The 144,179-nt window shown below is 42.7% G+C and overlaps 2 protein-coding genes and 1 long non-coding RNA gene across 8 annotated transcripts; 2 read left to right on the top strand and 1 right to left on the bottom strand.

Moving 5' to 3' along the window:
• Nucleotides 1-33,413: 33,413 nt before the first annotated feature.
• On the bottom strand, nt 33,414-49,097 carry LOC106580751 (uncharacterized). Its single transcript, XR_001322963.2, has 3 exons — nt 48,924-49,097; nt 42,059-42,277; nt 33,414-35,896 (listed from the first exon to the last, which is right to left on the bottom strand). It is a non-coding gene; the product is annotated as an uncharacterized lncRNA (long non-coding RNA).
• Nucleotides 49,098-49,173: 76 nt separating this feature from the next.
• On the top strand, nt 49,174-74,417 carry LOC100380674 (echinoderm microtubule-associated protein-like 1). 5 transcript variants are annotated; one of them, XM_014162120.2, is made up of 23 exons: nt 49,174-49,440; nt 59,511-59,717; nt 60,276-60,408; nt 60,641-60,745; nt 66,975-66,997; nt 67,735-67,864; nt 68,589-68,738; nt 69,610-69,679; nt 69,833-69,847; nt 69,999-70,109; nt 70,289-70,384; nt 70,618-70,752; nt 70,838-70,937; nt 71,121-71,275; nt 71,532-71,657; nt 71,844-71,975; nt 72,201-72,268; nt 72,446-72,534; nt 72,721-72,818; nt 72,920-73,007; nt 73,101-73,196; nt 73,588-73,718; nt 73,924-74,417. In XM_014162120.2, exons 1-23 carry the CDS (start codon nt 49,368-49,370, stop codon nt 74,047-74,049), a joined length of 2,457 nt encoding a protein of 818 aa, XP_014017595.1. In that variant the 5' UTR covers nt 49,174-49,367; the 3' UTR covers nt 74,050-74,417. The 5 variants fall into 5 exon arrangements, with proteins under 5 accessions (XP_014017595.1, XP_014017596.1, XP_014017598.1 ...); XM_014162123.2 differs by lacking the exon at nt 49,174-49,440 and adding an exon at nt 56,411-56,697; XM_014162121.2 differs by lacking the exon at nt 69,833-69,847 and having other exon boundaries at nt 49,175-49,440.
• Nucleotides 74,418-81,590: 7,173 nt separating this feature from the next.
• LOC106580749 (G-protein coupled receptor 4) lies at nt 81,591-133,035 on the top strand. Of its 2 annotated transcripts, none has more exons than XM_014162115.2 (2): nt 81,591-81,936; nt 130,861-133,035. In XM_014162115.2, exon 2 carries the CDS (start codon nt 131,392-131,394, stop codon nt 132,508-132,510), a length of 1,119 nt encoding a protein of 372 aa, XP_014017590.1. In that variant the 5' UTR covers nt 81,591-81,936; nt 130,861-131,391; the 3' UTR covers nt 132,511-133,035. The 2 variants fall into 2 exon arrangements, with proteins under 2 accessions (XP_014017590.1, XP_014017592.1); XM_014162117.2 differs by lacking the exon at nt 81,591-81,936 and adding an exon at nt 107,855-107,978.
• Nucleotides 133,036-144,179: the final 11,144 nt, after the last annotated feature.

Genomic DNA, 144,179 nt, shown 5'->3' with positions numbered 1-144,179 from the left:
TTGAAACTACGAACCAATAAGCTTGGCTCTCTCATCCTTCCCAAGCTTTTGGGAGGGCAGGTGGACAATAAGACTCTTATAGCAGATGTAAGCAATGTCTTCTCACACTCTGGCAGCTTTCATTACTGGGATAAGTTCTTTCTTCTTCTGGTGCACAGCTTCAGGATAGAAGATGTACGTTCCTCTCAAATTCTTGGCTCTTCCAGAACAGCTACCTTGTCCTTGAACCTCAAGAACTTTAATACTATCGGCCTGGGCCTGTCATCTGGACTGGTGGTGGGTTTTCAAGTCCTGTTATCCATCTTCTGTTTCTCCGGGATCATTTCCCTCACTTTGTCCTCAGACTTCGTCCAGGTCTCATGTAGACATTCTGCAATTCCGCCCACAACAATGTTGTTCCTCCTTAATTGTCCCTCGAGATAATCTGATGTTTCTGTCATTGTTATCATGGATTCATATACAGAACTGATGTCATCCTCTCTCAATGACTTACAGATCGCTGTCATCTTGCCGTTGTCCTGTTTAATCCTTAAGAATCCAGAGCCCAGTTTCATAGATTTCAGTCTAATCCTTGTTTAGCCTTAGGGCTATGAGAGGAGTGGTAGATTTTATCCTGCAGATTTATGGCAGCCTATAGTTTTTAAGGGTTCACTTGGTCTGAAACATTCCACGAGGATAACCATTTCACAACATTGAGGGACATTGAGTTCAGAGACAGGTGCTTGGCACAGTTCACCAAAGACTCTGACTCACACTATTAACATTTTTACACACTGTGCCAATAAAAACCAAAGAGATGGCCACAAGAAGATTCTGACTGAAGAAAGTGCAAAGACAGAGCAATAGCTCTACACAGAGCTGTGACAAGATGCATGCACACCTGTGATAGACGTGGCTGGATAAATATACTGCATGTGTTATGTTCGAAGCAACATCGACCAGTTTTGACAAAACAAATTTCTCACAGGCACAGTAGATAGAATAATCCAATTTCTATAGACTTAGTATGGGTGGATGTGAAATCTTTGTCAACTAGTGGTCTGTGAAGAAATGTCCAGTTAAAAGTAGTTGGTCAATAATATTGGTGATTAATATCTTAAATCATGTTCTTGACAAGTGACAGCTTAGGCAAATATAAGTCTGTACATGGTTTTTAGATGTACTATGGTTTGTTGGTCTGGCCAACAATTCCAGTATGGCAACAATTACATTACTAAGTAATGCAATATAAAAACAATAAGAAATGATTTATTCCAAGAAACAAACCATTCAACAAAAATGCAAAAAAAAAGCTCTCTCTCTGCAGTCTGGAGTGCATTGCTGTTCCATGATGAATCGTGATTGGCTACATGAGAAGGAGTATGACCTCTCTAGGCTTACAACAAGCAAAGAAATGGTGATGTCATCCATATGAATGTCTCATCTCTCCAAGGTGCTAATGCTACCTACTCTTCATTTGATAACCAAAATGCAAAGGATTTCCAATCTGATCGATATCACTCAGAATGTCTCTCAGAAGATGAGAGAGAGAAAGAAGAAGAAACAGAGAAACGGATGGAGATGATAAGGCTTTTATATCTGTCAAATATATAATTTAATCACTGCAGTACAGTCCAAGCAAGAGTGGAAAGACAGAAATATACAAAATATGGGATATTTCTTATGGGGGAACAACCCTTTATTATACTGTTGATCAATCAAACATTAACAATGTGACATTAAAATGCATTAAAGCCCTGTGTAACCATTACTTAAAGGATGAATATGGCAAGCATACAAGGTGTAATAAAAAGATGATACAGTATACAATAAGTACCTGTATAGATTCTACATTAATGTTACATGAAGAGTGCTAAAAGAAACAGTAGTCTTTTCCATAAGCAAAATATTCCACGTCACACACTCTGTGGGAAAAAATGTATTGTTATAATACCCTTTCACAGCTGACATATTACCATTGATAACTGAAAAAAAAACTGTGTAGAGGTTATCCAAGCCATTAAAAGGGTAGGTGAATGACAAGTTGATAACCTGTGAAAAAAGAAATGGAAAGTGTCCATTGCAACAATCCATGACATTGCATAATAGCTGTGGCTGAGGTGAACGTGATCCAAGCCTTGATTGCTGTAAGCCTCATGAGCTTCACGAGCACAAACAGGCTGCCGAAATACCCCCATCATCCAGGGTCATGCTTACTGGGCTGGATATAGAACATTTCACATTGCATGGCTAATTTCCTTCACCTGTCACATATCCTGGATTATTATGTAGAGCAAGGCACAGACATAATATGGCTTTAGAGCAAGGAGTTTTAGTTTTTGTGAACAATACCAGTCCATAACCACTGTCTTATACCTGCAAAAGTTTTATGTCCCAGGTCAGTTTATAAACAAACATAGAGGTTGGATCGATTTTTGGTTCTCAGGTACCACATTTCAACCATCACTGAAACTAGGGTTAAACAAATTGACAGCAACCTTCTATTTTCTCCAACGTTTTCTGAGATGGTTTCAAAACTACTGGTAATTCTTTCCTCCGAATGAGGTCCTAGGTCAACCTCTTCAAGTGTTTGTTTGCCACTCTAAGACGGGTTATCGGATTATTGGTGGAAGATTATGGCGGCCTATTCATTGTTGATTGACAATGTTTTATATAATGAGGCATTTCAGGAGCTTGCGCCGTACCATAAGCAGTCCTGCAGAATCTGGTCAATATATGACAACTTAGTTTAAACTGCTTAATCATTGTGAGAACGCTGAGCTGATCGTCCCCAGACGTTATCCACAGACTGGCCACGGACTGGAGCCATAAAACGTACCATTGTCGTTAAATGTACCAGAGAAATATCCTTGCTTAGTAAGTGAGCTTATGCAAGTTTGGCTCTCAAACCAACTACCCGTTTTGTCAAACTAACCCACCCCCAGTTTAAGCCCCCATTTCATGTGATTGGAATTAGGGGGGGGGGTGATTAATAAGGAGAGGAATGACTCTTGAATGTGCCAGTTTAGTGCTTTTGCTACTTATGTAATACTGCTGCTGGATTGGTTTAAAAAGGGCCAGAGTCCCTAAGGAATCTTTTCTCAGTGATTGAGGGAGGGAGGACAGGCTCTTTTCACTTTCAGAGGTGCATATAAACATATAATTCAAAAGTAAGCGTGAGAAGGGGAAGGGGAGGAGGGGTGTAAAAAGTGTTTCTCAGCCAATCGCTTTTTGAAGGCACTGTCCTGGGCATGGCCACACGCCAAACCCTCCAGATAAATGGATGGTGGCGTGCTAAAAGATGTCCTTTAGGATGTGATGAAGCAGGTGCATTATATTCAGTATAATGCCAGCTATATTATTCTTAGCGGTGATGAAGATGGAAGATGTATTCAATTTAAATACCACTCACCAACAAGGTTCAATCCTTTGGAGATGAATGTCAGGCAGGTAGCCTAGTGGTTAGAGCGTTGGACTGGTAACTGAAAGGTTGCAAGATCGAATCCCTGAGCTGACAAGGTAAAAATCTGTCGTTCTGCCCCAGAACAAGGCAGTTAACCCACTGTTCCTAGGACGTCATTGAAAATAAGAATTTGTTCTTAACTGACTTGCCTAGTTAAATAAAGGTAAAATAAAAAATACAGTGGAGGCTTGGCACCAGATGACGAAATAAGGTCAATCACTAGCCATTCTTTACTAGCCGTCCTGTCCTTCAGCAAATACCTTTCTCCAGGATTGCACGCCAGCATTTCCCCCTTGTTATTAATGTCCAGGGGTTGTAAGTAGGGTGTGTGGAAGGTACTTAAGCCTGTGAGAGAGGGGTTCAGAGATGTGACCATTTCAGCATTGATTGGACCCTTAAGGAGGAGTCATGGGGAGGGGGGGAGAATGGAAGAGGGGTGAAAAGGGAAGAAGGGAGGGTAGAGAGAGAGAGTAGCTTAATGGGAACTTTAGGGCAGGATGAGGGTGAACTTCAGTACTGCATAGAAAGGAATTTAAAACCATATGTCACTCTATTAAAGACAGAGCATTTACAATCTATTAATATAACTATTGCACGGTCCTCATTTAAAATACTTTTTTCTCCTATTAGATCAAAAGGAGAGCGACATCTAAAAGGCCTAATACGATTACTGTCATAATTACTCCAGGAGTCAGCGCAGACAGGCAACACAGGCCTGGGGCTCCAGATGTCGGAGCTGGAACGTCATTGGTAAGCTGTCAGAGTTACTCAGTCTTATCTCCTGGGGTGCTCTCTGGATGGATGCTTAACAAGACTCTAAAAGAAACAACGATTTTGTCAGACAGGATTCCTCTAATGCTTAAGTAACTAACATTTTACTGCAGTGGGCTAAATCAGGGTCACACAGAGTGTTTCTTGGTAGTCTTCAACAAAAGTAAACACCTAACACACATGGTCATGGGCTTAAAAAAAGAAGACACCTGTATCATGTCAGATATGGAGTTGAAATGTATTCAGTTTTGAGTTTGAATCCAAAAATTACAATTTATATACATCACAGAAGACATAAATATAACAAAACCGTTTGACATAGAAACACCCGATTTTTGGCGGGTTTAAAAAAATCATACTTGTTAATTATGAAATTATGAAAAATAATAATAAGATTTCACCCAAGGTAATTTGACTGCAGGAAAGGGTTTTAAGGAGGGACCTCCACCAAAAACATGACTGTGGTTTCAATTTCAGCTGGAACATATATTATGTTACAACAAGCAACTGCAAATGTAATGTGGCACAGAGGAGCCAATACATGGAAACTACCTTTATTCTACAGACCTATTCCCAAGCCCCATTTGGAAAGTATTCAGACCCCTTGACTATTTCCACATTTTGTTACGTTACAGCCTTATTCGAAGAAGTTTGTAACCACCAAGAATCTTCCTAGAGCTGTCAGCCTGGCCAAATTTAGCAATCGGTGGAGAATGACCTTGGTCAGGGAGGTGACTAAGAACCCGATGGTCACTCTGACAGAGCTCTAGAGTTCCTCTGTGGAGATGTGAGAATCTTCCCGGAAGGACAACCATCTCTGCAGCACTCCACCAATCAGGCCTTTATGGTAGAGTGGCCAGACGGAAGCCACTCCACAGTAAAAGCCACATGACAGCCCATTTGGAGTTTGCCAAAAGGCACCTAAAGGACTCTCAGACCATTAGAAACAAAATTCTCTGGTCTGATAAAACCAAGATTGAACTCTTTAGCCTGAATGCCAAGCATCACATCTGGAGGAAACCTGGCAACATCTCTACAGTGAAGCATGGTGGTGGCAGCATCATGCTATGGGAATGTTTTTCAATGGCAAGGACTTGGAGACTAGTCAGGATCGAGGGAAAGATGAGCGGAGCAAAGTACAAAGAGATGCTTGATGAAAACCTGCTCCAGAGTGCTCAGGACCTCAGACTGGGGTGAAGGTTCACCTTCCACCAGGATAACAACCCTAAGCACACAGACAAGACAAGGCAGGAGTGGCTTCGGGACTCTGAAGTCTCTGAATGTCCTTCAGTGGCCCAGCCAGAGCCCGGACTTGAACCCGATCAAACATCTCTGGAGAGACCTCAAAATAGCTGTGCAGCGACGCTCCCCATCCAACCTGACAGAGCTTGGAAAAAGTAAAGTGGTTTGAGTACTTTCCGAATGCACTGTATATACTGTGTGCATCAGACTGGAAACACCCACACGCTTCCGTGAACCCACACACACAAACTCATTCACACACACATTTCTGAATAGACACCGATTAGTAAATGTTCAACAAACATGTAAACATCCCAGTGTTTCCCTGTAGAGTGTCCGGTCAGACCACACAGCAAATAAAGGCCTTGTTGTTATTGGCAGATGAACAGAGTATACATTGAGAGGCTCTGTCCACAAACACCCACAGATAGTCATCTGATTTTTAAGCCCGCATAGTTCAATTCAATCAGTCTAAACTTTGCTCCCCCCTATTGCCCAATCAATGACATTCATTGCCCTTTAAAGGATACAGTAGACTGCTCTGTTGCCCTCTGAGATCCTCTGTACATAGAAGTGTATGGGATCAATGCCGACACTGAACAAAATAAAGGATTGTTCTCTCAGCCTTATAATAATAATTTATAATAATTTATTTAACTACAGAATAATTCTAAAAGCGCTTGAAAATAAAAAATAAACATGTAGCACATAAAACCTACATGTAGCTACATAACAGAGAGTAAGTCTGGACTATTGTCAGCTTGATTTGAACGTTTTGGGTGTTTCAAGCCTCCAACAGATGGGATCCACATAGCAGGAACAGAGGGAGGGGTTTGTCAACAGGGAAAGATGAGCAGGTACTTCGGTGGCAGGCAGGCAGCACAGTTCACTCCCCATTCAAGGTGTCTCACCAGCGCCTCGCCATCGCCGCCGTCTGACTGCCTTGTATGAGTTGAAGTTCGTTGTTAAGTTCCCTCTCACTCAATGACGACAGTCCGGACAAAACTTTGGAGGAATCCTCAGACTAAGCAATGGAATTATCATTGCCAGCTCGCCATCCATTGCAGTCCTCATGGGTCAGGAGACCTTAGAAACAACCAGAAAATAAGGTGGTGTATTCAAATCAAAACACACTACCTAACTAGATCGCTAACTTGCTAGCATTGTTAGCTAGCTACAGTATGTTCAAAGAGCTGATTTGCCATCAAATTCAAGGGCAGGAAACAAGTAGTTGTAATCTAGGTGTCACGCCCTGACCTTAGAAATCTTATTTATTCTCTATGTTTGGTTAGGTCAGGGTGTGACTCGGGTGGGAATATCTATGTTTTCTATTTCTTTGCTTTTGAGCCGAGTGTGGTTCTCAATCAGAGGCAGCTGTCTATCGTTGTCTCTGATTGGGAATCATACTTAGGCAACCTGTTTTCCACCTGAGTTTTGTGGGAGGTTATTTTCTGTTTAGCGCCTGTGCCTGACGGAACTGTGCGTTTTCCCCTTTTGTTTGAGTGTTTCTTGAAAATAAAATTTCATGAGCACTTACCACGCTGCGCTTTGGTCCACTCATTCCGACGAGAGCCGTTACACTAGGCTTAATTTATACGCATTTAGCTATTCAAAACCTAAAATAAAAAGATTCAAACAAAAAACAAATAAAAAATATTAAATATTTTCTAAATGTTCAGGAATTCTCTGCCTAGGTGACCTCCCGGCGCCATTGCAAAATGTGTAGAATAGCAGGGAACATTTTCTCTCAGCCTCATGACAAATTATGTAAAATAGCATGAGATTAGCTATAAAACTGCAAAATGTTTGGACTTTTTGGGAGGACCTGCAAAACTGCACTACACTACTGGCTGTCAACAATGGACAAGCTACATGGTTTTGACTGTGTGTGGGTGGTTGGGTGGGGGGATAATAGTGTGCTAAATGCCAGGCTGGCTGGCAGGCTAACTGTCTCTGTCTCAAACCCATCTAGGGACAATGAACCACATGCTCTGATGGGCCAGAGCAGACAACGACACAACAGCCGCGAGAAAGTCCTAAAGCACTGATTTCATTAGCTGAATCCTGCATATGTACTAAGACAGATAGCCATAGTTTGAATCATAATTTTACAATTTCAGTACAAAGGGAAATCCACTAGAAACATCAAGATCATGGTGACACAGCAGACTAAGTAGCCTGCAGGGTTTGAAAATGGCAGCTTCAAATCTACTTGATAACCATTCTTTAAAAAAGCTATAGCTATGTTGTGTCACGTCCTGACCATAGTAAGATGTTAATTTCTATGGTAGAGTAGGTCTGGGTGTGACGGGGGTGTTTTTCTATGTTTTACATTTCTATCTTCATGTTCTAGTTTTGTATTTCTATGTTTGTTTTGTTTGGGATGATCTCCAATTAGAGGCAGCTGGTCCTCGTTGTCTCTAATTGGAGATCATACATAAGTAGGGGTTTTTTTCCACCTGGGTTTGTGGGATCTTGTTTTTGCACAGCTCTGTAAAGCCTTCAGAACGTGACGGTCGTGGTTATTTGTTCATTTGTTTTGTATAGTGTTCTGAGTTTAAAAAAATAATATTTATCATGAGCACTCAACACGCTGCACCTTGGTCTACTCCTTACGACGAGCGTCACAGTTTGGACAATAACCTAATAAAATATAATGATGTAAGAAGATTGAAATTCCATTCGTTTCGAAGTTTGGCAACTTCATATAGTAATGTTACATTACACATCAATATTAACAGAACATTGCAGCAATGTTTTGGGAACTACTTGTACTATCGTTAAAGTATGTTTTTAGAACAATTCTGGATCCTCATGTCATAACCTTACAGAATAACTTTATAAGAGCCTTGCAGGAATGTTTCTTGTTTGTTCTTATTCTTGTTGTTAGTAGTAATATCAACATTAGCTCCAACATTTTATTGCTGAAGTATGTTCAGGGAATGTTATTAGAACCATCATGTCATAATGTCACACTCTAACTGTATGAGACCATTGTAGGAATATTCCCTTCTTCTTATTCTATTGCACCCACACTTTGTTGTGGCAGTATGTTCCAAGAACATTACTGGAACGTTGTGTTATTACATCCACTGGCAACCTAAGGAGAATCTTAACGTTAGCGGAACTTTCCAGTAATGTTTTCTCAGAACCAATTGAATTGAATCCCGACATGATTGCTGAAGAATGTTTGGGGAAAGTTATTGTCACAACGTCACAGTATATCTTTATGAGAGCATTGTGGGAATATTCCCTGCTTGTGGTTATGTATGTTTTTAATAACATCTCCATCAACATTAGCAGAATGTTCCCGTAATGTTTTCTCAGAGCCATTTCGATTGCTCTGCCATTTTGTTGCGGCAGTATGTTCTAAAAACATGACAGATACATTGTGTTATGTTACCTGGAAACCTAATGAGAATGATCTGTGGTGGTTGTTGTTACAGATGTTGTGGGCAACATTTTAGTGAACTTTAGGAGAACATTCCAAGGATATTAAATTTGCAAAAATTTTCTAAAACATATATATTTGTTATCAAAAACATGTTTTGGGGATGGTATCATCTTAATGTTAGATAAAACCCTAACTAGAACTTAATGGGAATCTTAGATAATGTTCTGGGAATGTTACTGGTTTGCTGGGAGGCGTCTGCCATGCAATATCAAGGACTTATACAAAAGCAATATTGTCTACTTAGATTTTTACATTTCAGTCATTTAGCAGACACTTATCCAGAGCGACTTACAGTATGAGTGCATACATTTTTGCACTGGGAATGTTATAATCACACCCATCCATAGTAACTGTAATGTGGTCCTCACTTTCCTAGAAACACACAAATGTAAGCCTTGTTGAGACCAGGGGCTGGAATTAACAACTGCTTGTCAGATTCTCTATTAGAACATCAGCTTTGACAGTTCGACTACTACACATGAAAAAAGAAGATAAAAGAAACCTGAGGAGTATTGGAGATTGTAGTGTGCTAGTGACTAATGCAAGTTTAAACCCCAGGAAACCTTTATCATTTGCACGAATTGGATTCGTAGAATATCGCAAGAATTGCAAAAATCTTATGATATCATACAAATTGAAAAATGTGTTAACATAACACGAAATGGATGACGTAGTACACAATTAGATGAATTAGTACACAAAAAAACTTGGACACGTTTTGGCTCGTGAGCCCCACTTTCAAAACTAGTGGCTGAAATTATACAAAAGTTTGAGAGTGCATCTTTAAAAGTAAAATGGATTTTAATGACACAGAGGTGGAGGGATATGCTGATTAGAATGACCTATAGCCTAGGCTACCGCTGTTTTATTAATGTAATGACTCATGTGTAGTCAGAACTGAAGAACACTCAAGGTGTACCTTAAGGCAGTGTTGTCTATGCAGCACTTCTTTATTTATGATGAACAAAAAAGTAAAGCGAGTTCCATAATGCTCCAATGGCCAGTGGTATCTCATCACCATCTGTTCCTAGCCAGCAGCCTGCCTCAGAACACTGTCCAATCAGGCTTTAACAGGAAGTGATGTGAGCCAGAAGAAAAATGCATGTAGTCAGCTATGCAATGATCAGCCCATATATTTATTTAATGTACAGTGCATTTGGAAAGCACCTTTGGCAGTGATTACAGCCTCAAGTCTTCTTGAGTATGATACTACAAGCTTGGCACAACTGTATTTGTGGAGTTTCTCCCATTCTTCTATGCAGATCCTCTCAAGCTCTGTCAGGTTGGATGGGGAGCGTTGCTGCACAGCTATTTTCAGGTCCCTCCAGATATGTACGATCAGGTTCAAGTCCGGGCTCTGGCTGGGCCACTCAAGGACATTCAGAGACTTGTCCCAAAGCCACTCATGCGTTGTCTTGGCTGTGTGCTTAGGGTCGTTGTCCTGTTGGAAGGTGAACCTTCACCCCAATCTGAGGTCCTGAGCACTCTGGAGCAGGATCTCTCTGTACTTTGCTCCGCTCATCTTTCCCTCAATCCTGACTAGTCTCCCAGTCCCTGCTGCTGAAAAACATTCACAAAGAATGATGATGCCACCACCATGCTTCACCATAGGGATGGTGCCAGGTTTCCTCCAGATGTGACGCTTGGCATTCAGGTCAAAGAATTCAACTTTGGTTTCATCAGTCCAGAGAATCTTGTTTCTCATGGTCTGAGAGTCCTTTACGTACCTTTTGGCAAACTCCAAATGGGCTGTCATGTGCCTTTTATTGTGGAGTGGCTTCCATCTGGCCACTTTACCGTAAAGGCCTGATTGGTGGAGAGCTGCAGAGATGGTTGTCCTTCTGGAAAGTTCTCACATCTCCACAGAGGAACTCTAGAGCTCTGTCAGAGTGACTATCAGGTTCTTGGTCAACTCCCTGACCAAGGCCCTTCTCCCCCTGATTGCTCAGTTTGGCTGGGCGGCCAGCTCTAGGAAGAGTGCTTGGTTCCAAACTTCTGTGTTCTTGGGGACCTTCAATGCTGCAGAATTGTTTTGGTACCCTTCCACAGATCTGTGCCTTGACACAATCCTGTCTCGGAGCTCTACGGACAATTCCTTCGACCTCATGGCTTTGTTTTTCCTCTGACATGCTCTGTAAACTGTGGGACCTTAAATAGACAGGTGTGTGCCTTTCCAAATTATGTCCAATGAATTGAATTTACCACAGGTGGACTTCAATGAAGTTGTAGAAACATCTCAAGGATGATCAATAGAAAAAGGATGCACCTGAGCTCAATTTCGAGTCTCTGCAGAGACCTGAACATAGCTGTGCAGCAATGCTCTCCATTCAACCTGACAGAGCTTGAGATGATCTGCAGAGAATGGGAGAAACTCCCCAAATACAGGTGTGCCAAGCTTGCAGCGTCATACCCAAGAAGACTCAATGCTGTAATCGCTGCCAAAAGTGCTTCAACAAAGTACTGAGTAAAGGGTCATATATACTTATGCAAATGTGATATTACATTTTTTTAAATTATTATTATCAAAAATGTAAAAAATAGTTTTTGCTTTGTGATTATGGGGTATAGTGTGTAGATTGATGAGGGAAAAAACTATTGAATCAATTTTAGAATAAGGCTGTAATGTAACAAAATGTGGAAGAAGTCAAGGGGTCTGAATACTTTCCAAAGGCACTGTATATCAAAGAAAAATATAGCCCAAAGCTGCTGATGGTGGCTTACGGTGTCAAGTGTCAATGTGCAGTGGGTAGGACGGAGTTAGGTGCAGGACACAGAACTGAGTAAAAAACGTACTTTACTCGAATAAACCACAAAAATAATTCCACGCAGGGAAAATACTCCAGCTCACAGAAATAGCGAACACTAAACAACGAACAAACGCGCACAAAAACCATGTGGGAACCAGAGTGTTAAATAGGGAATAAATCATAATGTAATGGAAACCAGGTGTATACAATAAAGACAAAACAAATGGACAATGAAACGTAGATCGGTGGCGGCTAGAAAACCGGTGACGTCGACCGCCGAACGCTGCCTGAACAAGGAGAGGCACCAACTTCGGTGGAAGTCGTGACAGTACCCCAGCCTTGACGCGCGGCTCCAGCAGCGCACCGGCACCGGCCTCGGGGATGACCCGGAGGACGAGGCGCAGGACGATCCGGGTGGAGACAGTGAAATTCCTGCAGTAAGGAAGGGTCCAGGATGTCCTCCACCGGCACCCAGCATCTCTCCTCCGGACCGCACCCCTCCCACTCCACGAGGTACTGAAGGGCCCTAGCCCGACGCCTTGAGTCCATGATGGCTCGAACCGTATACGCCGGGGCCCCCTCGATGTCCAGAGGGGGCGGCGGAACCTCCCGCACCTCAGACTCCTGGAGCGGACCAGCCACCACCGGCCTGAGGAGAGACACGTGGAACGAGGGGTTAATACGGTAATCAGGGGGAAGCTGTAACCTATAACAAACCTCGTTCACTCTCCTCAGGACTTTAAATGGCCCCACAAACCGCGGACCCAGCTTCCGGCAGGGCAGGCGAAGGGGAAGGTTTCGGGTCGAGAGCCAGACCCGGTCCCCCGGTGCATACACCGGGGTCTCACTGCGGTGGCGATCGGCGCTCGCCTTCTGCCACCTGATGGCCGTTGCAGGTGCACATGGGCAGCGTCCCATGTCTCCTTCGAGCGCCAAAACCATTCATCCACCGCAGGTGCCTCGATCTGGCTCTGATGCCACGGTGCCAGGACCGGCTGATAACCTAGTACACATTGAAAAGGAGATAGGTTAGTGGCGGAGGGAGTTTTGGGCCATCTCTGCCCAGAGGATGAAAGCCGCCCACTCCCCCAGCCGGTCCTGGCAATAGGACCGCAGAAACCTACCCACATCCTGGTTCACTCTCTCCACCTGCCCGTTACTCTCGGGATGAGAACCTGATGTGAGGCTGACCGAGACCCCCAGACGTTCCATAAATGCCCTCCAGACCCTAGACGTGAACTGGGGACCCCGATCAGAAACTATATCCTCAGGCACCCCGTAGTGCCGGAAGAAGTGGGTGAACAGGGCCTCCGCAGTCTGTAGAGCCGTAGGGAGACCGGGCAAAGGAAGGAGACGGCAGGACTTAGAAAACCGATCCACAACGACCAGGATTGTGGTGTTTCCCTGTGACGGAGGAAGATCCGTCACGAAATCCACCGATAGGTGTGACCACGGCCGTTGTGGAACGGGTAGGGGTTGTAATTTCCCTCTGGGCAGGTGTCTAGGTGCCTTGTACTGGGTGCACACCGAGCAGGAGGAAACATAAACCCTCACGTCCTTAGCTAAAGTGGGCCACCAGTACTTCCCACTAAGACAGCGCACCGTCCTACCGATGCCAGGGTGACCAGAGGAGGGGGACATGTGGACCCAATAGAGTAAACGGTCGTGGACAGCAGACAGAACGTACAGTCGCCCAGCTGGACACTGGTTGGGAGTGGGCTCTGTACGTAACGCCCGCTCGATATCCACGTCCAGCTCCCACACCACCGGTGCCACCAGGCTAGAAGCTGGAAGTATGGGAGTGGGATCCATGGGTCGCTCCTCTGTGTCATACATCCTGGACAGTGCATCTGCCTTCGCGTTCTGGGAACCTGGTCTGTAGGATAGGGTGAAAACAAAACGGTTGAAATACATGGCCCACCTTGCCTGGCGAGGGTTCAGTCTCCTCGCCGCCCGGATGTACTCCAGATTGCGGTGGTCAGTCCAGATGAGGAAAGGGTGTTTAGCTCCCTCAAGCCAATGCCTCCACACTTTCAGAGCCCTTTACGACAGCCAGTAGCTCCCGGTCCCCCACATCATAGTTATGCTCCACCGAGCTGAGCGTCTTCAAAAAGAAAGCACAGGGGCGGAGTTTGGGTGGCAAACCCGGGCGCTGAGACAGCACAGCACCTATCCCAGCCTCGGACGCATCCCACTCCACTATAAATGCCAAGGAGGGATCGGGATGAGCCAGCACGGGAGCCTGGGTAAACAGAGCCTTCAGGTGACCAAAAGCCCTGTCCGCCCCAGCCGACCACTGCAGTCGCACCAGTCCCCCCTTAAGCAGTGAGGTAATGGGAGCTGCTACCTGACCAAAGCCCCGGATAAACCTCCGGTAGTAGTTGGCAAACCCTAAGAACCGCTGCACCTCCTTTACCGTGGTGGGAGTCGGCCAATTACGCATGGCTGAAATGCGGTCACTTTCCATCTCCACCCCTGACGTGGAAAGGCGGTACCCTAGGAAGGAGACAGACTGTAGAAAGAACAGACATTTCTCAGCCTTGACGTACAGGTCGACCAAGCAGCCTCGCTACTTTTATAGCCTCGCTACTGTTATTTTTCACTATCTTTTTACTGTTGTTTTATTTCTTTACATACCTATTGTTCACCCAATACCTTTTTTGCACTATTGATTAGAGCCTGTAAGTAAGCATTTCACTGTAAGGTCTACACCTGTTTTATTTGGCGCAAGTGACAAAAAAACGTTGATTTGATTTCCCAGGATATAGACATATCTGATATTTGCAGAAAACTTACATTCTTGTTAATCTAACTACACTGTCCAGTTTACAGTAGCTATTACAGTGAAATAATACCATGCTATTGTTTGAGGAGAGTGCACAGTTTTGAACATGAAAAGAAATAAATAAAGAAATTAGGCATATTTGGGCAGTCTTGTTTCAAAACAATACAATACATTATGGTCTTTATCTTGCATGTCAAAGATGATGGTACAAAAAAATACAAAAAAAGGTAGTTTTTTTCTTTGTATTATCTTTTACCAGATCTAATGTGTTATATTCTCCTACATTCCTTTCACATTTCCACAAACTTCAAAGTGTTTCCTTTCAACTGGTACCAAGAAAATGCATATCCTTGCTTCAGGGCCTGAGCTACAGGCAGTTAAATTTGGGTATGTCGTTTTAGGCAAAAATTTCAAAAAAGGGGCCGATCCTTATTAATGTAAGCTTGGCAGGGAATGAGAACGAGGTGGTGACAGCTTTGAATGTAGCGTAACCACTTTCTCTACAACATGTATGAGTAGAAAGTTAAGTCTCCAAACTGCCTGCACATTGCAAGAACAGCTTGGACATACTGTACCCTTACCTGTACATGCCTTACAAAGTATATACTGTATACAGTGTAAGAGTGCATGAGTGCATACAAATACACTACAGTACATGTTAACATTAAAGCCAGGACACCTGCCTCTGTAAACTCTTTGTGATACTCTTAATTTCCACTGCAGGAGCTGTTATTATCATGTAGTTATTATCTAACAGCCATAAAGGTGTATACACATAGAGGTAAAGGATACTCAATGAGGGGCTGTGGAGTTTGATGGAAATCATTATGCCAACTCAAACTTGCTGCCTGGGACCCAGCACCTTCCTTGTGGCCCATTTCTGACAAAAATATACTTGGACAACCTGCTGAAGCCACTAGCGTCATTCGACCCTGCAGCTGCCCTCAGTATCCTACCCTAGCTTTGTGCAGATGGCCACGGCGGACCATATCCTTCTTAATATCTCCCCAAGTGAACAGTGGCCATACCAGACTGGGTACTAACTGCTGCCTGTTACCTCATGGCCTTGCTTACGTGACTGGAGGGATAGGTACTGGTATCGTTTCATAGACATGGGCATGACCACTTTTGGGCATGACCACTTTTGGGCATGACCACTTTTGGGCATGACCATGTTTAAGACACAGGGTAGCCCTATCACAAGGAGAAACATTGTCATGTTCACACAAGCACTCATGTTCACAAAGTTTCAATTTCATTTCAAGCACACAACCTACTAATTATCTTATTGCCCTCCTCTTTCAACTTGTCCTCCATTCACTCAGAGTTCAATGAGCAAACAAACATAGGGGGAAAACAATAAGCTGGAGTTATTGCAGTACACTGGGTGGTATCAATCTTGTTTAAAACAAATGTAAACAGAGGTGTATTTATAGAACCTGGTTCATAACGGAACACTTCCACAAGCAAACAGTCCTGCTGTGCAGCATCTATGGCATCTGGCCATGTCTTTTCTCTTCAGCTGCAGTTATTCTGAACATGCAGAATTGCTCATTTTGGCATCTCAGTAGATTAGTGTTGTGTACACGTAAAGTAGACATATTGCAGACATATTGCTTGTTCCGAGGTATGCAATGGTGGATTTTATGTTCAGACACAGAGAGCTGCTTCAGTGGACTCAGAGATCACTGAGCAATGAATGACCCTGAGCTAGACATCATGCTTTAGATTCTGTGGGATTGTATCAGATCTTTTTATACATTTGTCAATGAATCCACCATGATGCTATTACACTAGAATGTTATGTTTGTTTTCGTTGCTCTGTAAGACATCATCGTTTAAAAACAAGGGACATCTTGGACTCCATGGATAAACTAAAATCATTCAAGTACAGCAGAAACTCAGCAAGACGCCTGATTGACTTCTGCGAAAGGCTGCTTCTTAAAAAATTTAACTTTGGGGAATTAGCAGAATCTCCACCATAGAGGAGCAGAGGCTAAATGAAGCCCATGAGTCATTGTCATGGAAGTGTTCCATTATGAACAAGCAGCCTACCCAGCTGGCAAATTTTGCTCCTTGGAAGTGGTGGGAACATATGTTTTTGGTTTCACATTGGTTGTAGGAACGAAGCCATACGTTTCCTGACTGGTAAAACAGAATGTTTTTTAAATGTTCTGAGAACAGAAGTAAAAATTTTGCCTGTTCTGGAAATGTTTATTTTTGGGTTGCAGGGAGGTTCTGAGAACGTTTTACTCTGCTCTGTTTACTTGGAAGTTTTCCTGGGAAGTTTTATTAACGCTCTTAGAACAGAATTTATCGGTTATTTAGATTTTTTTGAATAACTTCCTTAAAACTTTTATGAACGTTTCAATACAACTTTTAATAACACTGCTAGCTTTTTAAAAAAAAAACTATTTTGAACTCCAAGCACAGATAGAAATGAATTTCCTTAGGTATTAACCATGCAAACATTTATTTTTTATTATGACACGGCATCAGAACCTATGATCTTCTTTTCTCTATCCATGGAATTACTCCAATGTGCCCACAGGATGGAGCTAGAATGCCATTTTTTTTTTATGCATACAAAGTTATTAATTTTAGTCTATTCAAACAGACCCCATTTCAAAGGAATCATGCTCTCATTAAGATCAGGTGAGGACAATTAGTGGGTGTGGCCATCACACCTGAACACACTTAAGAATGTGTTCGTAATATCGACCTGGAGTGCCAAAATGCGCTTAGAGTGCGTTGTCAGATTGTCAGTTCGTAAATTCAGAGCGTTTTGCTCTTGGTGCGTTCAGAGCGCACACTGGAAGTCTGGCCGAGGAGTAGGGATGATCCGAGCGTTCTGACCTCACAACGGCAGTCAAGCACCCAAGTTAACTGGCTAACGTTGGCTAGCTTGCTAACTACTTCCAGACACAAATGAGAACACCTCACTCTGACCATATAACTCACCCTAGCAGAGCTGGTTAGGCTGTTTTCATGTTATCCAAATCGTTGGTGACTGTAACTATGCTTCTTGACACAATTTAATTATGCTTTTTTTGCCGGACATATTCAACGGGTGTTGAGCATTCGTAAATTCATCAGTTATTCTGCGCTCGAACACACCCCAAGATAAAGGATAGAGTTTAGTTGATGCTGAGAATGGAATGTATGTATTTAAATAACATTTTTAGAATGTTCTCTGAACATTACTAAAGTTCTCTTGTATTCTTAATGTTTCTCAGAACAATTTGAGAACTTTAAATAGAACCTTGAGGACACATTATGGTTAAGTACTGAATTTCCCACTGAAGAGCGTTGTTTCTTAAAGGTTTAATATGCAGAAATCGCTATGTCATTTCCTGGTTACTAAAATTCTAATATTTCGCCTAATTTCAGTTTGTGACAAAACAATCATTGTACCATCTAAGCCAATGTGAAATATCTTTTCAATAACTACAAATATTGTGTTTTCAGCTATTTGAAGCTGGTGTACAAAAACGAGAGTAAAAGATGCAAAAACAAAACTTGGAAAGCATAGAAATAGCGCACATAAAGAGATCTACTGCGTCTTAGACTAGCTTTCAATGAGAATGACAGATCTATAACTAACGTTTCTATGTTCATTTTGCTCGGGGTCGCCCAAAAAGTTACATATTGCAGCTTTAACGTTCTTGGAACAATTTGAGAACATTTAAACAGAACCATGAGGAAACCTGTAGGAAACGTTGAACTGAAATTCCCACAGAAGAATGTTGTTTCTTAATGTTCTCTGAACTACTTGAGATCATTCCCAATGTCAAACCAGTTGGAAAACGTTCCTAAAACATTATCAACATTTAAATTAAATGTAACTATGTTTGAACTTTTAGGATACGTTCTGTTAAAGTAATGAAATACCAAGAAATATGCTGATAATGTTCCAAAGCCAAGCAACTATTCTGCACCATTTCCAGAAAGTTGTGGGAAGGTTGTATGCAAAATAACCATAGGACAACCATGCTCGCACCAATCCCTAAGAAACATATTGTTCTCTGAACATTGTGTGCTAACTGGGTATGCCATCAAAGACACACATCAAGCCCAAACACTGCAGACTGCATAACACACACCACACACAGTGACACATTTCAAACATCAAACATACATAACCAATCAACATGCCCCCATGAACACACACACACACTCACGCACACACACACACTGAAGCATGCCCCGCCCTTCACCTGTGGGGTGGGACCAGGGCTGACATTGATTGATTATAACAGTTTACCGTAAAATGAATACCAGTAAGCAAGTATGGTCACACCTTGTTATCACAGGCAAGAGCAAAGCATGACAGGTAGTCTCTTAAACGCTTTAGCTTGTTACCCCCGCAGGGTTCCTGGATACCATGATACACACAGTGTGTATCATGGGGCGTGGAATTATTGGATCCGTTGATAAAGATGATAGAAATAATAGAAATACTGAGCTATATTGTGTGCAACATTTTTTGTTTTTGTATTATATTATTCTATACTAACACAATTGCCTGGAGAAATAGATTTTGTTTAACAAGTAATGAACAAAAATCGCGAAAAGATTCAAAAATGTTTTATGAGATTGGAGACCACATTGGGAAGGGATCTTTGACCATTCCTCCATACAGAATCTTTCCAGATCCTTGATATCGTTTGTGGACTGCCACAGGTTTCCAATGGGGTTCAAGTCCGGAGACTGAGATGGTAATGGAAAAATGTTTATTTTGTGGTCAATTAACTTTGTGGATTTTCAAGTGTGCTTTCGGGTTATTGTCTTGTTGGAAGATTCACTTGCAGCCAAGTTTGAGCCTCATGGCAATCAGGTTTTTGGCTAAAATGTCCTAGAACTTGGTAAAGTTCAAGATGCTGTTGACCTTAACTAAGGGCCCCAGGACCAGTGGAAGCAAAATAACCCCATAACATCAAGGGATACACCACCATATTTTTCATATCATATGACCAGTAAGTTGTTAGCTCTCACAACATCAGCAAGGGCTCTGAGAACCCATTTAACAGTATAGAGTTTCTCCACTCGGTAACCCAATCACTGCTAATGAAGTATGTGTCACGAGTTAGAACAGTCAATCCCAGGATGTGTATACACTACTGGGGATTCCATGGGCCACAGTACTGCATTCAGAAGGGGACCCAGAGTGAGAGGATGGGGACCCTGAGCGCAATCTGTTGGGTGACCTTATGATCTTCTCTCAACGCCATCTGCTCCCTGGGCATTAGCAACAGGTGTGACAGGAGAAAAGCTGTGGGTGTGTCACCACTCAGGAAAAGCTTAAACCGTGTGTGAGGGGTGTGTGTCTGTAGGAAACTCTAGGGGCGAGATAGACATATTGTAGAACTGTCCTATATTCTCTAAATTCAAAAACAGCGGTGTGAGGGTATAGAGAGTGTGTGCTCTATAATCATGCTTCTACATGTAAAACATTGCTCCTCCTTATGGGATGCCAAAACAGAAAATGGCTGGAATGTCACACCAAACACATGAGAAATATTTCAATGTTACTGAGATGCTTTTTTGCATTTATAAACACTTCTTCTGATCATTAGTCAAGGATAGCAGTCAAATGGGAGTGGAGCAATACCAAATGTTGCAAGAATATGGAATAGAATAATTTCTTGGGTCAATATCCTCACTCATCATCCTGTCCTAGAACTCATTAACGTGTTGTTTGTTACCAAAACACTTTCCCAGGAACATGTGGTATTTCATTATTACGTAATGGTAAAGGAATGAAGGCTCCATTTTGGAATTGAACCACATGTACTCTACATGGCAAGGGTCAATCAGAGAGGGATAGTTGTTGATTTACTGTATCTAAAAACAGCATGCCTTCATGGAGTGTCTATCAGGTACTGATGAGTACAACATGTTGGATGACCAAACGCACCTAAAATCAAATCAGATGCTCGTCTGCAATGGCAGGCCAGTCATTTTATGTTTAACAAAAACATCTGCTTTGAATTTCAACAGAGAGAAACCACAATCTTTTTTCCATATCACCCTCTAAGTTTTCCTAAAACATGGTGACTCAATCAAAAATAAATCCATTATTGTTTAAGAGCGACTGCACTTCTGATTTCACTTTGTTTTCATGAATGCTCATAAAAAAATGACTGAAGGAAAACGAGAGTAGTCTTGGGGTAGTATCATAGCCTATCAAATAATGACTTGTAGCTTGCTAGCTAACGTAGAAAACTTAGCTACTTAACAACACACCAGTCTCAGGTTTGATGGTTGACAGTCCAAGTAGAAGCTAGTCGGATGTAATCCATATCCTGGCCATCTGCCGAAGATTGTTGAACAACTTTATGGAAGCCCATTTTCACTAGAGTAGCTATTTTCCGAGTAAGGGCAAGTACTAACCACACGTCTTGTATGGGGAAGACATTCCAGTGGGCGAGTTTGTTTTTCAACCATTCCATTGTTCCTCCTAAGGAGAGGTCTCTGCCCGGGGCATCGGCCATGCAAAGCGAACTCACCCAGTCTTTTATAGGCAACAGGGGGCATGAATTGTTGACATAATTGTAATCCAAAGCCTCAAGTAAGTCATAACGTAGTCACTTACCAAATTCAGTTCTGGACAAGATTGACTTCATGACAAAACTTTTCCTATTTACACTTCGTAGTCAATTTATGACACTAGAATAAATGTTTCTGACTCATATCGATTCCACATAGGCCATTTTCAAATCGATGAGCTGGAAAGGGCAGTTGACCTTTAATGGTTCACCTCTGTATCTAAATCGATTAAAGGGATAGTTTGGGATTTTGGCAATGAATCCCTTTAGCTACTTCCCCAGAGTCAGATGAACTTGTGGATACAATTTTTATGTCTCTATGTCCAGTATGAAGGAAGTTAGAGGTAGTTTCGCGAGCCGATGCTAACTTGCTTAATAATTAGTGTAATTAACTTAGCAAAATCCCGAACTAGGCTATAACGTTAATACTAAATTAATTCTCTACCTTGAAAAAAAGTACAAAGATTGGCTGCAGTTCATACTAGATGTTGCCAGATGGGGGACTGGCATTGTAGGCAAACATTGTTTTTGCATGATATTTGAATATTTTCGATGGCCTTGTGAAATTAGCAATTATTTAAATCATATCATTTACTTAGAAACAAATTAGTAGACATTTTGGAACCTGTCATCCCATACTTTGAAGGTTTTCTTGTCCAACTCAGATCAAAGACCGAGCGGTCAGGTTCAGCTCTCTCTCAAATCCAACTCCATGTGAAAAGACTGGTCTCCCTAGATCGCCAACATCTCCAACATCTCCAGGTGTCAGGGCTGTGGTGGTGAACTGTAGTTTAATCCCTGACTGTTGAGGCTGAAAGAAATCTCTCTCTCCCCCTCTATCTTTAATTCTCTCCCTCCCTCTCCTTCTCTCTCTCTTCCTCTCAATTTCTCTTTCTTAATCAAAGCTTAGCTGTCTACATTATTACAGCTCCTGAGTGGCGCAGCGGTCTAAGGCACTTCCTCTCAGTGCTAGTGGTGTCAATACAGATACCCTGGTTTGAATCCAGGCTATATCACAACCAGACGAGATTGGGAGTCCTGGGGGGCGCCACACAATTGGCCCAGTGTCGTCTGGGCTTTACCGGAGTAAGCCGTCATTGTAAATAAGAATTTGATCTTAACTGACTTGCCTAGTTAAATAAAAAATTATATTTAAAAAATACTCCAAGGTCAGTCGCCCATTATCTGTTTGGGGATGTGCTGTCCAACCAAAGACTGCTAACTCTTAATGCCACACACAGATGTATTGAGCCAAAAGCAAGCAAGTCAGTCATGTAAACATTGACTACAAGGCATCTATCAACATCTACTACAAGGCATCCATCAACATCTACTACAAGGCATCCATCAACATCTACTACAAGGCATCCATCAACATCTACTACAAGGCATCCATCAACATCTACTACAAGGCACCCTCTTAGCAGCGTACTCTAAATTCTATTTGTAGTGTATGCGGCTCCACAGAAGCAAACACAACTACAGTGCAGGCTGAAACGAACTAACAGCAAAGGACTTGACTCTGTAAAAGCACTCTAGAGAATGACAGGTTGTTCACGTGAAATGCAACCATTTGAAAAAACTGTATGTAGCCTACTGATAGATGGTTTCCCCTTCGCCTGACTAGAAGCTATAGATATTTCAACAGTCAATTAGTCAATTCAGAACGATTCACAACATGCAGGATGAATTTGGTGTTCAGGGAAGCACATCTCAGCTGCTGCCTCTCGGCTGTAGTGAGTGTGTGAGACCAACTTGACCACTCGTTGACAAGCCTGGTGGCAGCTCTCTTTGTGCAAACATGTTAAATAAAACAAAAGCCACAAGCTTACTGGACTCCCACTGTGATGATTGAGAAAGGTACAGTAGCAGTCATTTGGCTATGTATGGGAAAGCCCTCATCTCGTACCATAATCTACAGTACATTATGCAATGTGGAACAGACCAAAATACCTATATTAAATTATCATCAACAGGCTTCAGACATATGGAAAATCCCTCTGAAAAGCTTTTGTCTTTCTGGTGATGTTAATATTAGCTGATCCTGATACTGTTTAAGATATGAGTTAGTGTTTCATTGACATTGTAGCATTGACACCCCAAAGCCACGAAGCTACAGTGTTATGAGATGGAGCCTCTGGCAGTGACTCAACAGATATGAGTTAGGGCCTACCATACTGGCAGTCATTAAATCTTGTTTTTAATGTGCTGTCCTTACTCACTTCACAGCCATTGTTGCCCGCATAATTGACTGGTCTATACTTGCCAATAAATTATCTTAATTAAATTGAATCATCCCGTATGATTTACGTTTATATAGAATCAAGAACTAACAGCCAAACTGCATAAGCGGTCACAGTGGAATTGGACCTTAGTTGTCCTCAATGTAACTGTTTAACACTTCAAAAGGTCTGGCGAATGGTATCACTTGTATGTTGTTGTTTACATCTATGCAGAGGCCCTTTGATCCACTATGAGTTAATTAAGTAAAAGTTAAGTAAGTCATGACATCTATGCATGTGAGTAGCTGTGAAGGCTCCTCAGAGGAGGAAGGGGAGGATCATCCTCAGTGAATTTCATAAAAATAAATGTTGTAAAACATTTAAAATGTTATCCTTTTTACATTAAACTACACTAAATATATTCACGTCACCAAATAATTGATTAAAACACACTGTTTTACAATGAAGGTCTACAGTAGCCTCAACAGCACTCTGTAGGGTAGCACTCTGGTGTAGCCGGAGGACAGCTTGCTTCCGTCCTCCTCTGGGTATATTGACTTCAACTAATACCAAGGAGGTTCATGGTTCTCACCCCCTTCCATAGACTTGAAGAATGTCCTCCAACCTATCAGAGCTCTTGCAGCATGAACTCATATGTTGTCCCACCAATAAAAAAGGATCAGTGAATCTAGTACTGAAAGCATATGCTACAGCTAGCTAGCACTGCAGTGAATAAAATGTGGTGAGTAGTTGACTCAAAGAGAGAGAAAGACAGTGGTTGTACAGTTTTGAACAAATGAATTTCTTCCAAAATGAATGAGAAGCAAGAGAGCAATGGAGAGAGAGATTGTCATTTATTTTCAGTTTCACTTACTTAGCTAGCAAATGCAGCTAGCTAGTTTAGCCTACTCAAACACCCTGCTCAAACAGAGGGATGCTATGTTAGCCTGCTGGCTATGGCTATCCAACACAACACTCTTCCAAGTCAAGGTAAGCTTTTGGTTTTATTAAATGTATTGCCCCTGGGGCCCGCCGGTGTAATTGCTAAACTGCTTACTGACTGTACACTGTAATGTTACTGCAAGATTGTGGCGGGTTTACTAACTTGTTAGTTCCATAAGTTATATTGACTATGATGTTACTTTAGCTAATATAGTGACAACGATGTAGGCTGTATGTAGCGGTTATGATATGGTTTGGCTTGGAAAGTTTTTTTCGCCAGGTCACATACAGCTGATGTGTTGTGCATAGAAGTCCACAAGCGAAGGGAAAAGGTAAGAGGAGAAGAGCACATACATGCGAGAAGGAATACAACGTGGCTACTTCATAGTGAACATTGTTTAGGAGTGATCAGGGCTGTATTCATTCCGCCGAATCTGTTGAAAAAAAATTATTCAATGGAAGTAACCTGAACGAAATGGGGATAAACATAACTGAATTTGTCCAATAAAAACTCTCGTTTGGACTAATGATTACACCATCTGTCACTGTCTGTCCATGTGTCACTGTCTGTCACCCCAACATTTTCTCTCGACCTGTGTGCACCTAAGTTGTAAACTTTCATTCATAGGCTAGGTTGTAGCAAGCTCATGATGGGTATAGGCAAAATTCGAGTATCATGTATTTAGTAGCCTAAACCTATCGCTGTTACATTGAACTGGGTGAATGGAATATTAATGACAGTCATCCAATACGCTGTAATAGAAATAAGGCCATGCTCATGAAAAAAATAAACATCCTCCCTCATCTTAAAACGGCACTGACTGACACTGGTGAGTAGCCATAGGACCACATAGCATCTGACAGCTACTGTACAGTCTAGCTGTCAAATGCTCACCAGATAATACCAGTCAGTTAACATGACCTTTATGAATTATGAAGCCTTTAAGTGCTTTATGTGCTTGTTTTGATGACATACTGTAAATGCATCACAATTCACAAAAAGGGACGTTAGCTGATGAAGATTATGCCATAGAATAAAACAAATAAGATTTCCTAAGCCTGTGTTTGGGGCGGCAGGCAGGGGCGAAAATCTGATATCAACTTTGGAGGGGACAATTACATGACATTTTCTCAAGAGCAATTCCTGAGGGGGACACCAAAAGTAGTGCTGTAACACATAGCCTACATTATAATATGTTAAATGTATATTGATGAACAATAATAACTACTACTGGATAATTGATAGTTAACTGCAGGGTTGTCCGAACTTGTTCAAATGTTTAAATCATTATAATACTACTACAAATTATAGTTATAGCAGTGTTCCTTATCAGTCCAGTATATATTCAGGCATTTGTATTTACAACCAGCAATACCAAGAAAAGCCAGTAGGTAGCAATGGTACTGTACACTGTGTATGGGTGCAGTTTTCATAAATACAATGAGCATGATGTGATCTCGTCTAAAATAATCTCCATTGAGAACCAACGTTTTTCTCAGTATTGAATTGACCTTTATATTTGACTATGGTCATTAAATATGTGCCACTGGCCTGAGTCTACTACAATAGATTTACAAGAACAAAAAGCTCCAAATAAGTACAATTCTAAAAGCAAAAGAACTACTTCAATGAATAACCCAAATAAATCAACCAAAATATCCTTCAAAAATACTTATTTATTGTTCTGTCAGTGTCGCAACTCTTCAGACAACAGCTATGGACACGTACACTACCGTTCAAAAGTTTGGGGTCACTTAGAAATGTCCTTGTTTTTGAAAGAAAAACACATTTTTTGTCTATTAAAATAACATCCAATTGATCAGAAATACAGTGTAGACATTGTTAATGTTGTAAATGACTATTGTAGCTGGAAACGGCAGATTTTTAATGGAATATCTGCACAGGCGTACAGAGGCCCATTATCAGCAACAATCACTCCTGTGTTCCAATGGCACGTTGTGTTAGCTAACCCAAGTATATCATTTGAAAAGGCTAATTGATCATTAGAAAACCCTTTTGCACTTATGTTAGCACAACTGAAAACTGTTGTTTTGATGAAAGAAGCAATAAAACTGGCCTTCTTTAGATTAGTTGAGTATCTGGAGCATCAGCATTTGTGGGTTTGATTACAGGCTCAAAATGGCTAGAAACAAAGATCTTTCTTCTGAAACTCGTCAGTCTATTCTTGTTCTGAGAAATTTAGGCTATTCCATGTGAGAAATTGCCAAGAAACTGAAGATCTCGTACAGCGCTGTGTACTACTCCCTTCACAGAACAGCGCAAACTGGCTCTAACCAGAATAGAAAGAGGAGTGGGAGGCCCCGGTGCACAACTGAGCAAGAGGACAAGTACATTAGAGTGTCTAGTTTGAGAAACAGACGCCTCACAAGTCCTCAACTGGCAGCTTCATTAAATAGTACCCGCAAAACACCAGTCTCAACGTCAACAGTGAAGAGGCATCTGTTTTATTGTATTGAGTGGTGGAAGTAAAGAAATGTCTAACATATCCTTTGTTTGAACTACTTACTGGAGGTCAGGATCAAACCATTGTGAGGCAAAGGGTGGGTGTCATAATCTTTTGAAACTTAAAAACACGCTATTAAGTGTCTATAATCATCACAAGTGCTTTCATTGCATATTATTGAAATTACATAGCTACGTTTACAGTGATATATTGGGGGGGACAAATCATATTTTTACCCTCCCCTGGGACTTCCACATACGGCGGCAGGTACCCTAGTGGTTAGAGCATTGGGCCAGTAACCAAAAGGTTGCTGGATCGAATCCCCGAGCTGACAAGGTAAAAATCTGTTGTTCTGCTCCTGAACAAGGCAGTTAACTCACTGTTCCCCGGTAGGATGTTATTGTAAATAAGAGTTTGTTCTTAACTGACTTGCCTAGTTAAATAAAAAAATACCACATACCTTGTTTTTGGCGTTTATCCACAACCCCTACAAAAACCCGTTAATTTCCCCAAAGGCTTTGTCCAACGAACCATGGCAGAGTTAGTGCCTACAAAAAGATACCATTACTATTGCGCTCTATAGCTACACTGTTTAGTACAGTATAAAATGAATTAAGAGGGAAACGAAGGACACGTGAACAAACAGCAGCCTATGTTTATGTGCATTCTTCCATGAATAAACTGAACTGACACACATCATCCATTCTCCTGATGTGACCTGATTTCGTCTATAGCTGCTCGAGGCTGACATAACACGATCAAAAGTAACCTGCACTGAGGTCTGGCCAAACATGAGTAGTACAGAAAGCAGAGTTGTATGTGATCCCTCTCATGTTGGGATTACAGTAAGATCAAAAAGTATCACTAAAGACTTAAGACCTTTTGAAAGTCAGCCTACATGGTAGGCCTACGCCTACATTTTAAACTACGGATTACGAAAAACAATCATGCATACTTGTCAAGCATTCTTTAGAGTGAAAAATTATTTTTGATTTATAATAAATTCTTCACTTGCACACAAGAAAAACAGGATTAAAAATGATTTACACTCATTATACAACATCACCTGTTCCTCAGCTCACATTAGAATGAAACCCTCAGTAGCTATTCGCTAATCATCCGGGGCTGCCCCAGATTGATTTAACCTCGCTCTGATCAGTGTTCACACAGCATAGCATCCAACTAACACATCCATCCAAAAGAGACCTGGCTCTTAATGAACTTAGTATGGGTCCATCATGGAACAGCTTTGAGTGTTTCAATTTTGCTTCAATTAAAAGGAATCCTTAATTTTTCATTGACTGGATTTGGTGTCTGTGGTCAGTGAGCAGCAGAATTTCTCCGATCTTTGTCAAAGTCATAAATATTAATTGTTGAAATAACCATCCGTGTGCCAAAATGTGGTTAATTTCAATTTGCCCTGAGCGTATACACAGGTATTGTGTTAGAGGTAAAAGTTAAAGAGTATAGTGTATTTACAAGTCTCCAAGTCTTTTTTCTTAGTAGACTGTAGCACACTTTCAGCGCTCAGGTACACAATTGGACAGTGATCGTAATTTCACGTCATCACTTTGTCACGACTTCCACCGAAGTCGGTCCCTCTCCTTGTTCGGGCGGCATTCGGCGGTCGACGTCACAGGTCTTCTAGCCATCGCCGCTCCACCTTCCATTTTCCATTTGTTTTGTCTTGTTTTCCTGCACACCTGGTTTACATCTCCTCATAATTACTATGTGTATTTAGCCCTCTGTTCCCTCCATGTCTGTGTGGGGTATTGTTTATTGTCAGGTTGGCACGCTTCTGACTAGTTTGCGCCGGGTTTTGTTTTACACCCGTGTTTTGTGGCAGCCGGTACTTTGTACTTGGTTATTGTACTTTGTGTTGCCTCCCTTGCTCTTTGGGCATTTGACGCGGTTGCGTTCTGTTCAAATATTACCTCAGTAAAGTGCTTTGTCATCTCATCTCTGCTCTCCTGCGCCTGACTTCCATGCACCAGCTACACCCATCTTTGACACACTTCCACGGCCGGACCCTTTAAAAACCCCAGCATGTTTTCTGAGGCAGACTAATTTTCTTTTGTGATGCACTGACCGAACTAAAGGAAGGCTAGCTCCTTGCCAGTGTTCTGGCCAGTGTTCTCTGATGAAGACACTGCTTGCGTCTTCATCAGTATTAATTCAGGTCACGTGGTGGAGGTCCATTATGGGTTATCACACCCTGCTACTATAATTCAACGGCTCAAACACGAGACCTATGTGGCAGGGTCTACAGTCAATCACGGATTAGAAAAAGAAAACCAGCCCCGTCGCGGACACCGATGTCTTGCTCCCAGACAAATTAAACAACTTCTTTGCTCGCTTTGAGGACAATACAGTGCCACTGACATGGCCCGTTACCAAAACCTGTGGGCTCTCCTTCACCGTGGCCACTCTGAGTAAAACATTTAAACATGTTAACACTCGCAAGGCTGCTGGCCCAGACGGCATCCCTAGCCACGTCCTCAGAGCATGCGTAGACCAGCTGGCTGGTGTGTTTACGGACATATTCAATCAATCCCTATCCCAGTCTGCTGTGCCAACATGCTTCAAGAGGGCCACCATTGTTCCTGTCCCCAAGAAAGCTAAGGTAACTGAGCTAAATGACTATCGCCCCTTAGCACTCACTGCTGTCATCATGAAGTGCTTTGAGAGACTAGTCAAGGATCATATCACCTCCACCCTACCTGATCTCCTAGACCCACTCCAATTTGCCTACCTCCCCAATAGGTCCACAGACGACACAATCGCAATCACACTGCACACTGCCCTAACCCATCTGGACAAGCGGAATACCTATGTAAGAATGCTGTTCATTGACCACACCTCAGCATTTAACACCGTAGTAACCTCCAAACTTGTCATTAAGTTCGAGACCCTGGGTCTCGACCCCGCCCTGTGCAACTGGGTCCTGGACTTTCTGATGGGCCGCCCCCAGGTGGTGAGGGTAGGAAATAACATCTCCACCCCACTGATCCTCAACACTGGGGCCCCACAAGGGTACGTTCTCAGCCCTTTCCTGTACTCAATCATCAAGTTTGCAGACGACACTCATAAAGTTTGCAGACGACACTACAGTGGTAGGCTTGATTACCAACAACGACGAGACGGCCTACAGGGAGGAGGTGAGGGCCCTCGGAGTGTGGTGTCAGGAAAATAACCTCACATTCAACGGGAGCACCCCCCTATCCACATCGACGAGACAGTAGTGGAGAAGGTGGAAAGTTTTATGTTCCTCAGCGGACACATCACGGACAAACTGAAATGGTCCACCTACACAGACAGCGTGGTGAAGAAGGCGCAACAGCGCCTTTTCAACCTCCAGAAGCTGAAGAAATTTGTCTTGTCACCGAAAACACTCACAAACTTTTACAGATGCACAATCGAGAGCATCCTGTCGGGCTGTATTACCGCCTGGTACGGCAACTGCTCCGCCCACAACCGTAAGGCTCTCCAGAGGGTAGTGCGGTCTGCACAACGCATCAATAGGGGGCAAACTACCTGCCCTCCAGGACTGCTACATCACCCGATGTCACAGGAAGCCAAAAAGATCATCAAGGACAACAACCACCCGAGCCACTGCCTGTACACCCCGCTATCATCCAGAAGGCGAGGTCAGAACAGGTGCATCAAAGCGGGGACTGAGAGACTGAAAAACAGCCCATCAGATTGTTAAACAGCCATCACTAACATTGAGTGGCTGCTGCCAACATACTGACTCAAATGTCTAGCCACTTTAATAATTAATAATTGGATGTAATAAATGTATCACTAGTCACTTTAAATAATGCCACTTTATATAATGATTACATACCCTACATTACTCATCTCATATGTATATATTGTACTCTATACCATCTACTGCATCTTGCCTATGCCGCACGGCCATCACTTATCCATATATTTATATGTACATATTCTTATTCATCCCTTTACACTTGTGTGTATAAGGTAGTTGTTGTGAAATTGTTAGATTACTTGTTAGATATTACTGCACTGTCGGAACTAGAAGCACAAGCGTTTCGCTACACTCGCATTAACATCTGCTCACCATGTGTATGTAACCAATAACATTTGATTTGATTTGACCTATCTCCCACCCCATCAAAGAGCAACGAACAGACAGAGAGGGGGGAAGATAATAAGAGACGCGCATTCCTAAAGCCAGTATTGTCTGCTTCAGACCAGTCTCCTGCTGAGAGCGTGACGGCTCTAGAATCTGATCTCCCTTCATGCCTCGTAGCCCCTCTCATCCATACATACAACCCCACTCTATAATAATCAGCCACGATGAATGGTTTTCAGAAAAACACATTTTACAGCGCAGAATGCATGAAGACAAGTTTATGTTTGTTTGGGTTAGCAACCTGGACTCGGGTAGACTAACATAGTAAATGTGACTCGTTTCAGCGGATCACTACTTCACAGGAGAACCATTTGAACGTAAACTTATTTTTTTTTATCAAAATGCGTTTTTTAGGGGGGCAGAAAAGCTTCCTGGAACATGTGAACTTTCATGTGCCTTAATAACAAAATTGTATGCCATCTGTAAATACGAATACAATTGTTAAATTACGAGCCTAGTTGGTTAAGCCACAGAAAAAGTCAGCAACCTTCCTGCTAGCCATGATTGGCTGAGATGATGAGTGGGCTGGACATGCCGAGAGATGAGTTCGGATTGGTTTGCCATGTAGCACGCTTCTGTCTATTTGAGCTGGTCAGTATGTGTAGGTAATCCTGTCTAACACGTTTAATATATATATATATATATATATATATATATATATTGCGTAGTAGAACTGCATCAAAAGTTTTGCTCTCCACTTTCTGGAGGACCGAGTTTTGAAATCAGTGGAATAAGAGTATGATAGCTAAGGAGATGGAGAAAACACCTGTCTCCAGATTATATCTTCAAACTAAGGTCAACCATGGCATCCGTGACAGAGAGTGAGAAGCGTCCGTCCATGGATACGGGTAAGATAGTCTAGCTAGCTACATTTTCATATATTACACATTTCTAATTTTGGCAGAAAGTAGTTTTCATTTCAAGTTAAAGTGTACTGTTAGCTAACAAGCTAACATTAGCTGGCTGGCTCGCTAGCTAACGTTATGTGTATGATCTGGGTAGTAACATTATTCGTATCTCAGTGTCATTTGCTTTGCTAGTTATAGCCTAATGTTAGCTAGGCTAGGGGATAGGACTTAAGGTTAGGGTAAAGGTTAAGGTTAGAAGTTAGGTTAAAGGGTTAAGGTTAGGGTTAGGGGAAGGGTTAGCTAACATGCTAAGTAAACTCAGCAAAAAAAGAAACGTCCTCTCACTACCAACTGCATTTATTTTCAGCAAACTTAACATGTGTAAATATTTGTATGAACATAACAAGATTCAACAACTGAGACATAAACTGAACAAGCTCCACAGACGTGATGAACAGAAATGGAATAATGTGTCCCTGAACAAAAGGGGGGTAAAAATCAAAAGTACCAGTCAGTATCTGGTGTGGCCACCAGCTGCATTAAGTACTGCAGTGCATCTCCTCCTCATGGACTGCACCAGATTTGCCAGTTCTTGCTGTGAGATGTTACCCCACTCTTCCTCCAAGGCACCTGCAAGTTCCCGGACATTTCTGGGGGTAATGGCCTTAGCCTTTAACCTCCGATCCAACAGGTCCCAGACGTGCTCAATGGGATTGAGATCTGGGCTCCTCGCTGGCCATAGCAGAACACTGACATTCCTGTCTTGCAGGAAATCACGCACAGAACAAGCAGTATGGCTGGTGGCATTGTCATGCTGGAGGGTCATGTCAGGATGAGCCTGCAGGAAGGGTACCACATGAGGGAGGAGGATGTCTTCCTGTAATGCACAGAGTTGAAATTGCCTGCAATGACAACAAGCTCAGTCCGATGATGCTGTGACACACTGCCCCAGACCATGATGGACCCTCCACCTCCAAATCGATCCCGCTCCAGAGTAAAGGCCTCGGTGTAACGCTCATTCCTTCGACGATAAATGTGAATCCGACCATCACCCCTGGTGAGACAAAACCACGACTCGTCAGTGAAGAGCAATTTTTGCTAGTCCTGTCTGGTCCAGCGACGGTGGGTTTGTGCCCATAGGCGACATTGTTGCCTGTGATGTCTGGTGAGGACCTGCCTTACAACAGGCCTACAAGCCCTCAGTCCAGCCTCTCTCAGCCTATTGCGGACAGTCTGAACACTGATGGAGGGATTGTGCGTTCCTGGTGTAACTCGGGTAGTTGTTGTTGCCATCGTGTACCTGTCCCACAGGTGTGATGTTCGGATGTACCGATCCTGTGCAGGTGTTGTTACACGTGGTCTGCCACTGCAAGGACGATCAGCTGTCCGTCCTGTCTCCTTGTAGCACTGTCTTGGGCGTCTCACAGTACGGACATTGCAATTTATTGCCCTGGCCACATCTGCAGTCCTCATGCCTCCTTGCAGCATGCCACGTTCACGCAGATGAGCAGGGACCCTGGGCATATTTCTTTTGGTGTTTTTCAGAGTCAGTAGAAAGGCCTCTTTAGTGTCCTAAGTTTTCATAACTGTGACCTTAATTGCATACCGTCTGTAAGCTGTTAGTGTATTAACGACCATTCCACAGGTGCATGCTCATTAATTGTTTATGGTTCATTGAACAAGCATGGGAAACAGTGTTTAAACCCTTTACAATGAAGATCTGTGAAGTTATTTGGATTTTTACAAATTATCTTTGAAAGACAGGGTCCTGAAAAAGGGACGTTCCTTTTTTTGCTGAGTTTAGTTGCAAAGTAGCTAAAAAGTAGTAAGTAGTTTATAATTAGCTAAAATGCAAAAGTTGTCTGTGATGAGATTCGATCACGCAATATTTGGGTTGCTAGACATTTGTGTTACACGCCACCAAACCATCCAACTTTTGTTTTCGCCTTAAGTAACCTTCTGTCTCATGTAACCATACCATACTAATTTGAGTGTGCCGGATTTAAATTTACTATGTTACATCTAGCCTATGAGACCAGGCTGGTGTTAGTGCACTGGAGTGGAGTTGAACATGGTGCTCGGAGGCATGTTGGCCCCCCTGTTAAGCTCCTGGATGTTAAAGCCAGACAGTTCAGGGTTCTGGGGGCAGCACAGTGGGGCATCCATGTCAAACGCAAAGAGCCACAGTGGTGGCCCAGTAGTGCTGGAACACAGCTAGCATGTAAACACTTTGGATGGAGCTGGTCTCTTCGATTGACTTTATATTCTTCTTCCCATTGATTCTTCTTCACTGGATTAATGTTATGCCTCGGGTCCTTTCAAACACTAGAGCAGTGGTCACCAACCTTTTCTGAGTCAAGATCACTTTCTGATTCAAAATGCAAACTGAGATCTACCGCTCAGATTTTCGGGTCCAACCCAAAAATAAAACAGCTAAATTCCTTGAAATTTGCCATGGGCCAAAGAAAAAAAGTGCAGCTTTATTGCTAAACTCATGCTATTCGACACACCCTGCCATGAGACAGAGAACATTTGTTGTTACACATTTTGCCATGAGGCTGAGATTTTGTTTTTGCCTTATTAGAGCAAATTTCCTGTGGTTGGGGATCCTCCAGGGGTCCCTTTGTCCCCTCTCTGTCAATGGCAAGTGTAGTCTCTCTTTGACCAGCCGCCTGAGAAGTGTGGCATGGCCATGTGGTGAAAGAGCATGAGAAGGGAAAGAGAAATGAGTAATAATAATTCATTGAATTTGTAAAGCACTTTTCTCACACCCAAGGCAGTGGGCTTGCATCAATCGAGTGTTTGCATCGGGGCATATTGTTGTTAGTAAGGTTGGGGGTCTTCTGTACAGCTGCAGTCAAAACACAGGAGCATACTGTAACTTGTGCACTGAGTGAAAGCTATGATCCCTTACTGATATCAGTTCTTGGTGACTAAATCCACTTCAATCAGTGTAGATGAAGGGAAGGAGACAGGTTAAAGGATGATCTTTAAGCCTTGAGACAATTGAGACATGGATTGTTTGTGTGCCATTCAGAGGGTGAATGGACAAGATTTTAGTGCCTTTGAACGGGGTATGGTAGCAGATGCCAGGCGCACCAGTTTTAGTGTGTCAAGAATTGCAACGATAGTGGGGTTTTCACGCTAAACAGTTTCCCGTGTGTATCAAGAATAGCCCACCACGCAAAGGATATCCAGCCAACTTGACACAACTGCGGGAAGCATTGGAGTAAACATGGGCCAGCATCCCTGTGGAATGCTTTCGACACCTTGGAGAGTCCATGCCCCAATGAATTGAGGCTGTTCTGAGGGCAAAGGGGGGTGCAACTCAATATTAGGAAGGTGTTCCTAATGTTTTGTACACTCAGTGTGTTACATCGGGCTAGGGTAAGTGTACACTTGCGTAACGAAAGGCATTGACCCGATATCTGAGGAAAGAGCTTCAGCTTTGTTTTCACTAATTGTTCTAAATGCTGATAGAGATGGATAGGTTTCCCCTGAAATGGACAGTCTATTAATCTAGTCCAGTCCTCTCATCAACCAAGAGACTGGTTGCAAGGATCATTGAGCACAATCGGTGCTTCACAAAGTGATTGGACCAATGGCTTTGTCTGGGTTGTCTTGGCAGCAGGAAGAAAAGGCACCAAAAAACAAACCAACAAAAACATTTGTGTTCACTTGTCATTTGTTATGAAAGACAGTGACCTGGATGAGCAATAAATATCATCATCCATGCCAAAATCAGTTATTAAGCCAGAACATTGATGTTCCCCTGAGAAGATATTTCTACAATTAAAAATCTATAGCCCTCTAAAGCCACAGGATATTGTCCTATCCTTCAAGATACAGTACAATATACAGTATTTGAGCTCACAGAGTGAGTAGTTCCTCTCTTGTCTGATACTGGGCCTCATTCCATCATACAAAAGCATCACTCCAGTACTAATTTTGTAATATTTCTCCAATTGCATTTTGGCACATTGACACCTAAAAACACTTTTTAAATAAACCTCTTAATTTTGAACAGATTGAAATGATTAGCATCAATAACAGTCTAAGTTTAACTCAAAATGAGAGATATGATAAAAATGCAACCGGTTTACTTAACTGATTTGATTGTTGTTGCAGTACAAGGGGAGGCATGGAATAGATGGGGGAGTTTGTTTTATTGGATAAAGACATTTGAAATAAAGTCTGTGGTTTCGGGCTCCACCTCTACTTCCTGTGGTCTCTGTGTCCCCTACTGCTGATCCAGCCAGTCCAAGAGCATCCTGAAAGGAAAAAAAACATTGCTACAGTTATATAGTGAACATACTGACACCCTATACTAAACTTGTATACAGTACATGTATAAGTAAATGGGGTTCAGCCAAAGGTAGGGCATAGAAATAATCACAACAATACATCAGAGACCACAGTCCAATAAATGTATGTTAACCTAACCAAGGAAGTGGGGAAGTGGAATTGGTTCCTTCACTGAACCTGCTCCACTCCCAACACAAATAAATCAAGTATCCTGTCATGGGAAGCTTTCCGTTAAGCAGTCAAAGTGGTGTAGATTCTGTGGCTTTTGGGTACACACAATAAATAACCGCAAACGGCCAGCAGAGGGATAATTAGAGCATGTGCATTGCCAATAAAAGTCTGAAGAGAGGGAGATATACAAACACAGGCCCACAGCTCAGTACACAGCTGCAACCAGGCAGGCAGCCAGCACAGTCAGAGCATCACTCATCTTCCATACACAAACCACCCTCTTAACGGAACCACTGAATAGACTTGTTATCCTCTCTCACAGTGGTGCAAGCACAGACTCCTTCAGGAGGTAGAAAGGACACATCTTGGCAGTCGTGTGAGAAATGTGGAGTGTGTTAAAGGTGATTATGATGTCATGCTCATAAATTATTCTGGACACGGTGGAAGGCATGCAAGGTTTACACAGCAGCCAGTTGGTCAAGACATGCGTGCCTGTGTCACAGGACCCTTTTAGTGCACCTGAATTACTTTAGCAGCACTGAGCCTGCAATGCAGTCTCATTCCGTCAAGCACAGAAACCTCAGGCAGGCGTTATTTCAGTCTGAAATGTGCATACAGCAGGCCCACAAGAGAATTGTATTACAATACAGGGGAAGTACTAATCAGCAGTACATTCTAGTGGTAGAGGAAGAGACACTGCAGCTGCAGTGTTCAGGGAGGTGCTTTGCGCTCTGGATAGGACCCAAAATCCCATGAAAAGCAAGAGCCCCAGCTCCCATGGGGCAATTTCCCTTACACTACCTGCAGAGATGTGCAATAGATCCTCACCTTCTACAGTTCCATCCCAACTGTGTAACTTTAGAGGTCAAAGCATAGATACAACATTTTTGTCAGAATTAGTAATATGTGTCACGTCCTGGCCATTATAAGGGTTAATTGTCATTGTAGTTTGGTCAGGACGTGGCAGAGGGTATTTGTTTTATGTGGTTCAGGGTGGTGTTTTTGTAGTAAGGGCATTTGATTTAGTATTCCGGGGTTTTTTGGGCACTGTTTGAGATTCATGTATTCTATGTTTAGTCTAGGTAGTCTGTTTCTATGTTGAGTTAATTGGGGTGGACTTCCAATTGAAGGCAGCTGTGTGGTGTTGCCTTTGATTGGAAGTCCTATATTAGTTGGGTGTGTTTGTCTGTGTGTTTGTGGGAGATTGTTCTGTGTTTAGCCTTGTGCCTTGCCAGACTGTTTGTTGATCGTTCGATTCTCTTTTTGTTATTTTGGTGTTCATTTAGGAATTTATTAAAAATCAAGATGAGCATACACATACCTGCGGCATTTTGGTCCTCCTTAACCAACGACAACCGTGACAGAATCTTCCACCACCAAACCAGGACCAAGCAGCAGAGGAACGAGGAGGAAGGATGGACATGGGCAGAGTTAAGGAGGAGCGTTTCCAGGGCGATGGAAGAGTTTAGGAAATTCGAGAGGCAGCCCCAATAATTTTTTTGGGGGGGGCACAAGGGCAGTTTTGCGGGGCAAGAATGGAGCCCCAGGCCAGCTCCCGGCACTAGCCTGGAGGTACGTGTTCCCAGTCTGGTACGTCCAGTACCAGCACCACGCACCAGGCTTCAAGTGCGTCATCCCAGTCCGACGTCGCCAGGGCTGCCCGTCAGTCAGGAGTCGCCAGAGCTGCCCGTCAGTCAGGAGTCGCCAGAGCTGCCCGTCAGTCAGGAGTCGCCAGAGCTGCCCGTCAGTCAGGAGTCGCCAGGGCTGCCCGTCAGTCAGGAGTCGCCAGAGCTGCCCGTCAGTCAGGAGTCGCCAGGGCTGCCCGTCAGTCAGGAGTCGCCAGGGCTGCCCGTCAGTCAGGAGTCGCCAGGGCTGCCCGTCAGTCAGGAGTCGCCAGAGCTGCCCGTCAGTCAGGAGTCGCCAGAGCTGCCCGTCAGTCAGGAGTCGCCAGAGCTGCCCGTCAGTCAGGAGTCGCCAGGCTGCCCGGAGATGCCAGAGTGGCCCATTGGCCCAGAGTTTGCCGATGACCAAAACCCAAGGGAGTCTAGCAGCACCTTGAACTGAGTAAGCCTGACAATTCAGAACTTGAAGAGATTAACTGTTTAAATGCTGAGTCTGCATACAGGGTGGAGAGGTGGAGGTCTGCCCATGATCCGGAGCAGGGGGAGTCTGCCTACGGTCCGAGGCTGATCGGGTCGGCCGGCACTCTGGAGGACAATAGGCCGGAGCCGGAACCACCACCTGCATAGGTGGGTTGGGGAGGGGGGGTGTAGCACAAGTGCCGTCGGTGACGGCAGCCACCCTCCCTTCCCTCCCTTTACTTTAGGGGGATTTTGTTGTTGTTTGGGGTTTTTCTTGAGGTGCTTCCGGGGTTAGCACCTTTGGGGGGGGGGTACTACTGTCACGTCCTGGCCAGTATAAGGGTTAATTGTCATTGTAGTTTGGTCAGGACGTGGCAGAGGGTATTTGTTTTGTGGTTCAGGGTGGTGTTTTTGTAGTAAGGGCATTTGATTTAGTATTCAGGGTTTTTTGGGCACTGTTTGAGATTCATGTATTCTATGTTTAGTCTAGGTAGTCTGTTTCTATGTAGAGTTAATTGGGGTGGACTTCCAATTGAAGGCAGCTGTGTGGTTGCCTTTGATTGGAAGTCCTATATTAGTTGGGTGTGTTTGTCTGTTTAATTGTGGGAGATTGTTCTGTGGTTAGCCTTGTGCCATGCCAGACTGTTTGTTGATCGTTCAATTCTCTTTTTGTTATTTTGGTGTTCATTTAGGAATTTATTAAAAATCAAGATGAGCATACACATACCTGCGGCATTTTGGTCCTCCTTAACCAACGACAACCGTGACAATATGCCGTAATTGTAAATAAGAATTAGTTCTTAACTGACTTGCCTAGTTAAATAAAGGGTACATTTAAAAAAAAAAAGTATAATAATGTGCTCAGGAGCTGTGCAGGCATTGGATTTGTTTGCCATTTTATTGCTTTCTAGAATCATTTCCATGTACTGTGTTGCACATTTTCTTGTCAGTTAACATTTTTAAAAAGTTACTATATTTTAGGTATTGTGCCATTATGTCATCTTGCATTAAGTTCAATTGCCTTTTTGCAGATTTGTACGGTCTTATTGATAGCTCATTTCCCTGTTTTACACATCTTGGAAGCACTTTGCAAAGACGAAACGCTAAATTGCTCAGAAATATACATGAGTGGGTGTAGAAGCCAAATATGCAAGTCATTTGGCACAGGATAACTTTTCTCCTCCCAGACTGGTTTTGGTTAGTGCCAGCGCCAGACATACATCACTCCTGTCAGATGTGTCCTTGGATTTCAATAAGGCAGCATTTGAGGTCTAGGGAGACTTTTCAGCACAGGGAGTCAATCACGTGTTTCCAATGCTTATGTCAAATGTGCTGTCCCTTATAGCTACAGTGGGAGAAAAAAGTATTTGATCCCCTGCTGATTTTGTACGTTTGCCCACTGATAAAGAAAGGATCAGTCTATCATTTTAATGGTAGGTTTATTTGAACAGTGAGAGACAGAAAAACAACAAAAATATCCAGAAAAACTCATGTCAAAAATGTTATAAATTGATTAGCATTTTAATGAGGGAAATAAGTATTTGACCCCCTCTCAATCAGAAAGATTTCTGGCTCCCAGGTGTCTTTTATACAGGTAACAAGCTGAGATTAGGAGCACACTCTTACAGGGAGTGCTCCTAACCGCAGCTTGTTACCTGTAAAAAAGACCTGTCCACAGAAGCAATCAATCAGATTCCAAACTCTCCACCATGGCCAAGACCAAAGAGCTCTCCAAGGATGTCAGGGACAAGATTGTAGACCTACACAAGGCTGGAATGGGCTACAAGACCATCGCCAAGCAGCTTGGTGAGAAGGTGACAACATTTGGTGCGATTATTCACAAATGGAAGAAACACAAAAGAACAGTCAATCTCCCTCGGCCTGGGGCTCCATGCAAGATCTCACCTCGTGGAGTTGCAATGATCATGAGAACGGTGAGGAATCAGCCCAGAACTACACGGGAGGATCTTGTCAATGATCTCAAGGCAGCTGGGACCATATTCACCAAGAAAACAATTGGTAACACACCACGCCGTGAAGGACTGAAATCCTGCAGTGCCCGCAAGGTCCCCCTGCTCAAGAAAGCACATATACATGCCCGTCTGAAGTTTGCCAATGAACATCTGAATGATTCAGAGGACAACTGGTGAAAGTGTTGTGGTCAGATGAGACCAAAATGGAGCTCTTTGGCATCAACTCAACTCGCCGTGTTTGGAGGAGGAGGAATGCTGCCTATGACCCCAAGAACACCATCTCCACCGTCAAACATGGAGGTGGAAACATTATGCTTTGGGGGTGTTTTTCTGCTAAGGGGAAAGGACAACTTCACCGCATCAAAGGGACGATGGACGGGGCCATGACCGTCAAATCTTGGGTGAGAACATCCTTCCCTCAGCCAGGGCATTGAAAATGGGTCGTGGATGGGTATTCCAGCATGACAATGACCCAAAACACACGGCCAAGGCAACAAAGGAGTGGCTCAAGAAGAAGCACATTAAGGTCCTGGAGTGGCCTAGCCAGTCTCCAGACCTTAATCCCATAGAAAATCTGTGGAGGGAGCTGAAGGTTTCGAGTTGCCAAACGTCAGCCTCGAAACCTTAATGACTTGGAGAATATCTGCAAAGAGGAGTGGGACAAAATCCCTCCTGAGATGTGTGCAAACCTGGTGGCCAACTACAAGAAACGTCTGACCTCTGTGATTGCCAACAAGGGTTTTGCCACCAAGTACTAAGTCATGTTTTGCAGAGGGGTCAAATACTTATTTCCCTCATTAAAATGAAAATTATTTTATAACATTTTTGACATGCGTTTTTCTGTTTTTTTTGTTGTTATTCTGTCTCTCACTGTTCAAATAAACCTACCATTAAAATTATAGACTGATCATTTCTTTGTAATTGGATAAACGTACAAAATCAGCAGGGGATCAAATACTTTTTTTCCCCCTACTGTATGTCCTTTCTTTGGTGCTAGTGGGCTCTCCATTTTTTACTCCTCAAAATGCAAAAGGAAGACATATTCCGAGCAAAATACTATTCCTTTTTGTTTTTGCACCGAAAAGCTACTCTTCGGGCATGCATCCATTTCATTGCATTTGAAAGAGAGGGCTTTAATGTTAGTCTACCCATTGGTTGGATGAGCATCTCCTGAAAATATATTCTGTAGAAGATCTAAAAGCATGTCTGATGTGAACATGTTCATCATGTTCAGGAGAGTGGAGCAGACATGATTCTATCCAGTAGCACGGGTGCTCTCTCTGTCTGTCTGTCTGTCTGTCTGTCTGTCTGTCTGTCTGTCTGTCTGTCTGTCTGTCTGCCTGCCTGTCTGCCTGCCTGTCTGTCTGCTCACTGTTGAGAGGTCTGTTAGGTGGATGCACATACTCAGGAGTAATCAGAGCCTGTTAAAACCCTATCTAGAGATAGCAGAGCTGCCTCTGGTTTGGTTTTTCTGCCCTAGGCCTCAGCAGGAGGCTCGCTGCGTGACTTCCCAAAGTTCCTCCTCAAGGCAAAATGGAAATCAAACTTGACTAAGTGCAACCGGGAAACACAAATTGATGCACATGAAAGCAAGTCAACGAAATGTGATTCTCATTCTTATCACCGGGTAGAGGTGCATGCAGAGGCGCTGGACTCTAAATCTGGCCATTACTAATAGGACTGCCAGACCTTATAACATTATTCACCATGTCTCTCTCTCTCTCTCTCTCTCTAGCATATGCTATCGATCTCAATCTGCAGCAGTCGGAAACTGAATGCACTTTGGCATCTCCTCCTCCTGTGTACAAATAAGGTTATCACTGGCCATTTCTGTATAGTGTTACCCTTTGGCTTTGACTTTAAGTGCTGTGTTAGCGTGCGGTGCTCATACGAGGAGCCTCACCTTCTTTGAGCTGTGTCATATGTGTTCCAAAGCTGCTGCTGGGATTTTCTTAAGCGACACCTTCCATGTGCGCCAGTGCTCTGCTCTCCGCTTTCACAGTCAAGATCCACCAAAGTGCAATATTCTGTTCCATTGCGGCCTTGCTCCAAACATGACTATGAGGAAGCCGTTGAATTAGAAAAAATTACTTCTCAGGACCTGGGACTTGTAATAAGAGTCCTGTGGGGCAGAGAAAAATGGAGGATCAATCAAGATCACATATTACACAGTGAAATGGCTGAGAGCCAGTGTGATCATTTTATATGTGCATTTCAGCTCATCATCTAAAGTCTCAGAATGAGAGACTGAGGTAATGGACCTCTGATCAATGGAGAAAAAGAGATGTGATTAATGGAATGGAGAGTGGTTGCTATGTGGTGTGAGGCAGCTCCCTCTACAGTTCTCTCTACACCTTACACATGAGAGACGTGACGGAAGCTTAAACGAGGCCTGCTCTCATTCCCTCAACTAATATTTCGATAGAACATGGATTCTGTGTGTGACTGCCTGAGCTGTACTGTATCTTAGGGCTAAGATTGGTGCTCTGTATATCCTACATGGGGTCAGTTTACCACGTTTGCTCTTTATATCCATTTTAATAAACACCCATCAATTTTTAAAAGATCCTAACCCTAAGATGCATTACAACATTATTCAGCTTCAGTCTATTTCAGATGTCTAAAGAAATCAGTTTGTCCCTAATTCTGCCTAGACAGAAGCATGCAGTCTACATGGAAATTCAGAGCAACTGGAGATTAAAAAGACCATAGAGCAACGTAGGTTCATTTGTAATGAATTACACAAAAAAAATACTGTTAAAGTGCATTGTACTGTTTACTGCATGTGAGCCTACAGCACTACATGGACAGTTAATTCCCCATCACAATGCAATGTAACCAGTACTACAGGATATTCATAAAACATCAGTCTATGTTCGCCCTCTAGTGTAGCTTTGTGTTACTGTGGGGCAAGCGGGGCTGTTGGAAGAGGGCTTTATTAAAGGAAAGACGCAGCCATTTTGAATGTTGAAGCGATGTTCTATCGATTCCTGGGGTCATTTCATGTTTCCATGTGTACCTTAGGTATTCGCCCTTCAAGCAGGCAGAAAATTATCACATGATGATCTGATCATATGATGCAAAACTTGTCATACCGTCTGTTTTTCTGCCTGCTTGAATGGCGAATAGCTCAGTGAAACATGAAATGACCCCGGGAATTGATAGAACATCACTCAGATATGTGCAAATACGATATAGCATTCAACATGGGTGAATATTTCCTTTGAGTAGACCAAAGGCAGCCGTTATTGCATTTGTGCCCATGGGAGTGCCATACAATTTAACCGAATATTACATATTTCCCCCACACACAGTAACGGTAGTACATTTTAGGCAAATTTTATGACAAGCCGAACGCTTTCTGTCTGAGCCCAAACTGACATCTTCCTAATAACTACATTATGAGAAAAACAACTTTGTTTGAGGTCTGTGCTAGTTCTTAAAGCAAAGGAAGCAGTCATCTCTGCCTGCTGATTGCTAGGCAGGGGGAAGCATGTGCTGTTTGCTAGCTCGAACTTTGCTTCCCGTGAAACAGAAAAGGACGAAGTAATGAATGACAAAGATTTTCAATGAAACATGCTTTGTTACTGTAATCGTCATGTGTGTGTTCTTGTGCTTAATTTTGGTTGATGAAAATTAACTAGACGATAAGTGAGCCTATAGCCATCCATTTAATGAAAACCTTGATTGTTAGCTAGCTACTAAGGGAAAATGAATCAACCTTGTAAATGGTATAATTGTGAAATCATCTGCCACTGCCACTCTTGGTAAATAAGAAATACAAGAACTAGCCAAAGAAATGTATTTTAAGTAATGTTCAGTTTGCGCCAAGTTAGTTCAATTAGCATTACATTAGCTTCCTCTGCTCTGGGTTTAGATCTAGCAAAGAAAGACATAGTAGTCAAAAACCACAGTTGGGTCACCTGCTACTGTGGCTCCATTCCATTGGCATACTGTTATGTTCAGCTCAACCCCTCCCTCTCCCTCTCCCCCTCTCTCTTTCTTCTCTCTCTGTCAAGTTAATGTCACCTATCCTGGCACATACTGACACCTCCCACCTATCCTCTGTCCATGGACGTTGCAAGTAGTTGAAATTTGGTCATTCCGCCCTGGACGGACCGAATCTGAACAAATCATAGACGTCTATGTTTCACAAGCTTGGACAGTACAGTAGAGCACAGAAGAGGTCAGTACAGTACTGCTATACAGTAGAGTACAGTAGAGTACAGTAGAGCACAGAGTAGAGTAGAATGTACAGTATTGTACTGTACTGAACATATCTACTTTACTGTACTGAAATCTACTCTGCTCTACTGTGCTGGGCTGTACTGTTCTGTACTGTACTGTGACTTCCAAACTTGTGAAACATGGATGTCTATGATTGGTTCAGATTTGGTCTGGACCAACAAAATATGGTGTTGTTTAGGGGCGGAGCTTATTACAATACTAGCCAGTGTGTAGAATAATATTATGCAAAAGAAGGATATTGCATATGTCTACCTTTGTGTACCTATTCAGAATACATCACCATGATATTCATATGCATAATTATGCATTTCTGTATAGTGCAGATCATGTTACGGGATGTAAATCCACTTCACCTACTCTGGTTCAATAACCAAAATATTGTTTTTCAAATTCACAGTGTCATTTTTGCAGATGCCCCATTCTTTCTGCAGATATCTTGGGAACATTGTGGGAAACACATTTTTCTAATAACCAAAGAAGAACCTTAAGGGAACGTTGCTATTTGATAGGGAGAATCACATAGTTCTGAGAAAGTTCAATTACCTTTGTAAAATAACGTTATTTTGTTGGAATTTGAGAACTTGTACATAACGTTCCCTACATAGTTGTAAAAAAAAATATTCCCATAACGTTATGGGAAAGTTGTTTTCTAATAACCAAAGAGAACCTTTAGGGAACATTGCTATTTTGGTAGGGAGAATCACATAGTTCTGAGAATGTTCAATTAACCAAATAAAATAACATAATTTTTTGGTGTCTTAGAGAACTTTTACATAACGTTCCCCTGTGGTTCCCTTTTGGTTGTTTGAAAATAATTTTCTGGGAAGCTTGCATATGTTTCTTAGAACTTGGTGAGAGCGTGTTTGTCCTATGGTTATTTTGCATACAACCTTCCCACAACTTTCAGGGAATGGTTCAGAATAGTTGCATTGGCTTTGGAACATTCTCATCACATTTAAGAAACTTGACCCAGATTTTTTTTCTTGGTATTTCATTACATTAACAGAAAATTTTTCTCAAAGTTCAAATATGGTTACAACATCATTAATGTTCTAGGAATGTTCTCCAACTGCTTTGGCATTTGGAATGTTCTCAAATAATTCAGAGAATGAAATATTTTGATTTGTTTAACACTTTTTTGGTTACTACATGATTCCATATGTGTTATTTTATAGTTTTGATGTATTCACTATTATTCTACAATGTAGAAAATAGTACAAATACAGAAAAACCCTTGAATGAGTAGGTGTTCTAAAACTTTTGACCAGTAGTGTACATTCCCACAACTTCCAATGAACCAAATGTGCTTGATGGGTACTTTCGGAAATCCCAGACCTGGCTGGAATATTATGGGAGGCAACCCATCTGTCTAGAAAGACTATTGTGACATATTCACTGTGTACTGATCCCCTCTGCAGTAAACTGCTGGAGATGTCTTAGAGCAGGGCTGCCCAACCCGCTTCCTGGAGATCTACTGTCATTTAGGTTTTCAGTCCAACCCTAATTTAGCATATCTGATTCAGCCGAGTTAAGGTCTTGTTGAGCAGCTAATAAGTATAATCAGGTGTGTTAAATTAGGGTTGGACTGAAAGCCCACAGGCAGTGGCAGTTCTAGACCATTTCAACTGGGGGGGGGGGGTCAAGCTGTGGCCAGTTGTACTGTTAGAGGGGCCAGTTACATTAGACGTTATTGTTGTCATATCGTTTTCTTCACTGCATTGCAGGCATTAGCAGGCAAAAGACCATGTTCATAATCATCATCGTTGCCACTGTCTAATAACGGATGTAAAAAAAGAACGATAGTAAAAATTTGTTATGTAAAAATGATTTCATACTCCACATTTAGGGGGGCCACAAGGGGGTTCAAAATTGTTGTCACAGGGGCACTGGCCTATGGAAGAGGGATAGGTGGTCTGACTTCAGTAGACTATTGAGATTCAATGGAGTGATAAAGACTAGTGTAATGTCGCCCTCCAGTGATAGGAAAATATAAACCGTCAAATCACCAATATTATTTGTAGACACACTGCAGGTTTGGTATTTTGGGCCTATGAGGCATGATATGTAGCCTTTCATCAAATCATATATCAATGTCTTGGAACATGTGGCCTTGATGAAATATAAGAGAACATTTTGAACTTCTCCTTTGTAACAATAAATATTGTAATGTTTCCTAATAGGCCCATCAACAGCTTATAATTATTTCTTTGGGCGTTGCCTAAATTCGAATTAAAGCTACATCACAGATTATACATTATATTGACCAGATACCCTAGTGGCCGCTCTAACAATGAAAATAATTGTCTTCAAAAATGGAAGGCAGTCGGAGGGAGAAGCCCCTGACTGCAGTGTGCAGTTTGGGGCCGGGCTCAATGTGGGGGGAGTCAAACGTCTGGGCCGGGCTCAATGTGGGCGGAGTCAAACGTGTTTAACTCGAACCCTTCCCGTCTCCTTCAAGGTCACCGAAGTTGAGGTAAACGTCGAAGGTATCAACGTCAACGAAAGCGAATCTTAATCGAACCTAACCTACATGGATAAAAATATAAACCATGGAATAAAGTGAGACTGTCATTATGCATAATGTACTTTGTAATATTCATGTTATACCAGTGCAGTGGTATATTTTTATATGAACAACTACCACACCGATGTTAGCATAGCGTTAATTAGCACACATTTGCACATGAGCTAGCTAATTGCTCACAATGAGGGAATCTTATTTGGACAAATGTGCCTACTTGAGCAGTAAGCCCAGGTTTACATGTACAGTTATGTAATCGATTTGATCGTTGATAAAGGCGGCGAAAACAAAACACACTACAGATAGGAGGTGTCATATGATGAGTGGTATAGACTTAACCCCCCGAGAGGCCCAAGAGGCAGCAAGGTGGCGTGAACTCCAAACATTTAAAGGCACTGTTTCCCTCCCTAGTGTAATTGGGATGGACGGGGAAGACCACATTACAACCCTTAAAGAACTACGGTTGTAGGATGGCCTGGATGAAAAGGAAAATATTCTCCTCAAGGAACCATTCATGTTCCAGTTACAGAGACATTATGAGATGTTATATGTGACAAGAAGAAAATGACTGTCTTTGCCTCTTTTGAGGAGCAGGAGCGAAGCCATTTTTGAGGAGTGATCAAACCTTGTTTTTGTCTGCTGTCTTAATTGTTTGAATTGTTAATTGTGTTATGTTTAGTAAAGATGACGTAGAAGTCACCCGAGTCTCTGATCTCTTTACTGGAGCTGGTATAACTTCATGTACAGAGCACATTCAGCTTGTCAGTATGTCTATTTGGTATAGTCTGTCTCCATTCTCATGAGGAAAGTAAATAGCATTATAAATCAGGATAGGTAGTAACTGTGTGTGTGTGTGTGTGTGTGTATATATATATATGCTCAATGAAATAACATAATTACAAAGATATAACATTTACCAACACAATCTTAACAGTACATGACATACATAACAAGTCTGTTCACTGCAACAATATCAGTAGCTTGTCTCAAATATAGCATGAAGCAAAAAGTGTTACAACAAATCTGCTGGTACTTTATATAATAGTTCTTACGATCTTCAAAAATGAAATATATTTGTATTCAACGTGTGCCTTGCGCAAACGTGTGTGTTTGGATTCAGTGTGTGTGACTGTCAAACCTCAGCTGGACAAAAAAAGTGGGCGGGGTCAAACATTGAGCCCGGCCCCGGATTGCACGCTGCAGTCAGGTCGGGGGAGGCAAGATCACGTGGGACCACGCGTGTGATCAACAGGCACAACGGTTTCCAGTAGTTACCTGTCACAAAGTCAAACTATCGCGGCTTCATCGTAAAAGCTAAAATTCATGACAACTAAAATGTGCTTTGTGGCTTTAATTCAAGGTTAGGCGTACAGTTAGATTGATTAAAATCACATTTTAAGAAGAGAAATTGTAGAAATAGGCAGGGTTTATGACTTTGTGGCTATGGTAACTAGTGACGACCATGCAATACACCGATATAAGTAGTTTTTTTCTTAAAGTTGCCGTGTCCTACTTATATCAGTACACTCGTAACAACATAATGATTAGAAAAAAACGTATATTTGATCAAATAAGCCATTACATTTATTTTTACACAAGCTCCTCGCTTGGTAAGTGAAAAACACAACAAACTCCACCTTCTAGAGAAGACAGATTTTGAGCCGAGTTATCCCTCCATTCTCCACATTGAATACTCCCAAGTTGTCCTTTGAGGTAATTATGTTTCTATGCAGGTATCAAATAAGGGGTGCGTTCGTAAATTCATTCTGGAGCACTCAGAGTGCACTCTTAAATTCAGAGCTTTGTCAGATTGTCCGTTCGTAAATTCAGAGCGTTTCGCATTCGGAGCGTTTAGAGCGTGGCGGAGGAGTAGGGTTGATCCGAGCGTTCTGACCTCACAACGGCAGTCAAGCGCACAAGCTAACTGGCTAAAGTTAGCTAGCTACTTCCAGACATAAATGAGAGAACACCTTACTCTGACCATTGTACATAACGTTACCTTAGCAGAGCTGGTTTCATGTTATCCAGAGCGTTGGTGACTGTAACTGTGCTACTGGCAACAATTTAATTAAGCTTTTTTGCCAACGTTACTGACACCGGTCATATTCAACGGGTGTTGAGCGTTCGTTAAATTCATCAGTTAAAGTCTACACCCCAGCACACTCAGACGAGAGTGTCTGAAATCGGAGTAGATAGCCAGAGCGAATTTACGAACGCTTCCTAAATGTCACGTGCCCCCCCCCCGTTCCGAATGGTTGGCAAACTCAATGGTGAGGCTGTTGCTATAGTAACAGATACGGAGAGCAGACGGTAGTCTGGCTGGTGAGCGACAAACAGCGAAAGGTGTTGAGGGTTTCTGGATGTGGAGAAGTGGGGGGGAAAGACGTGTGGATAAGGAGGCTGCAAGAAAGGGGAAGTGACGGGTCTGCTTGAAAAGAAAGAAATGTCGGAGAGGATCGCTTCATCATGTGGGAACCTTTATGATACCACTTCACTCCTTCTCCAGTACTGCAATGGTGAGTTCACCTTTGACTTGGTGGCATCTAAGTCTACCGGTTTTGATATGAACCGTGGCACACGGTGGTGGGACTAGGTTTTCATGCACCTGTTTGCAGGTTTCATACCAGTTTACACGAAACAGAGATGTCTGGAGCTACAGATTGTTGAATAGAATGTTAGCTTGCATCTTTAGAATGATCTAGGATCTATCCATCCATCATAGAGCAGGCTGTCATGAACTTCATGTTCACTCACTGTTATTTTGTGATTAATAGGTGTAACCCAGAGCCATGTATTTAGAAACATATGGCTCTGTTGTAGCCTATGGTCAACCTGCCCAACCCTCTTTGACTATATGTAAAACATGATCCGGCTGGGGGGAGACAGATAGGCTATCTCTATGATATTTAATATTGGAACTATTTGCATATTATGGTTCACAGTTTCAGATTAAGTTGAATTGCCTTTGAGAGAAGAGTGACAGATGAAGTACACTGTTGTGGCTTCATCTCGCTGTGTTGTAAATTAGAGAATGGTGTTCACTTTTTGAGGGGCAGCAGGGGCTGGACATGACTGTAAAGAGCGATCATAACAGGACAGCTAAGAAAGAAAAGCTGATGCAATGATGCTGTAACTGGCCACCTCACAAGACCAGGTTCATGCATGTCCAGTGTCCACTGTGTGAGAAGAAAACAAACAACATACTATAGGTAATATCTTTTACTCTAAAGTATTTATTTATATTTTATGCACCCATGCTATCCAATATATTTTCACATAGTTCACAAATCCACTTATGCATCAACACCTCGTTTGCCATGTAAGCAGTGTGAGAGTGAACATAGGATATTTGATAGGACGTGTAGCATACCTAAATAGACTTACACGGTATTCAATGTATTGCTGAACAAAAATCTGTGAAACTCAGAGGTTCTGTGTATTGGGCTACATGCAGGTCTACATATAGCCTATAAGTGGAAGATAGCCTACTATAAAATCATATTCAGTGACAGGTGGACAGACATGGAGAGAGACATGTCATCTGTTCAAATGGCCAGGCTGTCCTGACCCTGTAAGCCTGGGTAGATATTTCCCATGGCAGGGTCTGGTATGCCCAGTACCCAGCCTGGGTGTCTTGCCAGGGTCTCCCATGGCCAAAGCCTACCCAGCTAGCACATAACGTTCTAAGAATCATATGTTTCTTAGAGCTTGGTGAGAGTGTGGTTGTCCTATGGTTATTTTGCATACAACCTTCCCACACCTTTCTGAGAATGGTGCAGGATGGTTGCTTGGCTTTGGAACATTCTCAGCACATTTAAGTAAATTGACCTAAAAAAATCATAATTTTCTTGGTATTTCATTACTTTAACAGAACGTTTCCTAAAATATCAAATATGGTTACATCTAATTTTAATGTTTGTAATGTTCTAGCCTCTTACGAACCATCCTGACCTCGCGAGCTTACATTATGTTTCGCTACACGGATACAGTCTGGCCACGACAAGAGTCAAACCGTTTGAGCCCCTCCCTTCTATCCACCGTATGGCCGGACCAATCAGCATCCTCTAATAATCTGTGGGCGCACAAGTCGAAAATCATAACAACAATGGCTGCTCTTGAGGAGGTTGGTGTTGATGCTGCTATAGGAGCAGTTATATCAGAACTGTTTTTCACTCTTCTTCCGACTGGGTTTGTCAAGAGCTTGATTTACAAGCTAACTCTGCTGGTAGTCAAGAAACTGGGATGGGATCGAGAACCTAATACTCGTTGTTGTCGCCGTTGGTCGCCCTCCATGGAGGACCAGATCAGAGAGGTTGTGAAGCTGGGGATCACTGCTGGGGATCCATGGACGTTGCCAGGTTTTCAGTAACCCAGAGTCTTGGTTGCTGAACAACAAGTGGTGGAATATGCTGGCATCAACAGTGTATGGAGAACCTCATGAGGATTGTTGAGGAGGAGGAGGTTCACGTTACATGCAAATGGTAACTATACATAATTTGATATTAATTAAGTCCACGCTATGTTGAACATTAATTGGGCTCCTAGCTAACTAGCTAGCTAGTAGTGCATAAGTAAAAATGAAATGCTTGAAAATGTCCAACATATCTGAGAATATATTTTTATCCTAGAAAACAATGAGATGGTACCTTTACAATTGTTTTACCATGATATTATCATTTTTTTATTATGTTTTTGAAATATCATAGTTCTTTTGTCATGTCTAATGCATTAACTAATGTGTATTTATCATTGTCATTATTACACTTTTTTGAATTTGTATTAACAGATGTCCCAGACTGTTTAATTCCCGACCACATCATTAGTGGTTCACCTGATGTGAAGAGGAGCTGGCTGCTTGTCTCTGTGTCACAAATCGTGGACAGATTCATCATGTTTGGTGACATCACTGACATTGCAACCGGTGTCAGAAATATGTCCAGGGGCCAACCTCTACAGAGGAAGCATCTCCCATGCCGTATACCAGGTTGCAGTTTTTCTTTTACTCATACAGAAAAGCAAGGGAGAACCATCAGGGAGAAAACAAGGGAGCAAGGGAGAAAACATCATGACTTGGTAGTGGATTCAGTGCCAGATGCAACCAGGGGTTTAATCATTATGCAAATTCTGTTGCAAAATGTTTAGTCTGTTGCAAAACGTTTTGCAACAAACTGTTTACTCCAATTGAAATTCTATTGAACATTCTATTCTGGACATTCATTTGACATTCTATTCTATTGGACATAAACAGGTAGGTCCCTCCCCGTTTCTGTCACGACTTCCGCCGAAGTCGGTCCCTCTCCTTGTTCGGGCGGCGTTCGGCGGTCGACGTCACCAGCTTTCTAGCCACCGCCGATCCACTTTTCATTTTCCATTTGTTCTGTCTTTGTCTTTTCACACCTGGCTTCACTCACCAATCACTTGTTTATTATTTAACCCTCTGTTCCCCATGTTGTATTTGTGAGTGATTGTTATTTGTTACGTGGATGATTGTCAGGCGCTGCCCTTTTGTTTTAGACCGTGTTTTTGGCACTTGTATGTGTTATGTGCTGTCATTTGGTAACCTGCATTAAAGTGCACCTGTTTATTATACTCCGCTCTCCTGCACTTGACTTCGCCTCCCATATACACGCATTACAGTTTCGTTCCGTTTGCTCTGTTTGCTTCTATTTAGTTCTTAAATGGTAAACCGTTTCCGTAATGAATACACCCAAGTCTAGTGAGGAGGACCACAAAAAACAACATACTGAGGCAAAACTCAGCTTTGGCTTCTTCCTGTCCAACATGTAGGGAGATGGGGAGATGTTGTTGTGGTTATACACTGTAACTCTGTTGTTCTACAAGGCCTATGGTCATAGCCAATATGCCTACAGTACCCTTCTACTGACCTTGCAAGTCATTGCCACTCTTTCCCTTCGGTTGGCACACAGTCTTACCTGGAACAGGTTCTAGAATGTGAAGGGAAAGAATATCCCTCTTGACCTACACCTGGAACACCTCAGCTTCTTGAAGTCATTTTTGAAGGACCTGGGTCCAAACATGATTGAGCAAGCAACAGACAGGATTAGCAAGTCCATTGTTGTCGAGGACATGATGGACACCACAGACGCTGAGTTAGAGGCACCAAAGTCTAGTGGCATCCATCATGCTGGTCGCCAGCCCGGGGACATTCTAGCCTTTGTGGAGGTTGTCAGGGAGGCAGAGCTGTTAAAACCCAACCAGGCAGAGAGTTCACAGCATTCCCTGGTTTAAACAGAAACATTCTCTCAAAAGTGAAGTACAGTGAGTTGTTCCCGTTTCATTTGAAACAGCTTTGGTGCCAGGCTAGCTGGGGATGTGGTTGGTTTAATCTGATCGTCTAACCCCGTCTAAGATGTAGACAGTGATTGGGAGTTAAGGAACAGGAGTAGAATAAATACACTGTTGTCACTGTAAATATTTCTTATTGACTTGTATTTATCAGTACAACTGTTTATCTGCTATTATCTGTATAATTTTACATGTATCATTGTTCTGTTGTCTACTGTAACTAAGTAAAAATCTAACTTTGATTTATGCTTCTTGATTAATTCAAAATGTAAAAAAAAATCCATAATGTTAAATTGAAATTAAACAACAACGCTGACAGTTATGGTTTGCATTTGAACAAGGAACAACATACAGATAGTAACAAATTTACATTTTTGTGCAGTCATTCAGCTACCTAACTGCTATAGAACAACAATGTCCGCAGCTAAAATTAAACATAATAGTGTTTAAAATTATTCTTGAATGACTAGTACATAATTTCTGTACCCCACACATACAATTATCTGTAAGGTCACTCAGTCGAGCAGTGAATTTCAATCAGATTCAACCACCAAGACCATGGAGGATTTCCGATGCCTCGCAAAGAATGGCATCTATTGGTAGATGGGTAAAACAACTAAATAGACATTGAATATCACTGAGCATGGTGAAGTTATTAATTACACTTTGGATGGTGTATCAATACACTCAGTCACTACAAAGATACAGGCGTCCTTCCTAACTCAGTTGCCGGAGAGGAAAGGCATTCCCGTAGCTCCGTTGGTAGAGCATGGGGTTTGCAACGCCAGGGTTGTGGGTTCGATTCCCACGGGGGGCCAGCAGAGAAAAAATTTTATGAAATTGTATGAAATGTATGCATTCACTACTGTAAGTTGCTCTGGATAAGAGTGTCTGTTAAATGACTAAAATGTAATGTAAATGAAAGAAACCACTCAAGAGATTTCACCATGAGGCCAATGGTGACTTTAAAACAGTTGCAGAGTTTAATGGCTGTGATAGAAGAATTGTTGTTACTCCACAATGCTAACCTAATTCACAGAGTGAAAAGAAGGAAGCCTGTACAGAATACAAATATTTCAAAACATGCATACTGTTTGCAACAACACACTAAAGTAATACTGCAACAAATGTGGTGAAGTAATTACTTTTTTTCCTGAATAGAAAGTGTTATGTTTGGGGCAAACCCAATACTACACATTACTGAGTACCACTCTCCATATTTTCAAGCATAGTGGTGGCTGCTTCATGTTATGGGTATGCTTGTAATCGTTAAGGACTGGGGAGTTTTTCAGGATATAAAAAGAAACGTAATGGAGATTAGCACAAGCAAAATCCTAGAGGAGAAGCTGGTTCGGTATGCTTTCCACCAGACACTGGGAGATGAATTCACCTATCAGCAGGACAATAACCTAAAACACAAGGCCAAATCTACACTGGAGTTGCTTACCAAGAAGACCGTGTTCCTGAGTGGCCGAGTTACAGTTTTGACTTAAATCTGGTTGAAAATCTATGTCAAGACCTGCAAAACACTTTGGGACTATATCAACAATGGACTAATCAAACAAATGCCAAAATATCACTTTTGAGTTTTCTTTTAGGTGTGTTGTCTTGTGCCCACTAATTGGCCACACCTGATCTTTAATGATTGCTAGTTTCTTTTAAAATGGGGTCTGTTTGAAAATACTAGAATGAACAGCTTTGTATGCTAAAAAAACATGGTATGCTAGCTCCATCCTGGTGGCGCAGTTGACTAATTCCCATGGCTAGAGAACAGAAGATTATAGGTTTAAATCTCACTGATACTGTGTTGCTATAAAAAATACATGTTTGCATGAATAATGCCTAAGGAAATGAATTTCCATGTGTCCTATCTGTGCTCGAAGTTCAATTTTTTATTTTTTATTTTTTACCTCAAATAAGCTAGCAGTGTTATCAAAAGTCCTACTGAAAAAAAGGAAGTTAAATGTCCACATAATCTATCATTTCTGTTCTCAGAGCATTAATAAAACAAACATTTTGTCACATACATAATGTTTTATTGTCACATACACCAGATAGGTGCAGTGAAATTAAGGAACCAGATTAAAACATTCTCAGAACCTCACAGCAACCTAAAAGTAAACGTTCCCAAGAACAGGCAAAACATTTGAAAAAAATCAGAGTTACCAGGTCATGAAACATATGGCTTCGTTCCTGCAAACAATGTGAAACCAAAAACATATGTTCCCAGGACTTCCAAAGAACCAAATGTGCTAGCTGCGTAGCCTGGATGTGCTGCAGACTTAGGATCGGTTCCAGGCTGCAGATCACCCCAGACGGTGGAATACAGAGGGGAGCAGCTCAGCTTCTCTGCCAAAGGGAGGTAGAATTGACTTTGGAGCCATCTTGGTCAGGGTTGACCTTTATTGTAGATTGGTTGCTGCCTTTGTGTCTGTGACCAAAGCTCTAGTCTGGACTCTGAATGGTCTGGTGCTGGTGGTGACGGTGACAGTTTAGCTCCTACAGTCACTATAGGTTAAGCACTTTAACAGCTGAGATAGCAATTGTGTACAGGTGTATTTTATCCCACAACAAGCTATTGATTATCATGAATGCAAACAATAGATAGTAAAAGGCTTGTGAAGGTAAATACACTTTAACTTGTGACCATCTGGCCCATTTGTGTTATTGACTACCTCAGACTGCGTGCAACAACCATGGCTCATCTGTCATGAATTTTAATACCTACAGGTCAGCATTTAGGTGTGTTAACCATTGGCTCACATGGTGTAACAGCAGGTAGTATGATCCCATCTCTAGGGTTTGCTCACATTGTTACTCATGTAGACCCTGGTCCCAGTGGTGTGTGTGTTATTGATAGAGAAGACCTCATTGACTTCCTTGGAGATGAAGGCAGGGGGCTGAATTGTGTCTGTCATTCTGTCATTGATATTATGTACAGTATGATTCCAGCCATGCCATGGTGTGCCTGATGTGATCACATACACATTTACCTCTCTCTCTCTCTGTGTGTGTATGCGCGTGTGCATTTGTGTGTCATGAATGGAGGAGGCCCGGATCCCACCCACTGCAGTCTCACTTCCTGGTTGCGCCTGGCTGTTTCTGCAGCGTTGTAAATGTCTGGCCCCCAGCCAAGCCAGCCTCAGGCTGCATCCACTGCTGCTGCCGCTGTGGAGGCAGGACTGCCGGGAGCAGTGTCCTGTTACAAACAGTGACTCGCCTGTCTCTTTGTGAGCCGCACATACTTCTAGAAAGGAGGAGGAGAATAAGTAGAAGGAAGGGGGGTTGGTCCAGGGAGAGAGAGGCAGAACAGGCACTGGCTGTAGAGGAGACGAGGGGAAAACCCTACATCAGAAAGAAGCCCAGACTTGGCATCCCGGGACCCCCCAAGAGAGCCAAGGAGAGGAGAGCAGGCTGTCAGACTGACTGAGTGACTGGCTGACTGGCTGAGTGACTGAGCATGACAGGTAGGGGAAGGCAAGCAGACTCCAGAGCCCAATGAATATTTCAGCAGGCTTTGCTTTTCGCCCTGACCTCCATTGTCCTCTCGCATCACACAGGGGTTCATCCCTCTCCACCTTACGCCATAGAGCTAACCTTCCCTCCTCCCCTCCCATTCCCTCTCTCCTCTCCCCATTTAGTCATTTTCAAATTATATCATTAGTAGCCATGCTTTTTTTTTTTTTAACACAGCTGCCACCTGCTTTAACTGTGCTAGCTGTAGCTGTCCTTTGCCTGTGCTGTGTCATCTACTGGAGGCAGTAAAGAGAAAGTTATTGAGTACGCATCATAAGCCTGCAGTCTGTCGGACAGCTACTGCGTGTAAAGTGCAAGGGGGAAGGTTGTTTCATTAACAAAGTAATGGGATGGCATTTCTGTGGAAACGTTGTTGAAAAATTAGGTAGGTTTAAATGAATGAATGATCACACTTAATTCATTACCAGAAACAATTCAAACAGTTTTTTTTTTTTTTTTACATGGGTATGGGTGGAGTGAACCTCTAGAAGTGGTTGTTTTCAACCTTGGCCGTTCAGAGGCAGTGTAATTGACATTTGCTGCAGAGGCGATTGAAATGTTATCAATGCTTTTACTCTGCAGCTTTCAAATTGTGACCAAGGTTATAAAGCACGCCATGGTTAATTGACAGCGCAGCCAAGTAAATAGGTATTTGTTTATGTATGTCGGAGTAGGTATTTGTTATGTTGGAGTACCCAGTGTGCATAGTCACTTTAACTATACATTCATGTACATACTACCTCAATTGGGCCGACCAACCAGTGCTCCCGCACATTGGCTAACCAATCTATCTGCATTGTGTCCCGCCACCCACCACTCACCACCCCCTCTTTTACGCTACTGCTACTCTCTGTTCATCATATATGCATAGTCACTTTAACCATATCTACATGTACATACTACCTCCATCAGCCTGACTAACCGGTGTCTGTATGTAGACTCGCTAATTTTAGAACCTCGCTACTGTATATAGCCTGTCTTTTTACTGTTGTTTTATTTCTTTACTGACCTAACACCTTTTTTGCACTATTGTAAGTAAGCATTTCACTGAAAGGTCTACACCTGTTGTATTCGGCGCACGTGACAAATAAACTTTGATTTGATTTGAGTTTGACATGTTCTTTCATTTCCCCTCCTGCTGAATCAAAAACATGAACAGATGTTTGGATTTTTAAAGTAAAACTCTCGACTATGCCCCATTTGAATGCGTGTTCTCCCACAATCTTTCTGACTGAGAGATGAGATAATTGGTTCTACTGGGTCAGACATGTTACAGGCAGAGTAAATAGGCATGTCAGTCTGGGCAGCATTATACTAAGAAATCCTGTTGGTAGTACTGCATATCCTTCTCCAAAGACACATTCATCTAACAATGTCTCTTGGTCATTTGAATGGCATCAGTGGTGTAAAGTACTTGAGTAAATATACTTTAAGGTACTACAGTACTTAAGTAGTATTTTGGGGTATCTGTATTTTACTATTGATATTTTTGCAACTTTTACTTCACTACATTCCTAAAGAAAATAATGTACTTTTTACGCCATACATTTTCCCTGACACCTAAATCTACTTAAATTTTGACAGGAAAATTGTACAATTCACACACTTATCGAGAGAACATCCCTGGTCATCCCTACTGCCTCTGATCTGTCGGTCTCACTACACACAAATGCTTCGTTTGCTGGAGTGTGCCCCTGGCTATCTGTCAATAAAAATAAAAGAAAAATTGTGCCGTCTGGTTTGCTTAATATAAGGAACTTGAAATTATTTATACTTTTACTTTTGATATTTAAGTACATTTTAGCAGTTCCATTTACCTTTGATGCTTAAGTATATTTTAAACCAAATACTTTTAGACTTTTACTCAAGTAGTATTTTACTGGGTGACTTTCATTTTTACTTGAGTCATTTTCTATTAAGGTATCTTTACTTTTACTCAAGTATGACAATTGAGTACTTTTTCCACCATTGAATGGGATATGATGATAACAAGCACTGGAATTTTGTCAAGTGGCAAACAGTTGTCAACTCAACATTATAATGAATGTACAGCATGCGGTTACATTGTCACAAAATCTGTTTTAACTGCATTGTTTTGTTGAAAGACATTTGAAAGAATTGTCAGACCTTTCAGTTACAGGGCATCCTATCTGATATTGCACAGTTAAGCATTTGAGCTGGAACAGAGGATTAAATTGGACAGCCAAATGATGTCATCCCAGTGAAGGACGAGAGGTTAGGGTCTAGCTGGTGAAGGTGCATAATTCACGTCAGAAATGACGTCATTGTTTTCGCACTATCCACTGAGTTTTTAAAGTACGACATGGTTCAACGCGCTAATAAAATCAGCACAATATACTTTTTCAAATTGCCGCCGTCTTGGAGCTAGAACTAGGGACAGGTATAATGTGCTAGTGACAACACATGAAAGAGTAAAGTCTTCAACAGGGTTGGCATCAATTTTGTTTCAAGCAAATACTGCTTTTCATTAATGTCAGAAACCCCAGCACTGTAATTTTTGTTCTTTGCTGTAGGAATTTAAGACCAACATATTGTTTGTCAAGGAAGTAGCCTAGTGTAATCTTTATTAGCAAAAACTAACACATAAAGCTTGGAGAATTATGCAAATTCCTGCTTTTGTACTGGGTGAACAACAAAACATCTTTGTTCCTTCACCCTGACACCATCTCTGTCTCTGTCCGTTTTTCCTTCTCCCTCTCTCTCCCCCTCCCTCTAACCCCCACTCTCTATCCCTATCTCTCAGATGACAATGTGTCTGCGGGCAGCACCATGGAGGTGGACGACCGCCTATCCCACCTGGAGCAGCGTGTCCAGTTGCAGGAGGATGAGATCCAGCTGCTGAAGGCTGCACTGGCCGACGCGCTGCGCAGACTGGGCAGCTGTGAGGAGCTGACTCAGCCTGGGGCCGGAGCGGGGGGGAGGAGGCCTACCTTGGCCGCACCCACCAAGGGTGAGGAGCTGGGAGGCTGGGACCACGTTAGACCACCGTAGTCTCGTCAACATACAGTACTAGGTGTAATAGGAGAGTCTAGAAGCTTCTACTGAGGAGGTTGCATTATAAACCTGACGCACAAGGCATGGAGAATGTTGGTTGCCAGCCAGGGGGAATTGTTTTAAGATGGTCATACCCAGGATAATTTAGCTATTTGATTTGTAATTTTAGGACCCCCTTAAGGTATCAAAAATATATATACAAAAATGATTTGATTAAACATTTAATTTGGCCCAAAGAAACGCATTGAATAACAGCTTCATACATAAAGAAATAGTCCAAAAAATATAATCTAAAGGAAGTTTGTTCTGAAGTGTCTGTCCTATTTCTGAGAGATATATAAGAAATATCAGGAAACAATTTAGATATTTTTACATGTATTTAAAGCTTGCAATGGAGAGATACAGCATGTACTGTATGTAGTTTTTGGTAAGAATTTGCATTGTCGATTTGGAAAAACTTCAACAACAAAGGTCTGTTTACTGAACCATTCTTCTCTCCCTCTTTTGATGCCAGTGCGCCAACTCTTGCAAGCCTTACCATCCAAGCCTCTCACTCTCAGTAATGGTTATGTCCAGCAGAAACATATGGGGGGATACCCTTCCTCCCCCTCTTCTCCCAAAAAGGAATTGTTGCTGTCCATCAAAAGGTAAGACATCCGAATGTGTGGATCTAATACTGTTTTTCTTGGTATCCTTCTATTGTGCATTTCCAAGCCCATCCTTAGGGTGGCAGTGTGGTGTTGAATCTACAGTCTGCACTGCAAACTTATGACCGGAGACATTTCATATCCCCCTCAATATCCTTGTTCACTCTTCACCCTCCCCCTCTTTCCACCTCTTGTCTTTTTTCTCTCCCTCTCACCTATTCTCCCCCACCAGGAAGAGCATGTCGACGGAGCGCCTCTCCACGGCCAGGAGAGAGATGGTGTCTGACAGCAGAAGCAGAACCACCTCGTCAAGCAGCTCCACATGTGGCAGGAGCAGGTGATTGTCTGATACAGCACAGACACCGCTAACCCCCTAAACACAGACACTGACTCAGCTAACCCTCAAAACACTGACACAGCAAACACTCCTGCTCCATCTGGCTAACTGAGAGAGCATAGTGTGCAGCCAAGTAACCCTCTGACTGACAATGATGTAGTCATTGGGCAGAGAAGACCAAAGCAGCAACTTAGCGTTGCATTTTCACATAGGTTTATGCTTAGGCAGCTCGGTGTTACAGTTAACTATGATTTGTTCCCCGTTAGCGCACATCAATGTCCCTCTTTTATCCACAAGACACCTGTGTCCGTAGCTCACATCGGTGTTAATATACAGTACCAGTCAAAAGTTTAGACACACCTACTCATTCCATGGCTTTTCTTCATTTTTACTATTCTTCTACAGTGTGCAAAGTTGCCATCAAGGCAAACGGTGGCTACTTTGAAGAATCTCATAAAATATATTTCGATTTGTTTAACACTTTTTTGGTAACTACATGATTCCGTATGTGTTATTTCATAGTTTTGATGTCTTCACTATTATTCTAGAAGGTAGAAAATAGTAAAAAATAAAGAAAAACCCTTGAATGAGTAGGTGTGTCCAAACTTTTGACTGGTACTGTACATCCATGCATACCTTATACATCTGTGAAGTCTACCCAACATCTGAGAATGGGTATAAAGCTCATCTCTGATCTGAGGAAAATATCAAGACAGCTTGTAACGTCCTGAGCAGCCGCATCTGCCTCACTTGCCAGATAAAATACCCTTTCTTTCTCCCTGTTCGATCAGACAGGTGACATATGGTCTTGGTCTGTGTTCTTCTCAGCTATTCCTCGGGCTGACATTGTATTCTGACAGTGCAGGTGCCAAGGTCTCAGGGGGTTTTGTTGACGTCCAATTTAGGACACTGATCAGTAGACCGATCGTTGTTTTTAACCTCTTGCTGTTCAGATCAGATGACAAATGATCCTTAAACACTTGTGTGAATGCACCACGGATGCATTGCTGTGTAACACCATGGTGTTGTATTGGACGCTGGATCTTTGACTGGCTTGAATCATTTCGACCCCTGTATGTGTAATGTCTAGGGAGGAGAGGATGTCCATGTGGAGGCCATATGACCTCTCTATGTCGACTACATTAGAGGTCGGCCGATTATGATTTTTCGCCGCCGATACCGATTATTGGAGGACCAAAAAAAAGCTGATACCGATTAATCGGCCGTTTTTTGGTTTGTTTTTTTACGTTTTTTTTATTTGTAATAATGACAATTACAACAATACTGAATGAACACTTATTTTAACTTAATATAATACATCAATAAAATCAATTTAGCCTCAAATAAATAATGAAACATGTTCAATTTGGTTTAAATAATGCAAAAACAAAGTGTTGGAGAAGAAAGTAAAAGTGCAGTATGTGCCATGTAAGAAAGCTAACGTTTAAGTTCCTTGCTCAGAACATGAACATATGAAAGCCGGTGGTTCCTTTTAACATGAGTCTTCAATATTCCCAGGTAAGAAGTTTTAGGTTGTTGTTATTATAGGAATTATAGGACTATTTCTCTCTATACGATTTGCATTTCATATACCTTTGACTATTGGATGTTCTTATAGGCACTTTAGTATTGCCAGTGTAACAGTATAGCTTCCGTCCCTCTCCTCGCTCCTACCTGGGCTCGAACCAGGAACACATCGATAACAGCCACCCTCGAAGCAGCGTTACCCATGCAGAGCAAGGGAAACAACTACTCCAAGTCTCAGAGTGAGTGACGTTACAAACGCTATTAGCGCACACCCGGCTAACTAGCTAGCCATTTCACATCGGTTACACCAGCCTAATCTTGGGAGTTGACAGGCTTGAAGTCATAAACAGCGCAATGCATTGCGAAGGGCTTCTGGCAAAACGCACGAAAGTGCTATTTTGAATGAATGCTTACGAGCCTGCTGGTGCCTACCACCGCTCAGTCAGACTGCTCTATCAAATCATAGACTTAATTATAATATAATAACACACAGAAACACAAGCCTTAGTTTCCGGATTTGACCATATTAATGACCTATCACATTTATTATTTCAGTGAAATACGGAACCGTTCCATATTTTACCTAACGGGTGGCATCCATAAGTCTAAATGTTCCTGTTACATTGCACAACCTTCAATGTTATGTCATAATTACGTAAAATTCTGGCAAATTAGGTCACAACGAGCCAGGCGGCCCAAACTGTTGCATATACGCTGACTCTGCGTGCAATGAACGGAAGAGAAGTGACACAATTTCACCTGGTTAATATTGCCTGCTAATCTGGATTTCTTTTAGCTAAATATGCAGGTTTAAAAATATATAGTTCTGTGTATTAATTTTAAGAAAGGCATTGATGTTTATGGTTAGGTACAGTCGTGCAACAATTGTGCTTTTTTCGCAAATGCACTTTTGTTAAATCATCCCCCGTTTGGCGAAGTCGGCTGTCTTTGTTAGGAAGCAATAGTCTTCACAGTTCGCAACGAGCCAGGCGGCCCAAACTGCTGCATATACCCTGACTCTGTTTGCAAGAGAAGTGACACATTTTCCCTAGTTAAAAGAAATTCATGTTAGCAGGCAATATTAACTAAAGATGCAGGTTTAAAAATATATACTTGTGTATTGATTTTAAGAAAGACATTGATGTTTATGGTTAGGTACAAGTTGAAGCAACGACAGACCTTTTTCACGAATGCGCATCGATTATATGCAACGCAGGACAGGCTAGATAAACTAGTAATATCATCAACCATGTGTAGTTAACTAGTGATTATGATTGATTGATTGTTTTTATAAGATAAGTTTAATGCTAGCTAGCAACTTACCTTGGCTTCTTACTGCATTCGCGTAACAGGCAGGCTCCTCGTGGAGTGCAATGTAAAGCAGGTGGTTAGAGCGTTGGACTAGTTAACCGTAAGGTTGCATCCCCAAGCTGACAAGGTAAAAATCTGTCGTTCTGCCCCTGAACAAGGCAGTTAACCCACCGTTCCTAGGTCGTCATTGAAAATAAGAATGTGTTCTTAACTGACTTGCCTAGTTAAAAAATATTTATATAAAAGAAATTTAAAAATCAGTGGCCAAAAATACCGATTACCGATTGTTATGAAAACTTGAAATCGGCCCTAATTAATCGGCCATTCTGATTAATCGGTCGACCTCTAGACTACATACATATAGAAATTCAGATCTACTGATGTGTTTTTAACATGTACTTCCATAATTTTAGTCCAGTGCAATGTAGGCTACTGTATTTAACAGCATCAGTTGATTAATAAAGGAAGATGGAACAGTGTATTCACAGTCAAATGCATGGATGGTTGCTTGTACCAAACAGAAACGCCCCACACCTGCTCATTGTTTGAATAGCAGATAACAAGATCTGATTGGTTTTATGGAGGTGCTATTAACCGGAATTTGAAAGACAGATGGATACAGTCAGTCCGTCCACTCCCTCTTCCCTCACTGAGCTCACTCTGCTGACGGTGTCAAATTTCAGGGGCTTAGGTAACGGAGGTGTGGTTACAGGGCAGAAGGGAGGTCCAGCAGAGTCAGGAAGTGTCTCCCCATTGGTGGAAAAAGTGCACAGACTCCGGACACAGCTAAAGTTAACTGAATCAACAAAGAAGCCTGTTAGTTGTCGACAGGGTTGTGTTGTGTGAACCGCGTTGCCAACACTGTGCTGTTACCTAACGGAAAAGTTACCATGAAGAGATCACCCAGGTAAAGTAATACGTAAACATTTTGCAGTTAGGAAGGTGTTTGTTTGACAAGCCATTTTGGGTCGATGGATAGTTTTTTCCAACAGGAAGCAGTAACTGTTTTTATCTTATGTAGGACCTTTTGATGCGTTACCTTTCAATGGGGTTTGAGGAGGGGCAGCAAACAAACGAGGCCAGAATGATGCAAAGACCAATTGTGATTTGCAACAGAAACTAAAGCCATAGATAACAAGACTAAGAAATCAAAATAAATGCAAGTAACGTTACTTTCGTACTTTACAAAGACCTTTCCATTGTATTGTCTCTTTAAGAACATGAATGTTTTCAAGCGTTTGCATGGGGGCGCTTTGCTCTGGGTAACCCAAGGGAGCATTCTGTCTTATCCCTAGGGTTCTCAGCTGTAAGTATTGGCCATCATCTGGGACCATGTGAAGGGCAAACCCGACGCACTGTTTTAACGTTTAGAAACGTTAGTAATTCTCGCTTGCGATACAGTTTTAGAAACATAAAGCCCTCTACTTTAACATCACAACAAAATAATTTCACAAATACAAAAATATACACTTACTGTACACTGTATTAACCATTTGCAACCCACTGTGTTTTTCAGTTCAAACACTATTCTGGCGTCCTTCCGTTACACACAGGTGTTCGGAGCGTGCTAGATAGCTAATTAGCACAGGTGGTCGCTTCTGTCTTCCGTAAACAAGCGCCGTGTGGGAACCCTAACCAGTTTTAGGCAGATCCTTTACGAGTTTGCATTACGGATGTGTGAGTCAACAAACCAAAAAGAATGGGCATTTTTCTATCTGTTGTTGACTTCCCCCATTGCTGTTGCAATGTTTCATTGGGATTGTGGGTGGATGGGTAGCTTGTTTATCTGGATTACTGATTCCTCTTGCTCTGCAGAATGACTGTTGATTGGCACTCTTGCTCATCAACATGCATTAAACATCTCGACTGACGCACTCTGATTGCAGACTGGCTTGATGGGATAGCTGAGCCTGAGGAAGAGGAACAGATTGCATGTATTTGAATGGCAAATTTGATTAAGGGGTCTGAGTGCATGCAAATACTGGTTGAGGAAGAGTGAATGATGTCCTGTTGGACCACTTTTCTTTCTCTTTTAAAGGAGATGAAGCAGCAATCTGTACTGAAGTCGACTATGGATGTATTTGCATATTTTGTTCTCTGCATTCGGGTAGCACCTGGAATTTACTAGGTAGGCCTAATGATGGTAGGTTATAATGGGTACTTTAGTATTTACTTCATAGGTTTCAACAGTAACGTTCTACCAAATGGTACAGTGTTTCTTGTTTTGAGGAATGTTAAAGGAATAAACTGCATTGTCGGAGGCTTTTCAAGCCACACCATTATTTATCTCTCTGGCCTTCCTGTTGCCAGTTCCCATCAAGCCTTGCTTTAATTAGTGGTTTTGGATCTTTCAGCGGCACCCATTGGACACAACAGGGCCTCTCCTCTTTTTGAAAAGCCGCAGGCAGGGAAACAAACAGGCCTTTGTGTGGCTACTTTAAAGAGAGCCCTTCCCCGACTGTCTCTGTGGTTGTCCCACAAACAATCAGGCTCCAGATATAATACACTGTAGTGAATGAATGCTCAGCCAAAGACAGAAACATGAAAGCCTCTCTGTTTACTTTCACCTTTTCCCTCATGTTTTCAGTCTATTGATCTGTATTGGATCTCAGTGTGTGCTATGCCTTGCGATTATCCAAACTGGTATTTGCCCAAATGTACTACTAATACGGTTTCAGTTTGAATAGCATGATTTAATGAAACAAGCTGTCAAAGAAAATAATCTGCAGTCGTATTGTAGTTGTATCCACAGTCTTCCTCCAAACTGAATAACCTACTGGTCTATACTCTTGGATTGGTTAAGATGTACAGATTGGCAATTTCATGCAATTCATGTTCCTCCTAGACTTTTCTCTCTTATCTTACTTACATCACTCTTGTGACTGTTGCCATGGTAATCTCAAACTGTCCTAGCTAGGCAACCTTTCAATGGCTTTGACAGAAACTCATTGCTTTTCAGCAGATGTAGGGGAGTGCTGGAGAGGCCACCCGACAGGATATTGACTGTCTGTGCTGTCTCTGTCACTCTCTTGCTCTCTATTTCATTCTCTATCACGCTCTCTCGTAACTGGCCTTATTTTCCATTTCACGGCACGGCACCAGTTGTATTTTCCATATCATGAATACAGTATTTTGCCGTCCGCATTGTTTGAATACTGCATTTAATGTTTGTTGTCTATATGCTCTACAGTATGAACTACTACTTTTAATATCGCAGACTATTTGGATAATGCTCACTGTGCATTGTGGCGCAGGTAGATGGGTTCTACTGTAGATAGAAAAGTCGGAGGCATAAAGGATGAGGTCACTGAATAATTTAGTCCATTGCAGCAGCACCATGAGTTTAAAAACTGCATCTCAGAAAATCACTCTTCTCTTTTTCTCGTTTCAGCAAAGAATGCTCCGTCAATGCAGGTACGTCTTAGCACGGCAACAGGCCTGCGTGTGATTCCTTTACCATACGTGGCACCCTTTTATACCTCATTTTATACCTCAAACATTAACCAGTTTACTACACAGAAATCCATGACACATGAGCACTGAAGTAAAGTATGAACATGTCCAATAAACAACAACCAATAGCCTGTCTGTTATTGTTGGGGTTGTATTCGTTTTTAAAAAGCCAATTACCTGCATTTTCCCTTGTCCTCTCTGAGTGCTTGGGTAGATGATTAGGGACCGCAGAGCTGCCTGCTAAGAGCCAGAGAGGATAGCACACTGCTCCGATAATGAGCTCACTTGACTCACATTATGGCAGCACTATAATGCCAACCATAACCACAATTTGTTTTTAATATGATGTTTTGTCAGCCAAGAGAGACCGTATTATGGGGTACCCCGAGTTATTGTGGTGCCTCAATGTCATGTTTTTGTGCAAAGCTTCAGAACCGTTTGAAATGACATACACTGAAGCTATATCTTTTGCCATCATGCTTCAGTGATTCAATACACAAATCCTGCCTCTTACATGGGTGGGGGAACAGAATTTGTTGGAGTGCTTATGTTCAAAAGACTTACATTTCACTATTGACCGTTCATGCTAGCAAGGAATGGTATAGATAGGAAGTGTTTCACCATTTAAAAAAATAAAAATAAAATTCTATCTCCTGCATGTTCTTATCTCCCTGTTCTCTCCCCCTCTCCTGTATCAGAGGATGGCTATGTGAGGATGTTCTTGAGGGGTCGGCCAGTCACCATGCACATGCCTGACCAGAAGAGGGACAGCTACAGACTGGACCACAAGGGGGCGCTGCCTGAGCACAAGCTCAAACTGCAGTGGGTGTATCCTTCTGTCACTGACAAACAGAGGTGCTGCTAGGCATACAGGGGTGTATTCACTACGAACCAAACGGAAAACAAAACAGGGTGGAACCAACCTGAACTATTCCAATATAAACTTGTTTTTGTTGCAACATTTTTTTTCTTCAGTTTGCTAGGGTTGGAGTAAGGATTACACCCCAGATGAGGCAGGGAAAGCTTGAGGGGGAGAATGGCTATAGAAGTATATTTAAGCAATAAGGCACGGGGGGAGGGTGATATATGGCCAATATACCACGGCTAAGGGCTGTTCTTAGGCGCCACGCAACGCAGATTTTGGCCATTTACCACAAAACCCCCGAGATGCATTATTGCTATTATAAACTGGTTACTAATGTAATAGAACAGTAAAAATACATGTTTTGTCATACCTGTTGTATACTGTCTGATATACCACGGCTTACAGCCAATCAGCATTCAGGGCTTGAACCACTAAGTTTATAATGTGCATTTTGAGAAAGAACATTTCAGTGTTGCGGTACTGTTATCACACAAGAATATAATACCACATTACTATTTTTGTAGTTGACTACTTGTGTGTGAGTTTATGGCCTCTGGAGAGTAACTTCTTTTGATTTGTATTGTCCTTCCCTTCCGTAAGTTCTGTGATGCATCAGCCTCCTACCGTTCAACAGTATAGTTGTTCAGACAGGATTACCATTGTGGTCCTTAACCCTCGGTTGTCCAGGTATGGGTACAGGGGCAGAGACTGCCGCTCCAACCTCTACCTGCTCCCCACAGGGGAGATAGTCTACTTCAATGCCTCCGTGGTGGTGCTCTACAATGTGGAGGAACAGCAGCAGAGACATTACCTGGGCCACAACGACGATGTCAAATGGTAAGGCTAGTTGGTGTGCTTGGTTTAGCAGCTCCCACTACCATAACCTTTTAGATGACTGGTGCAAGCAAACAACTTTTCTTCAGGATTTATTTTTTTATTTTCTTCTTAGCCTTAGCTTTGACTCCAGATGGTGATGCCCCCACTGCATTTAGTGCAGCAATGCACGTAATAGGCTTCGCAAAAAGCAAGATGTGTCATCTGGAATTTATTTAGCTAAATGTGATTGCCATCTAGTGTGCATTCACAGTTTTGTCTGATAGTCATCAGCTATCATTTGATTTAAATCGGGGCATGGTCGTTTTGCATTTCCCAAGGCTTACTGTGCCAAGAGAACTTCCTTGAATGACACATTGATTCAGAATAAACTTTATTTAAATGAGGTCCTGTTCGAGGCTCAGTGTCTCCTGTGCAAACAAAGGTTGGGCTGGTATATGTTAATGTCCTACTTCCACAGTCTCATTTTCATACTTGTTGGGCTATAGCTAACTCTTTGATATACCTGACTACAATACAAATGAAATGCTATTCTGGATTGTTTTCCGTGTGGCTATAATAATGTAGAATTTATCTTCAAAATGTGCTAATGTGTTCATGAAATTATTACTTATCACAACACTAATGCTTCAAGGGCTTTTCATACCAGTATATTTGTTGTAAGGCCTGTTATTTGCTTTTTGAAGTATCATTGACTGTTTGTTTATTTCACGAGCCATTTAATAAAGGGCTAAATAAATTAGTTGACTTTGACGGCATTACAGCCCGTTGTATACAGAGACGGGAAAAACAAACAATTCCCCAGAGGACAGTGGGAAAGGTTAGCTTGGCTTTATGACTCGCCACATCACTGTGAATGCTGTCTTCCCGACAGCTTAGGCATCCATCCAGACATGGTCACCATAGCAACTGGACAAGTCGCCGGAACCTCCAAAGATGGCAAGGTACATATTAAAATCAACAATTTTCTTCAATTCTGAAGGAATGACCTCTTATGGGAATCGTATTGTGGTTCACAGTAGTATGTATGGCTGCAGTGGTTCCAATTTCTCTCTCTCAGACCCACTCTTTCTCTCTCTCATTAATTTCATTATCAGCTGTTAGAGGGCAAGGTACATTTAAAATCAACAATTTCTGAAGAAATGACCTGTTATCCTCTTATGGCCATCTTATATTGTATATTATTTATATATATTTCATTATAATGCATGACCGCACTATCCAATTTCTTTCTCAAACCCACTCTCTCTCTCTCTCTCTCAGCTGTTGCCTCCTCATGTGCGCGTGTGGGATTCGGTCAGTCTCAATACCCTGCATGTCATTGGGATGGGTGTGTTTGACCGGGCAGTCACCTGTGTGGCCTTCTCCAAGTCGGTAAGCCCTCCCCAACCTGCTTACAGACCTAACTTTGTTAGTCATTCATTAGTACTTTGAAAACATGTTCCATGATATTAGCCATATGTTAAATATCTATAAATTGTCTGAAACAAATGGAGCCATTTATTTACATTACATGATACGTATGCCTCTGACTAATACCTGTCCTTCAACAGAATGGTGGTGCTCATCTCTGTGCCGTCGACGATGCCAATGACCACATCCTGTCTGTGTGGAACTGGCAGAAGGAGAAACAGCTGGCGGATGTGAAGGTGATGAAGCCTCAGACTAACTACAGTATGCATGAGGAGAGCTGCTTTCCTTGGTATTGCATGGTATATCACTGCAGTAAAGACTTGTCATGATTGCTCGCTGATCATAAATAAAGAAAAGTGAAGGTGTCAGCGGTGTAGACCTGGGTATGAAGAAGTGTTGTAGTCTGTGGTGCAATCAGTCACCATTGTCTGCCACTTCAGGGGTCTAATTCTCCTGTCATCCCCTCCAGTGCTCTAATGACTCAGTGCTGGCCGCAGCCTTCCACCCCATGGACGCCAACCTGATCGTCACCTGTGGGAAGTCCCACTTGAACTTCTGGACCATGGACGGAAACACTCTCACCAAGCGCCAGGGGCTGTTCGAGGTGTGTGGACGACCGAAAGACAACTTAACTTCTGCCTCCTGTTAACTTTTTAATTATAACAGAACTGTTAAACCTTTACTCCCAGAAAAACGAGAAGCCCAAGTACGTGCTGTGTGTGGCCTTTGCTGAGAACGGAGACGCCATCACAGGAGACTCCAGTGGAAACATCTACGTCTGGGCCAAAGGTCTGTTTGAAGACCGTAGCCTTTTCAGCCACTGTAACTTAGTGCTCTGCAACCAGTTGTTCAAGTAACACATCCATTTCTTCTATGAAAGCAATTTATTAAGAAAAAAGTACACATCGCACAAGTCCACCTCAAACGTCCCTCCTTGAAGCATATTATTTGACAGCGGTTTGTGATTGACAGGTGGGAACCGGATCAGCCAGGTGGTGGCGAAGGCCCACGAGGGTGGTATCTTCTCCCTGTGTGTGCTGAAGGACGGTACACTGGTGTCCGGCGGAGGGAAGGACCGCAGGATGGTGCTCTGGGACCACGACTATAACAAGCAGAGTGAGATGGAGGTGAGAGAAGAGGGTGTGGATGACTCTGAAGGATGAGTAAACCTTATGCAGATAAGGACAAGCTGTGCTCTTTATGACCCAAAATCAAGACTGCTGAGCTCATAGCTTCCCTTGACTTTTCCCCCTTAGCACATAAGTTACAAAGACCAAGTGTTTAACTGTATAGGTGTCCTTTGGGCAGCCGTAATTCTACTTAAGAATGACAGATGAGATGTATAGTTTTATGCTTGTTGCTGTCGTGTGTCCTCTCTCTCAGGTGCCTGAGGCGTTTGGGCCAGTGAGAGCCGTGACTGAGGGGAAGCAGGGGGAACTGTTAGTGGGGACCACCAAGAACACCATTCTTACAGGCTCATTCCCTGAAACACTCAACCCTATAGTACAGGTACACAACCTGTCAATTGCCAATGTAACATATCAGTAGGAAGTATGTTTTTACCTGTTTATAACCCCCATATTTCTCTTCTCTCCCTTCCTCTTTTACCGTTCTTCCTCATCTGTCTCCATTTTGCTTTTTCTGTACATGCAATGCCCTTTCTCTACCATCTCGCCTCCTTTCTTAATCTCTCAGGGTCACACAGATGAGCTGTGGGGCCTGGATATCCATCCTTCCATGGAGCAGTTTGTGACTTGTGGCCAGGACAAGCAGGTCCACCTATGGGACACCAACTCCCATCAGCCTCTCTGGAGCAAGACCACCGAGGTGCTCAATCTTCCGACTCTTCTCTGTAGCTACTCTCCTTTTGAATATACACCAGTTTCAAGAAGAGTTGTAGTTGGTCCAGATCTGCACTTGGTTACCTTGCTGTAATGACAAAGGCCCCTGAAACATCTAGCTTAGTGAATTTACATCAGTCCACAGTAGTTGTCCTGACTTGTATTTGATGGGTACCATGCAGCCCTGTTGATCCTCCATGTCTCCCTCCAGGACCCAGGGCGCTCTGCAGGGTTCCATCCCAGTGGAGCTGTGCTGGCAGTGGGGACCATGACAGGAAGGTATTTCAGATCCTCATGCATTGGCTTGACAATCATCTCTTTATTGGACAATGAAATGCTAACAGCACAATTCAATTGGACAGGATGAAGGATTTTGGTATGGAATTTGATTACATAGTATCAGTGCAATAACACCATCAAATAACCTCTCCTATACTTTCCTCATCCTGTCTGTAGGTGGTTGGTGCTGGACACTGACACACAAGACCTGGTGTACATGCACACTGATGGCAATGAGATAATCTCTAATGTCAAGTACTCCCCAGGTACCGTGCAAGAGTCATTTCCATTATTATAACTCCCGCCTTAAATATACATGTTGTTAATGGCTCCAATAGGTGAAATATCAGAAAATGGCTGACCATCTGTCTGAACTGAACGGTACAGGATTATACAGTGTTCTTATCCACCACCTCCTACATCCACAACTAACCTAACTCTCCTGCTCTCAGACGGCAACTTCCTAGCCGTAGGTTCCCATGACAACTTTGTTTACATCTATGCCGTGACGGAGAATGGCAAGAAGTACAGCCGCGTGGGGAAATGCACTGTAAGTAATAAAGACAATCTCATTGATTGGAAATTAAATCCCTCGGTTTTAAAAACTTACACTAACATTTTTGTGATTTTGTTTATTTAATTTCCTCATAGGGTCACTCCAGTTTTGTCACCCACCTGGATTGGTCCGTCGACAGCCAATACATTGTAACCAACTCAGGAGACTACGAGATCCTATTCTGTGAGTGTTTTTTTTGTCCAAGCGGATAACTACAACTGTAGTACAACTGTAGTGTTGTGGTACATTCAAGCTTATCTTCTGTTTGTGGTAAAGGGGAAGCTTCCAGCGGCAAACATGTGACGAGCATGGACCTAGTTCGTAATGTGGAGTGGGCAACCTCCACTTGTGTACTAGGCTTCAGTGTCTTTGGTGAGTCACCACTTCCTGTTTCACTTGTGATATGGGGTAATGATGGCAAAACCAGACTGTCGCTTTATAAATCCAAGAAATGAAACTTCTATGCGTCATCTGTAACTGAGTTCTTTAAACAGTCGGTTCAGGTCACTAGCAATTGGTGAATGTGACAGCAGTCAATCATTTTAAAATAGAGCTGTTAGTCTTTGCAGTTGTATCAAGTGGGAGTCTATATTGTTTCCTGCCGCTGGGCTGGTTCGGTTCGATCTAGTGGAGTAGTAGAGGGTAAACACAAGTAAACAGTCTACCCACCTTTTGCAGAAGAATGCTTTGAAAGTATTCCCCGACCGGCGATCAGTTTACCCAGCTATTGTTTCTTTACCACTACATTGCTGGTTCAATCTAGGTGTTTGGCCCGACGGTGCTGACGGCACAGACATCAACGCCGTGTGCAGGTCACATGACTCCTCCCTGCTGGCCTCTGCTGACGACTTTGGCAAAGTGCACTTGTTCTCCAACCCCTGCTCCCAGCCAAGGGTACGCTTGTCGTCATTTGCGTCTTATACGCTTTTATATTAGTGTTTTCTCATCCATTTAAATTAACCTGTTTGCATCTAAACATATGTAAGTTAATCATTCAGGGGATGTTTTTAACGTAAGTGGAAGTTAGGATTTGCCCCTCAGTGGGTGAGTTATTAACCTTCTCTTTGTGTTTGTCTCCCTTCCTTGTCACGCCATGCAGGCCCCGAGCCATACCTACAGTGGCCACAGCAGCCATGTGACCAACGTTGCCTTTCTCCACGACGACAGTCACCTGATCTCCACCGGCGGGAAGGACACCAGCATCCTCCAGTGGGTGGTCGCCTAGACAACCCTGCTGCATCAATTTCCACCGTCGCCTCCTGCCCACCAGAGGGCAGCACTTCTGTGCCTATTAAAAACACCCACTTTAACCCTCTCCTCTCTGCACTCCTGTTTGTCTGATGGTACTGTCCTGAGGTGCCACTAGGTGGGGCACTGACTTCAGAGAATAAGCATGTCGAGCCTATTTAAGACTATTTAAACAGTTGTAGCTGCTATTTATGTTGCAAAGGTCTATGGAAGTATATGAGTGGCTGTGGTATTCTAATATTAACTGTAATGTGGTGTGGCACCTACAGTAGCACTTGATACATATTTAGGACTGAGTTTAAGCTGTGCTTTGCCTTCATTTGTTTAATAAAGTTTCTAACCCAATCATGTTTGAATATTCTCTGATACTGTATTTAAAGAGCTATCTAATCAGAGGCAGTGACTCAAACGGTGTACTGCGACTTTAAAAGATAGCACTAAAATAATAATGTTGAATGAATGTATTGCAAATATTTTGGGTCTTCTGACTTGGTTTGGAGCTACCGGTATGTAGTTGATCATCTACTACAGTATACTCATATCACTTCCTGTTCTCTTTAGACTGTCGACATGCTGACTACCATAACATCCCTTTTAACCTATTTGTTTGAAGGCTCAAGGCCTAACCTGTTATTGGTCATGAGGCTGCTGTGGAGGTGACCTGTCAACACGTGCCTGATTAGCAAGGCAGAAGGTCATAGTAAACCTCAAACAGCATTAACATCCTATTTTGTTTTTCCCTCTGTGGTTCAATCATGTGGATGAAGTCATGTTTTTTCCTGTAAATCCTAGGTAAACAGACAATGTCCTTGATCATTGTCCATTTGCAATCCTATTTTACTCCCAACTTTAAAGGGTCATAGTTGGTGAATACACTTTCAGGTACTTTGTGGTGTGTTTTGCACCAAAAACCTCTGCACTCCTACTTATGCATCAAAGTAATTGCTGTCCCGCTTAAAATTAATCTGTCAGCTATTCAGAATACCTCACTCATCATTTAACAAACACTCCCATGTGTTACTGAAAACAAGCACGAAAATTGTGGTGCAAGTGGGTTGACTGTCTACATATAGCAAACGCTGCCGTACTGTATTATGTAAAACGGATCTCTACAAACCCAAGCTCAAGCAGGGAGGTTAATGGATTTTAATCTTCAAAGAGGAAGTGCATATCTTGGGTAATTGGTTGCTGGGCAACAGCTGGGTTGAAGCCCTGGTGTGTGGGAACACTAATCTGCCTCTTTCCAGGCCGCCTCAAGCTGCTCCCGCCCTGGTGCTCACAGTCACTGGGGGTGGGGGTAATAATATTGACTTCTTGGGAGATATCAAAAGTTAAACAAAATTACTAACATTTTTAGAGTGGAATTAGGCAGATGAGACTCCCAGCAGCTGTGCCAAGCAGCCACTTGTTGAGTGTTTTTTTTCTGTGTTTTCACTCAAAGATTAAAGCCCAGGCTCAAAAAAGAACCACTTTACTAATAGGAGGTCTAGATCTTTTACACCACCTCTTCCCCTTGAAATTCCCTCTAGGATTGATGACAAAAATGTAATTCTTTGTGGTATAAAGGGTGTTTGAGCAGTTATGAGTCATTTGGTTACCATAAAGTAGGTCTAAGTATTTTGAAGTGCTTGCTGCTTATCGGCTGTCAGAATCAAGTAAATCAAGACAATGAAGGTAAAATATATTGAAATAAGAGCTAAATGACTTGTATTAAGCCTTTTTAAGGTTAAAAGAAGCAAAATGACCTACCAATGACGTTTAGATAATTTAGCTTGGCAAGAAAAGAAAAAACAAACACAAAAAAATGTGATTTATTACTCTATATAAGATTGCTTACATTTAACTTTTTTCAGTGTAAATAAATCTGAGTTGCTTTTCTCTACTGTCAGGACCATGTGCTCAGAAAGACTCATTACCAACAAATATTTATCCATATTAAGCTCTAATACTAAACAGTCTCTGATAAACATAAAATATTTCAGGTTTAGGCATGAATCCAAATCTAAAAACCAACAGAGGAATACAAATATAAGAATACAAATGAAATGTTACGCCTTTTTGTCTCAATTCACTGCAATTGGCTTGTCCATGTTTCTTTTAAATTATTTTGAAAAAGTGTATTTGAAATGACACTGCAAGGTGCCTGTTGATGAAGAACTGATGGATTAACATTTGTGGACCTAAGAATGGCCACAAGGGGGTTATGTCTCCAGTCCAATATCTATAAAGTGTGGTGCCTGTAGGATGTCCAGTAGTAATTCAAGTCAATAGCCAATTCGGAGGAATCATTGATCGGGTTGTCTCTTGAAACATTCAAGACCAGAATATTTCTGATTTATGTCTCTATATAAATGATTTATATCCCTATATAAATAGAATTAGAATGAAATGAATCCTTTTAAAACAAAGTATTTTTTTTGTTTGTGGGAATAACTGTTTGATGTTTACCCCTTAGAGATGGTGATTCAGGACAGAAAATAAGCAGATGGGCCAAAACAGATTCCAAGTAAAACCGCAGCGGGTGGAAGAGTTTGACTCCGGTCTCCCACAGAACATAACATGACGCTAGACATCTATTTGATTCTTTGACACACGTCTAGCCTGTGCTGAGTCCGTTTACCATACTTCTGATCACACTGTTCCCTTAGCCCACCACATGGAGAGAAGCCATCCCCCTTTCTCCTCTCAACAAGGACCATTTCATTGATCACTTTCCAATAGACAAGACTGGGAAGGCTGATACTGCATGTCTTTCTCTCTGGTCTTGTGTGTAGTATTTATGTTGGCCAGCATGATTCAATCTCCAGCTGGATATGCAGAAGAGATACACTGTGATTCCTTTTCCATTTGTGGCTTGCTTGTGAATTATAGATGCGCACTCACTTATAGCCCTGACATCCCATCAGACTGGATGAAAGACTAATTGGATCTCACACAATCACAGCGTAAACTCACAGGTCATGTGGACAGATGCAGGGATGCAGGTTCTACAACACACCCTAGTGACCACTGATATGGAGTCTACAGTGGGGTCCGAAATTACTGACGGCCTTGATAAAGATAGGCAAAAATGACTGTATAAAAGAAATCATTCAAATACTGAGCTATACGCTCAAAAGAATTTGGCATTATATAATTGTATACTAATACAATTGCCAGAGAAAGATATTTTGTTTAACCTTTAACCTCAAACCTCTAAATTATTGTTAATCTAACTGCACTGTCCAATTTACAGTAGCTATTACAGTGAAAGAATACCATGTTATTGTTTGAGGAAAGTGCACAATCATGAACTTGAAAATGTATGAATCAACCAATTAGGCACATCTGGGCAGTCTTGATACAACATTTTGAATAGATATGCAATGGTTTATTGGATCAGTCTAAAACTTTGCAGATACACTGCTGCTATCTAGTGGTCAAATTCGAAATTGTGCCTGAATAATTCATTACGCTCTTTTGCATTTCAAAGATGATGGTACAATTTTTTAACATGTTTTTTTTCTTTTATTTTCTTTTACCAGATCTAATGTGTTATATTCTCCTACATTAATTTCACATTTCCACAAACTTCAAAGTGTTTCCTTTCAAATGGTATCAAGAATATGCATATCCTTGCTTCAGGTCCTGAGCTACAGGCAGTTTGATTTGGGTATGTCATTTAAGGCGACAATTGAAAAAAGGGGCAGATCCTTATAAGGTTTAAACAAGTAATATTTTTTTCTCAAAAAGGTAGGGGTCAACATGATTGACACACCTAAAGATTCTTATGAAATAAAGTAGTCAAAAGTTTAGTATTTCGTCCCATATCCCTAGCACGCAATGACTACATCAAGATTGTGTCTCAAACTTGTTGGATGCATTTGCAGTTCATTTTGGTTGTGTTTCAAATTATTTTGTGCTCAATAGAAATAAATGCTAAATAATATAGTGTGTTATTTTGGAGCCATTTGTATTGTAAATAAGAATAGAATTTGTTACTAAACACTTCTACATAAATGTGGATGCTAATATGATTAGGAATAATCATGAATGAATCACGAATAATGATGAGTGAGAAGGTTACAAGGGTCAAAGATCATACCCCTAAGACACGAAGAGACACAAACACAGGCACAGACACATGCATACACACACACACACGATAACATACACACTATACGCACACGTACTCATGGATTTTGTGTTGAGGATATGTGGTAGTAGAGTAGTGGCCTGAGGGAACACACTTGTGTTGTGAAATCTGTTGTGAAGTATTGTAATGTTTTTAAAAGTGTATAAACTACTTTAATTTTGCTGGACCCCAGGAAGAGTAGCTGCTGCCATGGTGGTACTTTTTTAAGGACGCTAACTTTTTATTCATCAATCATGACAGTCAGCCTATGTTATGAAGTCATGGTCAGTATAGGCTGTTATATCTCTGTACAAGAGACTACAGCATCATTTCAACATGTGTTTTTTGTTGTTTATGATTACAGATGCTTGAAGGCATCTGGCTGACCTGAATCAAAGCATGGTGATGCAGCAGTGTGATGTCCAACATTTTGTTTACAATTTGAGTGTATTACTGGAAAACTGTACTCTTATAACATGCCCAAAAAGAGCCTGGTTTTGGCCTGAGTCAAACCCCAGGCCGAAACAAAAAGACACAGTTAGGAATGTATGTCCAAAACAAAAATTAATGGACACTACAGGGATCCATAAATGCACAGGTGTGCTTTTGAAGTGGAATGTTGATGGGAGGAGCTCATATAGAATATGGAAAATAATATACACTGCTCCAAAAAATAAAGGGAACACTTAAACAACACAATGTAACTCCAAGTCAATCACACTTCTGTGAAATCAAACTGTCCACTTAGGAAGCAACACTGATTGACAATACATTTCACATGCTGTTGTGCAAATGGAATAGACAACAGGTGGAAATTATAGGCAATTAGCAAGACACCCCCAATAAAGGAGTGGTTCTGCAGGTGGCAACCACAGACCACTTCTCAGTTCCTATGCTTCCTGGCTGATGTTTTGGTCACTTTTGAATGCTGCCGGTGATTTCACTCTAGTGGTAGCATGAGACGGAGTCTACAACCCACACAAGTGGCTCAGGTAGTGCAGCTCATCCAGGATGGCACATCAATGCGAGTTGTGGCAAGAAGGTTTGCTGTGTCTGTCAGCGTAGTGTCCAGAGCATGGAGGCGCTACCAGGAGACAGGTCAGTACATCAGGAGATGTGGAGGAGGCTGTAGGAGGGCAACAACCCAGCAGCAGGACCGCTACCTCCGCCTTTGTGCAAGGAGGAGCAGGAGGAGCACTGCCAGAGCCCTGCAAAATGACCTCCAGCAGGCCACAAATGTGCATGTGTCTGCTCAAACGGTCAGAAACAGACTCCATGAGGGTGGTATGAGGGCCCGACGTCCACAGGTGGGGGTTGTGCTTACAGCCCAACACCGTGCAGGACGTTTGGCATTTGCCAGAGAACACAAAGATTGGCAAATTCGCCACTGGCGCCCTGTGCTCTTCACAGATGAAAGCAGGTTCACACTGAGCACACGTGACAGACGTGACAGAGTCTAGAGACGCCGTGGAGAACGTTCTGCTGCCTGCAACATCCTCCAGCATGACCGGTTTGGCGGTGGGTCAGTCATGGTGTGGGGTGGCATTTCTTTGGGGGGCCGCACAGCCCTCCATGTGCTCGCCAGAGGTAGCCTGACTGCCATTAGGTACCGAAATGAGATCCTCAGACCCCTTGTGAGACCATATGCTGGTGCGGTTGGCCCTGGGTTCCTCCTAATGCAAGACAATGCTAGACCTCATGTGGCAGGAGTGTGTCAGCAGTTCCTGCAAGAGGAAGGCATTGATGCTATGGACTGGGCCGCCCGTTCCCCAGACCTGAATCCAATTGAGCACATCTGGGACATCATGTCTCGCTCCATCCACCAACGCCACGTTGCACCACAGACTATCCAGGAGTTGGCGGATGCTTTAGTCCAGGTCTGGGAGGAGATCCCTCAGGAGACCATCCGCCACCTCATCAGGAGCATGCCCAGGCGTTGTAGGGAGGTCATACAGGCACGTGGAGGCCACACACACTACTGAGCCTCATTTTGACTTGTTTTAAGGACATTACATCAAAGTTGGATCAGCCTGTAGTGTGGTTTTCCACTTTAATTTTGAGTGTGACTCCAAATCCAGACCTCCATGGGTTGATAAATTGGATTTCCATTGATTATTTTTGTGTGATTTTGTTCTCAGCACATTCAACTATGTAAAGAAAAAAGTATTTAATAAGATTATTTCTTTCATTCAGATCTAGGATGTGTTGTTTAAGTGTTCCCTTTATTTTTTGAGCAGTATATATTTTTTATGGTGGAAAAACTTGCATCTAGCAAACAAGCATCTGATCTGACGTGGAAATCTGTATAGGCTACAATGCATTGCTCCATAGGCTATTGTAGGTAGGTTACTATGACACCAGAACTGCATTTGACAAACCCCTTGCCTTTATCTGTCACTTCATTCTAATTCTCTGGGCCCTGGCTATCTATCTCTGTGTCTCTTTGGAGGTTTGGTTTTATCAGAGCTGTTTGTGCTGTGCATTTGACACATTCCATTTGCCACAGTAGTGGGTTGGCAGGGCAGCATGGGGTACACACCTCCCGCTCTCTCTCTCTCTCCCGCTCTCTCTCTCTCTCTCTCTCTCTCTCTCTCTCTCTTTCTCTCTTGAGTTCATCTGGTGTAACACATGATGAATTTCTCTGAAATGGTGCTATGCACCGTAAAATGAGGAAGATGGCTCTTTTAATGGACTGTAATGAATGTTGTTGCTAGGATAGAAGCCTTTTAGTGTGATGTACGGAAAGAGGGGCCGTGATTTCAACATGTTTCATTTCACATTGGATACCTCTTTTCATGTTGACCATCACTTTACAAGAATTTATGTCTTGTTCATGGCAGCAATTTAATCACTCCCCCCACCCCCCCCCCACCCCACCCCACCTCATTACATAAGTGTTGGGATAACAGCTAATTTTAAGTATCCCCCTGTTGAAGTGAACCTGTAAATATTCCAATATTATGAATATGTCAAGAATGTGAAGTACTGTTTTCATTTAAAACTATGCCCTGTGATCCACCCTGAAACCCTATCTTGGCTGTGATGGTAACCGCTGATGTATATCCATGTTTAGTTGTTTTTTTCTCTGTTTATTTGAGGATTTTGTTCAGGGAACTTAAGAACTGAAACCATCAATGGCAATATGTTTTGCCATATCGAGTCTTAAAATCAACCCAAACACTTTATAGTGTTAGAAATAAAAGCTGAAAGGTTTTTCCAGCTCTCTAAAAAAAATCACATGAGTGTAATTTCTCACCACCACTGCTAGGATGGGGGCCTTTAAGTGTGATGTACAGACAGAGGGGCCATGATTTTAACAGGTTTCATGGCAGCAATCTCTCTCTCTCTCTCTCTCTCTCTCTCTCTCTCTCTCTCTCTCTCTCTCTCTCTCTCTCACACACACACACACACACGAACGCACGCTCGCTCTTTCATATACGCACGCACTCTTTCTCGCGCTCTCTCTCTCTTCACTCTCCATTCTCGCTATCAATAACTTTTTGGGGTTTTCCACAGAAGTTAAAGAAATGTAATGTCCGATGATAAGCATATGATGGCAAATATGAAGCATTCTGCCAGATAGAGACTACAGTGTGGCGATTGCAGACGCGTACCTTGAGTGCACTGTCCCAGTGGCGCCGTCCACACGAGGTGAGCAAAGGAGAATCTCGACACAGCGCCGTACGCAGAGGAGTGAGGATTACACAGTTTACTCAACGAATCAGTTGTACTATGGACAATATCGCGAATGTAAGTGTTTCACCTTGTATTTCACGTAAACTATAAATGCCAATTTAGACTTCAGAAGTGCGCGCGCCTGTTATCACCTGCTTGACAAAGGATGGGCATTTATTTTAGGCGTATGTTTTGTACCATAACTACATTTATCATTGCCTTTTTTATTAAGCTCTCTGTTTTCTATCTATCTATCTATCTATCTATCTATCTATCTATCTATCTATCTATCTATCTATCTATCTATCTATCTATCTATCTATCTATCTATCTATCTATCTATCTATCTATCTATCTATCTATCTATCTATCTATCTATCTATCTAATCTATTTAGAGTAGACCTATCGAAAGTAACGTACGTAATAGTGTGAATTCCTGATAAGATAACATTTACAATTGTTGATGGGTCTAGTGAAATGTGAAAATTAAACTGCTATAGTGGCAGCATTTATAGTAACTTCATATGATTAAAGGTTTTACTATCTCTACCGCGCCCACTTATTTAACAGTAGCAAAGCAGTTAATTTAATTGCTCTCCTGCTTTAAGAAATACTATTCCATTGAGTATTAATGTAGTCAATTCAATGCACATTGGGGGTCTTTTCTGTAAACGTTCAGCACAATGTAACGTCTGTTCCTCCTTCAGAATTCTCCTCATTGGCTGCATTAATGGTTGTAGTATTTACAGCATAATCTCACCCTTTAAAGACTATCTGTTTTGTATTCAACTAATCCCCATTTCTGAACCAGTAGGAACGATCACCCTTTAACTGTTTGAGCTGCTGACCTTTAAGACTCACATATGACAATGTGGTTTGCTAAAAGCTCTGGAATTATTTACCCTGTTTTTTAGACAGCGTTTTCTTGCCAAACCGCTGCAATTAACTGAGACTGCTCACTTCCCTTGCTTTTGTAAGCCATTTCTTAAAACATTCTAGACCTGTAGATGTGTTTACTCTCCAGTAGTGGTGTGTGTGTAAAATCAGTGGGTAAGCCAAGGCAGAAAAAAGCCATATTACAACCTATGTGTTGTGATAATTGTATTGTTTGCTCTAGAACCTGTTAGTTCATAAGCCTTGCAAGTTGCCACCTTGATATACAGGCCCAAGGCAGAGACAATAAGAAGACACAGTGTCAGAATAAATTCAACCACACCTTTGTTTCATCACAAAACCGGAGAGCAACATGTGTCTGGTGGTGTCCACAAAGCATACTTTTACATGAAGCTGGCTGCAACCTGGTCTCAGAGCATTTTGTATTATTCTGTACGTAAATCTGTGATAATAGATTTAGTATGGTTTGTTTCATTTCATATGGTATGTATTAATTTGTGGATGTCCATCACCCATTTCACATGATATGTTACGAATGCCAATTCATAATATATGTTACGAATTTGTTACATGTACAATATGTTACAAATGTGCAAAACCAAACTACAGTCGTGGCCAAAAGTTTTGAGAATGACACCATTATTAATTTTCACAATGTCTGCTACCTCAGTTTGTATGATGGCAATTTGCATATACTCCAGAATGTTATGAAGAGAGATCAGATGAATTGCAATTAATTGCAAAGTCCCTCTTTGCCATGCAAATGAACTGAATCCCCCAAAAACATTTCCACTGCATTTCAGCCCTGCCACAAAAGGACCAGCTGACATCATGTCAGTGATTCTCTCCTTAACACAGGTGTGAGTGTTGACGAGGACAAGGCTGGAGATCACTCTGTCATGCTGATTGAGTTCGAATGACAGACTGGAAGCTTCAAAAGGAGGGTGGTGCTTGGAATCATTGTTCTTCCTCTGTCAATCATGGTTACCTGCAAGAAAACATGTGCCATCATCATTGCTTTGCACAAAAAGGGCTTCACAGGCAAGGATATTGCTGCCTGTAAGATTGCACCTAAATCAACCATTTATCGGATCATCAAGAACTTCAAGGAGAGCGGTTCAATTGTTGTGAAGAAGGCTTCAGGGTGCCCAAGAAAGAGAAGCAAGCGCCAGGACCGTCTCCTAAAGTTGATTCAGCTGCGGGATTGAGGCACCACCAGTACAGAGCTTGCTCAGGAATGGCAGCAGGCAGGTGTGAGTGCATCTGCACGCACAGTGAGGCGAAGACTTTTGGAGGATGGCCTGGTGTCAAAAAGGGCAGCAAAGAAGCCACTTCTCTCCAGGAAAAACATCAGGGACAGACTGTTATTCTGCAAAAGGTACAGGGATTGGACTGCTGAGGAGTGGGGTAAAGTAATTTTCTCTGATGAATAACCTTTGTGATTGTTTGGGGCATCCGGAAAAAAGCTTGTCCGGAGAAGACAAGGAGAGTGCTACCATCAGTCCTGTGTCATGCCAACAGTAAAACATCCTCAGACCATTCATGTGTGGGGTTGCTTCTCAGCCAAGGGAGTGGGCTCACTCACAGTTTTGCCTAAGAACACAGCCATGAATAAAGAATGGTACCAACACATCCTCCGAGAGCAACTTCTCACAACCATCCAGGAACAGTTTGGTGACGAACAATGCCTTTTCCAGCATGATGGAGCACCTTGCCATAAGGCAAAAGTGATAACTAAGTGGCTCGGGGAACAAAACATTTATATTTTGGGTCCATGGCCAGGAAAATCCCCAGACCTTAATCCCATTGAGAACTTGTGGTCAATCCTCAAGAGGCGGGTGGACAAACAAAAACCCACAAATTCTGACAAACTCCAAGCATTGATTATGCAAGAATGGGCTGCCATCAGTCAGGATGTGTCCCAGAAGTTAATTGACAGCATGCCAGAGCAGATTGCAGAAGTCTTGAAAAAGAAGGGTCAACACTGCAAATATTGACTCTTTGCCTCAACTTCATGTGATTGTCAATAAAAGCCTTTGACACGTAGGAAATGCTTGTAATTATACTTCAGTATTCCATAGTAACATCTGACAAAAATATCTAAAGACACGAAGCAAACTTCGTGAAAATTAATATCTGTGTCATTCTCAAAACTTTTGGCCACGACTGTATATGTTACAAATTTGCAAAACATATGATATGTGACAATTTCTATCTAGGTGCCTAGACTTAGCTAGCTGGCTAACGTTAGCTATGCTAGGGGTTAGGGTTAAGTTTAGGAGTTAGGTTAAATGTTTAAGGTTAGGGTTAGGGGAAGGGTTAGCTATGATGCTAAGTAGTTGCAAAGTATCTTAAAAGTAGTAAGTCATTGAAAAGTTGCTAATTAGCTAAAATTGTCCGTGATGAGATTTGAACTCACAACAGAACTCACAACATTTGGTTTGCTAGACGTTCGCAATATATCCCCACCCATCCACCCCGACCAACCACCCTACATTTGTTTTTACCTTAAGTAACCATCTGTCTTATGTAACCATACCAAATGTAACATATCATTCTAATTTGAGTATCTCGGATTTACATTTACTATGTTACGTCTAGTCTATGAGACCAGGCTGGACCTACAGCTTGGTCGATCAAGTTAATGTTTCCGCCATTTTCGCAGTACTAAACAACTATTGATGTAGAACACAAGCGTTACCATAAGTCGCAAAGAAATCAGGAGCTTCCGCCACTATTTCAGCACCATTTCAATTTCAACATCATCAAATCACCTATGCTTAGCCTAATATAGGGACAACTAAAAGATTCCAAAACAATTTAGTCCAATCAACGTAAGCTAAATATCATGTGACTGTCCATGGTATGGATTTCTGTGTGTGTGCGTAAGTAGAAAAAACATGTTGACTCACCCTACTTGTAGAGAAACGGAATGCCATCCTCCTCTCTTTCATGTTGCCAAAACGATCTATGACTATGTCACACAGTACATACGTTTTTAGTTTTTATTGTCCTTGGCTACCTGCCCAAAATGCTTGCTCGCTAGCCTAACTTCCAATCATGGGCAACGATGAGCCAGCTAGTTAACATTAGCCTACTACATCTAGCTACATATTGAACTTCCATTCTTTCAGGCCAGGGGCACAATGTATGAATTTATGGTTGGATCAGAATCGCCGTTATAATCATTGACCAGTACGGAGAATTAAGTAAAACCACAAGTCCAAATCTCTATCTCTATCCATGGCTAAAGCTAGCTAGCTAGCTACCGGAATTCAACAACACAATGAGATGCTACAATTCAAGTAATTTTTTTGTCAGCAATGTTTGGCTTTTGATGTGATGTTATTGGTGTGAAGCCAAATCCAAGTTGGCTACCCATGACACTTTTTTTGGGTGCGCCTGTCACAAGAGTCGTAGTGAACAGACCAAGGCGCAGCGTGTTGAGTGCTCCTCAAGGGAGGGTGGCCACCGTCTACGACGGTTCCTGTGCTACACTCAACCCTTCCGCCAATCCTCCAGCTACGGAGGTGGCTCTGGCTCTGGGCGTAGCCCCCATTCTGCGCTGCCGACCACCGCTGGAGGCTCTGGGCTGCAGACCGTCGCTGGAGGCCCCCGGCTGAGAGGCGTCGCTGGAGGCCCCGGGCTGAGAGGCATTGCTGGAGGCCCCGGGCTGAGGAGCGTCGCCGTAGGTTCCGTGCCATGGATCATCACTACTGGTTCCGCGCCATGGATCATCACTGGAGGCTCCGGGCCATGGGTTATCACTGGAGGCTTCGTGCCATGGATCATCCCTACAGGCTCCGGGCCATGGATCATCACTGGAGGCTTCATGCCATGGATCATCCCTACAGGCTCCGGGCCATGGATCATCACTGGAGGCTTTGTGCCATGGATTAACCCTACAGGCTCCGGGCCATGGATCATCACTGGAGGCTTCATGCCATGGATTATCACTGGAGGCTTCGTACCGTTGATCATTACTGGAGGCTTCCTATGGGGAGCTGGAGCCGGTCTCACCAGACTGGGGAGACGCAAAGGAGACTGGGTGCGCAGAGCAGGCACAGGGCACACTGGGAGGCGCACCGGAGGTCTGGAGCTCAGGGCTGGCACACTCCGTCCTGGCTGGATGGTCACTGTAGCCCGGCACGGGCGGAGCGCTGGCACAGGGCGAACTGGGCTGTGCTGGGGAATGAGGGCTGCCGTGCATAGAGCAGGCGCAGGATAAACTGGGCCGAGGAGACGCACTGGAGACCAGATCCGTTGTGCCGGCGCACTTCTCCCTGGCTGCCGGCCAACTCTCGCACGGCAACGCTGAGGAGCCTGTACCGACCACACCGGACTGTGCGTGCAGATGGGCGAGATAGTGCGCATCACTCCGTAATGCATTTCTCGCCCCTCTGCACGCCCGCTCCGCAGTGCCCTTTCCGCCAGTACCATTTCCCGGAATCTCGGGTCAAACTCAGCGCTTGACTCCTTTACTGGCTTCGGTTTGCTCCACGGCTCTCTCCTGTATGCCCGGGAAGTTAGGTCAGGGCTCCCCCTGACCTAGCCAAACTACCCGTATGCCTCTCAGCCATCTCTTGCCGTTCCAGCCATTCCTCCCAGTAACACCATTCCGCCTTCGCTGCCTCTATCTCCTCCGGCGGGCGGCGATACTCTCCCGGCCTTGTCCTCGGTCCTGCCCCATCCAGGATTTCCTCCCAGGTCCATGACTCGAACGTACCTCCTCCCACACTGCTTGGTCTTCTTATGGTAGGTGGTTCTGTCACAAGAGTCGTAGTGAACAGACGTTCCGCTAGCGGAACGCCTCACCAATATCCAATGGTAGAGCGTGGCGCGAAATACAAATACCTTAAAAATGCTATAACTTCAATTTCTCAAACATATGACTATTTTACACCATTTTAAAGACAAGACTCTCGTTAATCTAACCACATTGTCCGATTTCAAAAAGGCTTTACAGCGAAAGCAAAACATTAGATTATGTCAGGAGAGTACCCTGCCAAAAATAAATCACACAGCCATTTTCAAAGCAAACATATATGTCACAAAAACCAAAACCACAGCTAAATGCAGCACTAACCTTTGATGATTTTCATCAGATGACACTCCTAGGACATTATGTTATACAGTACATGCATGTTTTGTTCAATCAAGTTCATATTTATATCAAAAAACAGCTTTTTACATTAGCATGTGATGTTCAGAACTAGCATACCCACCGCAAACTTCCGGTGAATTTACTAAATTACTCACGAAAAACGTTTACAAAAAACATAACAATTATTTAAAGAATTATAGATACAGAACTCCTTTATGCAATCGCAGTGTGTAAGGGCTGTCTGAAGAGAGAGTGGACCAAAACGCAGCGGAGTTATTTAGTGTTCATCATTTTTAATTATTAAAGAACACTATGCAAACAAAACAAGAAAAAACCGACAGCCAACAGTCCTGTCAGGTGCAAACACTAACAGAAACAATTACCCACAAAACCCAAAGGAAAAACATGGTCCTTATGTGTGACTCCCAATCAGCAACAACGAGCTTCAGCTGTGCTTGATTGGGAGCTACACATGGCCCAAAACAAAGAAATACAAAAACATAGAAAAAGGAACATAGAACCCACCCAACCCCCCCCAAGGTGCGGACTCCGGCCGCAAAACCTGACACTGAAGGGGAGGGTCTGGGTGGGCCTTCTTACGGCGGCGGCTCAGGTGCGGGACGTGGCCTCTGCCCCACCCTTGGCGTCGCCCTCTTAGGTGGCGCACCTGGCCTCGCCGAAGGTCTGGTGGGCGACCCTGACTTCGCCCGGCTGGCGGGCGACCCTTGTTGCGCCCGGCTGGCGGACGACGATGGCTGCTCCGGGCAGGCGGGCCACTCTGGCTGATCCGGGCAGGCGGGCCACTCTGGCTGATCCAGGCAGGCGGGCCACTCTGGCTGATCCGGGCAGGCGGGCCACTCTGGCAGCTCCTGACAAGCGGGCCACTCTGGCAGCTCCTGACAAGCGGGCAGCTCCGGGCAGACGAGACCCACTGGAGGCCTAGTCCTGGGAGGTGGCACAGGACGGACCAGGATGGGGAGACCCACTGGTGGCCTGGTCCTAGGAGGAGGCACAGGACGGACCAGGATGGGGAGACCCACTGGTGGCCTGGACCTAGGAGGAGGCACAGGACGGACCAGGATGGGGAGACCCACTGGTGGCCTGGCCCTAGGAGGAGGCACAGGACGGACCAGGATGGGGAGACCCACTGGAGGCCTGGACCGAGGAGGAGGCACAGGATAAACCGGGCTGTGGGGGAGCACTGGAGTTCTGGTATGTACGCTCGACATGCTTACTCCAGGCTGAATGCCCACTTTGGCCCGGCACGGGCGGAGAGCAGGCATTGGGCGAACTGGACCCTCCCAGCGCCCTGGAGACACAGTGCGCAGAGCCGGTGCAGGATACCCTGGCCCGAAAAGGCGCACTGACCTGGCACAACCCGTCCTGGCTCGATGCCTGCACTCACATGGCACTTGCGGGGGGCTGGCCTATAGCGCACCGGGCTATGAATGCGTACTGGGGACACCGTGCGCTTTACCGCATAACACGGTGCCTGACCAGTACTGCGCTGCCTGCCGTAAGCACGAGGAGATGGCCCAGAATTCTAGTTTGAGAGGCGCTGGTGTGAAGAGAGGGAGCGCAACAGGCACGAGAGGCAGCCCCAAAAAAACATTTGGGGGGGGGCACACGGGGAGTGTGCCCCCCCCCAAACCCAAAACCCAAAGGAAAACAGACTGCCTAAGTATGGCTTCCAATCAGAGACAACGAAAGACACCTGCCTCTGATTGGAAACCATACTCGGCCACACATGGAAAATGAAACATAGAAACAGAAAACTAGAACCAATTCCCCTAGAAACAAACCAACCCCAAAACACACAAAACAACCCCCCTGCCACGCCCTGACCATTCTTCTGTGGCAAAATTACCCTTTTCACTGGTCAAGACGTGACAGCGCCAGGACCATTCACAGTTGAGCTCACTCTATTTAGCTGAATGCTGATTGGCTGTTATTGTATAATTTTCTTATCAAGAGAGGCCAAATGCTCGCTGGCTTCCCTTGCATTCAATGCTACGGGCGGCAACAATATCATACTCTTTTTGACCAGACAGCATCAAATAGATACACATAGAGAGACAAAGGGGCACTGTTTCGCTCACTCGGATGCTTTCTCCAGTGGGATAAATTCAGCATCTTGCGAATTGAAGGACAATTTTGAAACACAGAGAGACGAACAATCAATTATGTTTTTTCTTTTATCTTGGTCAATTTTGTGGGAAAGCCTGGCTTCCCTGGGAATACATGAATACATGCCACTAATACTCTCCAAAATACCTCTCCAAAATACCTCCTTTACCTCGTTTACCTTGTTTAATCGAGTGCAGCCTTTCAAACCACAAGGATAGATCAGCAGTTTTGCAATTTTTTTTATTTGTTTCCTTAACTTGAAAGTGGTCTATGGACACATGAATGACTGCAATCCACACTGAAATCAATTAGCAACATGAGCATTGTGGGATTAATGTTGCAGTCACTCCTTGTCCATAGATTGCAAACAAATATCTACATTTGTAAAAATGCTATCCCTTTAAAGTACAGTACCCTTCTTATACACTCAATGTGTATTGGGTTGCATGCTGACACCACCGTACCTACTGTAGTGTACTGGACCCACTGAATGGGAGCTATGGAGGGTTTGACTGCATTTTCATGGCATCATATTAAATCATGTCCACACACAATGGCTGGTCGATGATCTCTTCCAGGTCAACCACTCATGAGGGTTCAGTAGCTAGTCCTCCTGCCTCTGCATGCCAGCTTGCGTGCCTGTCTCTCTGGGGCTGGGTCCTCAGTATCTAGGGTCACTGAAGGGGGAAGCGCTCACACGTTTAATCTAGCCGAGCTAGCGCCACGTAATTGCTCACAGTCTCACACAGGGGACGTGTGATAAGCATGGACACTTAAAGCTGCAATATGTAACTTTTTGGGCGACCCAACCAATTTCACATAGAAATGTGTTTTATAGATCTGTCATTCTCGTTGAAAGCAAGACTAAGAAGTGGTAGATATTTTCTATGTGCGCTATTTCTAGGTTTCCCGTTCTTAAGTTTATTTTTTGCGTTTTTTACTTTAGGTTTTGTACACCAGATTTTGTACACCAATATTTGTAGTTATGGAAAATATATTTCACAGCGGTTTAGATGGTACAATGATTCTACTATACACTATACTTGCTTGTTTAGTCACATGAACTGAAATTAAGCGAACTATTACAATTTTAGCAACCAGGAAATGGTAGCCTCAGCCGGCCCAACCACTTCCCCCTGACAGGGAAGTGGTTATCGCCCAATAACGAGCGGGGAGCCTCAGCCGGCCCAACGACAGCTTGGTCTAATTGGATACTGTTTTCCAGGTAGAGCTGGATTGCCTGCTAAGGTGTTGTCATTGGACTGTAGTCTCTAATTTGCTGTGCAAGTCACTGAGGTAGACGTTTCACTGAGAATATGCCATGAAAAGGCTTTTGACATGTTTTTAGCTCTCTTGTGGAATAAGTTGGATTTTCAGTTTAATGATGATGCATTGAAACCTTTTAATCCACATGCCTACTTGGCATCCTAACTATGAGCTCATGTCCCTATATTTGCTGTTCCCTCATAAAGCTAACTGAAATTTGCATTGCAACAATCCATCTATTCACGTCTCCTGCACTTATTTGTGTTATATTGGTAAGGCAACCAAGCAAATATGTCTTTATTCAAATATCAAAGGACTAGCCTCCTTATGCCCATCTGGTTGAGGTGCATTTTTCCTTTATGGCAGCTGTGACCAATACCATGCCATATTTGACATTTTTAAGTCTGATTTTTCATATTAGAGAAGTTAAAAGGTTTCACTTTGTTTTCAGTCTTGATGATCTTTGCTGCTGTTTCTGACATCCCAGGTTTAGCACCTTGGTAGGGGTCAGTTCCATTTCAGCTCGCTCAGTTTAGAAAAGTAATTCATGCTGAATTGATTCAATTAACATTGGGATTAGGGATGTTAATGGTTAACTGTTAATCGGCCCGAAAATACATTTGACCGGTCATGCTTATCGGTTTATAGGTCCATTTGCATAATTTAGTGTCATTAAATTGGCCACTAAATTGTATTTTAGTTAGTCGTCATGTATCTTATTCATCACACGCACACGACATACAGCATACATACAGAGCCTAGTTTGAGAGGAATAGCCTATCACCTGCCAGACAGCACGAGAGTACCTTCTGAAAAAGCTGGTACTGGAGTGAAACGTGCTTTTATAAGCCCAGTCATTGTACATTGCGCAACAAATAACTATTCTAAATGCAATCTTGTGTTGGAAACTGTTTTGATGGCCAGGATTAAAAAGAGCTACTTGTAATTCAAGCACACCTCCCATTCGCCATTCGAGTGTATAGTCAACGTTAGGCAGGCTATCAGCGCGTCACCCACCATTTTACAACGTGAGCTTGAGGAAAGGAAAGGGGGATACCTAGTCAGTTGTACAACTGAATGCATTCAACTGAAATGTGTCTTCCGCATTTAACCCAAACCCTCTGAATGAGAGGTGCGGGGGCCTGCCTTAATCGACATCCACATCATTGGTGCCCGGGGAACAGTGGGTTAACTGCCTTGCTCAGGGGCAGAAGGACAGATTTTTACCTTGTCAGCTCGGGGATCCGATCTAGCAACCGGCAGTATAATTGTTTGAAACCTGAACGATTTACTTTACTTCAAATAATGAGGCATGACTTACTTTGCTTCAAAGTAGCCTAACGGAAATTAAACCTATAGAAACTTGGAGGCAATTATTTTATGAAGACTTCCTCATGCCATTTACCAGAATTTCTCTACTGTTCTATTGGTTTTCATATCAACTTTCTTTCCTTGTCCAGAAGCCAAAGGCACAATCCTAGCCATATTAGCAACCCATCCTAGTTGTTGCTATGAGATTGATTGGTGGAGTGCTGCAGAGATGGTTGTCCTTCTGGAAGGTTCTCCCATCTCCACAGAGGAACTGTGCTCTGTCAGAGTGGTCATCGGTTTCTTGGTCACCTCCCTGACCAAGGCCCTTCTTACCCGATTGCTCAGTTTGGCCTGACGGCCAGCTCTAGGAAGTTTTGGTGGTTCCAATCTTCTTCCATTTAAGAATGATGGAGGCCACTGTGTTCTTGGTGACCTTCAATGCTGCAGACATTTTTTGGTACCCTTCCCCAGATCTGTGCCTCAACACATGTCTCGGCGCTCTACGGACAATTCCTTCGACCTCATGGCTTGGTTTTTGCTTTGACATGCACTGTCAACTGTGGGACCTTATATAGACAGGTGTGTGCCTTTCCAAATCATGTCCAATGAATTGAATTTACCACAGGTAGACTCCAATCAAGTTGTAGAAACATCTCAAGGATGTTCAATGATCGATGCACCTGAGATCAATTTCGAGTGTCATTACAAAGGGTCTGAACACTTATGTAAATAAGCTATTTCTGTTTTTTATTTTTAATACATTTGCAAAGAAATTAAAAATCCTGTTTTTGCTTTGTCATTATGGGGTATTGTGTGTAGATTGATAAGGATTTTTTTTTTAAATCAATTTTAGAATAAGGCAGTAACGTAACAAAATGTGGAAAAAGTCAAGGGGTCTGAATACTTTCTGAATGCACTGTATATTGTTTGTATATGCAGTGCCAGTCAAAAGTTTGGACACACCTACTCAAGGTTTTTCTTTATTTGTACAATTTTCTACATTGTAGAATAATATTGAAGACATCAAAACTATGAAATAACACATATGAATCATGTATTAACCAAAAAAGTGTTAAAGAAATCAAAATGTATTTTATATTTGATATTCTTCAAAGTAGCCACCCTTTGCCTTGATGACAGCTTTGCACACTCTTGGCATTCTCTCAACCAGCTTCATGAGGTAGTCACCTGGAATGCATTTTAATTAACAGGTGTGCCTTGTTAAAAGTGAATTTGTGGAATGTCTTTCCTTCTTAATGCGTTTGAGCCAATCAGTTGTGTTGCGACAAGGTAGGTGTGCTATACAGAAGATGGCCCTATTTGGTAAAAGACCAAGACCATATTATGGCAAGAACAGCTCAAATAAGCAAAGAGAAATGACAGTCCATCATTACTTTAAGGCATGAAGGTCAGTCAAGCACTTGTCAGCACTTTCACACAGACATCACAGAGGGAATACAAGCCTCTGAGTGGTCTGCACTCTGTCTGCACCTGCTACCAGCACTTTGCCTAATCTGCAGGCCTTCGATTACTCAGCGCTCTGAAAATGTAAGTGCATGTGGATGAAATATCATATAGGAAGAAAGCCTTGGGGTTAGAAGAGGAGGATGTCTTCTTCTGTATTTGGAAAGTGCAGTCATAGCTCCAGGGTACTTTATCCATGAGCGCTGTTGTGACATACATGATGATTTGTATTTTGAATGTGAGGGACATTGGATTGGCATAGCAAAATGGTTGGTTGAGTTTAGGTGAAAAAATAATGGTTGAAATATACTAAATCAAATTTAGAGACCATTTCTGTAGAGTCGAGGGCTATCCTTCCTGTCAGAGGTTGTTTTTATTTCATTTTCACTGGCAGGGGGAACGCTGCTTGTAAACTGGAGGATTTCCTGACTTGGAGTGTTGTTTAAAACAACAGATGGGAAAAACACACAGAACAAAACATGCCAATTTGAGTTAGTACTGCCTCAGATTCCTTTACACTTCCCAGAAAACCTTTATGGTGGGCTAGGCCTCTTGCCTTCTTTTAAGCAGTAAAAAATGTGCCCTTTCTCACCCCTATTTTAACACTGTGAGGACAGAGGAAAGCTTGTTGGGGACTTGTTTTCTTGACCATTAATTAAGTAATGTATGGTTAATTTGGGTACCCGTCCCGCATTTGGTAATACCATCTCATTCTGCTTCTGAGCTCCCATGGGGATCACATAGCTTGTTACTAACACACACACACACACACACACACACACACACACACACACACACACACACACACACACACACACACACACACACACACACACACACACACACACAAACCAGGGAGCACCATGCTCATCAACCCACAATGGAACCATAGTCTGTGTAGTATGGTCTTGTCTCATTAGGTTTCATTCACAATACTGGTCACCAGCATTATGAGAAAAGACTGTCTTCACACAAACAGTATGAATTAGAGCTTTGATCTGCAATCATTTAGTTTGGTTTGACCTTTTATGACCTCATGGCAAGCTGCGCGTTTCCCCCAGAAGAGTACTAATCAAGTAAACTGAACTAAGTTTGACAGAACAGGAAGTCACACAGGGACTGACAAATCCCAGCGGCACCCATACCTCCTCCACCCAGAGCCAGACCTCTCTTCATTGAAGTGATCTATTTGCACTCTGGCATTCACCTTTTAGCACTACCGTGTATTTCCTCTGGCAGGGCAGCTGTTTTTTTGTTTAGGAAGTGTCAGTGGCATTCTTCCACTGTGTATTCTGGGTCTGCTGCCACTTCAAGCCTGTCAACCAGCAGGCTGATAACAGTGACTAGTGGGACTTTGGCTCTGGGACTCTGCACAAAGCTTCCTGGAGGATTTCAAAGCCTGAATTCAGACTCAGAAATAAAACAGACTGTCATAAAGTGCTGGTGTTTACAAAACTCCCCCAGACCTTGTTTATCTGTGGCAACTTGAATGCCCCAGTGTATCCCTGGAGGTGACTGATACTTCAGCATCCTACCTCGGAGGGAGAGGAGAGGGTGATACATCAGTTGTCTTGTAGGAACCTCGAAAGGGTCGACAGGTCAGTGTGGCCACTGTCCAACACTCATTCATTTCCGGTGCAACAAGCTGATTGGGCCAAATTAAGGCTCAGTCAATAAAACCCTCTGGTGGGAATTTGAGTGGAAAATGTGGCACTTTTATTGAAGTCATTCATTTCCCCTGCAGGACGCCTGCCCTGGGCTTTATAGAGACCCGAAGTTGGCTCTCCAGCTGAGCGTGAAATGAGCAGCCTGCTAGGCCAGGATTAAATACCTGCTCTTTGCTTAGGGCCAAGTGAAGGGTGCTGCGGCAGACACCGTACATGGGCTGGTCTCCCCCACATCAGTCACTGGCTGTATAAGTCACAGGTGTGATGCAGGGAGCTAAGGACACTGTGTGCTGCAATGGTTTGCAGTGCAGACGTGGAGGCCAAGGCCGATGGCAGCTGACCTTGCCCTTCATCTCATGGACAGTACAGTATTTCACATCATAATGTCTGTCGAATGGGATACTGAAGCTAGTTTAGGTAGTTGTCCTCCACAATGTGTCAGTCAGTTTAAATTGACTTTGTCATGGTATGAAAGAACAGATTGCCACCAGCCAAATACAGGTCAGCATTCAAATCAAATGTTATTTGTCACATGCTTTGTCAACAACAGGTGTAGACTAACAGTGAAATGATTACACTGGCCCTTCAAAACAATGCAGAGAGAAAGAAAATAGAGAAATTATAGAAAAGTAATAAAATGTAATAATAAATACACAATGAGTAATGATAACTTGGCTACATACATGGGGTACCAGTACCGAGGTGCAGGGGTACGAGGTAATTGAGGTAGATATTGTCATGACTGTCCTGTGAGGATCACAGGTCAGATCAGCATGGCAATGGTTGACAATAACCAGACATTCTCTCACCCACAGAAGAGGCGAGGAGGGAACTGGGCCAGTTTGACAGTTCACACCCTGTTATAAATTGCAGGAGAAGGGAGCTCTTTCTCCACCTTCAGTAAAATCCACCAGAAGACTGTCTTTGTTAACAGACTTTTCCCGCCGAAACTATAACACGTTCAAATGTGGATACTTGAACAATAATTCTAACATAAGAATGTAGGGAATGGTCAGTGGGGAGCTTAAGAAAACTAATGTCATATTGTTTTTTATTTTGTGATGTCATTAAAAAGGTTATGAAGGAAATACTGCAACTTGAAAAGTATTTACACTACAGGTATGAAGTGTCCACCCTTAATGTTGTATATGAAATATGAAAAATGATGAAAGTATTTTAGTTAACCTCTATGGGCTAGGTGGGACGCTAGCGTCCCACCCGTGGTGCACTCCATCAACAGCAGGTGCATTTCAAGAGCGGCAAATTTGAATCCAAATAAATGTCAAAATTCAAATTTTTCAAACATACAACTATTTTACACCCTTTGAAAGATAAACATCTCCTTAATCTAACCACGTTTTACGATTTCAAAAAGGTTTTACGGCGAAAGCATAAATTTAGAGTATGTTAGGACAGTACATTTACAAGAGTTGTGTGTAATGTTTTGTCAATTCAAAGACAGGGTCACCAAAACCATAAAACCAGCTAAAATGATGCACTAACCTTTTACAATCTCCATCAGATGACACTCCTAGGACATTATGTTAGACAATGCATGCATTTTTAGTTCTATCAAGTTCATATTTATATCCAAAAAACAGCGTTTTACTATGGCATTGATGTTGAGGAAATCGTTTCCCTCCAATAACCGGCAGTCAATTCAACACCACAAATTAAATAATTAAAATTAGAAAACATTGGTAAAATATTATATTGTCATTTAAAGAATTATAGATTTACATCTCTTGAACGCAATCAACTTGCCAGATTTAAAAATAACCTTACTGGGAAATCACACTTTGCAATAATCTGAGCACTGCGCCCAGAAAAATACCGCGTTGCGATACAGACTAGACGTCATGTTGGGGAGATCTAAAATCGAAAATACTATGTAAATAATCCATTACCTTTGATTCTCTTCATCAGATGTCACTTCCAGGTATCACAGGTCCATAACGAATGTAGTTTTGTTCAAAAAAGCTCATCATTTATGTCCAAAAATCTCCGTCTTGTTAGCACATGATCTAAGCCAGCCGGACTTCTCGTCATGAACGAGGGGAAAAAATATATTTACGTTCGTTCAAACATGTCAAACGTTGTATAGCATAAATCATTAGGGCCTTTTTTAACCAGAACATGAATAATATTCAAGGTGGACGAATGCATACTCTTTTATAACGTATTGGAACGAGGGTACCCAACATGAACTCGCGCGCCAGGTGTCTAATGGGCCATCATCGTTCCATGGCTCTTGTTCAGTCAGATCTCCCTCCAGAAGACTCAAAACACTTTGTAAAGGCTGGTGACATCTAGTGGAAGCAATAGGAAGTGCCAAAATATTCCTCAGCCCCTGTGTTTTTCAAAGGGATAGGTTTAAAGGTAATACAACACATCAGGTATCCACTTCCTGTCAGAAAATGTCTCAGGGTTTTGCCTGCCAAATAAGTTCTGTTATACTCACAGACACCATTCAAACAGTTTTAGAAAATTTAGGGTGTTTTCTATCCATATGTAATAAGTATATGCATATTCTAGTTACTGGGTAGGAGTGGTAACCAGATTAAATCGGGTATGTTTTTTTATCCAGCCGTGTCAATACTGCCCCCTAGCCCTAACAGGTTAACATAGGAATGCGATTTTAGGAGGTATAAGAAAATCTATCTCCTGTAAACTGTGCATAGTAAGTAGCCAAGCCTCGAGTGCGGTCAGAGAGTGTGTCAGACTGACGGAACCGTCCCCTTTGGCCAGAGTGCATAAAAGGATTGCACACAGAGATTAACATCGGACCAGGAAAGACGAGGAGTTGCAGCCCACATCTAAAGTGGTTTAAACGCTGAATCTCAGAGACCAGGAAACATGAGCTACATGTTTGAAATGGTTGGAACTTTAAATCTCAACACGAGCTGAAGAAATAAATAGGGATGCACGATATATTGGAGAACATATCGAAATCGGCCAATATTAGCTGAAAATGCCAACGTCGGTATCGGCCCAATGTTTAGTTTAACCTGTAAGGGCTAGGGGGCAGTATTTCCACGGCCGGATAAAAAACGTACCCGATTTAATCTGGTTATTACTACTGCCAAGAAACTAGAATATGCATATAATTATTGGCTTTGGATAGAAAACACCCTAAAGTTTCTAAAACTGTTTGAATGGTGTCTGTGAGTATAACAGAACTAATATGGCAGGCAAAAACCTGAGAAGATTCTGAACAGGAAGTGCCCTCTCTGACCATTCCTTGGGTTTCTTGGCTCTGTTTATTGAAAACTTAGGATCTTTGCTGTAACGTGACACTTCCTACGGCTCCCATAGGCTCTCAGAACCCGGGAAAAAGCTGAATGATGTAATTCCAGCCGCTGGCTGAAACACATTAGCGCCTTTGGTAAGTGGTCTATCAGAGGACCATCAGACTGAGGCGCGTGCACGGGGCGACACCATGTTTTTATTTTCTCTCTCTTTGTACTAAAACACGATTTCCCGGTCGGAATATTATCGCTTTTTTATGAGAAAAATTGCATAAAAATTGATTTTAAACAGCGGTTGACATGCTTCGAAGTACGGTAATGCAATATTTAGAATTTTTTTGTCACGAAATGCCTCGGGCGCGTCACCCTTCTTTACCCTTTCGGATAGTGTCTTGAACGCCGAACAAAACGCCGCTATTTGGATATAACTATGGATTATTTGGAACCAAACCAACATTTGTTATTGAAGTAGAAGTCCTGGGAGTGCATTCTGACGAAGAACAGCAAAGGTAATAACATTTTTCTTATAGTAAATCTGACTTTGGTGAGGGCTAAACTTGCTGGGTGTCTAAATAGCTAGCCCTGTGATGCCGGGCTATCTACTTAGAATATTGCAAAATGTGCTTTCACCGAAAAGCTATTTTAAAATAGCGGACATAGCGAGTGCATAGAGGAGTTCTGTATCTATAATTCTTAAAATAATTGTTATGATTTTTGTGAACGTTTATCGTGAGTAATTTAGTAAATTCACCGGAAGTTTGTGGGGGTATCTAGTTCTGAACGTCACATGCTAATGTAAAAAGCTGGTTTTTGATATAAATATGAACGTGATTGAACAAAACATGCATGTATTGTATAACATAATGTCCTAAGATTGTCATCTGATGAAGATCATCAAAGGTTAGTGCTGCATTTAGCTGTGATTTGGGTTTATGTGACATTTTAACCGTTTTAACCTTTTTTTAACTTGGCAAGTCAGTTAAGAACAAATTCTTATTTACAATGATGGCCCAGACAATGCTGGGCCAGTTGTGTGCTGCCCTGTGGGACTCCCAATCACAGCCGGATGTGTTACAGCCTGGATTCGTACCAGGGACTGTAGTGACGCCTCTTGCACTGAGATGCAGTGCCTTAGACACCTGTGTCCATGTGTGTGTTAACAATTTAACTGTACTAGAATGCTTAACCTCTATGGGCTAGGTGGGCGTCCCACCTACTCAACAGCCAGTGTAATCCCGTGGCGCGATATTCAAATACCTCAAAATTGCAAAAACTTCAATTTTTCAGCTAAATGCAGCACTAACCTTTGATGAGCTTCATCAGATGACAACCCTAGTACATTATGTTATACAATACATGCATGTTTTGTTCAATCAAGTTCATATTTATATCAAAAACCAGCTTTTTACATTAGCATGTGACTAGCATGTGACTAGCATTCCGACCGAACACTGCCGGTGAATTTACTAAATTACTCACGATAAACGTTCACAAAAAACATAACAATTATTTTAAGAATTATAGATACAGAACTCCTCTATGCACTCGATATGTCCGATTTTTAAATTGCTTTTCGGTGAAAGCACATTTTGCAATATTCTAAGTAGATAGCCCGGCATCACAGGGCTAGCTATTTAGACACCCAGCAAGTTTAGCACTCACCAAAGTCAGATTTACTATAAGAAAAATGTTATTACCTTTGCTGTTCTTCATCAGAATGCACTCCCAGGACTTCTACTTCAATAACAAATGTTGGTTGGGTTTCCATTGTTATATCCAAATAGCGGTGTTTTGTTTGTGCGTTCAAGACTCTATCCGAAAGGGTAAATAAGGGTGACGAGCATGGCGCATTTCGTGACCAAAAATTTCCAAATATTCCATTACTGTACTTCGAAGCATGTCAACCGCTGTTTAAAATCAATTTTTATGCCATTTTTCTCGTAAAAAAGCGATAATATTCCGACCGGGAAATCGTTTTTTATTACAAAGAGAGTGAAAGTAAAAGCATGCTATCCCCTCATGCACGAACCTCAGTCTAATGGCCCTCTGATAGAGCACTTGCCAAACGCGCTAATGAGTTTCAGCCTGGGGATGGAATTACATCGTTCAGCTTTTTCCTGCTTTCTGAGAGCCCATGGGAGCCGTAGGAAGTGTCACGTCATGCCAGAGATCCCCTGTATTTGTTAGAGATGATCAAGGAGGGCAAGAAATGGTCAGACAGGCCACTTCCTGTAAGGAATCTTCTCAGGTTTTGGCCTGCCAAATGAGTTCTGTTATACTCACAGACACCATTCAAACAGTTTTAGAAACTTTAGGGTGTTTTCTATCCAAAGCCAATAATTATATGCATATTCTAGTTACTGGGCAGGAGTAGTAACCAGATTAAATCGGGTACGTTTTTTTTCCGGCCGTGCAAATACTGCCCCCTAGCCCCAACAGGTTAACCTCTATGGGCTAGGTGGGACGCTAGCGTGCCACCCGTGGTGCACTCCATGAACAGCAGGTGCATTTCAAGAGCGGCAAATTTGAATCCAAATAAATGTCAAAATTCAAATTTTTCAAAAATACAACTATTTTACACCATTTGAAAGATAAACATCTCCTTAATCTAACCACGTTTTACGATTTCAAAAAGGTTTTACGGCGAAAGCATAAATTTAGAGTATGTTAGGACAGTACATTTACAAGAGCTGTGTGTAATGTTTTGTCAAGTCAAAGACAGGGTCACCAAAACCATAAAACCAGCTAAAATGATGCACTAACCTTTTACAATCTCCATCAGATGACACTCCTAGGACATTATGTTAGACAATGCATGCATTTTTAGTTCTATCAAGTTCATATTTATATCCAAAAACAGCGTTTTACTATGGCATTGATGTTGAGGAAATCGTTTCCCTCCAATAACCGGCAGTCAAGTCAGCGTCACAAATTAAATAATTAAAATTAGAAAACATTGGTAAAATATTATATTGTCATTTAAAGAATTATAGATTTACATCTCTTGAACGCAATCAACTTGCCAGATTTAAAAATAACCTTACTGGGAAATCACACTTTGCAATAATCTGAGCACTGCGCCCAGAAAAATACGGCGTTGCGATACAGACTAGACGTCATGTTGGGGAGATCTAAAATCGAAAATACTATGTAAATAATCCATTACCTTTGATTCTCTTCATCAGATGTCACTTCCAGGTATCACAGGTCCATAACGAATGTAGTTTTGTTCAAAAAAGCTCATCATTTATGTCCAAAAATCTCCGTCTTGTTAGCACATGATCTAAGCCAGCCGGACTTCTCGTCATGAACGAGGGGAAAAAATATATTTACGTTCGTTCAAACATGTCAAACGTTGTATAGCATAAATCATTAGGGCCTTTTTTAACCAGAACATGAATAATATTCAAGGTGGACGAATGCATACTCTTTTATAACGTATTGGAACGAGGGTACCCAACATGAACTCGCGCGCAGGTGTCTAATGGGACATCATCGTTCCATGGCTCTTGTTCGGTCAGATCTCCCTCCAGAAGACTCAAAACACTTTGTAAAGGCTGGTGACATCTAGTGGAAGCAATAGGAAGTGCCAAAATATTCCTCAGCCCCTGTGTTTTTCAATGGGATAGGTTTAAAGTCAATACAACACATCAGTTATCCACTTCCTGTCAGAAAATGTCTCAGGGTTTTGCCTGCCAAATGAGTTCTGTTATACTCACAGACACCATTCAAACAGTTTTAGAAACTTTAGAGTGTTTTCTATCCATATATAATAAGTATATGCATATTCTAGTTACTGGGTAGGATTAGTAACCAGATTAAATTGGGTACATTTTTTTTATCCAGACGTGCAAATGCTGCCCCCTAGCCCTAACAGGTTAACAGGCCGCAAAAATTTTTAAATATCGATTATCGGTATCGTTTTTTTGGGGGGCCAAGGAAAATATTGGATATTAGTATCGGCCAAACATGAAATATCGGTGCATCACTAGAAATAAACTCACCTTCCTTTAGACCAGAACATTGCCAGGTTGTAGCTGTGCATGTGAAGTGGTCTGAATCCTGATCCCTGAATAATCAACACGAGGTGTAGGCGAGAAGCTCACCTCCCAGACAATCACTGGTACGGCTGATTAGCTGTCCTAAGTCAGATATCGAGAAAAGCGAATCTAAGTGAGACTATCCTACTACTCTCATCACCAATGGGAACCGTCTACACGGCTGGCTATCTCACAGCTGGCTATCTTCCAGAGTGAACAACAGTAGAAGAGACGGGTCCGGACCCTTCCGGACAATCAGAGCTTTACAAGCATGCCGCTGAAAGGCCAACCAACATCCTTCCTAAGAAGGCCTGGTTCCACCAGAGATAAATGGCAAACAAGGCACTCACACGTAAATACATTCATGATTTCTTATTCCAAACGGGCAGCAGTTCATGTGCAAAGTATATGATTAATGTGAGAATAGTTCTAAAATGTATCCACGATTAGTGTCCCTTTTTCTCTCTCTCTTCCCCACCCTTTTTCATTCGTTGTGTACAAGCCGCCATATTTTATCACTCCGCTAGGGACATTTGTCTCATGTAAATTGTGTATGTTTACTCTTTTATTATTTAGTTATCTAGTAAATAAATAATTAAACCAATTTGTGTAGTACTGAATCATGAGTAAGGTTGGGTTTTTTTGCAGATGCATGAGGTTACGACTGTTCAGAATGATGATAAGATGAGGTAATGATTAATACATTGACTGTTTTATGGATGTGATAGGTAAAGAACTTTAGAGTTTAATTTGGGAGATGTTAACTCTTTAAACAACCTCTTCCGTGGTGCCCCAAATCCTAATGAGTTAATTGTTAGATGATTAATTTAATTGGGTAACAATTAAACATATTTAGTTGATTAAATGAATAACAGTCATCAGATTAACCCCTGTGCGGCCTCCGTCCACATCCAGCGAAAAATCCTATCGCCATTAGCATAACAAAATGTAATAATTTTACTTTTTTTTTTTTTTCAAATTATATCGTTTTATAGATACACCTCTCCTGAATCGAACCACGTTGTCCGATTTCAAAAAGGCTTTACAGCAAAAGCAAAACATTAGATTATGTTAGAGGAGTATATCGTAAAAGTAGCCACATAGCCATTTTCCGACCAACCACATGCATCACAAATAACCAAAAAACAGCTAAATGCAGCACTAACCTTTGACAATCTTCATCAGATGACACACCTAGGACATCATGTTACACAATACATGCATTCTTTTGTTCGATAAAGTTCATATTTATATATAAAAACAGCATTTTACATTGGTGCGTAACGTTGACTAACTATTTTCCCTCAAATGCATCCAATGAAACAGCGCTACAATTTACTAAATTACTATTCGAAAACATTTTTAAAATGTAATATTGTCATTCTAAGATTTATAGATGAATATCTCTTGAAAGCACCTGTAATGCCAGATTTAAAATTAACTTTACTGGGTAATCATACTTTGCGATGAAAGGGGATGCGATACTCTGAAAAATAGGCTAACGTTACAGGTCAGCGCCATCTTGGAACAATCGCATATCACATCTAGTCTTGTATACTATTGTCAATAATCCCTTACCTTTGGTTGTCTTCATCAGAAAGCACTTCCAGGCATCCCAGGTCCACAACAAATGTATTTTCGTTCGAAAAAATACTCCTTTATGTTCCAAGAGCTTGTTCTTGTTAGCGCGTCTGAAGGCTGCTCCAAAACTTCCGTCGGCCACGGGACAGCCATTTCGACAAAATGCATTTTTTTCCCATTTAGGTTCGTTCAAACATGTCAAACGTTGTATAACATAAATCTTCAGGGCGTTTTTCAACAAGAGAGCCAATAAGATTCGAGGGGGACGATTGCATTGTGTTTCAAAACGTTTCGAAAGGGGAGGGTAACCAGGGGCGTCGGCGTCATAATGGTGATGGCCCTCTCCGTGTGACCACGTTCCACTGCGTCTCATTCATTCAGTTTTCACAGTAGGAGTCTCAAATCACTTTGTAAAGACTGGGGACATCTAGTGGAAGCAATAGGAAGTGCTCAATGAACCATAGCTCACGGTGTGATTAATAGGCAACGTGATGAAGTTGAGTTCGCAATTCAGAATTCCACTTCCTGTTTCGATCTGTCTCGGGGTTCTGACTGCCATATGAGTTCTGTTATACTCACAGACACCATTCAAACAGTTTTAGAAACTTTAGGGTGTTTTCTATCCACAAGTATTAATTATATGCATATCCTTGCTTCTGAGTTTGAGTAGGAGGCCGTTTAAAATGGGCACGAATATTTTTTCAAAAATCGCTTTAGTGCCCCCTATCCTAGGGGAATGCCAAGAGGTTAATGAAAGTAATGTCACTAGACAACAGGATAGATAATAAACAGTAGCAGCAGTGTATGTGATGAGTAAAAAATGTTTGTGCAAAAAGGGTCAATGCAGATACAATGCCGATTTGATTAACTATTTAGCTAACTATTTAGCAGTCTTATGGCTTGGGGGTAAAAGCTGTTTAGGCTCCTGTTGGTTCCAGACTTGGTGCAACAGTACTGTTTGTCGTGTGGTAGCAGAGAGAAGCATCTATGACTTCAGTGGCTGGAGTCTTTGACAATTTTTAGGGCTTTCCTCTGACACCGCCTGGTATAGAGGTCATGGATGGCAGGGAGCTCGCGCCGTACACACTACCCTCTGTAGCACCTTGTGGTCGGATGCCAACCAGTTGTCATACCAAGCGGTGATGCAGCCAGTCTAAATGCCCTTAATGGTGCAGCTGTATAACCTTTTGAGGATCTGAGGTCCCATGCCAAATCTTTTCAACCTCCTAAGGGGGAAGAGGTGTTGTCGTGCCTTCTTCACAACTGTGTTGGTTTGTGTGGACCATGATAGATCCTTAGTGATGTGAAATCTGTGGAACTTGAAGCTCTCGGCCTGCTCCACTACAGCCCCGTTGATGTGAATGTGGGCATGCTCGGCCCTCCGTTTCCTGTAGTCCATGATCAGCTCCTTTGTCTTCCTGGCGTTGGGGGAGATGTTGTTGTCCTTCTCCCTGTAGGCTGTCTCATCGTCACCTGTGATCAGGCCTACCACCATCGCGTCGTCAGCAAACTTAACCTCTATGGGCAAGGCGGGACGAATTCGTCCCACCTACGTAACAGCCACCTGAATTTCAGTGGCGCGATTTTTTAATCGTTTGAAATACTATTACTTCAATTTCTCAAACATATGACTATTTTACAGCTATTTAAAGACAAGACTCTCCTTAATCTAACCACACTGTCCGATTTCAAAAAGGCTTTACAACGAAAGCAAAACATTAGATTATGTCAGGAGAGTGCCCAGCCAGAAATAATCAGACTACCCATTTTTCAAGCTAGCATATGATGTCACAAAAACCCAAACCACAGCTAAATGCAGCACTAACCTTTTATGATCTTCATCAGATGACACACCTAGGACATTATGTTATACAATACATGCATGTCTGTTCAATCAAGTTCATATTTATATAAAAAAACAGCTTTTTACATTAGCATGTGACGTTCAGAAAAAGCATACCCCCCGCAAACTTCCGGTGAATTTACTAACAATTGTACTAAATTACTCACGATAAACGTTCACAAAAAGCATAACAATTATTTTAAGAATTGTAGATACAGAACTCCTCTATGCACTCGATATGTCCGATTTTAAAATAGCTTTTCGGATGAAGCACATTTTGCAATATTCTAAGTACATAGCCCGGCATCACAGGGCTAGCTATTTAGACACCCACGCAGTTCAGCCTTCACCAAAATCACATTTCCTATAAGAAAAATGTTCTTACCTTTCTTGTTCTTCGTCAGAATGCAGTCCCAGGACTTCTACTTCAATAACAAATGTAGGTTTGGTCCCAAATAATCCATCTTTATATCCAAACAGCAACGTTTTGTTCGTGAGTTCTAGACACTATCAGAATGGTAATCCACGGTCACGAGCATTGCGCATGGCGTGACAAAAAATGTCTAAATATTCCATTTCCATACTTCGAAGCATGTCAACCGCTGTTTAAAACCAATTTTTATGCCATTTATCTCGTAGAAAAGCGATAATATTCCGACCGGGAATCTGCAATAAACTAAACAGCCGAATTAAAATACTCCACGGGGGCTAATCGCGCACACGCCTCATCCCATTGTCACCTAATGGGACACTTGAATAAGTCGATAATCTGTTTCAGCCTGAGGCTGCCTCGTCAACCTTCATGATTTTCCCGCCTTCTGAGAGCCTATTGGAGCCCTGGGAATTGTCACGTTACAGCTAAGATCCTTACTTTTCAATAAACAGATGCAAGACGCACGACTCCTTGTCAGACAGGCCACTTCGTGCATGAAACCTTGTCAGGTTTTTGCCTGCCATAGGAGTTCTGTTATACTCACAGACACCATTCAAACAGTTTTAGAAACTTTAGGGTGTTTTCTATCCAAACCTGAACAATAATATGCATATTCTAGCTTCTGAGTTGGTGTAGGAGGCAGTTAAAAATGGGCACATATTTTTCCCAAAATTCTCAATACTGCCCCCTAGCCCAAACAGGTTAATGATGCTGTTGGAGTCTAGCGCGGCCATGCAGTCGTGGGTGAGTAGGGAGTACAGGAGGGACTAAGCACACACACCTGAGGGGCCCCCGTGTTGAGGGTCAGCATATTTAAATCACAAGTCACCATTATGGACGTATGAAGGTTGGTCAAATAGATATAACTGTGAACAGTAAATCACAGTTATATTTGATATGATCAAATAAATAACTTACAGAGGTATGGAGCAGTGTTACTCCTGTATCTTAGCTTCCGCTTCATCTGACCACTTCCGTATTGAGCTGGGACCGTACTTCCTGTTTGAGTTTTTCCTTTTAACCATTTGCCAAATAGAGGACAAGGGGGAGCTTTGTATGCGTTTCTGTGTGTGGAGTAAAGGTGATCTAGAGTTTCGTCGACCTCTAGTTGCAAAGGTGACATGCTGGTAGAAATTGGGTAAGACAGATTTCGGTTTCCCTGCATTCAAATTAATTCTGTTTCGTAGGTACTGTAGTAGCCTTGGAGAGACAAATTGCGACAATGGTGAAGTAAGTTTGTGTGCTTGTGTGTGTGTGCTCTGCATAGGAGATGTTACTGTTTGCTCTTAACACCTTTACCAAAACAAAATCCTGACATAATCCTAATTAGGGGGCTAAGTGCATGTTGACGACTGAGCACACCACATAGTCTAGACGGTGATAACTGCCCTGACACCTAGACTACCCCTATGGTTAGCAAAGCTGTAATGATCTACTGTGTGGTCATGCCTCCAACTCCCATTCTGAGCTGCTTTACATCGATGAAATAGGAACTGAAACCAAAGTGTCTATTGAGCAGCAAGCACATTGCTTTCTGCGATCTTATAACAGATAAACAGGATCTCATGCACATGAAACACTTATGCTGACCCTATTGAGCCCACGTTTCAGATGATCCATTAGTCAGATGAAACAGAAAGAAACAGATGAGACCATGATCAAAGCCAGCCTCTGTAAAGTAGAGCGGGGCGTTGTTTTTGTCAGAAGAGTAGAGACTGGCTGGGTAATGAATGTGTCCCTGACTTGGTCTTAGCGCCTCTTATCCATCTCCCTCTCCCTGTTCCTCGCTAAATTGAATTTTCTTGCTCCTGGTTGGGTTGGGGCACTTCTTATCTTGATATTTTCACCAACCACCTCATCTTTGATAGAAATTTCAAACACACATATATTCACACATACACATACACACACAAAGCTTTGGTCTTATGCCAGTCAACAACTCATACTTAAAGACAGTACGGTCAGAGTGAGTGACGATAATTATGATTATCATATATCAAGCGTGATAACTATCTCTTGCCCACCGTACTGGGTTTGGATTGCTGGTTTTGCTACTTATATTTTGGTCATGACTCTGTTATCATGCTTGTGGTTTTGTTTGGCTGTGTAATGTACATTTTCAACAATCTCTTTTATGAGTGCATTTTTCAGTTCCAGCTAGTGTACATCCAAATACAAGCACAGCTGGCAGGATGTAGGAGGTATCCAAACACCTAGTTATCAGTAATCAAAAGGATACATAATCATGCATGTAAAAAAGGGTAGCCTAACATTTGAAATATATTCCTTGTCAGCTCTGGTATCCAGTTAGACTAGATGTGATAAGTCTCTGTCATCACCTATACGTTAAGAAAGGAATGCATTTGTGCCGGAGTCTGGCCTAGTGGCTAGCCCCCCAGGACTTAAACCATATACCATTGGCGATGTGGGTCCAAGGCCCATCTCTGTCCTTCCTCTCTGTTTCTGTCTCCCCTTTAACCTACATTTCTGACTATCACTGTCTTTAAAACAATAAAATATGAAAACAATTCTGGATAACAATTAAGTACCTTACTGTAATTGTTTTAAATTACAGAAATAAGCTTCTTCAATTTCACAGAATTTTGCTATGACTGTCTGAGAGTGGTCTGAGTGGGGAGGGGAAACTGAAAACTATCTGTTATTGGTAGAGAGGTTTGGAACTCTCTTTCTTATTAGTTTATTAACTCATTTACCCCCTGGTGATGTCACCAGGCAGGCCAAAACTCCATCCCACCTAAACAGGTTGAAATTTCAGGTGGTCTTTTCAAACAGCTCATACACTAAAAGGGCATGATCATTTTCACAATTTCACAGTATTATTAAATAAGGAATGCCCTTTTATATACAGTACCAGTCAAAAGTTTGGACACACCTACTCATTCCAGGATTTTTCTTTCTTTTTTTGCTATTTTCTACATTGTAGAATAATAGTGAAGACATCAAAACTATGAAATATCACATGGAATCATGTCGTAACCAAAAAGTGTTAAACAAATCAAAGTATATTTTATATTTGAGATTCTTCAAAGTAGCCACCCTTTGCCTTGATGACAGCTTTGCACACTCTTGGCATTCTCTCAACCAGCTCCATTAGGTAGTCACCTGGAATGCATTTCAATTAACAAGTGTGCCTTGTTAAAAGTTAATTTGTGTAATTTCTTTCATTCTTAATGTATTTGAGCCAATCAGTTGTGTTGTGACAAGGTAGGGGTGGTATACAGAAGATAGTCCTATTTGGTAAAAGACCAAGTCCATATTATGGCAAGAACAGCTCAAATAAACAAAGAGAAACAAAAGTCAATCATTACGTCAAGACATGAAGGTCAGTCAATCTGGAAAATTTGAAGAACTTTGAAAGTTTCTTCAAGTGCAGTCACAAAAACCATAAAGCGCTTTGATGAAACTAGCTCTTATTAGGACCGCCACAAGAAAGGAAGACCCAGAGTTACCTCTGCTTCAGAGGATAAGTTCATTAGAGTTACAAGCCTCAGAAATTGTAGCCAAAAGAAATGCTTCACAGAGTTCAAGTAACACACCCATCTCAACATCAACAGTTCAGAGGAGACTGCGTGAATCAGGCCTTCGTGGTCGAATTGCTGCAAATAAATAACTACTAAAGGACACCAATAATAAGAAGAGACTTGCTTGGGCCAAGAAACACGAGCAATGGACGTTAGACCGGTGGAAATCTGTGCTTTGGTCTGATGAGTCCAAATGTGAGATTTCTGGTTCTAACCGATGTGTCTTTGTGAGATGCAGAGTAGGCTACCGGATGATGGTGTGATGGTGTGGGGGTGCTACATGATTCCATGTGATTTTTCATCGTTTTGATGTCTTCACTATTATTCTACAATGTAGAAAATAGTACAAATATAGAAAAACTATTTACAGTATATATAAACACCAGGAAACCACATTTTTGATTGCAGTGGGCCTTTTAAATGACTTATTTTGAGAATGAAAACATGAAGCATTATTGAATATACTTCCTGTTACCTAGTCACCTTACAGAGTCCTGAAAAAGGCAAAGTAAAATTTGTCACTATATGAATAGTTTGAATGTGAACATTGTGGGGGTGGCATAGTTGTGCACTACTCTGCTTCCTTGTGAAAAACCAAACTACGTGCTGTGAGCAGTTCTTAATTTGAACAGATGTTGTGTTGACCGTTACAAAAAGGAGAACATTAGATCACTTCAAAGCCATCACCAGGCCAGTGTGGCCACACAATGTGCCTGTGTCTTCACATCTGAGTTTGGCCTCTGGCAAACATACTCCAAACAGTGGTGACAGGGACTCTTGAAAACAGATGCCCTCGACAGTCAGCTAGCTCTGGTTCAGTTGAGTTCGGTACAGGACATTGTGTGACACCAGAGACTCAGCACAGTGTGGCCTCTCCACCAGCTGGAAGAGCAGGATTCCCCGGAGAGCACAACAACATATGAACTCGAAAGTGTTGAACCTAAAGAAGCGCTCAACTCTTATCCACATTCTGTCGACAGCATTGCTGTGTTATGGTACAGTACAATAAGAAAATAACACCCACGCATTCTCATGGCTCCTATACAATACATGTAATAGATACCAACACTTTGACAGGTATGCTTCCCTCATCAGGGTTTCATCTTGTACAGTATATGTTGTGATGTCACAAGACCTATTTCCAATGGCAGTTGGACTTGATATTGGCTTGTGTTGGCCTAGTGTACAGCTGCATCCTGTGGGTTTAGAATCAGTGAAGCAAGTAATCCCTCTAAAGATTATTATTTTACGACTTTCATTTCTTTTGATGAGTAATATGTGTGATTCATAGCTAGATGTATGAGTGGCAGCATCTGTATTATGTTGGTTAGATGTTATTTTTCGACTCCACCAGTTATTATGTCAGCAGCAACTGTTAGCATGAGATATCTAATGTCATTACCTACCCACTCGGCACATACTGGTTGAATCAACGTCGTTTCAACGTAATTTGTCTTGTGCCGTGGAATCAATGTGGAAAATACATTGGATTTGAAAAAAGTTATCAACCAGCACTGTTTTCATCTGATTTCAACCTGCGTTGTAAATGTTGAAATTAGGGTAAAACTTCAACTTAAATATATTGAATTAACCTGACTAACATGTTGTTACATCGATCTAATTTCAACATAATCATCAGAACTATGTATACGTTTAAATACCACGTAGAAACACAACAAATATTTTACATCTTATATTCAATATACACTGAGTATACAAAACATTAAGAACACCTGCTTTTTCCATGACATATACTGACCAGGTGAATCCAGGTGAATGCTATGATCCCTTATTGATGTCACTTGTTAAATCCACCTTAATCAATGTAATTAAAGAAGGATTTTTAAGTCTTGAGGCAATTGAGACAGGGATTGTGTATGTGTGCCATTCAGAGGGTGAATGGGCAAGACAAAATATTTTAACAGGGTATGCTAGTAGGTGCCAGGCGCACCGATTTGTGTCAAAAATTGCAATGCTGCTGGTTTTTTTTCACACTCAACAGTTTCCCGTGTGTATCAAGACTGGTCCACCACCAAAGGACATCCAGCCAACTTGACACAACTGTGGGAAGCATTGGAGTCAACATGGGCCAGCCTCCCTGTGGAACGCTTTCGACACTTCGTAGTGTTCATGCCCCGACGAATTGAGGTTGTTCTGAGGGCAAAAGGGGGTGCAGCTCAATATTAGGAAGGTGTTCCTAATGTTTGGTATACTCCGTGTATAATGGGATGGTTGGAAGTACGTCGAATTCCACATTTGATTAGACATATTTTATTTGAGTTAGAGGAGTAACTTTCAACGATTCAATGTTATTTAGGTAGTCTATGCAAATGAGTATGGAAGCAGATCAATGTCTAAATGTGTTGACATGATAGCTCAGCTTAATCAAACACACCTTGTTTCCATACATAAGCAGGGTACATAGAGGAAGGCATCTGGATGGTGGACTAATTCACACTGAACTGCATTTCCAGTAGGAGTCAGTGTTCATGCTGGAATCGTTGAACTGTGTCTTCACATTTTATATCAATATACGGCACCTTTTTATTTAAGTTGATGGCATGACGTTGAAACAATGACGTTGATTCAAACATAGCATTTTACTATCAACATCGAAACAAGATCAAATAAAATGTGTCTTATCAAAATAAAAAATTCAACACAATCTCAACCACCCCAATATAGGCTATTTTGAATATACAGTAGGATGAAAAATATTTATAGGGTGAATTTTCCTTGGAATTTAAACGTATCCATCGTTCTGATGATTATGTTGAAATTACAACCTGTTAGTCAGGTTAAGTCAATGTATTTAAGTTGAAGTTTTACCCTAATTTCAATGTTTACAACGCTGGTTGAAATGAAATGAAAACAGTACTGACTGATTACTATTTTTTAATTCAATGGTATTTTCCGCGTTGACCTCACTTCACAATAGGTGGACAAATTACATTGAAACAACGTTGATTCAACCAGTGCGTGCCCAGCGGTATAGGCGCCTGAGCAATGTGGCAAACGAAGCAGCTTGCATCCCCACTTTCAAAATGAACGTGATCCAGTGGGTCATTTGTTATTTTCAATGATTAGTCATGTTTGGAGCTAATCTGTATTACAATAGATATGTCCATTTTATATATGATATAATAATTAACAGATTGCATTTTGCACCCGTCGTCGCCTTAAGATGAATGGTTTTTGACCATTCTAAAGTTTTGCTCCGCTGTTTTGGTTCAGTGCGTTTAGAAAGCACAAGTTCCATCACTGGTGTTTAAAATGAAAAGGCACCTGCCTAAATATATATTTTGTTGTGCTATTGTATCGTTGTTTAATTTTCCGATGCACTCAGGGTGTTGTTACATATCATTTTAGTGGCGTGCACCAAAAGCAAATTCATTGTATCATTTCACTTCGCCTGTAAGAACGATGATGAGCCTGGCAGCCTGGCATCGCTGTATCGCTGCCTCTGACTCTGGGTAGCCTGCCCTTCCATCAGCCTACCAGAAAACTGCATGCTTAGTAGTTGTGTCTGTATGCGCATATGCACAAAAAGGGAAAAGTACAGGATATTTGTATCTCTATAAAACAGCTCTTCTTGGCTTGGTAAGTAATATCGACCAAATAAGCCATTTCTACTCTCGTTGCATCAAATGTGTATGCTGCAGAGACAAGTTCATTTGAAACATTGTCATGGTGACACTGTAATGTGACAGCACATCGAACAACAGCGCAACAAAAAAAACGCTGTCGGGGGGGAAAAGGAGGGAAAGCAGGATGGTCATGTGCTTGCTGAGACTACCCTTTGGTTAGTCCTCATACTTTTCATGATTATTCTGTTTCTTCACGATTTGTTGTCAACTATGTAGCCTACTGTGTTGTTTAAAAGGCCTTTTATTAAACAGAATTACAATTTAAAAAGAATCGGATAATGATTTATAGTAGCCTAGTCCTGTAAGTGCAGGCTACATATTTGTTCAAATATAAACCCCTTTTATTTCCTCATCTTAAAATGGAAATATTTATAAGGTAGGCTACAGTAAAATGATTTTTGTTCAAATTGTGTGGTTTTAAGAACCAACACGCAATTACAGTATGCAGTGCTGTTCATTGTTTCTATTCATCCAGTTAGGCCCACACAATAACAACATATGCAGGCTGTATATGAGTAGCATGGTAAAACATGTTTTGGTATGAAGTAGGTTGGAGACCCCTGCTCTAACCCAAACTGTTAAAAAATGACCCATATTGCCAGAACTTTATTATTTCTATTGCAGATTCAGGGCAGCAATTTATCTATATATATAGCTGGTAAAAAAAAAAAAAATACATTTTATAATGATAATGATCAAATTCATAATACGTTAGTAATATTATGTTTATGTGACCAAATTTAAATGCAACACTCTAGTTTGCATTTTCAAGTTGACAGTTCTTGTTCAAAGCCCTACCAGATAACACTGCCATATTGAGAAAGACACTTTTTGAAAGATAAATCGACATTCACATCTGTAATTGTGCTACATTATTGTGATTGCATTATTTTGTGACAATAAGACAATGAAAACTTAATGTGCAATTTAACAATGTATTTTGTTAACCTACGAAGTACAGTACATCATTCTAATTCATATTGGGTAAAACAATGTTATTACTCCCATTTCCAATTTCATTTCCTCATTGTCTTGTGTTATCCTGACCACATTTTTAACAGTTTGGACTGTCAATCTATCACTGTGGGTGGGATTGTTGAGGAGCAGGATATTTGTGAGTCACAGAAACAGAGTTTCAGAACTGCCAAATAATTATTGAGGGTGGGATTTTCAGGGAAGGGAGTAGATTAGTAATCAAGTCATTAAAACAATTTTTCAATATCATTTTTTGGTCCCCCTGTCTAACCAGTGGGTAATCAAGTATATATTTGGGAGATGAAATTACACATACCAGAATAATGTACATTTCATGTTTTTAAGATTGATATTTTTTTGCACTCTGATTGATTATTTGAATGCTTATCATCTCACAATCAGAACTATCTGATGAACCCATGTCTTAATCACAGTTATGGAATGAATGCATTCCCATTAGAATACAAAGTAAAAGTTATTCAGAGACCAGAGTCAGGGAGGTGCAGTCAACATGATCCCTTTAGCCCTTTGACCTTTCCCTGTGCCTTATGCATTCAGTTGAATACAAATAAACCTTAGCTGACCCCTCTGTTTGTTGCCTGTTTAAGAGACCTGCCAAGCCCTCTCGTAGTGTAGTATCCTCTCACTAATCTGCCCTAATGAATGAATAATCATGCAGCTCAATTTTAGACCCGTCATCCTGTTTCACTCTCTCTCTCTTGCTCTCTCTCTCTCTCTTGCTCTCTCTCTTTCGCGTTAAGTGAGGGGGAAACATAAGCGCCTCTCTCTCTCCCGGGCATTGCTGGTGGCTGATTAAAAGGATGCCAGGTTCGTGCTCACCACCCCCACTGTGTTTATTGTTATGAAACTGATTCAATAACTCAGGGTCTTTCCCACCAGACCTAAGGGAGTTGACAGAGAAGGGTCCTCGCCGAGGCCATCGGGAAGCCTATGTGTTTAGACTCATTATTAAACTGGGACCAACTGGGCCGTCCACTGGGACGCCTGTCCAAAACACAGACTTGCGAATGCCTGTGACACTGTCCAACTTGTGATGTCACTTGTCCAACTGGCTATGTTACAGGAAGGGAACAACCATCCTTACCATTACTAATATTAAGTGATGTTGGGTCATTATGGTGACGGTATAGCACTTATCTGGAGTGAGGTCAATCTACTGTTGAGGTAAGGAATGGACTAGGAAAAAACTGATCATAGAATCATATATTACCTGGAGTGTATTCACCATGTCACTTGCGTCAAAGCAATTATTCTTTAGACAGTACAGAAGTTCATCACAAGCAAGTCATAAGCTAAATAAATCGATTATGAACTGTCTATTGTGGCGCTAGCTTCTCAATCGTCCGTTCACCATAGGGTTCACCAAAAGGGTTACTCTTCTGTCTGTCAGAAAAATAATAGTTTTACTAGTTTGAGTGGTTGCTGTGCGACTTGGACAGCCATCACCATGGGAGATAGAACTGTCTGGATGAGGCTCACATCATCATGTGCTTCCCATCCCAATCCAAGCAACACTGACAATTTGTCCCGGGCTGAAATAGATCAAATTATGATATTATGGTAACTGGTTCTCAGGCTTAACAGTGTTAGGCAGTTTTAAGTATACGTGCTGTTTGACCATTGGCAAGGGGACCCTGCTAATTCAATTGAACAAACGCACCTATTCATGTGCGGTAAAATGGTGATTGTTGTTGAATCTAAAGATCGCAAGTCACCATTATGAAACGTTTGAAGGTTGGTTAAATAGATATACAGTAACTGTGAACAATAAATCACAGTTATCTGATATGTTTAAAATAAATAACTCACAGGTGTTTGGAGGCCGCTGTTCTTCCGCTGTGTGAATCCTGACTAACCTGAAGCTAAATGCTCCACTAACCTAAATTAACCAAAGAAACAAAGAAAGGCCAATGTGTTTAGTGAGTTCAATACTGTGCAATCTCTGTTTTCATTGGCATTAGGATTAGTTAAACAAAGCTAACCAAATAGATGCTAATCTCAATAGATGTATCCTAGTGTTTTTCCTTTGGCTACATATCATTTTCACTAGTTCATGATGGTACAGTATAGAGTCTAATGGGTTAAGATTAAGAAGACTATGTTTAGGTCCCTTTGACCTGGATGTACTTGTGTTGTTGTGTTTATGCATACAATTATTAGGAGTAGCAGTGGTGATTTTAGCATGTCGGACTTGGTGGGGCAAACAACCAATTTTTGAAAGATGCATGCCAGCAAAGCCACTACACAACTCTAAACAATACATGAAATGCATTATAACGGTTACAAACAGCGACCACAAACTTTTAGGTTTTACATCAATTGGGTCTACATTAAGCTGTCCCAAGAGTGGAGCTTATGGCTGACTTGCTTCAATAAGTATGGAGCCGCATTCTCCTTCAATAATAGTGAATGTCGACATGAGTTTTGACTTTTGAACCTTTTGAGACCCTTTCAGACAAATGTTTTAAATACTTAAACTCAGACTTGGACCAAACACCCTCTCCACTGAATAGCAGGCAGGGGAAGCAATGATTACTTTAAGATGCTAGCAGTTAGCCACTGCTTCCTTCCAAACCACTCATTGTTGAATTTGCGATTTCTGACTAGTTGTGTAATGTTTATGTACAATGGCCGATGAGCACCGAGACGTTTTATATCTAATTTCTCTTCATATGACAAGGATTGAAAAGGATTTGCCAGTAGATTGTCAACTTGATTCATGATGATGACTGCTAGCTTGCTAGCTAAGATTGATATACTGTAGATATAATTCTTGGATGGGCACAACTAATGCCTTCTTGGATGGGCACAAGTAATGTAACTCTATGGCAGCACCCAAAGGGCTTGAATTTTCGAGCTCTCCCCGTAGATTTTGCGGTGACGTAGTGTCCCCATGAGTGACAGAACACTGAGCCAATCACGGCGCAACTAGAATATTACCAAACCTACGCTCTGTATTTCCGCTGGCTGTCCCACCACCACAGAAAGCACTGAGCTAGGCTGAAACACCTGCATTTTGGAGCTGCCTTATTCAAGAAAACAAAAAAGAGACCATGTTTGTATGCGGCTTTATTAACTAAATACATTGTTTGCAAACTGAAATGTGACACGTATTATTACCAAAATAACATGCAAAACATCCCCCCCCCAAAAAAAATGCCACTTTGCCACTGAGGAATAGTAGTTTTACTCCAGTGTTTCACTGTCAGCATGAGTGTTTGGCTAACCGCCAACTAGTTTCTGATGCTCCAGAACACATTGTAATCTTGTGTCTGAGTGAGAGCTTTCTCCCTATGTTAGGTCCATCAGCTTTTGTTCATGGTTAAACCACTCTACATTCAGAAATGCTCACTGGGAAGTTCCTGTAACGTTTGAACTCTTTGTTAGAGTACTTAAACACAGTGTGAGACCTGTGGTTCTATGGAAACGTCTAGACTATTATTCATTCATTAAACAGGGTGTCCTACATGTGTCCCAATTACCAGTGTACAATGGCACAGACCAACAACACTCTGCATGAGTTAGGACATCATGTTAACTTCTACACAAAGGTGACACCAAGATCGTGGTGGGGCTCACAATGACATTGTGTAATTAGACTTAGTTAAATTGGGATCCATCATTCATCAAGGATCCGCATGAATGTTTTCAATTAGTTTCAGTTACACACTGTATTATGGTGTGAGAACACACTCTCACATAAACTATAGCTGAATATACCCAGGGAAAGACATCCAACATGTACCCCCTTGACAATGGACACCGGTGACACAAAAGTAAACAAACGAGCTACAGACTAAAATCAGTTGAACGGAAATGACATTTGTAAGAGTGAGCAAAAAGTGTGAGCTACGCACATTTATGGGAGTGAAGGGCAAATGCGTTGTGCGGGGGTGCTGGGTGCGACAGCCAATGTGGCGGGCTTCGTGTGGCGGGGCTTCGATAATCCTAGATGGCAGCTGATCAAACACCACGCTTTTTTGCATGATGTGTTCCAGGTTAGCACAGGCTCCCCTAGTTCTCCCTGCTGCTCCCACTGGAACCTATAGGCTGTGTGGCCAACAATGTCCAGCCCTCACAAACCACTGGCTAGCGTAACGTCCAATATGGCACAGGTTTATCCAGAGCACAATTCCATGTGTCATCCAGCCAATCAGGTCTCTGGGCTTGACTGACCAGGTAGGAGGACAGAGGACAAAACACCCTTCTGATGAGTTACATCATACAGGCGGAGGCTCATAAGCCAAAGCGAGCTGTTGGCAGACGTTGAACCTGATGAATGTCGTCAGTACGCCTGCAACCTTCAAAAGACTATCGCAGGTGTGATGAGAACATCGGTGTGGTCACTGAGCCATGAAGGAAGAGTTGTCAACACAGTCTAAGTAAAATAATAATCACCAGGGTGTGTAACCTACTGGCTTCATTAAAGAACATTAATAGAATAACCTGTGCATGATTAACTTCAAAGTCAACCAAATACTAAGCATGTTAAGTCCAGTTTATCCCAGGGTCAGGTAGAGGTCACAACTACATTATTTAAGATTCCTCCCTTGCATGCAAAAACTCTTGAGATAAGCATTTGAAATTGACAGTAGGCACAGACCACATTCTTCAGTGTCAGTGTTCATATTTGTTTCCTAAAAAGAAACCAGATCAACGTAAGCTTTAAATCTGTGAAAACTTCAAAACAAGACCTAAAATAACCCCAACATCATAGTGAATCGAACCTGTAAGGCCAACGAAACTCGCATTTTGACTAGCATAAACATTCTCGGACACTGATTTCCCATGGAATAATGAAGTTGTATTTTATTTGGATGAACAGACAGACAGTGTACACAATGTCTTCCCAAAAACTCTCTCAGCATGCCTCCCGCATCGGCACATACAGTAACTCATTTGCATAACATACAGGGATGCAAACTAGTCACCTTTCGGCGAAATTCGCAGTTTTGAATCCAAAATAGGTGACCTACGTGATTCGTGTAGATCTGATGAGAAACATTTGGGAGAGGGGGGATTTGGATCACTACTGGCTGTAAACGAGCGAGTGATGCGTGTTTGGAGCAATTCTGGCTTAACATAACAACAGAATGCAGCATGCGACTGAAGAAAGAAGAGACAACCAATTTACTAGTTACAGCATCAGCGTGCGCTCTGGAAATGAAGCTTGCCAGTTACAGCAGCTTGTTCCCTGAACGATAACGAAGGTGTAACGTTAAGTGAGAAGCCTGACCACTGAGACGGGGGTGAGAAGGTGATGAAGCGTACTTCATGAGCTGTAACCGAAAAACTACTGGTATTTTGAAAGTTTGAGGTGAGGGAGAAAGTGTGGTGGAACAAGTATTAACATTGTTAAGTATCTTGTTAGCTGGATCAAATTTTTTCTCAAGACTTGTGTCGTTTGCAGTGTAACGGCTGTCTGTAAGAGGGAACCAAGGTGCAGCAGAGGATGTGTTCATCATTAGAATTTTAATTAAAAAAAGCAAGAGAACACTACAAAATGAACAAAAATGACAGCAAACAGTCCTGTTAGGAAAATACTCTAAACAGAAACAATTACCCACAAAACCCAAAGGAAAAACATGCTCCTTATGTGTGACTCCCAATCAGCAGCAATGAGCTTCAGCTGTGCCTGATTGGGAGCCACACACATGGCCCAAAACAAAGAAATACCAAAACATAGAAAAAGGAACATAGAACGCCCACCCAATGTAACACCCTGGCCTAACCAAAATAAAGAACAAAAAACCCCTCTCTATGGCCAGGGCGTTACAGTACCCCCCCCAAAGGTGCGGACTCCGGCCGCAAAACCTGACTCTGAAGGGGAGGGTCCGGGTTGGCCTTCTTACGGCGGCGGCTCAGGTGCGGGACGTGGCCTCTGCTCCACCCTTGACGTCGCCCTCTTATGTGGCGCACCTGGCCGCGCCAAAGGTCTGGTGGGCGACGCTGATTGCGCCCGGCTGACGACCGGCGATGGTTGCGCCCGGCTGGCGGGCGACCCTGGTTGCGCCCGGCTGGCGGGCGGCGATGGTTGCGCCCGGCTGGCGGGCGGCGATGGTTGCGCCCGGCGATGGTTGCGCCCGGCTGGCGGGCGGCGATGGTTGCGCCCGGCTGGCGGGCGACTCTGGCTGCGCCCGGCTGGCGGGCGTCCCTGGCGGCTCCGACGGCACTGACCCAGGATTCACCAGGCTGGGGAGACATGATGGATGCCTGGCCCTGGGCACAAGCACAGGACTCACCAGGCTGGGGAGACAGGACAGAGGCCTGGCCCTGGGCACAGGCACAGGACTCACCAGGCTGGGGAGACAGGACAGAGGCCTGGCCCTAGGCGTAGGCACAGGACTCACCGGGCTGGCGGGCGTCCCTGGCCACTCTGGCAGTTCAGGGCAGTCTGGCCACTCCGGCAGTTCAGCGCAGTCTGGCCACTCCGGCAGTTCAGCGCAGTCTGGCCACTCCGGCAGTTCTGGCGACTGTTGACTGGCGGGCAGCTTTTGACGACTGTTGACCGGCGGGCAGCTTTTGACGACTGTTGACTGGCGGGCAGCTCTGACGACTGTTGACTGGCGGGAAGCTCTGGACAGGTGAGACCCACTGGAGGCCTAGTCCTGGGAGGTGGCACAGGACGGACCAGGATGGGCAGACCCACTGGAGGCCTAGTCCTGGGAGGTGGCACAGGATGGACCAGGATGGGGAGACCCACTGGAGGCCTGGTCCTGGGAGGTGGCACAGGATGGACCAGGATGGGGAGACCCACTGGAGGCCTGGTCCTGGGAGGTGGCACAGGATGGACCAGGATGGGGAGACCCACTGGAGGCCTGGTCCTGGGAGGTGGCACAGGATAAACCGGGCTGTGGGGGAGCACTGGAGTTCTGGTACGGACACTCTTTTTACCCACACTCCAGGCTGAATGCCCACTTTGGCCCGGCACGGGCGGAGAGCAGGCATTGGGCGAACTGGACCCTCCCAGCGCTCTGGAGACACAGTGCGCAACGCCGGCGCAGGATAACCTGGACCGAGGAGGCGCACTGGAGACCAGACGCGCTGAGCTGGCACCATCCGCCCTGGCTCGATGCCTGCACTCGCATGGCACTTGCGGGGGGCTGCTATGTAGCGCACCGGGCTTTGAACGTGCATTGGTGCCCCCGTGCGCCCCACAGCATAACACGGTGTCTTACCAGTACCACGCTGCTTCCGGTAAGCACGGGGAGTTGGCTTAGGTCTACCACCTGACTCCGCCATTCTCCCCGTGTGCCCCCCCCAAAAAAAATTGTGGGGCTGCCTCCCGTGTCCGTTGCGCTCCCTCTCCTCATACCAGCGCCTCTTAGCTCTCGCCGCCTCGATCTCCCACTGCGGGCGGCGATAATCCCCAGCTTGAGTCCATGGTCCTTTCCCGTCCAGGATTTCCTCCCAAGTCCATGACTCCAGATAGCTTTTCTCCTGGTGCCCCTCCTTGTGCTGCTCCTTCCTCTGCTGCTTGGTCCGTTGTTGGTGGGTAATTCTGTATCGGCTGTCTGTAAGAGGGAACCAAGGTGCAGCAGAGGATGTGTTCATCATTAGAATTTTAATTCAAAAAAGCAAGAGAACACTACAAAATCAACAAAAATGACAGCAAACAGTCCTGTTAGGAAAATACTCTAAACAGAAACAATTACCCACAAAACCCAAAGGCAAAACATGCTCCTTATGTGTGACTCCCAATCAGCAGCAACGAGCTTCAGCTGTGCCTGATTGGGAGCCACACACATGGCCCAAAACAAAGAAATACCAAAACATAGAAAAAGGAACATAGAACGCCCACCCAATGTAACACCCTGGCCTAACCAAAATAAAGAACAAAAAACCCCTCTCTATGGCCAGGGCGTTACATGCAGTAAAATCTAGGCAACAAATACCATTGGATTGCTTTCTTTACATTTTTTTTTTAGCTGTGAGTCAGGTTCACATTAACCACTTTTTATTTTACACACAGAGACTAATCATGTAGATCATATTCTTTGTTGTTGAATTAGTTAAAACCTGCATTTCCCCCTAGCAGGGATTTTTTGCACGTTTCAATGCAACAACAAAAAAGTGTCACCTTTTTAGGCCCTCAGCAGTTATCATCCCTGAACATTGTGTGATAGGCTGAGAGACTTTCAATTATGTAAAACATTACGTTACCCCCTTCTTAAACTGAACATACCCTATTTAATAACCTGGACAAACACACAGAAAATACCCTCTGAGAAGTATACAGTAACCAAACACATTCAGAATGCTTTGATCGTGTGAAAACTCAAAACAGGCCTCCTAATAGTTATTTGGGGTCTAACCACATGACCCATGTGATCTTCTCAAAGGAGACACTTTCTCTTGCAGGTGCACAGGGCAGCTCGGTGTTCACGTCCGTTTGTGTGATATGAGTCTCTGTGTCTTTGACTGAGCTTTCAGTCCTGACAGTGTCCAGTTCCCGTTCCACTGAGGCATTTATATCCTTTGGAGCCCACAGTCTCACAATGTCCACCACCCTTCTCCTGAAGGGTAACCTAGGCAACATTGGTTGCTTTTTCCTCGGAGCATCCTGTTTCCTTGAGGGGTAGTACGACTGACTAGGCACAAATGAGTCAATGCTCAACTCAGTTTCTTGTCCCGTGCCAGGGACCTCATGTTCTGAAACAACCCCAAAGTAAGGTTTGAGCCTGTTGTAGTGTACCACGGCATGATAAGGTTCATTACACTGTACTACTTCATACAGCACATCTGACAGTTTCTTTGCCATTTTGAAAGGATCCTTGAATTTCTTTATCAGTTTGGGTGACAACCCCTTTTTCCTCTGGTAGTCTCTAAGTCAAACATATTCATTTTCCTCGTACCTCTGGGTGTCATATTCAGATCAAAGTATTGCTTTTGTTTACCTGTGGCTTTTAGGTGATTTCTTTTTACAGCTTCCCTTAGTGTTTAAATACCCATACACCTTTTTCACATACTGAAAAACATACTGTTTCCCTTCATTTTGTTGTGTTCCCATAACCACATCAACTGGTAAAGTCATTTCAGTACCAAACAGCGCCCTGTATGGTGTAAACCCCGTGGAAGATTGAACACTACACCTGTATGACATCATCACATTTGGGAGTAACTCATCCCAATTTCTTTGATTGTCATCAACAAAAAGTGCCAGCATGTGGATCAGAGTTCTGTTCATTCTTTCCACTAAACCATCTGATTGTGGGTGGAGTGGTTCGTGTTTTGTTCATTTGTAAAAGATTACACATCTCTCAGAAAAGATTAAATATTTCTCCCGTAGTTGCTATGAATAGAGAGAGGAACGCCTAGCTTCAACACAAAATTCCTCTACCAGTTTCTTGGCCACTGTTACTGCTTCCGGATTGGGTACGGCATATGCCTCTGACCACATAGTAAAGTAATCTGACACAACCATAATGTGTTTGTTACCTCATTCCATCTCTGTAAATGGACCCATTAAGTCTACAGCTATCCTCTCAAAAGGGCGGCCTGTGACAGAACTTGTCATGGGTGCTCTGGGGACTGGACCCTGTAACTTGCATGCAGCGCACGCCACTCAGCCCTTACACCACTGCTTTATGGCTCTCTACCAGCCTGGCCAATCTTGCTCTAAATTTACTGGTGAGTTTTTCAACTCCTAAATGGTCTCCTGTTCTATCATTGTGGATAAAGCGACAGTTGAAGTCAGAAGTTTACATACACCTTTGCCAAATACATTTAAAATTAGTTTTTCACAATTCCTAACATTTAATCCAAGGAAAAAAATCCCTGTTTTAGGTCAGATAGGCTCACCACTTTATTTAAAAAATGTGAAATGTCAGAATAATAGTGAGAGTGATTTATTTCAGCTTTTATTTCTTTCATCACATTCCCAATGGGTCAGAAGTTTACATACACTCAATTAGTATTTGGTAGCATTGCCTTTACATTGTTTAACTTGGGTCAAACATTTTGGGTAGCTGTAACGGCTGTCTTCTGTGGAAATGGACCAAGGTGCAGCAGGTTGCGTGTTCATCATGATAATTTATTAAATAAACGTGAACACGGGAAAAACAATAAACAAAAGAGAACGACAGACCGACAGTTTTACAGGCTAAGTACTTACATACAGCAGTGCAAAATCAACTACCCACAAAACCAAGTGACAAACATACTCCTACATATATGACTCCCAATCAGGAACAACGATCCCCAGCTGTTCCTGATCAGGAGTCACAAGACCAACACAGAACACAAGACTGCCACGTCCTGACCCCAAAACTACAACAACAGCTCCATCTGCTGGTCAGGACGTGACAGTACCCCCCCCTCAAGGTGCAGACCCCGGAATGCACCTAACAACGAAAAAAACACCAACAAACAAAATCCCCAACAAAACCCATAAACAATAACCCCTAAACAATAAGGGAGGGAAGGGAGGGTGGCTGCCGTCAACGACGGCACTGTGCTACACCCTCCCTCCCCAACCCACCTATCCTGGAGGTGGCTCCGGTGCAGGACGTGGACCCTGCTCCACCCTCGGCGTCGCCCACTTCGGTGGAGCCGATAGCTGCGCCAGGCAGACGGACCCCTCGAGCCGGGCCGGAGGACAGGAGGGCCCCTCGGGCTGGGCCGGGGCCCTCGGGCTGGGCCGGGGGCAGGAGGGCCCCTCGGGCTGGGCCGGGGGGCAGGAGGGCCCCTCGGGCTGGGCCGGGGGGCAGGAGGGCCCCTCGGGCTGGGCCGGGGGGCAGGAGGGCCCCTCGGGCTGGGCCGGAAGGCATGCGGGCCCCTCGGGCTGGGCCGGAAGGCATGCGGGCCACTCGGGCTGGGCCGGAAGGCATGCGGGCCACTCGGGCTGGGCCGGAAGGCATGCGGGCCACTCGGGCTGGGCCGGAAGGCATGCGGGCCACTCGGGCTGGGCCGGAAGGCATGCGGGCCACTCGGGCTGGACCGGAGGGCTGGAGGACCACTCGGGCTGGACCGGAGGGCAGGAGGACCACTCGGGCTGGACCGAAGGGCAGGAGGACCCCTCGGGCTGATCCTGACAGGCCGGGCACCTCTGGCAGAACAGGGCAGTCCGGCCACTCCGGCAGAACAGGGCAGTCCGGCCACTCCGGCAGAACAGGGCAGTCCGGCCACTCCGGCAGAACAGGGCAGTCCGGCCCTCCGGCGAACCTGGCCACTCCGGCAGAACAGGGCAGTCCGGCCACTCTGGCAGAACAGGGCAGTCCGGCCACTCTGGCAGAACAGGGCAGTCCGGCCACTCTGGCAGAACAGGGCAGTCCGGTCACTCCGGCAGAACAGGGCAGTCCGGCCACTCCGGCAGAACAGGGCAGTCCGGCCACTCCGGCAGAACAGGGCAGTCCGGCCACTCCGGCAGTTCAGGGCAGTCCGGCCACTCCGGCAGTTCAGGGCAGTCCGGCCACTCCGGCAGTTCAGGGCAGTCCGGCCACTCCGGCAGTTCAGGGCAGTCCGGCCACTCCGGCAGTTCAGGGCAGTCCGGCCACTCCGGCAGTTCAGCGCAGTCCGGCCACTCCGGCAGTTCAGCGCAGTCCGGCCACTCCGGCAGTTCAGCGCAGTCCGACCACTCCGGCAGTTCAGCGCAGTCCGGCCACTCCGGCGACTGTTGACTGGCGGGCAGCTCCGACGACTGTTGACTGGCGGGCAGCTCCGACGACTGTTGACTCCTGATGCGTGGGGCAGGTATTGGACGTACCAGCCTGGAGACACGCACCTCCATGCTAGTGTGTCTAGCGGGAAACACCGGACCGAAAGGGCGCACTGGCGGTCTTGAGTGCAGGGTTGGCATCACCCCTTCCGGCTCGATGCTCCCCTTGCCCTGGCACCTGCGGGGCGCTGGTACTGGGCGCACTGGGCTGTGCGTCCGTATAGGCGAGATGGTGCGCACCTCAGCGTAACATGACGCCCTCCACCTCGTCACGCACCTCCCTGTAGTCACGGGTAGCTGGCTTACGGCTCTTCCCTGGCCTGGCCAAACTACCCGTGTGCCCCCCCAAAAAAATCTTGGGGCTGCCTCTCGGGTTCCCTTAGCTCCCTTAACTTGTCCGCCCAGAATTTTCTTTCGTCCTGCCAGGTCCATTCTTCCATTTCCTTCTCCTGTGGCTTCCTCCTCTTCTGCTGCTTGGTCCTTTGGTGGTGGGTAGTTCTGTAACGGCTGTCTTCTGTGGAAATGGACCAAGGTGCAGCAGGTTGCGTGTTCATCATGATAATTTATTAAATAAACGTGAACACGGGAAAAACAATAAACAAAAGAGAACGACAGACCGACAGTTTTACAGGCTAAGTACTTACATACAGCAGTGCAAAATCAACTACCCACAAAACCAAGTGACAAACATACTCCTCCATATATGACTCCCAATCAGGAACAACGATCCCCAGCTGTTCCTGATCAGGAGTCACAAGACCAACACAGAACACAAGACTGCCACGTCCTGACCCCAAAACTACAACAACAGCTCCATCTGCTGGTCAGGACGTGACAGTAGCCTTCCACAAGCTTCCCACAATGAGTTTGGTGAATTTTGGCCCATTCCTCCTGACAGTGCTGGTGTAACTGAGTCAGGTTTGTAGGCCTCCTTGCTCGCACACACTTTTTCAGTTCTGCACACAAATTGTCTATGGGATTGAGGTCAGGGCTTTGTGATGGCCACTCCAATACCTTGACTTTGTTGTCCTACTTTGTTGTCCTACTTTGGAAGTATGCTTGGGGTCATTGTCCATTTGGAAGACCTATTTGCGACCAAGCTTTAACTTCCTGACTGATGTCTTGAGATGTTGCTTCAATATATCCACATAATTTTCATGCTTCATGATGCCATCTATTTTGTGAAGTGCACCAGTCCCTCCTGCAGCAAAGCACCCCCACAACATGATGCTGCCACCCCCATGCTTCACGGTTGAGATGGTGTTCTTCAGCTTGCAAGCCTCCACCTTTTTCCTCCAAACATAACAATGGTCATTATGGTCAAACATTTCTATTTTTGTTTCATCGGACCAGAGGACATTTCTCCAAAAAGTACAATCTTTTTGGATATAGGACTCGTTTTACTGTGGATATAGATACTTTTGTACCTGTTTCATCCAGCATCTTCACAAGGTCCTTTGCTGTTGTTCTGGGATTGATTTGCACTTTTCGCACCAAAGTGCATTTATCTCTAGGAGACAGAACGCGTCTCCTTCCTGAGCGGTATGAAGGCTGCATGGTCCCATGGTGTTTATACTTGCGTACTATTGTTTGTGCAGATGAACGCGGTACCTTCAGGCATTAGGCAATTACTCCCAAGGATGAACCAGACTTGTGGAGGTCTACAATTTGTTTTCTGAGGTCTTGGCTGATTTCTTTTGATTTTCCCATGATGTCAAGCAAAGAGGCACTGAGTTTGAAGGTAGGCCTTGAAATACATCCACAGGTACACCTCCAATTGACTCAAATGATGTCAATTAACCTATCAGAAGCTTCTAAAACCATGACAAAATGTTCTGGAATTTTACCAGCTGTTTAAAGGCACAGTCAACTTCTGACCCACTCGAATTGTGATACAGTGAATTATAAGTGAAATAATCTGTAAACAATTGTTGGAATAATTACTTGTCAAGTACAAAGTAGATGTCCTAACCAACTTGCCAAAACTATAGTTTGTTAATTAACAAGAAATTTGTTGGAGTGGTTGAAAAACAAGTTTTAATGACTCCAACCTAAGTGTATGTAAACTTCCGACTTCAACTGTAAGTATCTCATATACGAGCTCATCTGGTACAACCCCTCTCCAGATGGTGTCATCTGTCTCATAGTTTTGACTCTTAAGGCATAACACCTTATTCTTCACCTGTAACACCCCCCACACTTTGAAAGGCCTGAACTTTGGCTCCGATTGCAACGCCACAGGGAGCTCTGCTCTACCCTCTTTTTTCCATGTCTTTAGCTGGGAGACCACTGGGTCTCTATCCTGTGCTTCCAAAAGGAAAGCTGCATTTTTGGGTACTGCCTGGCTTGTTTGAGCTCCAACTACAGGCTCAAAGTGACATCCTGAGGCTTGTTTACGATGGCTCTCAGATTGACAGTGGCCTCCTGTGAGACAGCTGTGTCCACACTATCTGTCTGTGTGTGTCGGCCTGACACACCATCAGCATTACTGTGCAGTCTCCCTGGCCTGTGGATAATATCATAGTCAAACTGATCCAGTTTCTCTAACCAACCATCTAGCCAACTGTCCCTAGCCAACCTCAGTGAGCTGTGATCAGTTCTCAGTAGAAATTTCCTCTCCAGCAAAACGTGTTGGAAACACTACCACAGCAAGAAGCTCCTTCTTCGTATTTGAATACTTCATCTCCTGTTTTGACAGTGCCCGACTGGCATATGCTACTACTCTCTCTCTCTACCCTTGTATTTCTGGGAGAGGACTGCCCCTATGCCTGTGTCACATGCGTCGGTATCCATGATGAAATCTAGATTTGGGTCCCGGGAAACCCAGTATGGGGGATGTGGTAAGCTTGGACTTTTCCCCTTATCTGTTAATCTGTACAAAGGCTCCGCCATAGCTGCAAAATCTGGTATGAAACTCTTGTAGTATGACGCCAGGTCTAAAAAGCTTCTTGCCTCTGTCAGTGACTTGGGGCTAGGCCATGACCTGACTGTCTCTGTTTTCATGGGGTCAGTGGACACTCCCACAGCCCAAGATGATGTGTCCCAGGTAGCTCACCTGCGATCTGAACATGTGGCACTTAGATGGCTTCACCTTAAGTCCTACCTGCTCCAATCTGCTGAAAACCTTGTCTAAACGCTTCACATGCTCTTGGAATGTACGACCAAACACTATGATGTCATCTAAGTACACCAAACATGTTGTCCACCCTAAATCAGCCAAAGCCAGGTCCATGAGATGCTGGAAGCTGCTTGGAGCATTTGTCAACACAAACCTCATGACCTGGAATTCAAAAAGCTCTCACTTTGTCACATAATACGTTTTTCAACGATCCTCGGGGTGCATCTCGACTTGCCAGTACCCATACAAACACACACACGCACACACGTACACACGGGCGTACTTGCGAACTGATGAGAATGATTTACATTATTGGTCCCTCGCCACCATGACTGTGTCATTTTATCTCTCCTATTGTGGATACTAACAGGCCATAACGCTAACCACTTTTGATTATGGCTTGCTGACTACGTGTTTTGTGACCCAGTTATTCTGCTGAATATCAGAAGGACCGTTCCCATTGAACTGCATTTGACAAGGTCACCATAGGAGTGGCCCATCCTTCCTTTCACAACAAAGACTAGCATGGTATCTTTCATGGTCGTAATTACTGTTCAAAACCACTGAATATTATACTACTAGTGATTGGTGTAGTTTCCAGCAGAATTGTGACTAATTGGACCAATCATGACAGGTGGATTAGACAGGGCTGTCCCTTGTGTCCATCTGTATTTCTGTTCAAGAAGGAGGACCTTGGAATGTGGTTACGGTGATTGCTGTGTTTTCAATAGAAAAGTAAACACTTTCGTATCAAATATGTATTTATACTCTTGTGTAAAGCATACACTCAGACCGGAATGATCTAAGAATAAATAATAATGGCTTCAACATGAAAACAAGCAGAGGTGAGGAGTATTGGAAGTTCAAGGTTAGAGTACATACCAGAAACAATAGGTACAGAAAGCTGATATAGAGTAACTTGAGAAATGAATGGATCTAACCATTCAATCCAAGTGCATAAACATCAACTGTATGTGAACAACTAACTGGGTTGGAAAACTGAAATCAATTGAAATTGGCAATACACACTATCTCACACACGCTCCTTTCTTCTGTTTTAGATGGGCAGTGCCGAGGAGGCCTGAGTTAACAGATCGCCTGCTGCTGCTGTGTACGTGGCATGGATCGTCAGTGACAGTCTTGGAGGAAGGGTGTGTTGTTTGGCCTTTGAAGAGCTCTCATCCAGCAGAAGAGCTCTCATCCCCCTACACCCCATCAACCTCTCCACCTCCCTCCCCACAGCTAGCGACAGACCTCGGACAATAATCTCTCCAAGATTTATGATGTCCTTGTGCCGGAGCAGAGGCCTGGCTCGTTGTTCATAAGAGGGGTTTTATTTCACCACTTTTTTTTCTCTCATCTTCTTCCTCATTTGAAAAAGGTGTGGGACCAGCCGTGAAATGGGAAACGTCTGTTTGACATGTGAAGCCCATCTGGAGAGAAAGTGTGCTTTCAGGCCTGGATATAAGGAATTACTCAAAAACAAAACAGAAACGTCACTGTATGGAATGTCGTTTTCCCTCTTTCCTTCTCATTAACAACAACATGTCGGATTGTCCTGGCCCTTTAAACACTTAGTCACAGAATAAACAATGCACCTACAGAATATGAGGACAATGTGCAACATTTCCTTCTGCAATGTGGACTCGAAGATCGACCAGTACTTCCAGCCTACGCTGTACATCATTGTCATCGTCCTGGGCCTGCCAACCAACTGCATGGCTCTGTGGGCAGCTTACTTGCAGGTGAAGCAGAAAAACGAGCTGGGCATCTACTTGATCAACCTCTCCTTGGCTGACCTTCTCTACATCGGCACCCTGCCCCTATGGATCGACTACTTCCTCCAGCACGACGACTGGATTCATGGCCAGAATTCCTGCAAGCTCTTCGGCTTCATCTTCTACACCAACATCTACGTCAGCATCGCCTTCCTCTGCTGCATTTCCATCGACCGATACCTGGCCGTGGCCTACCCGCTCAAGTTCGCCAAGGTCCGGCGGGTGAAAACTGCCGTGCTGGTCAGTTCCGTGGTGTGGACCATCGAGATAGTGGCCAACTCTGCGCCACTCTTCCACGACGAGCTCTTCCAGGACCGTTTCAACCACACCTTCTGCTTCGAGAAGTACCCCATGCAAGACTGGGTGGCGGGCATGAACCTTTACCGGACCTTTCTGGGTTTCCTGGTGCCCTGGCTGATCATGCTGGGTGCGTACCGGGGCATTCTGCGGGCGGTGCGTGGCAATGTGTCCACGGAGTGTCACGAGAAGGCGAAAATCAAGCGCCTGGCGCTGAGCCTAATCCTGATCGTATTGCTGTGCTTTGGGCCATACCACGTGCTCCTGCTGTGTCGCAGCATCCTGTTCCTCCAGAAGCCTTGCGACTGTGGCGCAGAGGAGGACCTGTTTGCAGCCTACCATGTGGCGCTGGCGCTCACCAGCCTGAACTGTGTGGCTGACCCCATCCTCTACTGTTTTGTTAACGAGGGCGCACGACATGACGTCGGTCACGCGCTCACCACCCTGCTTGGCGTCTTCAAGCGGAACTCGCCCGCTGACACTCTGGCAGCTGGATCTTTCACCTTGGAGACACCACTGTCCACCAAAAAGCAGCTGGGCCTGTACAGCGAGGTCAAGGCCAGCACCTACAAGACAGAGCTGGTGGCCCTCAAAGAGGAGTGTCTTCAGATGACCATACTCAGTGTTAAGAAATGAACAGCCATCCTGATCCGCCATGAGAAAACCCAAGACTATGGGGAAGTGGGTCAGTTTATGGTGCATAGAAAATGGGAGAGGTTTTATTATGTGTAATGTTTTAGCTGTTTTATTCGTTTTGGGGATGACACCTCATATTATGTACCTCATATGGTAAACTGTGATTGAAATGTGTTTGATATAGACGAAAATAATCAAAAAAGATGGACCATGGGTACATTGTGACAACCGTAAGAAAGACTATAGTAAGTTCAGTGGCATAGATGTGATGCAATGTGAAATAAAGGATGTTTGCCATCAAACGGTTTCTTTCTCCTCCTCGTGATCTATAGTAGGTATGTGTTCTGGTTGGGACAAGGTTATCTAACAATGGATTCAACATGTTTACATTTCTCTTTCAATGAGCTCCAGATGCCTTGTAACAGCTCCAAAAATCCCAAATGTGTTCTGTCAACCGGAGAGTGAAGCACAATACTACTTGTTTTTGTTCGACAATTTCACTGGGAAATAAATTATATCATTGTTTCTATTGTGTTGTGTCTGCTGTAACATTACTTTGAACAAATATAAGTTCAGGAAACCGAAGAGGGGGGGGTCAACTGTATGGTTTATGTGTTGCCGTAAAAGCATTAGTGTGTTGACCATGGGCCTGATAACAGTGTTGTGCCCTTCTTCAACGTTCATTGTCATAGTCTTGAAACTACTTTATATTGTCTTGCAGTTGGTGCCTATTTGAAAAGATAGAATAACAAACACTTATGATTAATGTCCCCGTCAACATTTCTTGGGTCTTGTCTGTCATATCCGAAAATCAGACATAAAACTCCAAATGACTTTCACACCGCTTATCACACCATTCACTGATGTGATTATGAGGAGGATGGGTAATTCCACTGGGGGGGGAAAAGTGTCTTCCCTCCGCCCTGTGGCTGACGGATCACGATATTGATGGTGTGTCGATGGGACTGTCACATTGTTCCATGCAGAGGGTGGTAGTTCTTGAGATGTCGGGGAGACAACTCCTCCCAATGCAAACAGTGCAGTGCGATCCAGGTCCACACTACATTGGCATTGCAAGTCCTGCATGATGTGCCTATTTAAAGTAAGCAGGGCAAGGTGGTTATCACCCTCCTCACCACATCACCACCGCTTACCTGCTAATGAGCCAGTGAGATTCCTAATCAGATGTGATCACAGCTCTGCCTGTAAAATGTTTCCCAGATCAGACTGGGGCCATCTGCAGCCTCTCACTCTGCCTCCATGGTTTAAGGCTGTTGCTCAATGACATGGAAATTATCAAGGTCAATAGTCCAAATACAATGGGCTTCTTATCTCAAAGAGGCAGGTTATGTTTTCATTGATATTAAGGGATTTAAAGCGAGCCTCATGACCTACTTTGTTATGACAATATGGAAATACGAATGACTATTTAAATTAGATGAAGCTATTTCTTAAAATGGATTCTGAATCACCTAATTGTGGCAGCTTCAGGAGGAGGCATAAACAAGTAACATACACTAGGTTTGCCTGGAGTCTGTACAAAATGTTATTTCTGAAGGAGATCTTGTCACAGAAATACTCTGGGAAAGAACAACCAGTGAAATATCCCAACCCTAGCCCACTGATGTTTGTTGTTGTTGTTGTTGTAGGCCTCTTAATCAGATATAATAATGGCCATGCTGTAACCAAAACAGTAATTTCTCTATTATTACGCTCGTGTAATCTTAGCATGACAGCCCATCCTTTGTTTTAGTGAGCACCGCTTAGAATCTGCGGAACAAATCACACTGCATCTTACCACAAACAGGTCTCTCCAATGCTTCCTGCCAACCGACAGATAAAACACAAACTGCAGAAACAAGGTCTTCCCTTGCTAATTCATTTGGCATCATAAACCCATGTTAATCCTGAACTGACATTTCATCTGACATTTCCCACAAACCAAATCATTGGCTTGACACTGACACCAAATAAGAGAAACTATCTACAGAGGCATTTGATTTGATTGATATCCTCAGTGATAAGACAAGGTGTTAGTGTGCTCCAGTTGTCCTATATCAATAACAAATAACTAACACTGTGAGTAATGACCTTTGTCGTGTATTACTACTGTACATTGGGATTGTCATGCAAATGATCGTTGGTATACTATATTACTCTGATGAACCCAAGCTTGAAATTACTGTAAGCTTTTACCGGAATGAACCCATTCATTTGTATGGCACAGTAAGACACTGTTTATTCTATCACAATGATACACAGTGAATACACTGAAAGCAGTGATGTGTGATATTGTGAATTTTCAGGCAGAGCTACAAATAACCTCTTATGTAATTACTATCTCATTGTGCTGCCGTTTTCATTCACACAATCATCATCTTCTTTACCACAGTATTTTGTGGTATCCTCTGTAAAACAAAAGTGTGGCTTGAGTCTCGCACATCAATATACACCAGGGTTTTGGTTCCTGACATGTGCTGTTGAGAGGATTCTGGCAAAAGATAACAGTGCTGTATTTATGGAAACTGTTGTTTTCAACAGATGTCCATTCTTTTCATCAAAGGTTTCATATTCATATCCATTCCATGAAATCTGATATCCAAATAGATACCTTCTCTTCACATAACTGAAATGTGGAATCATTTTAAGTATAAAATATTCACAGTACTAGTCAAAAGTTTGGATACGCCTACTCATTCCAGGGTTTTTCTTTATTTGTACTATTTTCTACATTGTAGAATAATAGAACACATCAAAACGATGTAATAACACATATGGAATCATGTAATAACCAAAAAAGTGTTAAATAAATCAAAATATATTTTATATTTGAGATTCTCCACTCTTTGCCTTGATGACAGCTTTGCACACTTTTGGCATTATCGCAACCAGCTTCATGAGGTAGTCACCTGGAATGTATTTCAATTAACAGATGGGCCTTGTTAAAAGTGAATTTGAGGAATTTATTTCCTTCAAAATGTTTGAGCCTATTAGTTGTGTTGTGACAAGGTAGGGGTGGTATACAGAAGATAGCTCTATTTGCAAAACAAACAAGTCCATATTATGGCAAGAACAGCTCAAATAAGCAAAGAGAAATGACAGTCCATCATTACTTCAAGACATGAAGGTCAGTCAATGCAGAACATTTTAAGAACTTTGAAAGTTTCTTCAAGTGCAGTCACAAAAACCATCAAGCACTATGATGAAACTGGTTCTCATGAGGACCGCCACAGGAAAGGAAGACCCAAAGTTACCTCTGCTGCAGAGGATAAGTTAATTAGAGTTACCAGCCTCAGAAATTGCAGCCCAAATAAATGCTTCACAGAGTTCAAGTAACAAACACATCTCAACATCAACTATTCAGAGGAGACTACGTGAATCAGGCCTTCATGGTCGAATTGCTGCAAAGAAACCACTATTAAAGGATACCAATAATAAGAAGAGACTTGCTTGGGCCAAGAAACACGAGCAATGGACATTAGACCGGTGGAAATCTATACTTTGATCTGATGAGTCCAAATTTGAGTTTTTTTTGGTTCCAACTTCTGTGTCTTTGTGAGACACAGAGTATGTTTGGTTCCCACTGTGAAGCATGGAGGAGGAGGTGTGATGGTGTAGGGGTGCTTTGCTGGTGACACTATCTGTGATTTATTTAGAAGTCAAAGCACACTTAACCAGCATGGCTACCACAGCATTCTGCAACGATAACCAATCCCATCTGGTTTGCGCTTAGTGGGACTATCATTTGTTTTTCAACAGGACAATGACCCAAAACACACCTCCAGGCTGTGTAAGGGCTATTTGACCAAGAAGGAGAGTGATGGTGTGCTGCATCAGATGACCTGGCCTCCATAATCACCCGACCTCAACCCAATTGAGATGGTTTGTGATGAGTTAGACCGCAGAGTGAAGGAAAAGCAGCCAACAAGTGCTCAGCATATGTGGGAACTCGTTCAAGACTGTTGGAAAAGCATTCCTCATGAAGCTGGTTGAGAGAATGCCAAGAGTGTGCAAACCTGTCATCAAGGCAAAGGGTGGCTACTTTGAAGAATCTAAAATAGAAAATGTATTTTGATTTGTTTAACACTTTTTGTTTACTACATGATTCCATATGTGTTATTTCATAGTTTTGATGCCTTCACTATTATTCTTCAATGTAGAAAATAGTAAAAAATAAAGAAAAACCTTTGAATAAGTAGGTGTGTCCAAACTTTTGACTGGTACTGTGCATATGGCAGTGTATGTATTATTCTATTTAATATGACATATGTTAGAATGGAACTTTTAGCCAGTAATATAAATTGCTTAATTATTTCTGCCTGCTTCATTGTGATCTAGTTTGGTGGTTCCTATTAAATTAGCTAAATGCGCTGTATGGGCAAAATGTAATATAATTTTGTACAAATGTAGAAGAGCATTAGCAGAGACCTTGGAAGCAATATAACATCAAGACAGACTGTACACTCTTAGAAAAAAGGTTTTACCTAAAACCTAAAAGGGTTTTACGCAGTGGCGAACCATGGCCATTGGACGTAGGCCTTCAGTGTGGGAAAAATAATCTTCCAACACGTTGTACCAAAGAAAACAAAAAATCTACCCCAAGCCAGTAGGTCCCAATCATAAGAATACAAAAACAGCCATTGGCTAGGGCCTCAGAAGCTACAGTGTCTGCAAATAGTATCTGACCTTTTCCACATTTTGTTATGTTACAGCCTGAATTAAAACATTTATTACATTGAGATTTTGTGTCACTGGCCTACACACAATACCCCATAATGTCAAAGCGGAATTATGTTTTTAGACATTTTTGCTAATTCATAAAAAATGAAAAGCTAAAATGTCTTGAGCCAATAAGTTTTCAACCCCTTTGTTATGGCAAGTCTAAATCATTTCCGGAGAAAAGATTTGATTAACAAGTCACATAATAACTCATCTCTGTACCCCACACATACAATTATCTGTAAGACCCCTTAGTTGAGCAGTACATTTCAAACACAGATTCAACCACAAAGACCAGGGAGGTTTTCTAATGCCTCACAAAGAAGGGCACCTATTGGTAAATGGGCAAAAAAAACAGACATTGAATATCCTTTTGAGCATGGTGAAGCTTGAAAACCTATGGCAAGGCTTGAAAATGTCTGTCTAGCAATATTTGAGCAATTATTAGTACATTTGCAAAAAAATCCCCAAAACATGTTTTCATTTTGTCATTATGGGGTATTGTGTTTAGATGGGTGAGAGAGAAAAATCAGGCTGTAACACAACAAATTGTGGAACAAGTCAAGGTGTATCAATACTTTCTGAAGACACTGTCGATACAAAGCATCTACCATTCAACTTTATTAGGACAGGATTTCTGAGTGACAGTGGAATCAACCAATCACATTTTGACTTGTTATGGGTGGGACCGTTTTTACAAAAACGTATGGAATCGTCTGCCTTCACGAAGGCTGACAGGCCACTGCGCAATAGCGAGTAGTCATTTTCTCAAGGTCTAGCTAGCTAGCGGCTGCAGTAGCCAAGTACAGTATATCTCAACTCCACAATTCCACATCCGCGGAGTTGAGTGAAAACTAGAGTTTTTGGAGTGAACCTCCGACTCCTTCGAGTCACTTCTGCCCTAATACATTTTAATGGCAGATACCTTTAATCTTGCTTCTGAGGGCCTAGCCAATGGCTGACTTAGCTAGCTAGATGTATCTCCCCAGAGACCGACAATGAAAAATCCTGATTCGATAAAAAAAAATTGTGTGTGTTAACCCTTTCCTTTCCAACACAAACTAAAGAGATTAAATCTGAATATCATTGAAAATAATAATATAATTAGAATGTTATTGAAATATTATTGAAAAGATAAAATAGAAATGAAAAGGACATTTACATTTTAAAACTACAATTATTTTATAAATCCTTAAGCCTCACTGTTCCCCACTGGGCTATCCCCATGGGAGAACCCCTTGAAGAACCATTTTGGGTTCCATGTAGAACCCTTTCCACAGAGGGTTAAACTTGGAACCCAAAAGGGTTCTGCCACAGGGACATCTGACATCTAATAATATTATAATAATATGCTATTTAGCAGATGCTATTATCCAAAGCGATTTACAGTCACACGTGCATACATTATACATACTGTATGGGTAGTCCTGGGAATCAAACCCACTATTCTAGCGTTACCACCGCCATGCTCTACCAACTGAGCTACAAAGTGTAGGCTGCTCCATCTTTGTGATGGAATGATGGTGGACCACAGAGAAGAAGCAGGAAATCAGCCTTAAGGTGCATCCCACTTCCTGCTGGTATCATCGTCATGGCGATGGCTTGTGGTTCGTCACACTGTTGGGTCACCGGGGAGACAGGATTCCAGCTGGTCCCACAGTGTTGAGTCCAGTGGGACCAGGGGAGACAGAGACAGATTCAGGATGCGGTCATGTTTCCCGCATTCCCATCCCATCTGTAAACACAGTCTCCAATAACTCCGTGACTGCATCAGTGAGGGGCCTGAGAGAGAGAGAGAGAGAAAGAAAGAAAGAAAGAAAGAAAGAAAGAAAGAAAGAAAGAAAGAAAGAAAGAAAGAAAGAAAGAAAGAGAGAGAGAGAAGAGAGGTGAATAGTGTATGATGACAAAGCGTACTAAAGACAGACCTAAATCCCCAAACAGAGAAATGGTCAGACTGTAGCTGTGTTCGAATACTCATACTAACTGCACTAACCATACTATTTGTGATGTAAATTGAGTATATAGTATGCTTATTGGTCATAGTATGGATATAGTTAGTATGCCAAAAGTTCCCAGATGTTGTACTAAATTTGCCAAAATTTGAAGTATACATGCAGAGGACACTATTTCCGTACTTTAGGGCCCATAATGCAATTCTTCAGGAAATGGGTGTGGTTTCACAATGTTTTTAGATTTGAAGAAAATTGTGGAAAATATGCAGCCGAAGTACGAGAGCGGATACAAATTCATTGCTTTAACTAATTATGACAAATGTTAAGAAAATGTTGAGCAATGTAATAAAGAAATTACTTTTCAAATAAGTTACCTTTCAGGTTACGTTGGCTGACAATTTGTTAGCTACGCTGTCCTTACAAACTACATAGCATATCATTACAGCAGTATGTACCGATATGTTGTTAGCTAGCTACTTATACATCAAACTTTCCAGTATATTAACTATAGGCTATCTAACTACCCAACAATTATTGACTTGATTATTCCCGTCATTCTTAGCTTAGCTAAATGGTATAGTCGTTGTGCGTTCTCAATGCACTCTCGTCTGAGTGTACCAGAGCGCAGAATAATGAATTTATGAGAGCTCCACACCCGTTGAATATGGCCGGTGTCAGTACAGATCGGCAAAAAAGCGTCATTAAATTGTTGCCAGCAGCACAGTTAAAGTCACCAACGCTCTGGATAACATGAAAACTGCCTAACCAGCTCTGCTAGGGCGAGATAAATGGTCAGAGTGGTCTCATTTGTGTCTGGAAGTAGCTAGCAAGCTAGCCAATGTTAGCTTGGGTGCTTGACTGCCATTGTAAGGTCAGAACACTCAAATCAACCCTACTCCTTGGCCCGAGCATCCAGTGTGCGCTCCGAGAGCGAAACACTCTGAATTTACAAACGGATAATCTGACAATGCTCTGAATTTACGAGCGCACTCTGGCACTCCAGATTGAATTTAAGAACGCACTCGAAGTCGTAAAATGTTTAACTAGTAATTTGTTATGTTAACTAGCTAGCAAGAGGTTGCATAGCAACAGCATCAACTTCCGGTTGACAGGTGAAGAGCTAGTACGCTCAACGGAAAGGATACTATTCGTTTACAGTATACTAAAATGAACTAATAGTATATAGTATATACTCATTAAGTATGTAGTATACAGTATGTCAGTATGGGTATTCGAACACAGCTTGTGTTTTACTGGTGAGACAGAAGGTTTGCATTGGATGTTGTGCTGGCTCGTATGGCTAATTGTATGTCAAAAGTGAATGTGAAAATGGAAACCCCTCTAAGTCCACTTGACAATCTCTTCAGCGCACAGTACAGGCTTGGAGATGGGAATGACCTCTTAGTGATGCTGTAATTACTTCCTGCCTGGCATCATGCACTGCATGGCCTTAATAAAGAGTGACTGCCTTTAAAAGCAACAAATCCCTTTGAAAACGGCCTATGTGGCATTGATATGAGTCAGAAACAGTTATTCTAGTCTCAAAATTGACTACAAAGTGTAAATAGGATAATTTTGGTCATAAAATCAGTCTGGTCTAAATCAGAGTTTGGGTTTTGATTTGACGATGTCCATTTGCCCACTAACATACTAACATGTGGTGAACAGCTTCGGTGATTGCGTTCTATCCAATAGTATAGACCTTGAGACAGACCTGCCCAGCAACTCCGACTTTGTTGACAGACAACATTTAGCACATTTTTTTACTTGAGAAATACTGCACCAGACACCTTAGATGTAAAATTGCGTAACTAAAACATCCTCTGCAAAAACATCAAAATGTATTACAGATTTCTTGAGTTATCTTACATTCATTCTGGGGATTTTGAGGAAGTGAAATAGGCTACAGTGTCTCATGGGGAACAAACATCATTAACCAAATGTGGAATCAGTCAGGAAACACCTCCAAGAGTCCAAGCTAAATAAAGGTTAAATAAATAAAACAATTATTAAAAAAAGACTGAAATCTCGTTTTTCGAATGATCAACAGAATAACACATGTGCCAATTGGCTCTTTAAGTACTGTACATTACAAATTGACAATGTATTGAGAAACATGCATAAAGCTGTCTTCTCACATTTTGAAATACAATGGTGATTGTACAATGCAATTGCATGGTGATGATTAAATCATCTTTCTTTCATCTTGATTAAATTGGTGTGATTGATGGGTCTTGCAGTAATGGGGGACTTCAGGAAGGAAAGAACAGTGTTGGAGAGAACTGAGAACATGTAGTACCATTGGTCATGACTGTGATTGGCTGGCGACTGCAGAGATGGGGTATCAGTGAACATAATCGTCTAAAAACAAACAACCAAAATACTCTGCACATATTTGAGTGTACAGCACAAACTTAATCAAATGTCATTGTCTACAAACAAAATATTGTTTAAGAGCTTCAATCTATGAACAGATCTGTGGGTAATTGTTTGTTTTTGTTTGCCTTAATTACGTGTTTGATTGTCTAGTACTTGTTTTTGTAAACTATGGATTGGGAACCAAAGTGGGCCCAGGGCATGTGAGAGGTGGGCTGTGAGTTATGAGAATACATCCATAATCACAATTATTCTTCTTAATTTGGGTAGATGGAGTGCGATTTGAGTCACGGAAACATTGGTCAATTTCTCATTTGGGTCTTGAGCAGAATTCTTTTTTTTTTTACCCCTGTTCTAGTAAAATCATAATTGATACCCAAGGATAGTATAAAAAAACTCACCACAGTAAAATCAGCAGGAATTCTGCCCCAAAAACAATGTGTCAGAACGGGTTTCACTTGGGAACTTCAGCCCTGTTGATCTGTGATTATTGTATGGCAATGAAGATGCCGATGAGGATGTGGCCCAGTGATGGGCCTGCGAATGCAAGGCGTCCAGACACCAAGACAGAGACTATGGTTGCATAATTCTGCATTGATAAAGTAAAAGACACAAGAGCGCCACCTAGTGTACAACGATGTGCACCTTTCTGCATTATCCAGCTTCTACCGGATAGTCAGCATCATCATCATCATCATCATCATCTTTACCAACGCAGCTGTTGCCACACAATAAATCCAGGGAGAAGTCGTTTCTAAATATCCCTCAAATTTGTCAAAACTATTAAATGAAATCACACACTAAATAATAGTCTAATGCTTCTGTGGTAATACAACTGTGGCATAACCAATGTTTTGGTCAGTGTTCTCAGGGGACCTTAATTAGTGGGGGCCATGCAGAAAGTATAAAAGCATGGAAAAGTCTAAGTGGAATCCTTGGGATGTCCCAACTCTGATCATCACCCCATTGAAGTTGAAATTTAAAACGGTTAACGGTCCAATGCAGCTGTTTTTATATCAATAACATATCATTTCTGGGTAACAATTAAGTACCTTACTATGATAGTGTTTTATTAAAATGGTCAAAAATAAACAAAAATTGCTTCTTTAATAGCAAAGAGAAATTTCTCAATAAATAATTTTCTAGGACTGCATGGGAGTGGTCTAAGTCGGGAGGGGAAAACTGAAAACTAGCTATTATTGGCATAGAGGTATCGAACTCTCTTTCTTATTGGTCTATTAGCTAATTTACTGACTGGTGATGTCACCAGGCAGGCCAAAACTCCACCCCACCAAAACAGGCAGAAATTTCAGGCGGCCTTTTCAAACAGCTCGTACACTAAAAGGGCATTATCAAAGATTTGGCATGGGTTCTCAGATCCTCAAAAGGTTCTACAGCTGCACCATCGACAGCATCCTGATTGGTTGCACCACTGCCTGGTATGGCAGCTGCTCGGCCTCCGACCGCAAGGCACTACAGAGGGTAGTGCGAATGACTCAGTACATCACTGGGGCCAAGCTTCCTGCCATCCAGGACCTCTATACCAGGCGGTGTCAGAGGAAGGCCCTAAAAATTGTCAAAGACTCCAGCCACCCTAGTCATAGACTGTTCTCTCTGCTACCGCACGGCAAGCAGTATCGGAGCACCAAGTCTAGGTCTAAGAGGCTTCTAATCAGCTTCTACCCCCAAGCCATAAGACTCCTGAACACCTAATCAAATGGCTACTCAGACTATTTGCATCCCCCCCCCCCCCCCCTTTATACCGGTGCTACTCTCTGTTGTTATTCTCTATACATAGTCACTTTAATAACGCTACCTTCATGTACATATTACCCCAACTAACCGGTGCCCCCACACATTGACTCTGTACCGGTACCCCCTATATATAGTCTCACTATTGTTATTTTACTGCTGCTCTTTAATTACTTGTTACTTTTATTTCTTATTTTTATCCCTTTTTTTTTAACTGCATTGTTGGTTAGGGGCCCGTAAGTAAGCATTTTACTGTAAGATCTACACCTTTTGTATTTGGCGCATGTGACTAATAAGATCTGACTTGATCGTCATTTTCACAATTTCACAGTATTATTCCAACCTCATAGTGGTATATATAAAACACAGGAAAAAATCACGTTTTTGACTGCACCATGACTTTAAAGCTGAAATATTCAACTTTTTGGGCAACTCGACCAAATTCACATAGAAATGTGAGTTATAGATTTGTCATTCTCATAGAAAGCAAGTTTAACAAGCGGTAGATCTGTTCTATGTGTGCTATTTTATGCTTCCTTTTTTTAAGTTTAGTTATTGCATCTTTTACTTTAGATTTTTCTACACCAGCTTCAAACAGCTGAAATTACAATATTTTGGGTTATGGAAAATATATTTCACAGAAGTTTAGATGTTACAATGATTATCTACGCAAACCTGCTTGTTTGGTCACATAAACTGAAATAAGGCTAACTATTTGAATTTGAGCATCGAGGAAATGGAGGGGTGATTTCTGTATATTGCACCTTTAAGGTAAGGGTTAAGGTTAGGGTTAGGTAAGGGTTATGGTTAAGGTCAGTGGCAATTTTAGCATGTAAATCTTGATGGGGCAAACTCCCCAAAAAATGTTTT

The sequence above is a fragment of the Salmo salar genome, chromosome ssa20, assembly GCF_905237065.1.
Source record: "Salmo salar chromosome ssa20, Ssal_v3.1, whole genome shotgun sequence".
NCBI lineage: Eukaryota > Metazoa > Chordata > Actinopteri > Salmoniformes > Salmonidae > Salmo > Salmo salar.
The sequence above is the reverse complement of the archived record's forward strand: the minus strand, read 5'-3'. Positions and strand labels throughout refer to the sequence as shown.

Coding starts and splice junctions, on each gene's coding strand:
- LOC100380674 (XM_014162120.2), top strand. CDS start 49,368: ATGTCGGAGAGGATCGCTTCATCATGTGGGAACCTTTATGATACCACT. Junction 60,746..66,974: donor TCCACATGTGGCAGGAGCAG/GTGATTGTCTGA, acceptor TTCTCGTTTCAG/CAAAGAATGCTCCGTCAATG. Junction 72,269..72,445: donor GTGGGGACCATGACAGGAAG/GTATTTCAGATC, acceptor TCCTGTCTGTAG/GTGGTTGGTGCTGGACACTG.
- LOC106580749 (XM_014162115.2), top strand. CDS start 131,392: ATGCACCTACAGAATATGAGGACAATGTGCAACATTTCCTTCTGCAAT.